Source organism: Salmo salar, chromosome 19 (genome assembly GCF_965601325.2).
Source record: "Salmo salar chromosome 19, fSalSal1, whole genome shotgun sequence".
Lineage (NCBI taxonomy): Eukaryota > Metazoa > Chordata > Actinopteri > Salmoniformes > Salmonidae > Salmo > Salmo salar.
In genome coordinates this window covers 5,390,380-5,534,558 of record NC_138309.1, presented here as the reverse complement: position 1 = coordinate 5,534,558, position 144,179 = coordinate 5,390,380, and the positions used below count along the sequence as shown (strand labels likewise).

General features: G+C 42.5%; 2 protein-coding genes across 8 annotated transcripts; both read right to left on the bottom strand.

Annotated features, from left to right (window-relative positions):
* Nucleotides 1-29,740: 29,740 nt before the first annotated feature.
* Nucleotides 29,741-70,582, bottom strand: prodh2 (proline dehydrogenase 2). Of its 4 annotated transcripts, none has more exons than XM_045701998.2 (12): nt 70,429-70,582; nt 62,768-62,851; nt 62,365-62,652; nt 60,933-61,123; nt 57,321-57,447; nt 56,498-56,569; nt 53,812-53,892; nt 51,201-51,344; nt 39,661-39,827; nt 30,754-30,864; nt 30,501-30,589; nt 29,741-30,077 (listed from the first exon to the last, which is right to left on the bottom strand). In XM_045701998.2, the coding sequence occupies exons 3-12, from the start codon at nt 62,617-62,619 to the stop codon at nt 29,896-29,898; spliced, it is 1,419 nt and encodes a 472-aa protein (XP_045557954.2). In that variant the 5' UTR covers nt 62,620-62,652; nt 62,768-62,851; nt 70,429-70,582; the 3' UTR covers nt 29,741-29,895. The 4 variants fall into 4 exon arrangements, with proteins under 4 accessions (XP_045557954.2, XP_045557955.2, XP_014012500.3 ...); XM_045701999.2 differs by having other exon boundaries at nt 62,768-62,848; nt 70,429-70,503; XM_014157025.3 differs by having other exon boundaries at nt 62,365-62,851.
* A 2,476-nt stretch (nt 70,583-73,058) lies between these two features.
* LOC106578327 (eukaryotic translation initiation factor 3 subunit C) lies at nt 73,059-131,684 on the bottom strand. 4 transcript variants are annotated; one of them, XM_014157018.3, is made up of 27 exons: nt 131,523-131,684; nt 128,934-129,054; nt 128,780-128,845; nt 124,416-124,605; nt 112,482-112,607; nt 104,060-104,120; nt 103,158-103,276; nt 102,765-102,892; nt 102,249-102,411; nt 101,745-101,848; nt 101,262-101,403; nt 95,586-95,714; nt 95,171-95,264; nt 94,694-94,881; nt 91,247-91,471; nt 89,147-89,338; nt 88,492-88,663; nt 84,312-84,471; nt 83,935-84,000; nt 81,723-81,810; nt 81,369-81,534; nt 77,507-77,551; nt 75,393-75,437; nt 75,137-75,184; nt 74,479-74,520; nt 73,956-73,994; nt 73,059-73,609 (listed from the first exon to the last, which is right to left on the bottom strand). In XM_014157018.3, the coding sequence occupies exons 2-27, from the start codon at nt 129,032-129,034 to the stop codon at nt 73,422-73,424; spliced, it is 3,087 nt and encodes a 1,028-aa protein (XP_014012493.1). In that variant the 5' UTR covers nt 129,035-129,054; nt 131,523-131,684; the 3' UTR covers nt 73,059-73,421. The 4 variants fall into 4 exon arrangements, with proteins under 4 accessions (XP_014012493.1, XP_014012494.1, XP_014012496.1 ...); XM_014157019.3 differs by having other exon boundaries at nt 101,745-101,836; XM_014157021.3 differs by lacking the exon at nt 75,393-75,437.
* Nucleotides 131,685-144,179: the final 12,495 nt, after the last annotated feature.

Sequence of the window (144,179 nt, the reverse complement as noted above, 5' to 3'; positions counted from 1 at the left end):
TATCATATGATGTGGTAAGCTGATATGTTAAATACCTATCCAGGCATTGTACAGTAAGATCTGGAATGCGTCTGCAATGTTGTCGGGCAGGAACTCAACCGTTGTCATTGGAAATGTAATGGCCGTGTTTGAGAGCATCAAAACCGTGTTGTATTTTGACTGACTGGCTGATCACAAATACTATTGAGTAGTTATGTATGATGCAAGGTGATTTGTAGATCAGTCAGTCTCGACTCACCTTTAAAGTCGGCTGCAACATCGAATGCCTCCAATGTTTTAATTTATGAAGATGACATGCATCAGAAAATGGTGTACTGTCTATGGAGAGAAAGAGAGTGAATTAACAGAGAAGAGCTACAGTGGTCAAAACAGTTAATTGGAAATGTGGCCTTTTGCAAAATTGTTTTGTGATAGCAAGTGTGTTCATTATAAATAAATACAAATGTATAGATTGTATAGCGCTTTTAAGGATCCAATGTGTAGTATTAGTTGAAGTTGGAAAATAATTAGATTTATTTTTTTACTTTGTCCGTGTGAACGTTTGTTGACCTACTGTGCATCAAACTATGGTGACGTTTTTAAGTTCCATGTTTTGTTTTCTCTAACTAAAAAAACGGTTGAATTGGACTTAAACTTGTAAATAGTTTTTAATCTGTTCTTTTTCAAATCCATTCCAGTATTAAAACAATGAAGTGCGTTCTCGACTATGTTTTTGTGAATCGATTACAGTGAAATTATTAGTAATTTTGTATTTATTTAACCTTTATTTTCACAGGAAAGACATATTAAGACCTTGGTCTCTTTTACAAATGCACTCTGTATATACACCATAAATATACACATTATACCAAAACTATACAGTACCAGTCAAAAGTTTGGACACACCTACTCATTCAAGGGTTTTTCTTTATTTTACTATTTTCTACATTGTAGAATAGTAGTGAAGACATCAAAATTATGAAATAACACACATGGAATCATGTAGTTACCAAAAAAGTGTTGAACGAATCAAAATATATTTTTGAATTTAGATTCTTCAAAGTAGCCACCCATTCTCTCAACCAGCTTCACCTGGAATGCTTCAACAGTGAAGAGGCGACTCGTGTCCAACAAGCTTTCTCAACCCTTAACCTTGTCTGAACACCTCCAAAACAAAGGTCATGTGGTTTGGCAAGAAGAATGCCCCTCTTCCCACAGGTGTGATTACTACCTCTGAGGGTTTAGAGCTTGAGGTAGTCACCTCATACAAGTACTTGGGATTATGGCTAGACAGTGCACTGTCCTTCTCTCAGCACATATCAAAGCTGCAGGCTAAAGTTAAATCTAGACTTGCTTTCCTCTATCGTAATCGCTCCTCTTTCACCCCAGCTGCCAAACTAACCCTGATTCAGATGACCGTCCTACCCATGCTAGATTATGGAGACATAATGTATAGATTGGCAGGTAAGGCTGCTGTCGAACAGCTAGATGTTCTTTACCATTCGGCCATCAGATTTGCCACCAATGCTCCTTATAGGACACATCACTGCACTCTACACTCCTCTGTAAACTGGTCATCTCTGTATATCCGTCGCAAGACCCACTGGTTGATGCTTATTTATAAACCTCTCTTAGGCCTCACTCCCCCTATCTGAGATATCTACTGCAGCCCTCATCCGCCACATACAACACCTGTTCTGCCAGTCACATTCTGTTAAATGTCCCCAAAAAACACACATCCATGGGTCGCTCGTCTTTTCAGTTCGCTGCAGCTAGCGACTGGAACGAGCTGCAACAAACACTCAAACTGGACAGTTTTATCTCAATCTCTTCATTTAAAGACTCAATCATGGACACTTACTGACAGGTGTGGCTGCTTTGCGTGATGTATTGTTGTCTCTACCTTCTTGCCCTTTGTGCTCTTGTCTGTGCCCAATAATGTTTGTAACATGTTTTGTGCTATAGCGATATTTGGGAGATTATTTCCTTTTCAAATAACTGAAAGTGAGAGGTTGTAATCTGAATAAAGGGAAAAAAGGCCTTTCTTGAACATAGGGTGAGACATTCTTAATCATTTGCTTGAGAACCAGTTCGGATTTAAGTATAACCTTTGTATGAGTGAAGCCTTTAGTGAGAAGTCTAATGCTTAAATATTTAATAATTTCTGCCCTCCAAATTCATATTCATTATATAAATAGGCCCGTTTAATTTCGTCTGGCTTGTCGTTCCAAATAAAATGGAATCTTTTTTTCTCATATCATTTAAAAAACAGTTCGCTAGGTGTACGCAAGACCATAAGCAAATAGGTAAACTGGGAAATGACTAAAGAGTTAATCAGGGTGATTTTTTTCACATATAGACAGGTATTTTCCTTTCCATGGTAGCAAGATCTTATCTATATTTGCTAACTTTCTATTAAAATGTATTATAGTGAGATCATTTATTTATTTAGAAATACTGTATGTATACCGAGTATATCCACATCACCATCAGACCATTTTATTGGTAAACTACATGGTAAATAAAAGCAGTATTTTTTTGTAATCCAATACGTAATATAGTACATTTATCATAATTTGGTTGTAATCCAGAGAGGTTTGAAAAATGATCTAGATCCTCTATGATGTTGTGGAGGGATCCAAGTTGTGGATTTAAAAAGAGACATGAATCATCAGCGTACAATGACACCTTTGTTTTCAAGCCCTGTATTTCTAATCCCTTGATATTATTGTTGGATCTGATTTTAATAGCTAACATGTCACGTCCTGACCAGCAGAGGGAGTATTGTATTAGTTTTGGTCAGGACGTGGCAGAAGGTTCGTGTTGTATGTGTTTTCTAGGTATTCTATTTCTTTGTTAGTTTGTGTGGCTCCCGATCAGGAACAGCTGTATTTCGTTGTTCCTGATTGGGAGTCATATATTAGGAGTGTGTTTTTCACCTGGGGTTTGTGGGTTGTTGTTTTTGCATTGCGTATAGCCTGCGAAACTGTTCCTGTCGGTCTTTGTTTCTTGGTGTTCACATTTAACCTCTATGGGCTAGGTGGGACGCAAGCGTCCCACCCGTGGTGCACTCCATCAACAGCAGGTGCATTTCAAGAGCGGCAAATTTGAATCCAAATAAATGTCAAAATTCAAATTTTTCAAACATACAACTATTTTACACCCTTTGAAAGATAAACATCTCCTTAATCTAACCACGTTTTACGATTTCAAAAAGGTTTTACGGCGAAAGCATAAATTTAGAGTATGTTAGGACAGTACATTTACAAGAGTTGTGTGTAATGTTTTGTCAATTCAAAGACAGGGTCACCAAAACCATAAAACCAGCTAAAATGATGCACTAACCTTTTACAATCTCCATCAGATGACACTCCTAGGACATTATGTTAGACAATGCATGCATTTTTAGTTCTATCAAGTTCATATTTATATCCAAAAACAGCGTTTTACTATGGCATTGATGTTGAGGAAATCGTTTCCCTCCAATAACCGGCAGTCAAGTCAGTACCACAAATTAAATAATTAAAATTAGAAAACATTGGTAAAATATTATATTGTCATTTAAAGAATTATAGATTTACATCTCTTGAACGCAATCAACTTGCCGGATTTAAAAATAACCTTACTGGGAAATCACACTTTGCAATAATCTGAGCACTGCGCCCAGAAAAATACGCGTTGCGATACAGACTAGACGTCATGTTGGGGAGATCTAAAATCGAAAATACTATGTAAATAATCCATTACCTTTGATTCTCTTCATCAGATGTCACTTCCAGGTATCACAGGTCCATAACGAATGTAGTTTTGTTCAAAAAAGCTCATCATTTATGTCCAAAAATCTCCGTCTTGTTAGCACATGATCTAAGCCAGCCGGACTTCTCGTTATGAACGAGGGGAAAAAATATATTTACGTTCGTTCAAACATGTCAAACGTTGTATAGCATAAATCATTAGGGCCTTTTTTAACCAGAACATGAATAATATTCAAGGTGGACGAATGCATTCTCTTTTATAACGTATTGGAACGAGGGTACCCAACATGAACTCGCGCGCCAGGTGTCTAATGGGCCATCATCGTTCCATGGCTCTTGTTCGGTCAGATCTCCCTCCAGAAGACTCAAAACACTTTGTAAAGGCTGGTGACATCTAGTGGAAGCAATAGGAAGTGCCAAAATATTCCTCAGCCCCTGTGTTTTTCAATGGCATAGGTTTAAAGGTAATACAACACATCAGGTATCCACTTCCTGTCAGAAAATGTCTCAGGGTTTTGCCTGCCAAATGAGTTCTGTTATACTCACAGACACCATTCAAACAGTTTTAGAAACTTTAGAGTGTTTTCTATCCATATATACTAAGTATATGCATATTCTAGTTACTGGGTAGGATTAGTAACCAGATTAAATCGGGTACATTTTTTTTATCCAGCCGTGCAAATACTGCCCCCTAGCCCTAACAGGTTAAATAAAATATGATGAGCACGCAACCCGCTGCGTATTGGTCCACTTTCTCCGACAGCGATTTCTCTATATCTTCAGACGAAGAGGAGCATTACAGAACAACCCACCATAAAGAGACCAAGCAGCGGAGGAAGGAGAAAAGGGACTTTGAGTTGGACAATCGAGAGAAATGGACGTGGGAGGAGATTCTGGACGGGGCAGGACCTTGGCACCAGGCTGGGGAATACCGTCGCCCAAGGGAAGAGATAGAAGAGGCCAAGGCAGAGAGGCGTCGATATAAGGCCATGTACGCGCTGAGGGAGAAGCACGAGAGGCACCCCCAATATTTTTTTGGGGGGGGGGCACACGGGTAGTTTGGCTGCGTCAAGGATGAGCCCTAAGCCAGCTACCCGTGCTTATAGGAAGAAACGTATGGAGTGGAGGGCGCCGAAGTTTGAAGAAGTGCGCACGATCTCGCCCATACGCTCGCACAGTCCGGTGCGAGCTATTCCAGCCCATCGCAGATGCCGTGCTAGAGTGGGCATCCAGCCTGGTAGGAGGATGCCTGCGCAGCGCGTCTGGTCGCTGGTACGCCTCCTAGGACCAGGCTACCCTATGCCCGCTCGACGCACGGTAACCATCAAGCACCTGCACAGCCCAGTTCGCCCTGTACTAGCACCCCGCTCGTACAGGGCTGCTAGTTCCACCCAGCCAGGACGGGTTGTGCAGGAGTTGCGATCAAGACCACCTGTGCGCCTCCAGGGCCCAGTTTTTCCAGTTCCCGCCTCTCGTGCTGACGCGGAAGTGCGAACCTTTAGTCTGGCACGTCCAGTACCAGCACCACGCATCAAGCTTCCAGTGAGTCAGCCTAGTCCTACTCAGCCTGTTCCCGCTCCTCGCACTAGCCCTGAGGTGCGTGTCCCCAGGCTGGTACCTCCACTACCAGCCCCACGCATCAGGCTTCCAGTGCGTCAGACCAGCCCCGAGTGTCCGGCAAGAGTGCCTCGTCCAGAGGGTCCGGCAAGAGTGCCTCGTCCAGAGGGTCCGGCAAGAGTGCCTCGTCCAGAGGGTCCGGCAAGAGTGCCTCGTCCAGAGGGTCCGGCAAGAGTGCCTCGTCCAGAGGGTCCGGCAAGAGAGCCTCGTCCAGAGGGTCCGGCAACAGTGCCTCGTCCAGAGGGTCCGGAACCGGGGGAGACGGCCCACTGTCCGGAACCGGGTGAGTCTGCCTGCGACCCGGAACAGAATGAGGGTGAAATTAACTGTGAACTGTGTGAGTCTGTCTACAGCTTGGAACCGAATGAGTCCGCCTACGACCCGGAGCTAAGAGACTCTGTCTATAGTCTGGAGGATAGTAGGCCAGAACCAGAGCCACCTCCAGTATAGGTGGGTTGGGGAGGGGGGGTGTTGCACAGGTGCCGTCGTTGACCCTCCATTCCCTCCCTTTAGTTAAGGGGGAATTTTTTGGGGGGGTTGTTTTTTTTGTGTTTTCTTTTGAGGTGCATCCGGGGTCTGCACCTTTAGGGGGGGGGGTACTGTCACATCCTGACCAGCAGAGAGAGTATTGTATTAGTTTTGGTCAGGACGTGGCAGAAGGTTTGTGTTGTATGTGTTTTGTAGGTATTCTATTTCTTTGTTAGTTTGTGTGGCTCCCGATCAGGAACAGCTGTATTTCGTTGTTCCTGATTGGGAGTCATATATTAGGAGTGTGTTTTTCACCTGGGGTTTGTGAGTTGTTGTTTTTGCATTGCGTTGTGTATAGCCTGCAAAACTGTTCCTGTCGGTCTTTGTTTCTTGTTTTTTCTTGGTGTTCACATTTAAATAAAATATGATGAGCACGCAACCCGCTGCGTATTGGTCTACTTTCTCCGACAGCGATTTCTCTATATCTTCAGACGAAGAGGAGTGTTACATAACATTTCGATGGCCATAATTAATAGATATGCCGATAGTGGACAACCTTGTTTTTTAAATTGAATTAACCAAGCAAGTCAGTAAAGAACAAATTCTTATTTACAATGACGGCCTACCCCCTATTGTGCTGGGCCAATTGTGCGCCGCCCTATGGGACTCCCAATCACGGCCAGATGTGATGCAGCCTGGATTCCAACCAGGTACTACAGTGACACCTCTTGCACTGAGATGCAGTGTCTTAGACCACTGCGCCACTCGGGAGCCCATTTTACTCCTTTTGACAGTTTCAAACTTTCTGATAAGTAGCCATTATTTACTATTTTACACCTAGGGTTACTATACATGATTTTAACAAATTTTATACGAGATTCTCCAAAATTGAAATGTACCAGGCATTTATTTATAAACTACAGTCATACTTTATCAAAAGCCCTTTCAAAGTCCGCTATGAATAGTAGGCCTGGTTTCCCAGATTTTTCATAGTATTCTATTGTTTCCAGTAATTGCCTTACATTATCTCAAATGTGTCGTCCATGTAAAAACCCTGTCTGATTAGAATTAATAATGTCCGACAAAACCTTTTTAATTCTATGCACTAAACATTTTGCTAGAATGTTTGCATCACAACACTGAAGTGTAAGGGGCCTCCAATTTTTTAAATGGGCTGGATCTTTATATTTCCCACTTGTATTCTGTTTCAGTAATAATGAAATCAGACCTTCTTGTTGAGTGTCTGATAATCTACCATTTACATAGGAGTGGTTACAACATGCTAATAACAGTTCTCTGAGTATATCAAAAAAGGTTTGGTATACCTCAACTGGTATGCCATCCAGCCCTGGAGTTTTCCCAGACTTAAAGGCTTTAATTGCATCAAGAAGTTCCTCCTTTGTAATTTCACCTTCACTTGAGTCTTTCTGTATGACTGTTAATTTATTATTAATAGAAAAATAATCCATGCAATTAGCTTCGGTTGGAGGACACTGAAACAAAAACATATACTTAAAGTACTTTGCTTCCTCTTTCAAAATATAATTTTGTGAATCATAGGTGACTCTGTCATTTTTAACAAGTTTCAGTCAATTCTATGTTGAAGATAAAAAATGAATTTGGTGCCCATTTCCCCATATTCCATCCAGTTTGCTTTATTATTATTATAATATATTACACTTGATCGTTGTTGAATAAGTTCCTCCATTTCTTTTTGCTTTTCCTCTAACTTATTCTGAGCCTCTATGGTACCATTTTTATTGCTATCTATCTGTTCTGTTAGACCTATTTTCTTTATTAGTATGGACTCCTTTGACCTAAATTGCTTTTGTTTTCGAGATAAGTACTGAATAGCATGGCCTCTAAAGTCACATTTAAGTGTCCCGTAGAATAAGCGGATTTACTGTACCTATGTTATGTCGGAAACATTCAGTCATAAATTCCTCTGTCCTAGTTAAAAACAAGTTATCATCCAAAAGCCTTTGATTAAATTTCCAATATCCTTGCCCACATGGAAATTCAGTAAGAGTAATGTATATACCAATTATCTGATGGTCTGACCGCATTCTATTATGCTTGGGAAAGTGACACTTAAACCCAGACTTGGACCACACACCCACTCCACTGAATATCAGGCTGGAGATTGCTTTGCAATGCTTGCAGTTAGCCACTGATTCCTTCCAAACCACTCATTGTTGAATTTGTGATTTCCAACTTGTTGTGTAATGTTTATGTCCAATGGCCGATGAGCACCAATACGTTTTATCTGTAATTTCTCTTCATATCCTTCATATGAAGGATTGAAAAGGATTTTCCAGTAGATTGTCAACATGATTCATGATGATGAATGCTTTTCTAGCTTGCTAGCTAAGATTTTGAAAGTATGATGTTGACATGATCAGTACAATCAAAGCTAGATATAACGTGATTGTACATAATTTTATATGTGGCCAATGACCATGAGCATTCTTGGATGGGCACTTCTAATGTAATTCTATGGTAGCACCCATGGGGCTTGAATTTTCGAGCTCTCCCCGTAGATTTTGCAGTGATGTAGAATCCCCATGATTGAAAGAACACTGAGCAAATCACAGCACAACTGGAGAACATTACCAACCCCTACGCTTCGTATTTACCATTTACCGTTCCGGAACTCCAATTTGAGCAGCAGCAGCTGAAAAATGAGCTCCTACAAATATTGAAATTTACATGGTTTTTAGAGTGAAGTACATCGGAAAAAAGCAAAAGAAAACTGCAAGACTGAATAGGAGAAAAAACAAGCAACAAACAAAGAATTGTAGTTATCTTAGCTAGCTGAATTGTTTACCAGTTGCTAAGCAGTTGCTAGGGACTCTTTTGGAAGAAGCTAGCTAGCTAACGAAGAACAACAAAGAATATCTAGTTAACAGAAGAAAAGAAAGAGAAAATCAGGACAGAAGAAAAAGGATATCAAAGTGAAACAGTTCTCTAAAGACACCAGAGACAATAATACAAGAAACAACACTTCTGTAGCTTGTCAACTATGTGTCTGTCTATCCCTGTTCTCTCCTCTCTGCACAGGCCATACAAACGCTTCACACCACGTGGCCGCTGCCACTCTAACCTGGTGGTGCCAGCGCGCACGACCCACGTGGAGTTCCAGGTCTCCGGCAGCCTCTGGAACTGCCGGTCTGCAGCCAACAAGGCTGAGTTCATCTCAGCCTATGCTACCCTCCAGTCCCTAGACTTCCTGGCGCTGACGGAAACATGGATTACCACAGATAACACTGCTACTCCTACTGCTCTCTCTTCGTCTGCCCACGTGTTCTCGCATACCCCTAGAGCATCGAGCCAGCGGGGTGGTGGCACTGGAATCCTCATCTCTTTCTCCCCTGACCCATCTGTCAATCTCCTCATTTGAATTCCATGCTGTCACAGTTACCAGCCCTTTCAAGCTTAACATCCTTATCATTTATCGCCCTCCAGGTTCCCTTGGAGAGTTCATCAATGAGCTTGACGCCTTGATAAGTTCCTTTCCTGAGGATGGCTCACCTCTCACAGTTCTGGGTGACTTTAACCTCCCCACGTCTACCTTTGACTCATTCCTCTCTGCCTCCTTCTTTCCACTCCTCTCCTCTTTTGACCTCACCCTCTCACCTTCCCCCCGTACTCACAAGGCAGGCAATACGCTTGACCTCATCTTTACTAGATGCTGTTCTTCCACTAATCTCATTGCAACTCCCCTCCAAATCTCCAACCACTACCTTGTATCCTTTTCCCTCTTGCTCTCATCCAACACTTCTCACTCTGCCCCTACTCGGATGGTATTGCGCCGTCCCAACCTTCGCTCTCTCTCTCCCGCTACTCTCTCCTCTTCCATCCTATCATCTCTTCCCTCTGCTCAAACCTTCTCCAACCTATCTCCTGATTCTGCCTCCTCAACCCTCCTCTCCTCCCTTTCTGCATCCTTTGATTTTCTCTGTCCCCTATCCTCCAGGCCGGCTCGGTCCTCCCCTCCTGCTCCGTGGCTCGACGACTCACTACGAGCTCACAGAACAGGGCTCCGGGCAGCCGAGCGGAAATGGAGGAAAACTCGCCTCCCTGCGGACCTGGCATCCTTTCACTCACTCCTCTCTACATTCTCCTCTTCTGTCTCTGCTGCTAAAGCCACTTTCTACCACTCTAAATTCCAAGCATCTGCCTCTAACCCTAGGAAGCTCTTTGCTACCTTCTCCTCCCTCCTGAATCCTCCTCCCCCTCCCCCCCCTCCACCCTCTCTGCGGATGACTTCGTCAACCATTTTGAAAAGAAGGTTGACGATATCCGATCCTCGTTTGCTAAGTCAAACGACACCGCTGGTCCTGCTCACACTGCCCTACCCTGTGCTTTGACCTCTTTCTCCCCTCTCTCTCCAGATGAAATCTCGCGTCTTGTGACGGCCGGCCGCCCAACAACCTGCCCACTTGACCCTATCCCCTCCTCTCTTCTCCAGACCATTTCCGGAGACCTTCTCCCCTTCCTCACCTCGCTCATCAACTCATCCTTGACCGCTGGCTACGTCCCTTCCGTCTTCAAGAGAGCGAGAGTTGCACCCCTTCTGAAAAAACCTACACTCGATCCCTCCGATGTCAACAACTACAGACCAGTATCCCTTCTTTCTTTTCTCTCCAAAACTCTTGAACGTGCCGTCCTTGGCCAGCTCTCCTGCTATCTCTCTCAGAATGACCTTCTTGATCCTAATCAGTCAGGTTTCAAGACTGGGCATTCAACTGAGACTGCTCTTCTCTGTGTCACGGAGGCTCTCCGCACTGCTAAAGCTAACTCTCTCTCCTCTGCTCTCATCCTTCTAGACCTATCTGCTGCCTTTGATACTGTGAACCATCAGATCCTCCTCTCCACCCTCTCCGAGTTGGGCATCTCCGGCGCGGCCCACGCTTGGATTGGTCCTACCTGACAGGTCGCTCCTACCAGGTGGCGTGGCGAGAATCTGTCTCCGCACCATGCGCTCTCACCACTGGTGTCCCCCAGGGCTCTGTTCTAGGCCCTCTCCTATTCTCGCTATACACCAAGTCACTTGGCTCTGTCATATCCTCACATGGTCTCTCCTATCATTGCTATGCAGACGACACACAATTAATCTTCTCCTTTCCCCCTTCTGATAACCAGGCGGCGAATCGCATCTCTGCATGTCTGTCAGACATATCAGTGTGGATGACGGATCACCAGCTCAAGCTGAACCTCGGCAAGACGGAGCTGCTCTTCCTCCCGGGGAAGGACTGCCCGTTCCATGATCTCGCCATCACGGTTGACAACTCCCTTGTGTCCTCCTCCCAGAGTGCTAAGAACCTTGGCGTGATCCTGGACAACACCCTGTCGTTCTCCACTAACATCAAGGCGGTGACCCGATCCTGTAGGTTCATGCTCTACAACATTCGCAGAGTACGACCCTGCCTCACACAGGAAGCGGCGCAGGTCCTAATCCAGGCACTTGTCATCTCCCGTCTGGATTACTGCAACTCGCTGTTGGCTGGGCTCCCTGCCTGTGCCATTAAACCCCTACAACTCATCTAGAACGCCGCAGCCCGTCTGGTGTTCAACCTTCCCAAGTTCTCTCACGTCACCCCACTCCTCCGCTCTCTCCACTGGCTTCCAGTTGAAGCTTGCATCCGCTACAAGACCATGGTGATTGCCTACGGAGCTGTGAAGGGAACGGCACCTCCATACCTTCAGGCTCTGATCAGGCCCTACACCCAAACAAGGGCACTGCGTTCATCCACCTCTGGCCTGCTGGCCCCCCTACCTCTGAGGAAGCACAGTTCCCGCTCAGTCCAGTCAAAACTGTTCGCTGCTCTGGCACCCCAATGGTGGAACAAACTCTCTCACGACGCCAGGACAGCGGAGTCAATCACCACCTTCCGGAGACACCTGAAACCCCACCTATTTAAGGAATACCTAGGATAGGATAAAGTAATCCTTCTAACCCCATTTGACAGAGTCAAATGCCTTGGCCAGGTTGATGAATACGGCTGCACAGGATTGTCTCTTATTGATGGTGGTTATGATATCGTTTAAGACGTGGCTGAGGTGCACCCATGACCAGCTCTGAAACCAGATTGCATAGCGGATTAGGTACGGTGGGATTCGAAATGTTCGGTAATCTGTTTGTTAACTTGGCTTTCGAAGACCTTAGAAAGACAGGGTAGGATAGATATAGGTCAGTAGCAGTTTGGGTCTAGAGTGTCTCCCCCTTTGAAGAGGGGGATGACCGCGGCCGCTTTCCAATCTTTGGGAATCTCAGACGATACGAAAGAGAGGTTGAACTGGCTAGTAATAGGGGTTGCAACATTTTCGGCAAATCATTTTAGAAAGATAGGGTCCAGAATGTCTAGCCCGGTTGATTTGTAGGGGTCCAGATTTTGCAGCTCTTTCAGAACATCAGCTATCTGGATTTGGGTGAAGGAGAAATGGGGGAGGCTTGGGCAATTTGCTGTGGGGGGTGCAGGGGTGTTTGGCGGGGTAGTGGTAGTCAGGTGGAAAGCATGGCCAGCCGTAGAAAAATGCTTTTTGAAATTCTCAATTATAGTGAATTTATCGGTGGTGACAGTGTTTCCTAGCCTCAGTGCAGTGGACAGCTGGGAGGAGGTGCTCTTATTCTCCATGGACTTTAGTGTCCAAGAACCTTTTTGAGTCTGTGCTGCAGGATGCAAATTTCTGCTTGAAAAAGCTAGCCTTAGCTTTCCTAACTCCTTGTGTATATTGGTTCCTAACTTCCCTGAAAATGTGCATATCACGGGGGCTATTTGATGCTAATGCAGAACGCCACAGGATGTTTTTGTGCTGGTCAACGGCAGTCAGGTCTGGAGAGAACCAAGGGCTATATCTGTTCCTGGTTCTACATTTTTTGAATGGGGCATGCTTATTTAAGATGGTGAGGAAGGCACTTTTAAAGAATAACCAGGCATCCTCTACTGACGGGATGAGGTCAATATCCTTCCAGGATACCCGGGCCAGGTCGATTAGAAAGGCCTGCTCACTGAAGTGTTTTAGGGAGCATTTGACAGTGATGAGGGGTGGTCGTTTGACCGCAGACCCATTACGTATGCAGGCAATGAGGCAGTGATCGCTGACATCTTGGTTGAAAACAGCAGAGGTGTATTTGGAGGGCAAGTTGGTTAGGATGATAACTATGAGGGTGCCCGTGTTTACAGCTTTGCGGTTGTACCTGGTAGGTTCATTGATAATTTGTGTGAGATTGAGGGCATCAAGCTTAGGTTGTAGGATGGCTGGGGTCCTCTTGACGGTCTCCGTCCCGTATGCGGGATGAACATCCAGCGAAAAATCCTATCGCCATATTCATAACAAAATTTAATTAAAAAAAATTCAAATATAGGACTATTTTATATCGTTTAACCTGTTAGGTCTAGGGGGCAGCATTGACACGGCTGGATAAAAAACATACCCGATTTAATCTGGTTACCACTCCTACCCAGTAACTAGAATATGCATATACTTATTACATATGGATAGAAAACACCCTAAATTTTCGAAAACTGTTTGAATGGTGTCTGTGAGTATAACAGAACTCAAATGGCAGGTCAAAACCTGAGAGATTCCTTTACAGGAAGTGGCCTGTCTGACCATTTCTTGAACTTCTTTTCCATCTCTATCATTTACTAAGGATCTCTGCTCTAACGTGACACTTCCCACGTCGTCCATAGGCGCTCAGAGCCCGGGAAAAAACAGAATGTCGTCATTCCAGCCCCAGGCTGAAACACATTATCGCCTTTCTCAAGTGGCCGATCAAGGGACTGTGGGCTTAGGCGGGTGACCCGACCGCCCCTGCCTTTGGGATTTTTTCCTCTGTTTGCCGAAAAGGAGATTCCCTGTCGGAATATTATCGCTTTTCTACGAGAAAAATGGCGTAAAAATTGATTTTAAACAGCGGTTGACATGCTTCGAAGTACGGTAATGGAATATTTAGAATTTTATTGTCACGAATTGCGCCATGCGCGCGACACTTCTTTACTATTTCGGATAGTGTCTGGAACGCACGAACAAAACGCCGCTATTCGGATATAACGATGGATTATTTTGGACCAAACCAACATTTGTTATTGAAGTAGCAGTCCTGGGTGTGCATTCTGACGAAGACAACAAAAGGTAATGAAACTTTTATAATAGTAAATATGATTATGGTGAGTGCTAAACTTGCCGGGTGTCTAAATAGCGAGCCCGTGATGCCTGGGCTATGTACTTAGAATATTGCAAAATGTGCTTTCACCAAAAAGCTATTTTAAAATCGGACATATCGAGTGCATAGAGGAGGTCTGCAAGCGTCCCACCTAGCCCATAGAGGTTAATAGATACACCTCTCCTGAATCGAACCACGTCGTCCGATTTCAACAAGGCTTTACAGCAAAAGCAAAACATTAGATTATGTTAGAGGAGTATATCGTAAAAGTAGCCACATAGCCATTTTCCGACCAACTACATGCATCACAAATAACCAAAAAACAGCTAAATGCAGCACTAACCTTTGACAATCTTCATCAGATGACACACCTAGGACATCATGTTACACAATACATGCATTCTTTTGTTCGATAAAGTTCATATTTATATATAAAAACAGCATTTCACATCGGCGCGTGACGTTGACTAACTATTTTCCCTCAAATGCATCCGGTGAAACAGGGCTACAATTTACTAAATTACTATTCGAAAACATTTTTAAAATGTAATATTGTAATTCTAAGATTTATAGATTAACATCTCTTGAAAGCACCTGCAATGCCAGATTTAGAAATAACTTTACTGGGTAATCACACTTTGCGATAAAAGGGGATGCGATACTCAGAAAAATCGGCTACCGTTACAGGTCAGCGCCATCTTGGAACAATCGCATATCAAATCTACTCTTGTATACTATTGTCAATAATCCCTTACCTTTGATTATCTTCATCAGAAGGCAGTTCCAGGATTTCCCAGGTCCACAACAAATGTATTTTCATTCGAAAAAGTTAATCCTTTATGCCCCAATAGCTTCTTGTTGTTAGCGCGTTCTGAAGGCTGCACCAAATGTACCGTCGTCCGCGGGACTCCTCTCTTACCAAAATGGAAAAAAGAAATACTTAAGTTCGTTCAAACATGTCAAACGTTGTATAACATAAATCTTTAGGGCCTTTTTCAACCAGAGCTCCAATAATATTCAAGGGGGACGATTGCATTGTCTTTCAAAACGTTTCGAAAGGGGAGGGTAGCCAGGGGCGCCGGCGTCATAATGGTGATGGCCCTCCCCATGTGACCACGTTCCACAGACTCTCATTCTGTCAGTTTTCACAGTAAAAGACTCAAACCACTTTGTAAAGACTGGGGACATCTAGTGGAAGCCATAGGAAGTGCTCAATGAACCATAGCTCACGGTGTGATTTATAGGAAAGTGATGAAGTTGAGTCCGCAATTCAGAATTCCACATCCTGTTACGATCTGTCTCGGGGTTTTGACTGCCATATGAGTTCTGTTATACTCACAGACACCATTCAAACAGTTTTAGAAACTTTAGGGTGTTTTCTATCCACAACTATTAATTATATGCATATCCTAGCTTCTGAGTTTGAGTAGGAGGCCATTTAAAATGGGCACGAATGTTTTTCAAAAATCGCTTTAGCGCCCCCTTTCCTAGGCGACCGTCAAGAGGGCATGTCCCAGTTTAGGTAACCTAGCAGCACGAGCTCTGAAGATAGATGGGGGGCAATCAGTTCACATATGGAGTCCAGAGCACAGCTGGGGGCAGAGGGTGGTCTATAGCAAGCGGCAAAGGTGAGAGACTTGTTTCTGGAAAGGTGGATTTTTAAAAGTAGAAGCTCGAATTGTTTGGGTACAGACCTGGATAGTAAGACAGAACACTGCAGGCTATCTCTGCAGTAGATTGCAACACCGCCCCCTTTGGCAGTTCTATCTTGTCGGAAAATGTTATAGTTCAGGATGGCAATTTCAGGGTTTTTGGTGGTCTTCCTAAGCCAGGATTCAGACACGGCTAGGACATCTGGGTTGGCAGGGTATGCTAAAGCAGTGAATAAAACAAACTTAGGGAGGAGGCTTCTAATGTTAACATGCATGAAACCAAGGCTTTTATGGTTACAGAAGTCAACAAATGAGAGCACCTGGGGAATAGGAGTGGAGCTAGGTGCTGCAGGACCTGGATTAACCTCTACATCACCAGAGGAACAGAGGAGGAGTAGGATAAGGGTACGGCTAAAGGCTATAAGAACTGGTTGTCTAGTACATCCGGAACAGAGAGTCAAAGGAACAGGTTTCTGGGCGCAATAGAATAGATTCAAGGCATAATGTACAGACAAAGGTACGGTAGGATGTGGATAAAGTGGAGGTAAACCTAGGCATTAAGTGATGATGAGAGAGATATTGTCTCTAGAAACATGATTTAAACCAGGTGATGTCACTGCATGTATGGGAGGTGGAACTAAAGGGTTGGATAAGGTATATTGAGCAGGGCTAGAGGCTCTACAGTGAAATAAAACAATCACTAACCAGAACAGCAATGGACAAGGCATATTAACTTCTCTAGGATCGGCGGGACGAAATCGTCCCACCTACTCAACAGCCAGTTGAATCCCGTGGCGCGTTATTCAAATACCTTAGAAATGCTATTACTTCAATTTCTCAAACATATGACTATTTTACACCATTTTAAAGACAAGACTCTCGTTAATCTAACCACACTGTCCGGTTTCAAAAAGGCTTTACAACGAAAGCAAAACATTAGATTATGTCAGCAGAGTACCCAACCAGAAATAATCAGACACCCATTTTTCAAGCTAGCATATAATGTCACATAAACCCAAACCACAGCTAAATGCAGCACTAACCTTTGATGATCTTCATCAGATGACAACCCTAGGACATTATGTTATACAATACATGCATGTTTTGTTCAATCAAGTTCATATTTATATCAAAAAACTGCTTTTTACATTAGCATGTGACGTTCAGAACTAGCATACCCCCGCAAACTTCCGGTGAATTTACTAAATTACTCACGATAAACGTTCACAAAAAACATAACAATTATTTTAAGAATTATAGATACAGAACTCCTTTGTGCACTCACTATGTCCGATTTTAAAATAGCTTTTCGGTGAAAGCACATTTTGCAATATTCTAAGTAGATAGCCCGGCATCACGGCTAGCTATTTTGACACCCACCAAGTTTGACCCTCACCAAACTCCGATTTACTATTAGAAAAGTTTGATTACCTTTGCTGTTCTTTGTCAGAATGCACTCCCAGGACTTCGACTTCAATAACAAATGTTGGTTTGGTTCAAAATAATCCATAGTTATGTTCAAATATCCTCTGTTTTGTTCGTGCGTTCAAGACACTATCCGAATGGTAAAGAAGGGTGACGCGCACGACGCATTTCGTGACAAAAAAATCTAAATATTCCATTACCGCACTTCGAAGCATGTCAACCGCTGTTTAAAATCAATTTTTATGCCATTTTTCTCGTAATAAAAGCGATAATATTCCGACCGGGAACGCGTGTTTACGTTCAAAGAGAGAGAAAATAAAAACATGGGATCCCCTCGTGCACGAGCCTCAGTCTGATGGTCCTCTGATAGACCACTTAACCAAGGCGCAATACTTATTTCCCTCATTAAAATGCAAATCAATTTATAAAATTTTTGACATGCGTTTTACTGGATTTTTTTGTTGTTATTCTGTCTCTCACTGTTCAAATAAACCTACCATTAAAATTAAAGATTGATAATTTCTTTGTCTGTGGGCAAACTTACAAAATCAGCAGGGGATCAAATACTTTTTTCCCTCACTGTACAGTTACAGCTGTTTGAGAAAGCATGCAAGATTGAGCAAAAATTGTCAAGACCTAGGTGATGGAGATCAGATCCAACCGTTCCCCTGAAACACATGCACGCCTGTCCCCCGTTGTGACCATTTTCCCAAGCATCTCTGTGCAGTCAGACCTTTAATTATTTTGTGCCACCAGGACCACAATAGTATGCCCACTCTCTGATTGTGCGAGTGTGACCCCCTCCCATGGGTTACTGCAGCTAGTGTATCCAGCACTGCCACTACATGGGTGGGGGTACCCCACCACAATCCCCACCAGCTAGGTACAAGGTCGTCAAGGTTCTCATCAGCAGCTTTGAGAATTTCCTTGTATATTATGCACTCCCATCAGGGGGCTCTTGCTATGTAGGACCAACCCTGCCAGGTAGGCTCAGAATCTTGAGGTTGGCGGTGCTGCTCTAGTAGGTCTCTGACCACATTTATCTTTCTGTTTTGGCTGCATACAGGCAGCTAACAGCAGGCCCATAAAACAGATAGGGACTTCTCTTTAGTATATGGGTCGTTCAGGTGTGTGTCTAGGGTATAGGGTTGTGGACCATTCCATTATGATAGGACAATAAATAAATAAATTAGATGTATAATTTATTTTTAAATGTAGTTCCATCATGATAGAACAATACAGAAATAAATTAGATGTATAATTCATATAAAATGTATATCCTCATCTGCACAAAATTGAAAGCTCTCTCTCACAAGCCCTGCTCACAGACACACATTGGTTATGGGATATGCAACCATTTCCTTTCTCACTCACTTAACGCCACCCTTTACCAAACACACACACCACACCTTCCATCACAATACATCCCCACATACTGTGCCTTCTATGTCTTCTGTTTGCTGTGTTTCTATCTCCACCATGTTGAATGTGTTATTTTGTGTTCCAATTACTTATATTTGAAGATGTGTTATTTTGCTAGTTATCCTTTCTTCAAATTCCGTCTTATCTGTTTATAAAGTAATATAAATGGAAAATTGAATACTAATTATTTTACAACATTCCCTATCTTGTTTGGTATCGTGTAGTTGTACTTTATTTATTTAATAAATATTGCATTTCTATCATTTTTTTGTATTATTACAATCCCTACCATGGCTAGTATTGGGTGCTCCATTATTCGACTCCTCTATGAAAACTTTGTAATTTTTAGAATAGCCATAATAGTCTTTGTGTCTCAGAACATTTGGTTGTCAATATACAGTTTATCGACTACGAGAGCTACATGTTTCCCTTTCAATCTATTTTCCTTGAAGATTGGATGCAGAACTCTGCGCCGTTCTGCAAGCTCCCTCAGGAACTGATCATTCATGCCTATTTTCGTGCCAGTGAGTCTTTTACCCAAGTTTTTAACATTTACTTTATCCTTAAAGACAGCAAATTTGGCAACAATTCGATGCTCACATCTCTGTCCTCTTTGCCCGAAATTGTGTACACTTTTGCATTGGATTTTATCGAAGCACTGTAAGAAAGAATTCCTTCAATACGTTTTTGGGAACTTCTCCTTCTCGGGTATCTGTAAGTACTAGATTTTCTCTCATAGATCATAGATCTAGTCTGTATGTATAGTAAGGCTTCTCTCAGAAAGATGTTCTCCTTTTTAAGTTCATTAACGTCCGTTTCTATCTTATTGACTGTCGCTTTTAGCTTGTTTGTTTCTTTCTCCATTATCGCAGCTGTTTCATCACTCATTTCAAGGCTCGCCTTCAACTCCTTTATATACTTACTGACTAAATGAAGTATGCCCAGTTTGTCATTTGTCGATTTTAACAGATCGTTTTCCACACTTACCAGTCCCAGTGGTGAAAAGCATAAATCGTTTGTATACGTGGAGGAGTCACGTTTCCTTTTCGATATTGATTCTTCACATTTACTCTCGGTCATGTTTGAGTGTTGCTTGTTTTTGTAATATTTTTCAAAACATTTCTCTAGCCTTATGATTTGTTTTGTTATTTTCCAGATTGAATGTAATTACCCCCGAGTATATGAAGTGCTAATATTTAGTCTAACTTACTGATATTGAATATTACGTATTATCTTGATACGATTTTGCACCGGTGTGTTTAGTATGCCATTTTGCCAGCTGCATTGCACACTTTTGGCATTCTCTCAACCATTTTCAACTGGAATGCTTTTCCAACAACCTTGAAGGAGTTCCCACATATGCTGAGCACTTGTTGGCTGCTTTCCTTCACTCTGCAGTCCAACTCTTCCCAAACGATCTCAATTGGGTTGAGATCAGGTGATTGTGGAGGCCAGGTCATCTGATGCAGCACTCCATCACTATCCTTCTTGGTCAAATAGCCCTTACACAGCCTGGAAGTGTGTTGGGTTATTGTCCTGTTGAAAAACAAATGATAATCCCACTAAGCACAAACCAGATGGGATGGTGAATCGCTACGGAATGCTGTGGTAGCCATGCTGGTGAAGTTTTCCTTGAATTCTAAATAAATCACTGACAGTGCCACCAGCAAAGCACCATCACACCTCCTCCTCCATGCTTTGCGGTGGGAACCACACATGCGGAGATCATCCATTCATCTACTCTTCATCTACAAAGACACGGTGGTTGGAACCAAAAATCTCAAGTTTGGACTCATCAGAGCAAAGGACAGATTTCCACCAATCTAATGCCCATTGCTCTTGTTTCTTGGTCCAAGCAAGTCTCTTCTTCTTACTGGTGTCCTTTAGAAGTGGTTTCTTTGCAGCAATTCGATCATGAAGGCCTGATTCACATAGTCAGTTGATGTTGAGATGTGTCTGTTACTTGAACTTACTTGAAGAATTTATTTGGGCTGCAATTTCTTAGACTGGTAACTCTAATGAACTTATCCTCTGCAGCAGAGGTAACGCTAGTCTTCCTTTCATGTGGTGGTCCTCATGAGAGCCAGTTTCATCATAGCACTTGATGGTTTTTGCAACTGCACTTGTTCTTGACATTTTCCAGATTCACTGACCTTCATGTCTTAAAGTAATGATGGACTGTCGTTTTCTTTTTGCTTTTTGGAGCTGTTCTTGCCATAATATGGACTTGGTCTTTTACCAAATAGGGCTATCATCTGTATACCACCCCTACTTTGTCACAACACAACTTGTTGGCTCAAACGCATTAAAAAGGAAATAAATTCCACAAATTAATGTTTAACAAGGCACACCTGTTAATTGAAATGCATTCCAGGTGACTACCTCATGAAGCTGGTTGAGAGAATACCAACAGTGTGCAAAGCTGTCATCAAGGCAAAGGGTGGCTACTTTGAAGAATCTCAAATATAAAATATATAATATTTAACACTTGTTTTGGTTCCTACATGATTCCATATGTGTTATTTCCTAGTGTTGATGTCTTCACTATTATTCTACCATGTAGAAAATAGTAAATATAAAGAAAAACCCTGGAATGTGTAGGTGTGTCTAAACGTTGACTGGTACTGTATATTATGATGACATTTTGTGACGTTTTCTTTTCGTTTAGGAATTAGGTAACAGTTTTTCGGTTGTTCGGGCACACAACATTTTTTCTTGAGGCAAGCTGAAGTCGGTAGCCAAAGTCTACTTCCCTTAGTTGGAAATTGGTCAACAGTAGGGATTCTTCAGTAGTCTTGTCATTCAAGGAGAGACAACTCGTTTTCATGCAAATTTTTTCATTTAGAAATACTGCACCAACATCTTAGTTAGATGTAAAATTGCATGACTAAGATCTCTGCAAAAACGTCAAAATCAATGACATATTTCTTGAGTTCTTAGATTAATTCGGACTATTTTGAGGAAGCATATACTGGCTACAGCTTCTCGAAATGGACAAACAGTACTATTTCCGCTTTTTTCAAGCGAATGTCTTTTACTTCTTATGGATGGTGGCAGTATTGAGTAGCTTGGATGACTGACGTGCCCAGAGTAAACTGCCTGCTACTCACTCCCAGAAACTAAGATATGCATATTATTAGTAGATTTGGATAGAAAACACTCTGAAGTTTCAAAAACTGTTTGAATGATGTCTGTGAGTATAACAGAACTCATATGGCAGGCAAAAACCTGAGAAAAAACCCAAACAGGAAGTGGTCTGTAGGACTTCAATTAATTCCCTATCCAAACTACAGTGTCTGTGGGGTCATTTTGCACTTCATAAGGCTTCCACTAGATGTCAACAGTCTTTAGAACCTTGTTTGAGGCTTCTACTGTGAAGTGGGGATGAATAAGAGCTCCTGGAGTCAGAACACTGCCAGCAGGGCATGAGCCTCAGGCATGTGCGCTCACGTAAGAGGTACCTCAGTTCCATTGCATTTCTGAAGACAAAGGATTTCTCCGGTTGAAACTTTATTGCGGATTTACGATAAAAACATCCTAAAGATTGATTCTATACATCGTTTGACATGTTTCTAGGAACTGTAATGGAAATTGTTGAGTTTTCGTCTGACATGCGCATCATGAATTTGGATTTGTGAACTGAAGGCGCGAACAAAAAGGAGGTATTTGGACATAAAGGATGGACTTTATCGAACAAAACAAACATTTATTGTGGATCTGGGATTCCTGGGAGTGCATTCTGATGAAGATAATCAAAGGTAAGTGAATATTTATAATGCTATTTCTGACTATTGTTGACTCCAACATGGCGGATATATTGTTGGGCATGTTTTTGTGTCTGAGCGCCGTACTCAGATTATTGCTTTTTCGGTAAAGCTTTTTTGAAATCTGACATTAAGGAGAAGTTTATCTAAAGTGTATAATACTTGTATTTTCATGAACATTTATGATGAGTAATTCTGTAAATTGATGTGGCTCTCTGCAAAATCACTGGATGTTTTGGAAGCAAAAGATTACTGAACATAACGCACCAATGTAAACTGAGATTTGTGGATATAAATATGAACTTTATCGAACAAAACATACATGTATTGGGTAACATGAAGTCATATGAGTGTCATCTGATGAAGATCATCAAAGGTTAGTGATTAATTTTCCCTCTATTTCTGCTTTTTGTGACTCCTCTCTTTGGCTGGAAAATGGCTGTGTTTTTGTGTGTGTAGGCGCTGACCTAACACAATCATATGGTTTGCTTTCACCATAAAGCCTTTTTGAAATCAGACACTGTGGCTGGATTAACAAGAAGTAAAGCTTTAAAATGGTGTATAATACTTGTATGTTTGAGGAATTTTAATTATGAGATTTTTATTGTTTTGAATTTGCCGCCCTGCACTTTCACTGGCTGTTGTCATATCGATCCCGCTAACGGGATCAATCCATAACAGGTTTTAAGGGAGTATGCCAGCATACTAGTTCGGTTCGCCTAGCCGACTTCGGCCCTGGTAGTGTGCCATCGACCTGCTTGCAGGCTCTATGTGCAGCCGCATCTACCCTCTGTCGGTAGCTGAAACCAAGGCTATAGAGGAGTACAGCCAGGAGGCTCTCCAACAGGGTTTCATCCACAAGTCCACCTCCACTGAATCAGCAGGCTTCTTCTTCGTGGCCAAGAAGGACGGAGCTTTACGCCCGTGCATTGATTACAGAGGCCGCAATTCCATCACCACCAAGTACCGCTACCCTCTCCAGTTGTTGCCGGCTGCGATCTAACAGCTCCGCGCTGCACTCTTTTTTTTTGACCAAATGGGACCTTTGGAGTGCCTACAATCTACACCGCATCCGGGAGGAGGATGAATGGAAAACGGCATTCAGCACAATGTCTGGCCACTAAGAGTACTTGGTAATTCCTTATGGATTAGCCAATGCTCCGTCGGTGTTCAAGGCATTTGTTAACAAGGTGTTCCGGGACATGCCCAGGCGCCAAGTCGTGTATGTCGACGACATCCTGGTCCACTCAGCCACCTTGGAGGATCACATTACCCACGTTAGAGTAGTCCTAGAACGCCTCCTGGAGAATCACTTGTATGTGAAAGCGGAGAAGTGCCAGTTCCATCAGGCCGCGGTCTCCTTCTTAGGATACCAGATCAGTCCACAGGCAGTGATGATGGAGGAGAGGAAGGTTGTGGCTGGTTATGGCCAGTCCCAACAACCATAAAGGGGCTACAACGTTTTTTGGGGTTTGCCAACTTCTACCGCCGCTTCATTAGGAACTTCAGCTCCATCACCTCTCCTCTCACCTTTCTCCTCAGGGGTGGTCCCCGTAAGTTGGTGTGGGGTACTGCAGCCAAAGAGGCCTTCTGTATACTGAAAGGGCGTTTCACCTCCGCCCGTGGCTCAAACACCCATCGTACGCTGCCCTTCATGGTTGAGGTGGACACTTCAGAAGTGGGCGTGGGAGCCGTCCTGTCCCAACATCAAGGTAACCCACAGAAATGATATCCATGTGCATACTACTCAAAACAAACTCTCCTGCAGAGAGGTACTATGACGTCAGCGACCGGAGCTCTTAGAGGTGAAGTTGGCATTAGAGGAGTGGAGACACTGGCTGGAGGATCTATTTCTCATCCTCACCAACCATTGGAACCTGCGTGCCAAGCAAAGTGGGCCCTTTTCTTCCCTAGATTCGACTTCACCTTATCATATCGCCCAGGTTCAAGTCACATCAAAGCCGATGCCCTGTCCCGTCTTCTTTGATTCGGGAGAGGTTCCTGTCCTGAGTGTACCCATCATTCCGCTCTCCCGAGTTGTTGTCCCCGTGCTTTGGGACGTAGATGTGGACATTCGCCAAGCTCTGGAGAGGGAATCCGCGCCTGTTTACATAAATATTCAGACGCTTTGCTATGAGACTCGAAATTGAGCTCAGGTGCATCCTGTTTCCATTGATCATCCTTGAGATGTTTCTACAACTTGACTGGAGTCCACCTGTGGAAAATTCAATTGATTGTACATGATTTGGAAAGGCACAAACCAGAGCAAAAACCAAGCCATGAGGTCAAAGGAATTTTCCGTAGAGCTCCGAGACAGTTTTGTGTCGAGGCACAGATCTGGGGATGGGTACCAAAACATTTCCGCAGCATTGAAGGTCCCCAAGAACACAGTGGCCTCCATCATTCTTAAATGGAAGAAGTTTTGAACCACCAAGACTCTTCCTAGAGCTGGCAGCCCGGCCAAACTGAGCAATCAGGGGAGAAGGGCCTTGGTCAAGGAGGTGACCAAGAACCCAATCGTCACTCAGACAGAGTTCCAGAGTTTCCCTGTGGAGATGAGAGAACCTTCCAGAAGGACAACCATCTCTGCAGCACTCCACCAATCAGGCCTTTATGATAGAGGGGCCAGACAGAAGCCACTCCTCAGTAAAAGGCACATAACAGCCCGCTTGGAGTTTGCCAAAAGGCACCTAAAGGACTCGCAGACCATGAGAAATGTTGTGACATTGCTACCATTAATGCAATGGTGATTATTTTATCAAATAAATTAACTATGTTTAATTAATACGATGATTCAATTAATCATGTAACAATTGGGGCACCACGGAAAAAGTTTATTTAATGAGTTACCGTTTCCCAAATTAACCAAATGATCATCTTAGTCATCCATTAATTATTATTACCTCATAACTCATTCTGAACATCGTAATATCCTATAAATCTGCACAAATTGGCTTAAATTTTATTTACTAACTAACTAAATAATCAAACAGAATAACATAAACACACACACAGGATAGATTATATATTGATTACTACATAATGCAATGAAAAGTCCCTAGTGGACTAACCCGACATGACGGCTTGTTGCACAATGAAAGGCGGGGGAAGAAAGAGCGGGAGGAGGAGAGACAAAGGAATTAGTCTATCGTACATACAGTTCAATAATATACTCATCGTAAATGTGGATATTTAGCACCCTAACAACCGCTCATTCGGATTTAGAAACACAAAGTACATATTTACACTTGTATGTCTTTGTCGTGTCTCTCTCTGGTGAAATCACTCGATCCGTCTACGCTGGGGAGTAATTCGACAGAAAGTCTCTGGTTTTGTAAGTCTCTGGTTGTCCACCAGAGGTCACCATGTCCTTCGTAGTAGTTTGGTCTTGAAGTGTCAGTTAGAACGGATCTGCCAAAGGTGTCAAATGGCTACCCAGACTATTTGCATTGTGTGCCCCCCCAACCCTCTTTTTACGCTGCTGCTACTCTCTGTTTATCATATATGCATAGTCACTAACTATACATTCATGTACATACTACCTCAATTTGGCCGACCAACCAGTGCTCCCGCACAGTGGCTAACCGGGCTATCTGCATTATGTCCCGCCACCCACCACCCCCTCTTTTACGCTACTGCTACTCTCTGTTCATCATATATGCATAGTCACTTTAACCATATCTACATGTACATACTACCTCAATCAGCCTGACTAACCAGTGTCTGTATGTAGCCTTGCTACTTTTATAGCCTCACTACTGTATGTAGCCTGTCTTTTTACTGTTGTTTTATTTCTTTACTTACCTATTGTTCACCTAATACCTTTTTTGCACTATTGGTTAGAGCCTGTAAGTAAGCATTTCACTGTTGTATTCGGCGCACGTGACAAATAAACTTGGATTTGATTTGATTTGAAGCATGGTGGTGGCAGCATCATGCTGTGTGGATGTTTTTCAGCAGCAGGGAATGGGAGACTAGTCAGGATCGAGGGAAAGATTAACGAGGGAAACATTAACAGAGCAAAGTACAGAGAGATCCTTGATGAAAACCTGCTCCAGAACGCTCAGGAGCTCAGACTGAGGGGAAGGTTCCCCTTCCAACAGGACAATGACCACACAGCCAAGACAACGCAGGAGTGACTTCTGGACAAGTGTCCAAAAGTCCTTGAGTGGCCCAGCCAGAAACTCCACAAATACAGGTGTGCCAAGCTTGTAGCGTCATACCCAAGAAGACTCGAGGCTGTAATCGCTGCCAAGGGTGCTAAAGGGTCTGAATAGTTATAGTTGAAGTCAGAAGTTTACATACACCTTAGCCAAATACATTTAAACTCAGTTTTTCACAATTCCTGACATTTAATTCCTTGTCTTAGGTCAGTTAGGATCACCACTTTATTTTAAGAATGTGAAATGTCAGAATAATAGTAGAGTGATTTATTTCAGCTTTTATTTCTTTCATCACATTCCCAGTGGGTCACTCAATTAGCATTTGTTAGCATTGCCTTTAAATGGTTTAACTTGGGTCTAAAGTTTCAGGTAGCCTTCCACAAGCTTCCCACAATAAGTTGGGTGAATTTTGGCTCCTTCCTCTTGACAGAGCTGGTGTAACTGAGTCAGGTTTGTAGGCCTCCTTGCTCGCACACACTTTTTCAGTTCTGCCCACAAAGTTTCTATAGGATTGAGGGCAGTGCTTTGTGATGGCCACTCCAATACCTTGACTTTGTTGCCCTTAAGCCATTTTTCCACAACTTTGGAAGTATGCTTGGGGTCATTGTCCATTTGGAAGACCCATTTGCGACCAAGCTTTAACTTCCTGACTGATGTCTTGAGATGTTGCTTCAATATATCCACATAATTTTCCATCCTCATGATACCATCTATTTTGTGAAGTGCACCAGTCCCTCCTGCAGCAAAGCACCCCCACAACATGATGCTGCCACCCCCGTGCTTCACGGTTGGGATGGTGTTGTTCAGCTTGCAAGCCTCCCCCTTTTTCCTCCATGGCCAAACAGTTCTATTTTTGTTTCATCAGACCAGAGGACATTTCTCCAAAAAGTACGATCTTTGTCCCAATGTGCAGTTGCAAACCATAGTCTGGCTTTTTTATGGCGGTTTTGGAGCAGTGGCTTCTTCCTTGCTGAGCAGCCTTTCAGGTTATGTTGATATAGGACTTGTTTTACTGTGGATGTAGATACTTTTGTACCGGTTTCCTCCAGCATCTTCACAAGGTCCTTTGCTGTTGTTCTGGGATTGATTTGCACCTTTAACACCAAAGTACATTCATCTCTAGGAGACAGAACGCATCTCCAAGCTGAGCGGTATGACAGCTGCGTGGTCCCATGGTGTTTATACTTGCTTACTATTGTTTGTATAGATGAATGTGGTACCTTCAGGCGTTTGGAAATTGCTCCCAAGGATGAACCAGACTTGTGGAGGTCGACAATTTATTTTCTGAGGTCTTGGCTGATTTCTTTTGATTTTCCCATGATGTCAAGCAATGATGCACTGATTTTGAAGGTAGGCCTTGAAATAAATCCACAGGTACACTTCCTATTGACTCAAATTATGTCAATTAGCCTATCAGAATCTTCTAAAGCCATGACATAATTTTCTGGAATTTCCCAAGCTGCTAAAGGCACAGTCAACTTAGTGTATGTAAACTTCTGACCCACTGGAATTGTGATACAGTGAATTATAATTGAAATAATCTGTCAGTAAACAATTGTTGGAAAAATGGCTTGTGTCATGCACAAGGTAGATGTCCTAACCGACTTGCCAAAACTATAGTTCGTTAAGAAGAAATTTGTGGAGTGGTTGAAAAACGAGTTTTAAGGACTCCAACCTAAGTGTACGTAAACTTTCGACTTCAACTGTACGTAAATCTGATATTTAAGTTTTTTGCAAAAATGTATAAAAACCTGTTTTTGCTTTGTCATTGTGGGGTATTGTGTGTAGATTGATGAGGGGAAAAAATTATATAATCCATTTTAGAATATGGCTGTACTTTTCGAATGCACTGTATAGGACCCCCCCACCCCCACCCCCCACCCCATCCTGGGATATGGATGCCTGATGAAGACCTAAAGGTCAAACCATAGTAACAATAAAATCACCTGGGTGCATGAAGAATCCAGCCACGCAGCCATTTTGTTATTTTTATACACACGTGAACAATCGTACTTACGCTGGAAATAGAATGCATAGAAGTGAATGAGAGAAAACAGATGGGTCGCGAGCATCAATTGTGTCACAAGCCTATAGCACATCATGTTAGGCAGCAAGTTTATTTTTCTTGCATCTTCGCGGAGCAATGCAGGTTAAATGAGCTGTCAGAAATTGACTGTTTATGCATTGTTACCTCTGGAATTGTAAACTGCAAGCCTACAATGATGTATAGGGTAATCTCGGAAACCCAGAACTAAAGTCTTGCATAACTGACTCAGATTCTTGGGGGGAGATTAGAAAAGTGTTAGAAAAGACACTAGAGCGAGGAGCGGAAGCAGCTCCACCCCCATCTCTCTGCAAGTTTCAGGTAAGTCTATGGGCCAAATGTCCCCCTCCTCTTCAGATATTTGAAAGATGCGAGCACCTGCAAAATCGGGATTTGTCAAAATGATCAGTAATAGAAAATCTGCACAAAGGTGTTATGATAATGATAGTTTATCAACACTTATGGTTTGTCTGGACTTGTGGCTAGATGGCGTAGGCCTACATCTCTATCTAGTTGTCGCGTCAGGGACTACAGTTGTTGAGAACTGTACCATTTTAGCTAAGCCTAACCCTAACCCTTTTCCTAACCCTAACCTCATTCTCCTAACCTGCTACGTTAGTTCTCCTAACCTGCTGCGTTAGTTCTCCTAACCTGCTATGTAAACAAACCATCAGTTTCAACAAACCATCAGTATCACCACACCGGATACTGTTCCACAAGTTCCTCATTAGTCGTCGCATCCCACAGTCAGATGCTATGGTACCATTTATGTTACATACGTCTGTCCACGAAAGATTATGTGTAGGCTGGTAGTGGTTATGAAAAACGGTGTATAAATGCATGAACATTCTACATTTATCAACTGGATTGGGTTTCGGAATTATGTATGACGTTGTCAATGTAATTTGTTGTCAGTATCATTATTGTTGATTACAGCCAACTGCCAGTTCAAACAAAGTGCATGGTTATTAACTGTTTGAATTAATCAAATCTGGTCTAGAGATTGAGTGGGTCGTTTGTAGAAAGGGAATTACAGAAATTGTTATCATCTAACTTACTTTACTAAGCAAATTTGTATAGTTAAAAAATATATTGGGCTGCAGCCTGTAGATTCTGGTTTATCTGAAAAATAAGCTACCTATTTGAAAACAATGCAACAGCCTACCTGTGTTGATTTCAATCATGTGCGTATAGACTAGGCAACGGCTGGAAATCTTGAGAAATTAGGTAAAGTCAATAAATTCAGATGTTGTAAATTAAAAAATAAAACAATTGAAAAACTTTTGACATAATTTGCTTATCCTTTATTGAGAAATCACTAAAAGTAGATGGCCTTTTTTAAATTATTGAATAAGAGTTTTAGTTTACTTCCTGAATTGACTGTCTTTAATGCAAATTTAGCCCACACCATCCCCGCTTCCCTATCCTCCCTACCCCTAGCTTCCCTGTCTGAGCCCCTGTCGCAGCCTCCTGTGGAGCTCCAGTCTCAGGAGGTCTCTCTCCTTGCGGATGCCCTGCAGCACGGTACGGTTCTCCTGGGCACGGCGCACCAGGTAGGGCAGGGTGTTGTCCACCGAGCCATATGGCACCGACTTGTACACCAAGTAACCCTGCTGGGCTATGGGGGAGGAGATAGGGTAAAAAAGGGGGAGAGGTGGAGAAAAAGAGACACAGAAGCAAAGGACAGAGAAAGACAGAGGGAAAGGACAAGGATATAAAGAGAGGGCGTTGAGGGGACAGAGGGAGGACAGGAGAAAGAGAGAGACAGAGGCAGGAGAGAGGGACAGAGAAAGGACAAGGAAGTAAAGAGGGAGAGGTTAGAGAGGATGGGTGGGGGAGAGGAGAGAGAGGAGAGGAAGAGGGAAGGATAGAGAGAGGCAGAGAAACAAGGAAAGATGGATATGGGAAGAAAAAAGTAAATATTATGCACAACACTATCTTAATCTGTGTAGCTAAGCAAGGAAAGGCAGAATAGGGACATGAGTTTCTTTGACGATACACTTGAATACAAGTTGGATTTGAAGGGAGAAAGGAACCTTACCGAGAGTGAGAGACACATGGTCGCACATCCCCAACAGTTGACCAAAACACACAGATCCACCATCTTTGTCTATTCCCAGCTCTCCCATCCTTAGGACAGATGTCACAATACCAATTCAATGTCATGTAATGCCTGTGCTGCATGAGAGGCTTTACATAACTTTTACCTCTGGGGGTGCTCTTGAGCCAAAAGAGGGTCCCCTAAATGGACAGGAATATTTCTAAATTTGAGGTAAAACAATAGTGAATCTTACCGTTGAACTGCACGCCTGACAGACTCCTCGTTGTGCGTAGCGACTATGATCCGATAGCGCTGAGGGTCCCGGGAGATGAGTTCCAGCAGGATGTCCAATGATCCGTTATAACTACAGGAGCACAACAACATTATGGAGATACACAATGGCATGTTGTGACATAGCATTATCATATCAATGATATTTTTAAATTAACATATCATAACAAAACCATTAATGGTTAAAAACATTCCCAATAATCAATCTTTTTCTCGTGAAATGTGCACGTTCACTCCTGTTTCATGGATTTCAAAAGAAACAACTGTTATAAGAGATATGGTGGAAACTCCCTCTAGTCCAGGCTAACACCAATCTAGTGCTTAATTTGATGATTGAGTCCAGGTGAGTCCAATGAGTGCAGATGCGCGTGACGGGGAAAGAGTGCTTACTGATGGTGGCAGGATTGCGTAATGCTGGGGAGCCTGCGCCAAAGAGGGAGAGCGGGAGCAGACTTGACAGTACCCCACCCTCTAGAAGCGCCACCCGGCGTCCCAACTGGGCCAGCCTGACGGACCGGCCGAGGCACGGGCGCTGAGCAAGCTGGCTGGGCATAAACTCCCGACCAACCGGCAGAGGCATGGGAGCCTGGTGAGCCAGCTGAGGCATAGGAGCCTGTCAATCCGGCTGAGGCGAGAAAGGCCTGTCGATCCCGCTGCGGCGTGGGAGCCCGATGATCCAGCTGAGGCATAGCAGCCTGACGAGCCGTCTGGGCGTAAGAACCTGACGATCCGGCTGAGGTCCGACGTGGGATGGGCGCTTTCCGAGCCAACTGGGGAAAGAACTTATCGAGCCAGCTAGGGTGTGACAGCCCGACGCTGGAGTGGCTTTGGGACAAGTCTCTGAATGTCCTTGAGTGGCCCAGCCAGAGCATTTACGCTCCCCATCCAACCTTACAGAGCTTGAGAAGATCTGCAGAGAAGAATGGGAGAAACTCCCCAAATACAGGTGTGCCAAGCTTGTAGCGTCATACCCAAGAAGACACAAGGCTGTAATCGCTGCCAAAAGTGCTTCAACAAAGTATTGAGTAAAGGTTCTGAATAGTTATGGAAATGATGTAATTTGCACAAAAAAAATATGTCCAGGCTAACACCAATCCAGTGCTTAATTTGAGCAAGATCCTGCCAGGAACAGGATCCGGCACCTCTCTGATTTGACTTTGTTTGTTCCGGCACCTATTTGTCTTGATCCGGTAGCTCTCGAGGCATGATTTATTTATTGTTTCACTGTTCGCACTGTAGACATTCTAATAAAATTCTAATCAAGTTACCTCCTCATTATTTCTCCCACCCCCCAGAAAGACCATCATGTAAAAGCACAGTGACAATTCTGTGTAATCATCCTATCCTGCCACTCTGATTCCAGACCTGCTCTCTTATTTGTATATAGAGGTTATGGGGAGGGTCGGTGGGGTAAATAACTGATCTTGAGACAGGTCTTGGTAGTGGTGGTCAGCTAGTGAAGAGGTTCCTACGTAATCACATTACGTAGCCTAGGCTAGTCATCTCCCTACTGAATTTGAATTGTAGGAAAGCCAAATCAAAAATGGATAAGACCAGGCAATCGAGTTTGATTACATTTTTCAAGTCCAGAAATTCAGAGAAATATGTTGAATTGAACCCAGAACAAGCCAGAGAACTATCAATGCCGAAGGAGAGGAGTGAGGGGCAAACTGTTCCTGATGGCATGCCTTAGCTAGCAGCGCTGCTAATCCCGCCAGTTCAGCATCACCATCGGCACCTCCACTAGCTAGTAGGTCTACTAGCGAATCAGACTCAGTGGGAGAGGGAGGTGGGGAGTTGGGGGGGTGGGGGCAGTGCATCCACCAACAAAGTGCTCGGAGTAGGTGCAATTTGCAGTTCAAGAACAAGCAAACGTACAGTACCAGTCAAAAACTTGGACACACCTACCCATTCAAGGGTTTTTCTGTATTTTTAATATTTTCAACATTGTAGAAAAATAGTGAAGACATCAAAACTATGAAATAACACATATGGAATCATGTAGTAACCAAAAAAAGTGTAACCTGTTGGGGATAGGGGGCAGTATTTGCACGGCCGGGTAAAAAACGTACCCGATTTAATCTGGTTACTACTCCTGCCCAGTAACGAGAATATGCATATAATTAGTAGATTTGGATAGAAAACACTCTAAAGTTTCTAAAACTGTTTGAATGGTGTCTGTGAGTATAACAGAACTCATATGGCAGTCAAAACCCTGAGACAAATCCTAACAGGAAGTGGAAATCTGATGTGTGGAATTACTTTCAAGCCTTTACCATTGAAACACACAGGGACTTATTAATCATTTAGCATTTCCTAAGGCTTCCACTAGATGTCAACAGTCTTTACAAAGTGGTTTGAGTCTTCTATGGTAGAAACTGACCCAAAGAGAGACTTGGGAAGTTGGTCACAGGGGGAGGGCCATTACTACTATGACGCAGGCGCCCATGGGAATCCTTTTGTTCCGAAACGTTTAGTAAGACAATGCAATCGTCCGCCTTGAATATTATTGAAGCTCTGGTTGAAATAGGCCCTAAAGATTTATGTTATACAACGTTTGACATGTTTGAACGAACGTAAATATATATTTTTTGCACATTCGTGATGATAAGTCCCGCGCACTTCAGTACATTATGAGTAGCCTTCGGAACGCGCTAACAAGAAGGAACTATTGGGACATAAATTATTAACTTTTTCAAACAAAACTACATTTGTTGTGGACCTGGGATTCCTGGAAGTGCCTTCTGATTAAGATAATCAAAGGTAAGGGAATATTTACAATAGTATATTTGATTTTAGATGGTTCCAAGATGGCGCTAACATGTATCGCCTAGCCTATTTTTCTGAGCATACCACGTCGTTTATTGCAAAGTGTGATTTCCCAGTAAAGTTATTTTTAAATCTGGCAATGCGGTTGCATTCACGAGATGTTAATCTATAATTCTTTGAATGACAATAAATTTTAACAATGTTTTCGAATAGTAATTTTGTAAATTGTAGCGCTGATTCACCGGAAGCATTTGAGGGAAAATATTTTCTGAAGGTCACGCGCCGATGTAAAATGCTGTTTTTATATATAAATATGAACTTTATCGAACAAAAAATGCATGTATTGTGTAACATGATGTCCTAGGAGTGTCATCTGATGAAGATTGTCAAAGGTTAGTGCTGCATTTAGCTGTGTTTTGGGTATTTGTGATGCATGCTATGGCAGTGTGTTTTTTTTGTCAGGGTACTCTCCTAACATAATCTAATGTTTTGCTTTTGCTGTAAAGCCTTTTTGAAATCGGACAACGTGGTTCGATTCAGGAGAGGTGTATCTACAAAATGGTGTCAAATAGTCATATGTTTGAGAAATTGAAGTTATAGCATATAGAGGTATTTGTATTTCGCGTGACGCGATTCCACTGGCTGTTGACAGGTTAATTTAAATGCTTTCCAGGTGACTACCTCATGAAGTTGGTTGAGAGAATGTTCAAGAGTGTGCAAAACTGTCATCAAGGCAAAGGGTAGCTACTATGAAGAATCTCAAATATAAAATATATTTTGATTTGTTTAACAGGTGTGCCTTGTTAAAAGTTCATTTGTGGCATTTCCTTCTTAACCTGTTAGGGCTAGGGGGCAGTATTGACACGGCCGGATAAAAAACGTACCCAATTTAATCTGGTTACTACTCCTGCCCAGTAACTAGAATATGCATATAATTATTGGCTTTTGATAGAAAACACACTAAAGTTTCTAAAACTGTTTGAATGGTGTCTGTGAGTATAACAGAACCCAAATGGCAGGCCAAAACCTGAGAAGATTCCATGCAGGAAGTGGCCTGTCTGACAAGATGTGTTTCATCTAGGCTGTTTTTATTGAAGACTTAGGATCTTTGCTCTAACGTGACACTTCCTACGGCTCCCATAGGCTCTCAGAGCCCGGGAAAAAGCTGAAGGATATCGAGGCAGGCTCTGGCTGAAACACTTTATCGCGTTTGGATAGTGGCCGATCAGAGTACTGTGGGCTTAGGCGCGTGCCCGAGTCGACCGAATGCTTTATTTTCTTTCCTCTGTTTACCTAAACGCAGATTCCCGGTCGGAATATTATCGCTTTTTTATGAGAAAAATGGCATAAAAATTGATTTTAAACAGCGGTTGACATGCTTCGAAGTACGGTAATGGAATATTTAGACATTTTTTGTCGCGAATTGCTCCATGCTCGTCACCCTTATTTTCCCTTTCGGATAGTGTCTTGAACGCACGAACAAAACACCGCTGTTTGGATATAACTATGGATTATTTTGAACCAAACCAACATTTGTTATTGAAGTAGAAGTCCTGGGAGTGCATTCTGACGAAGACAGCAAAGGTAATAACATTTTTCTTATAGTAAAGCTGACTTTGGTGAGTGCTAAACTTGCTGGGTGTCTAAATAGCTAGCCCTGTGATGCCGGGCTATCTACTTAGAATATTGCAAAATGTGCTTTCACCGAAAAGCTATTTTAAAATCGGACATATCGAGTGCATAGAGGAGTTCTGTATCTATAATTCTTAAAATAACTGTTATGCTTTTTGTGAACGTTTATCGTGAGTAATTTAGTAAATTCACCGGCAGTGTTCGGTGGGAATGCTAGTCACATGCTAGTCACATGCTAATGTAAAAAGCTGGTTTTTGATATAAATATGAACTTGATTGAACAACACATGCATGTATTGTATAACATAATGTCCTAGGGTTGTCATCTGATGAAGATCATCAAAGTTTAGTGCTGCATTTAGCTGTGGTTTGGGTTTATGTGACATTATATGCTAGCTTGAAAAATGGGTGTCTGCTGACATAATCTAATGTTTTGCTTTCGTTGTAAAGCCTTTTTGAAATCGGACAGTGTGGTTAGATTAACGAGAGTCTTGTCTTTAAAATGGTGTAAAAGAGTCATATGTTTGAAAAATTGAAGTTTTTGCATTTCTGAGGTTTTTGTAATTCGCGCCACGGGATTACACTGGCTGTTACGTAGGTGTGGACGATTTGGTGCCACCTAGCCTAGAGAGGTTAATGCGTTTGAGACATTCAGTTTTGTTGTGACAAGGTAGGGGTGGTATACAGAAAATAGCCCTATTTGGTAAAAGACCAAGTCCATATTATGGCAAGAACATCTCAAATAAGCAAAGAGAAATGACAGTCCATCATTACTTTAAGACATGAAGGTCAGTCAATCTGGAAAATGTCAAGAACTTTGAAAGTTTCTTCAAGTGCAGTCGCAAAATCCATCAAGCACTATGATGAAACTGGCTCTCATGAGGACCGCCACAGGAAAGGAAGACCCAGAGTTACCTCTGCTGCAGAGGATAAGATCATTAGAGTTAACTACACCTCAGATTGCAGCCCAAATAAAGGCTTCACAGAGTTCAAGTAACAGACACATCTCAACATCAACTGTTCAGGGGAGACTACGTGAATCAGGCCTTCATGGTCGAATTGCTGCAAAGAAACCACTACTAAGGGACACCAATTAGAAGCCAAGAAACACGAGCAATGGACATTAGACGGGTGGAAATCTGTCCAAATTTGAGATTTTTGGTACCAACCGCCATGTCTTTGTGAGACATAGGTGAATGGATGATCTCTGCATGTGTGGTTCCCACCGTGAAGCATGGAGGAAGAGGTGTTATGGTGTGGGGGTGCTTTGCTGGTGACAGTGTCAGTGATTTATTTAGAATTCAAGTCACACTTAACCGCATGGCTACCACAGCATTCTGCAGTGATACGACATCCCATCTGGTTTGCACTTAGTGGGATTATCATTTGTTTTTAATACATCTAGACGTTCCGCTAGCAGAACACCTGCTCCAATATCCAATGATAGGCGTGGCGCGAATTACAAATTCCTCAAAAATACAAAAACTTCAATTTTTCAAACATATGACTATTTCACAGCATTTTAAAGACAAGACTCTCCTTTATCTAACCACACTGTCCGATTTCAAAAAGGCTTTACAGCGAAAGCAAAACATTAGATTATGTCAGCAGAGTACCCAGCCAGAAATAATCAGACACCCATTTTTCAAGCTAGCATATAATGTCACAAAAACCCAGAAGACAGCTAAATGCAGCACTAACCTTTGATGGTCTTCATCAGATGACACACCTAGGACATTATGTTATACAATACATGCATGTTTTGTTCAATCAAGTTCATATTTATATCAAAAAACAGCTTTTTACATTAGCATGTGACATTCAGAACTAGCATACAGCATACAAACTTCCGGGGAATTTACTAACAATTTACTAAATTACTCACGATAAACGTTCACATAAAGCATAACAATTATTTTAAGAATTATAGATACAGAACTCCTCTATGCACTCGATATGTCCGATTTTAAAATAGCTTTTTGGTGAAAGCACATTTTGCAATATTCTAAGTACATAGCCCAGCCATCACGGGCTAGCTATTTAGACACCCGGCAAGTTAAGCCTTCACCAAAATCAGATTTACTATAACAAAAATGTTATTACCTTTGTTGTCTTCGTCAGAATGCACTCCCAGGACTGCTACTTCAATAACAAATGTTGGTTTGGTCCCAAATAATCCATCGTTATATCCAAATAGCGGCGTTTTGTTCGTGCGTTCCAGAAACTATCTGAAATGGTAAATCAGGGTCGTGCGCATGGCGCAATTCGTGACAAAAAAATTCTAAATATTCCATTACCGTACTTCGAAGCATGTCAACCGCTGTTTAAAATCAATTTTTATGCAATTTATCTCGTAAAAAAGCGATAATATTCCGACCGGGAATCTCCTTTTCGGCAAACAGAGGAAAAATCACAAAGACAGGGGCGGCCAGGGCACGCACCTAAGCCCACAGTCCCTTGATCGGCCACTTGAGAAAGGCGATAATGTGTTTCAGCCTGGGGCTGGGATGACGACATTCAGGTTTTTCCCGGGCTCTGAGCGCCCATGGAAGACGTAGGAAGTGTCACGTTAGAGCAGAGATCCTTTGTAAAAAATAGAGATGGCAAAGAAGTTCAAGAAATGGTCAGACAGGCCACTTCCTGTAAAGGAATCTCTCAGGTTTTGACCTGCCATTTGAGTTCTGTTATACTCACAGACACCATTCAAACAGTTTTAGAAACTTTGGAGTGTTTTCTATCCAAAGCCAATAATTATATGCATATTGTAGTTACTGGGCAGGAGTAGTAACCAGATTAAATCGGGTACGTTTTTTATCCAGCCGTGAAAATACTGCCCCCTAGCCATAACAGGTTAACAGGACAATAACCCAACACACCTCCAGGCTGTGATTGGGCTATTTGACCAATAATGACAGTGATGGAGTGGTGCATCAGATGACCTGGCCTCCACAATCACCCAACCTCAACCCAATTGAGTTGGTTTGGGATGAGTTGGACCATAGATTGAAGGAAAAGCAGCCAACAAGTGCTAAGCATATATGGGAACTTCAAGACTGTTGGAAAAGCATTCCAGGTGAAGCTGGTTGAGAGAATGCCAAGAGTGTGCAAAGCTGTCAAAGAAATGGGTAGCTACTTTGATTTGTTTTACACTTTTTTGGTTACTACATGATTCCATATGTTTTATTTCCTAATTTTGATGTCTTCACTATTATTCTACAATTTAGAAAATTGTAGAAAATAAAGAAAAACCCTTGAATGAGTTGGTGTGTCCAAACTTTTGACTGGTACTGTATATCCCCTGACTTGTCATGTATAGTTAATAGTTGGGCTGTACAACATGCAGAAAGGTAGGGAGCTTGAAACGACTGGAGGGATTAAACTAGCAAAAGAGTGGGTGGGATGTACAGTAATTTAAAATCCTATACCTCAGACGTAAAAAAACAACAACAAAGAGCCCTCAGAAAAAGGTTTTTGAACATGCCCTAACCAAGGCGCATTTGGTGGTAGCAAGCCTTGTAGATAAGGGTAAAGAGGACACCCATTCTGAAAAAATAGACACTACAGCCAGAGTCTTCAGAACAACCTTAGAAGGAGGCTAAAAGTTATAGCCACAGGCCCGCTCATGGCTTAGATTAAGAAATTGACTGACAGGAGTTAAATGGACTTGACATGGGGAGAGTCATTGTGGGAGGTTTTGAAAACCAAGGTAGGTTTTTATTTTTTCTTTACAAACTTGTTCTGTATGGTAAAGGTAACCTGAATATGTGCTTCATATTATCACATAGGCAGGAGGCCTATATATTCTCATATGTGTGTTCTGCTGTAGCCTACATTGATTCATTTTATTTTAAGTTATATTCTGATATTGTGATATTTGTTCTACTGCTACATTGATGTCTTGACAATTATATGAAATTGGGGTCTTGTAAGCCCCACAGCTGAGTATGTGTGTGGCGGGTGTTCTGCAGTGTTGTCTAAAAATGTTCCTGTATGTTGATATCTTGAAAATTAGGATATAAGAAATTTGGACATGTCTAAGCCCCGCAGCTATACTCAAGTACGTGGGCATACTGCAGTGACATCTAAAATGCTTTGAATTAATCAGCACCTGTCCGTTTCACCACAATAGACAGTAGGCTACTTGGATGTTTTCTCTATCTGCTACGCTGCCACGTTGTGTTTGACACTTTTTTCTCAATGTGGTCCTGGAACCTCAGAGCCCTCCAGATACCCCCACCCCTCTCGCGCTCACTATGTGTTTCGGAACCTCCCGATTTACAAATTAAGCACCGCACCAATCCAATGGTTTAATGCATGGGGAGGAGTGGACACAGGTGTAGACTTGAGGAGAAAGAATTGATTATTTGGACATTGGTTATTTGAACGTCGGGAGAGTGGTGCTTGGTGCACCACTCCGTAATATAACATCTTCCGTCACCCCAAAAACCGACATGCACAAGAGAGTTACCTGTCATTGGTGTGCTCCCAGGATTCGTGAACAGGTTCTGACCACCCCTCACTATTGGCCAGTTTCCTTTCTTTGTCCATGTACGCCCCTCTCACAAGCTTCACACCCAGACAGAAGGACTCGCTGATGGACAGGTGGACGTCCTTGAGCAGGAGAGACCGCGATTCCTGAAAAAAAAAGAGAGAGAGAGAGAGAGAGAGAGAGAGAGAGAGAGAGAGAGAGAGAGAGAGAGATTAGCAGGTATTGTATCAAGCACAATTGCATTATATAGGAAAAACATATGGTAAAACTGTTGTGAAATTGCTGAGTAGTGGGCTATACTGTAAATGAGTGTCATAGACAGCTGCTTGACAACACCTTTTACAAGAAACTCAGAAGTGACCCTACTTCCCAATTTCAGAATACTATCTTTTCTGTCCTAGATCGGTATTTAAGTTCTGGTCAGATAACCAAAAAAGAACATGACTTTTTGGCTATTCAACACCCTAAAATTGCCACTTTCTATAATTTGCCGAAATTACACAAGAATGTTACAAAACCTCCAGAGCGCCCTATTGTAGTGGGCATTGATGCAGTAACGGCCCCTCTATCTACTTTTGTTGACTTTTTTATTAGACCACTCGCAGAACAGCTCCCCTTCTTTGTAAAGGACACCAGTAGTATGATCTCTATTATTGAATCTCTTGATCCTCTTCCTGAGAATACCTTGTAAGTTACTTTTGATGTTGAGTCATTATACACAAATATTCCACACGAGGGCGGTATTGAAGCTATGGAACATTTTCTTCTGCAACGTGACCCTTATGAACTACCTTCCAGTGCCTGCATTATAACATTGGCTGAAATAGTACTCACACATAACTATTTCATGTTTCTAAATGATTTCTTTATTCAGACGAAGGGTAATGCTATGGGATCCCCCATGGCTCCTAACTATGTTAATTTGTATGTGAGTTACATAGAGAAACAGTCTATTTTCAATCCTCTCAAAAATGTTTTCTTGCCTTACATCATTATTTGGAAACGGTATATTGATGATATTTTGGTTCTATGGAGGGGTGATGCAAAACAGCTCCAGGCATTCCATGCTTTTCTTAACTCCTGTTCTGAACATTTGAGATTTACTATGCAATCTGATACACGTCAAATCAGTTTTCTTGATCTTCTGATCTTGTGTGAAAATAATGTTCTATACACTGATCTTTACAGGAAACCTACTGATCGTAACAGTTTGTTGAGGGCTGACAGTTGTCACCCACTTCCCTTGAAAAATAGTTTGCCCTACAGCCAATTCTGTCGAATCAAAAGAATTTGCAAAAAACAATCAGATTTCGACAGAAGTATGGCTGAGATGCAAAGAAAGTTCAAGGAGAGGGGGTAAAAAAATGATCAGATTAATATTGCCATTGATAAAATTCAAAACAAAACTAGACATGACCTTTTTCAAGGTCAGTCTCGCGAAAAGACACATTCTTGCGTTCTAACTACCCGCTATTCAAAGCGCTCTGAACAAATTAAGGGAATCGTTCACAAACATTGGCACATTCTAAAATACGATGATAGTCTCGGTAATGTGTTTTCAGACCTTCCCTTGGTCGTATTTACGCTGGGCAGAAATCTCAGAGACCAATTGGTACACTCTGATTTACCACCCCAAGATATTCCTGAACAACATCTATTTGCGCCCCTACTGGATGGAAATTACAAGTGTAATGGCTGTGCTCAATGCAATGGTACTTATAAATGTAGATCCTTCAAACACCCCCAAACAGGGAAATCGATCCCAATCAAAGGTGTTATTACATGCTCCACTAAGGCAGTTATTTATCTTATAACTTGTCCTTGTGGTAAAAATTATGTGGGTAAAACAAAGCGTGAATTAAAAGTACGTATCTCAGAGCATCGTAGCACCATTAGGTGCAAAAACTTGACTTACCCAGTTGCGGCCCACTTTTTGGAAGCAAACTACTCGATTTCGTCTCTGCGTTATATTGGCATCGAACATGTCACCCTCCCTAGGAGAGGGGGTGACCTTGATAATTTATTGTTAAAATGAGAGGCTGCCTGGATCTTTAACTTAAAGACCCTTGCACCCTTCGGTCTCAACATAGACTTTGATCTTATCCTGTTATGGATAGGGGGCAGTATTTTCACAGCCGGATAAAAAACGTACCCGATTTAATCTGATTATTACTCCTGCCCAGAAACTAGAATATGCATATAATTATTAACTTTGGATAGAAAACACTCCAAAGTTTCTAAAACTGTTTGAATGGTATCTGTGAGTATAACAGAACTCATTTGGCAGGCCAAAACCTGAGAAGATTCTGTACAGGAAGTACCCTGTCTGACCATTTCTTGGCCTTCTTGATTATCTCTATCCAAAACAGGGGATCTCTGCTGTTACGTGACACTTCCTACGGCTCCCATGGGCTCTCAGAAGGCGGCAAAAAGCTGAATCGTGGCTTTGCAGGCCCTGGCTGAAAAACATTAGCGCGTTTGGATAGTGGTCGGTCAGAGTACTATGAGACTGAGGCGCGTGCCCGAGTCGACTCCATGTTTACTTTCTCTCTCTTTGAACAAAAACAACCACTCCCGGTCGGAATATTATCGCTTTTTTACGAGAAAAATGGCATAAAAATTGATTTTAAACAGCGGTTGACATGCTTCGAAGTACGGTAATGGAATATTTAGATTTTTTTTGTCACGAAATGCGTCGTGCTCGTGACCCTTATTTACACTTCGGATAGTGTCTTGAACGCACGAACAAAACGCCGCTATTTGGATATAACTATGGATTATTTTGAACCAAACCAACATTTGTTATTGAAGTAGCAGTCCTGGGAGTGCATTCTGATGAAGAACACCAAAAGTAATCAAACTTTTCTAATAGTAAATCGGAGTTTGGTCAGGGCTAAACGTGGTGGGTGTCAAAATAGCTAGCCGTGATGGCTGGGCTATCTACTCAGAATATTGCAAAATGTGCTTTCCCCCGAAAAGCTATTTTAAAATCGGACACCTCGATTGCACAAAGGAGTTCTGTATCTATAATTCTTAAAATAATTGTTATGTTTTTTGTGAACGTTTATCGTGAGTAATGTAGTAAATTCACCGGAAGTGTTCGGTGGGAATGCTAGTTCTGAACGTCACATGCTAATGTAAAAAGCTGGTTTTTGATATAAATATGAACTTGATTGAACAAAACATGCATGTATTGTATAACATAATGTCCTAGGCGTGTCATCTGATGAAGATCATCAAAGGTTAGTGCTGCATTTAGCTGTGGTTTTGTTTTTTGTGACATTATATGCTAGCTTGAAAAATGGGTGTCTGATTATTTCTGGCTGGGTACTCTGCTGACATAATCTAATGTTTTGCTTTCGCTGTAAAGCCTTTTGAAATCGGACAGTGTGGTTAGATAAAGGAGAGTCTTGTCTTTAAAATGCTGTGAAATAGTCATATGTTTGAAAAATTGAAGTTTTTGTATTTTTGAGGAATTTGTAATTCGCGCCACGCCTATCATTGGATATTGGAGCAGGTGTTCCGCTAGCGAAACGTCTAGATGTAAGAGGTTTTAAGCCATTCTTGTGATTATTGTGACTTTGCCATTGTAATTGTTTGTAAGCTTGTGTAATCTGAAATGAATCTATGATCGTATGCTTTCCATTTGTTTTTTTGTATGCTGTTCTTTGTATGCCATTTTTATATTTGAGAATTAACCAATGATATTAGGCCACACTTGGCCATGATTACAGACACCTGTGTGTCTTTTGACACTATATAAACGAGTCATCTCGCAGTGTTTGATCATACCCTGATGAAGACAGCTTGGCTGTCGAAACGTTGGATATTACATTTTTGCATCTGAGCTCCTAGAGTGTGCGGCTCTCCCTTATTTTCAAGTTTTCTACTCCGCTAGCCAGCACCTCGCCTTAATAGGTGTGCGTTTCTTTATCTTCTAGATTGAGTAGTGGGCTATGACTAGGTTCGTCATTAAGCTCCTACGTTACTCCTGATTCTGCAATTAATTTGCTGCTTCATTCATTTACAATCTATAGTAATATAAGGACACTGAAAGAGGGCTTGTCCTCATCAAGGGTCACAAAAACTACATTTAACACTTGGGAGTCACCAGGAAATAAGACCCTGTACATACAGTTGAAGTCGGAAGTTTACATACACTTAGGTTGGAGTCATTAAAACTCGTTTTTCAACCACTCCACAAATTTCTTGTTAACGAACTATAGTTTTGGCAAGTCGGTTAGGACATCCACTTTGTGCATGACACAAGTCATTTTTCCAACAATTGTTTACAGACAGAAAATGTAACTTATATTTCACTGTATCACAATTCCAGTGGGTCAGAAGTTAACATACACTAAGTTGACTGTGCCTTTAAACAGCGTGGAAAATTCCATAAAATGATGTCATGGCTTTAGAAGCTTCTGATAGGCTAATTGACACCATTTGAGTCAATTGGAGGTGTACCTGTGGATGTATTTCAAGGCCTACCGTCAAACTCAGTGCGTCTTTGCTTGACATCATGGGAAAATCAAAAGAAATCAGCCAAGACCTCAGAAAATAAATGATAGACCTCCACAAGCCTGGTTCATCCTTGGGAGCAATTTCCAAACGCCTGAAGGTACGACATTCATCTGTACAAACAATAGTACGCAAGTATAAACACCATGGGACCATGCAGCCGTCATACCGCTCAGGAAGGAGATGCGTTCTGTCTCCTAGAGATGAATGTACTTTGGTGCAAAAAGTGCAAATCAATCCCAGAACAACAGCAAAGGACCTTGTGAAGATACTGGAGGAAACAGGTACAAACATATCTATATCCACAGTAAAATGAGTCCTATATCGACATAACCTGAAAGACCGCTCAGCAAGGAAGAAGCCACTGCTCCAAAACTGCCATAAAAAAGTCAGACTACGGTTTGCAACTGCGCATGGGGACAAAGATCGTACTTTTTGGAGAAATGTCCTCTGGTCAGATTAAACAAAAATAGAACTGTTTGGCCATAATGACCATCGTCATGTTTGGAGGAAAAAGGGGAGATGCTTGCAAGCCAAAGAACACCATCCCAACCGTGAAGCATGGGGGTGGCAGCATCATGTTGTGGGGTGCTTTGCTGCAGGAGGGACTGGTGCACTTCACAAAATAGATGGCATCATGAGGATGGAAAATGATGTGGATATATTGAAGCAACATCTCAAGACATCAGTCAGGAAGTTAAAGCTTGGTCGCAAATGGGTCTTCCAAATGGACAATGACCCCCAAGCATACTTCTAAAGTTGTGGACAACAAAGTCAAGGTATTGGGGTGGCCATCACAAAGCCCTGACCTCAATCCCATAGAACATTTGTGGGCAGAACTGAAAAAGCGTGTGGGAGCAAGGAGGCTGTCATAGTCGTGTTTGTAGGTGGCAGGGAAGTCAGGCGCAGGAGAAACCAACTTGGTTAAACTGGAGTATTTTAATTAACCTCCCGCACCTCAGCCTCCTGGAGCGGGCCAGCCACCACCGGCCTGAGGAGAGACACATTAAAATGATGAACTGATCAATGATGGTTAGAAGACTGGTGACGTCGACCGCCGAGCACCACCCGAGCAAGGAGGGGCAAAGACTTCGGCAGAAGTCGTGACAGTACCCCCCCTGATGCGCGGCTCAAGCAACGCGTCGACACCGGCCTCGGGGACGACCCGGAGGATGAGGTGCAGGGCGATCCGGATGGAGAACTCTCGCAGCAGGGAAGGATCTAACACATCCTCTGGACCGTACCCCTCCCAGTCCACGAGGTACTGAAGGCCCCTCGCCCAACGTCTTGAATCCAGGATGGATCGAACAGAGTACGTCGGGGCTCCCTCAATGTCCAGAGGGGGCGGAGGAACCTCCCGCACCTCAGCCTCCTGGAGCAGGCCAGCCACCACCGGCCTGAGGAGAGACACATGGAACGAGGGGTTAATGTAGTAATGGGGGGGAAGCTTTAACCTATAACATACCTCGTTCACTCTCCTCAGGACTTTAAATGGCCGCACAAACTGCAGACCAGCTTCCGGCAGGGCAGGTGGAGGGGCAGGTTTCTGGTCGAGAGCCAGACCCTGTCCCCCGGTGCGAACACCGGGGCCTCACTGCGGTGACGGTCTGCGGCAACTTTCTGCCGCGTACGGCGCGCTGAAGGCGGACATGAGCGGAGTCCCAGGTTTCCTCGGCACGCCGGAACCAGTCGTCCACCGCAGGAGCCTCAGTCTGACTCTGATGACAAGGAGCCAGAACCGGCTGATACCCCAATACACACTGAAAGGGAGAGAGGTTAGTGGATGAGTGGCGGAGCGAGTTCTGAGCCATCTCTGCCCAGGGCACGAACTCCGCCCACTCCCCCGACCTATCCTGGCAATAAGACCTCAAAAACCTACCCACATCCTGGTTAACTCTCTCCACCTGCCCGTTACTCTCAGGGTGAAAACCTGAGGTAAGGCTGACGGAGACCCCCAGACGTTCCATGAACGCCTTCCAGACCCTTGAAGTGAACTGGGGACCCCAATCAGACACTATATCCTCAGGCACCCCGTAGTGCCAAAAGATGTGTGTAAACAGAGACTCCGCCGTTTGTAGGGCCTTTACCTCGGGAACCGAGGTAAAGAGAGCCTTCAGTTTCCTCAAAGCCCTGTCTGCCCCAGCCGACCACTGCAAACGCACCGGACCCCCCTTCAACAGTGAGGTAATGGGAGCAGCTACCTGACCAAAACCCCGGATAAACCTCCGGTAGTAATTGGCAAACCCTAAAAATCGCTGCACCTCCTTCACCGTGGTTGGAGTCGGCCAATTAGGCACGGCTGCAATGCGGTCACTTTCCATCTGCACTCCTGACGTGGATAGGCGATACCCTAAGAAGGAGACGGACTGTTGACAGGCATTTCTCAGCCTTGACATACAGGTCATGCTCCAACAGGCGACCAAGCACTCTGCGCACCAGGGACACATGCTCGGCGCGTGTAGCGGAGTATATCAGAATGTCATCGATATACACCACTACACCCTGCCCGTGCAGGTCCCTGAAAATCTCGTCTACAAAAGATTGGAAGACTGATGGAGCATTCTTCGACCCGTATGGCATGACGAGATACTCATATAATGCCCTGAGGTGGTACTAAATTATGTCTTCTACTCGTCTACATCTCGGATACACACCAGGTTGTACGCACTCCTGAGATCCAGTTTAGTGAAGAAGCACGCCCCGTGCATTAACTCAATCGCCGTGGCGATTAGAGGTAGCGGGTAACTGTACCCCACCGTGATTTTATTAAGACCTCGATAATCAATGCACGGGCGCAGACCTCCATCCTTCTTCTTCACAAAAAAGAAACTCGAGGAGACGGGTGAAATGGAGGACCTAATGTACCCCTGACGCAGGGATTCTGAGATATATGTCTCCATAGCCACCGTCTACGCTTGCGACAGGGGATACACGTGACTCTTAGGAAGTGCAGTGTCTACCATGAGATTTATCACACAATCCCCCTGTCAATGGGGTGGTAATTGAGTCGCCTTCTGAGAGCCAAATCGGCATATTCGGGGGGAATGCGCACGGTGGAGACCTGATCTGGACTTTTCACCGTAGTAGCACCAATGGAAACCCCTACACACCTACCTGAGCACTCTCGCGACCACCCCGTGAGAGCCCTCTGTGGCCAAGAAAAAGTGGGGTTATGACTAGTTAACCAAGGTAGGCCCAGCACCACGGGATACGCAGGAGTGTCAATAAGGAAAATACACATTTTTTCCTTCTGACACCCCTGCGTCACCATACTCAAAGGAGCTGTGGCCTCCTTGATCAACCCTGACCCTAATGGTCGATTATCTAAGGTGTGAATGGGGAAAGGCACATCCACGGGTACAATGGGGATCCCTAAACTATGAGCAAAAGCTTGATCAATGAAATTCTCAGCCGCGCCTGAATCTACAAGCGCCTTATGCTGGGAACGCGGGGAAAAATCAGGAAAAGTAACAGACACAAATATATGTGCAACAGAGGGCTCTGGATGAGAATGGTGCCTACTCACCTGGGGTGGCGCCAGAGCGCCCTGCCTTCTACCTCGATTCCCAGAGGAACCTACCCGGCACCGACTAGCAGTGTGACCTCTGCGGCCACCGATGGTGCACGAGCAGGAACCCCCTCCAGTCTCCCTGTGCATCCTCCCTCCCAGTTCCATGGGTAGAGGAGAGGGGGTGCGGGAGGATGGAACCACCAGACCCCGATCTGTACGTCCGCGAGCAGCCAGCAGGTTGTCCAGCCGGATGTACAGATCCACCAGCTGGTCGAAGGTGAGGGTGGTGTCTCTGCAGGCCAACTCCCAAAGCACGTCCTCACGCAGACTGCAGAGGTAATGGTGGATCAGGGCCCTGTGATTCCGTCCCGTAACGGCTGCCAGGGTCCTGAACTCCAGGGCAAAATCCTGGACGCTCCACGTCTCCTGCCTCAGATGGTAGAGGCGCTCACCCACCGCTCTGCCCTCGGGTGGGTGGCCGAAAGCTGCCCGAAAACGGCGGGTGAATTCCTCATAATGGTCCAACGCCGCATCTCCTTCTCCACACACAGCGCTGGCCCACTCCAGGGCTCTCCCTGTGAGGCACGAGACGAGCGCGAAACTCTTCTCACGGTCAGTTGGAACTGGGTGGACCGTGGCCAGATAAAGTTCTAATTGGAGTAGGAAACCCTGGCAGTTGGCAGCACTTCCGTCGTAACCCTGAGGCATGGCTAGACGGATGCCACCGGGAACAGGTTGACAAGGGGCGCTCCAGATAGACCCCGGTTGGGCTGGTGGAGGCGCTGGATGAATTCCCTGTCTCTTCCAGCGGTCCATATTCTGGACAACGCGATCCATGGCGGCGCACAGATGGTGTAGCTTCTCTGCATTCTCCTGGATGCGCTCCTCCACCTCCCTGTCCGGGGTATCTTCTCCTGCTGACTTCAATATTTTGGTCAGTGATTCTGTCATAGTCGTGTTTGTAGGTGGCAGGGAAGTCAGGCGCAGGAGAAACCAACTTGGTTAAACTGGAGTATTTTAATTAACAAAAAAAAAAAACTCCAAAACCAAAGTACACAAATAACATGGGTAAAAATAACCCGTCGCACACCGATACAAAATACACGCGTACATAACTCAAAAACAATCACTGACAAGGACATGAGGGAAAACACAGGGTTACATACACAACATGTAATGAATGGGATTGGAACCAGGTGTGTAGGAAGACAAGACAAAACCAATGGAAAATGAAAAACTGATCAATGATGGCAAGAAGACCGGTGACGTCGACCGCCGAGCACCACCCGAGCAAGGAGGGGCATCGACTTCGGCAGAAGTCGTGACAGAGGCCTACAAACCTGACTCAGTTACACCAGCTCTGTCAGGAGGAATGGGCCAAAATTCACCCAACTTATTGTGGGAAGCTTGTGAAAGGCTACCCGAAACGTTTGACCCAAGTTAAACAATTTAAAGGCAATGCTACCAAATACTAATTGAGTGTATGTAAAGTTCTGACCCACTGGGAATGTGATGAAAGAAATACAAGCTGAAATAAATCATTCTCTCTATTATTATTATGACATTTCACATTCTAAAAATAAAGTGGTGAGCCTAACTGACCTAAAACAGGGAATGTTTACTAGGATTAAATGTCAGGAACTGTGAAAAACTGAGTTTAAATGTATTTGGCTAAGGTGTATGTAAACTTCCGACTTCAACTGTAAACAGAGCATTCGGAAAGTATTCAGACACCTTGACTTTTCCACGTTTTGTTACGTTACAGTTTTATTCTAAAATATATATTTTTTTAATCCTCATCAATCTACACACTATACACCATAATGAAAAAACAAAAGATCATGTGGATAAGTATTCAGACACTTTACTCAGTACTTTGTTGAAGAACCATTGGCAGTGATTACACCCTCGAGTCTTTTTGGGTATTGGCACACCTGTATTTGGGGAGTTTCTCCCATTCTTCTCTGCAGATCCTCTCAAGCTCTGTCAGGTTGGAGGGGAGTGTCGCTGCACAGCTATTTTCAGGTCTCTCCAGAGATGTTCAATTGGGTTCAAGTCCGGGCTCTGGCTGGGCCCCTCAAGGACATTCAGGGACTTGTCCCAAAGCCACTCCTGCGTTGTCTTGGCTGTGTGCTTAGGGTCATTGTCCTGTTGGAATGTGAACCTTCGGCCCAGTCCGACCTCCTGAGCACTCTGGAGCAGGTTTTCATCAAGGATCTCTCTGTACTTTGCTCCATTCATCTTTCCCTCCATCCTGACTAGTCTCCGAGTCCCTGCCGCTGAAAAAAATCCCCACAGCGTGATGCTGCCACCTCCATGGTTCACCGTAGGGATGGTATTGGCCAGGTGATGAGCGGTGCCTGGTTTCCTCCAGAGTTGATGCATGACATTCAGGCCAAAGAGTTCAATCTTGGTTTCATCAGACCAGAGAATCTTGTTTCTCATGGTCTGAGAATCCTTTAGGTACATTTTGGCAAACTCCAAGTGGGCTGTCATGTGCCTTTTACTGAGGAGTGTCTTCCGTCTATCCACTCTACCATAAAAGCCTGATTGGTGGAGTGCTGCAAAGATGGTTGTCCTTCTGGAAGGTTCTTCAATCTCCACAGAGGAACTCTGGAGCTTTGTCAGAGTGACGATCGGGTTCTTGGTCACCTCCCCGACCAAGGCCTTTGTCCCCGATTGCTCAGTTTGGCCGTACGGCCAGCTCTAGGAAGAGTCTTGGTGGTTACAAAGCTTCTTCCATTTAAGAATGATGGAGGCCACTGTGTTCTTGGGGACCTTCAATGCTGCAGAAATGTTTTGGTACCATTCCCTAGACCGGTGCCTCGACATAATCCTGTCTTGGAGCTCTACGGACAATTCCTTTGACCTCATGGCTTGTTTTTTGTTCTGACATGCACTGTCAACTGTTGGACCTTATATAGACAGGTGTGTGCCTTTCCAAATCATGTCCATTCAATTGAATTTACCACAGGTGGACTCCAATTAAGTTGTAGAAACATCTCAAGGATGATCAGTGGAAACAGGATGCAGCTGTGCTCAATTTTGAGTCTCATAGCAAAGGGTCTGAATACTTATGTAAATAAGGTATTTATGTATTTTATTTTTAATACATTTGCAAAAATGTCAAAAAACCTGTTTGCTTTGTCATTACAGGGTATTGTGTGTAGATTCAAATTCTACTTCTTCCACTTTAGAATAAGGCTGTAATCGAACAAAATCTGGAAAAAGTGAAGGAGTCTGAATACTTTCCGAATGCACTGTAAGTTCTAGAACTGATGTAAAACACATTTGGTTGAGACAATGAATAGATATTTCTGCTGAGAATGTCTGCGCAATTTTTTTTACACAACCATTCATTGTGGAGAAACAAATAGAGAGGGAAGGAGAGAGAGAGAGAGAGAGAGAGAGAGAGAGGGGGAGGGAGAGAGAGAAACAGCAAGAGGGGGATGAATAGGAATCAAAATGGAGCTGAAAAGTAGACTACCTTAAGGTAACACTGGTAGGTGTTCCAGATCCAGGCGCCATCTTGGTTGAACTTCTTCATCATGGCCATGGTGACGAGTGAGAGGGCGGGGTTCATGTATGTATACTCTGCGTCGACCAGAACTCGCACTTTGTTGGCACTGGTCTGAGAATGAAACACATAGAGTAATGGCACTTTGGTAACACTTTACCTAAAGTGATTCTTATGTCTATAATGTGTAGGCCAGGGCTTTCCAACCCTGTTCCTGGAGAGCTACCGGCCTGTAGGTTTTCAATCCAAGCCCAGTTGTAATTAACCTGATTCAGTTGATCAACCAGCTAATTATTAGAATCAGGTATGCTAGATTAGGGTTGGAGTGAAAACCTACAGGACGTTAGCTCTCCAGGAACAGTGTTGGAGACCATGACCATGTAATTAAAAAGCAGATAGTATGTTAGTACATGTGAATACAATGTTGTAACTACAGTTATTAATGAGTAGTTACATACATGTAACTGCCCAAATAAAGGAAACACCGACATAAAGTGTCTTAACAGGGTGCTGTGTCACCATGAGCCATAGCAGCTTCAATGCACCTTGTATTAGCCTTGGCCAGGTCGCAATTGTAAATGAGAACTTGTTCTCAATTTGCCTACCTGGTTAAATAAAGGTTAAATAAATAAATAAATAAAACATTAAAAAATGTATTCTACTAGTGTCTGGAACTCTATTGGAGGGATGCGACACCATTCTTCCATGAGAAATACTATAATTTGGTGTTTTGTTGATGGTGGTGGAAAACACCATCTCAGGCTCTGCTCCAGAAGAAGTGTTCAATTTGGGTTGAGATCTGATAACTGAGACGGCCATGGCATATGATTTACATTATTTTCATGCTTATCAAACCATCTACTCAAGTGTTTCCATTATTTTAGCAGTTACAGTTGAAGTTGGAAGTTTACATACACCTTAGCCAAATACATTTAATCTCAGTTTTTCACAATTCCTGACATTTAATCCTTGTAAAAATTCCCTGTTTTAGGTCAGTTAGGATCACCACTTTATTTTTTAAGAATGTGAAATGTCAGAATAATAGTGGAGAGAATGATTTATTTCAGCTTTTATTTCTTTCATCACATTCCCAGTGGGTCAGAAGTTTACATACACTCAATTAGTATTTGCTAGCATTGCCTTTAAATTGTTTAACTTGGGTCAAACGTTTCGGGTAGCCTTCTACAAGCTTCCCACAACAAGTTGGGTGTTTGTAGGCCTCCTTGCTCGCACACACTTTTTCAGTTCTGCCCACACATTTTCTATGGAATTGAGGTCAGGGCTTTGTGATGGCCACTCCAATACCTTGACTTTGTTGTCCTTAAGCCATTTTGCCACAACTTTGGAAGTATGCTTGAGGTTATTGTCCACTTGGAAGACCCATTTGGGACCAAGCTTTAACTTCCTGACTGATGTCTTGAAATGTTGCTTCAATATATCCAAATAATTTTCCTTCCTCATGATGTGAAGTGCACCAGTCTCCCCTGCAGCAAAGCACCCCCACAACACAATGCTGCCACCCCCGTGCTTCACGTTTGGGATGGTGTTCTTCGGCTTGCAAGCATCCCCCTTTTTCCTCCAAACATGACAATGGTCACTATGGCCAATATTTTTGTTTCATCAGACCAGACGGCATTTCTCCAAAAAGTACGATCTTTGTCCCCGTGTGCAGTTGCAAACCGTTGACTGGCTTTTTTATGGCAGTTTTGGAGCAGTGGCTTCTTCCTTGCTGAGCGGCCTCTCAGGTTATGTCGATATAGGACTCGTTTTACTGGGGATATAGATACGTGGTACCGTCAGGCGTTTGGAAATTGCTCCCAAGGATGAACCAGGCTTGTGGAGGTCTACAATTATTTTTCTGAGGTCTTGGCTGATTTCTTTAGATTTTCCCATGATGTCAAGCTAAGAGGCACTGAGTTTGAAGGTAGGCCTTGAAATACATCCACAGGTACACCTCCAATTGACTCAAATGATGTCAATAAGCCTATCAGAAGCTTCTAAAGCCATGACATCATTTTATGGAATTTTCCACGCTGTTTAAAGGCACAGTCAACTTAGTGTATGTAAACTTCTGACCCACTGGAATTGTGATACAGTGAATTAAAAGTGAAATAATCTGTCTGTAAACAATTGTTGGAAAAATGACTTGTGTCATGCACAAAGTAGATGTCCTAAATGACTTTCCAAAACTGTAGTTTGTTAACAAATAATTTGTGGAGTGGTTGAAAAACAATTTTTAATGACTCCAACCTAAGTGTATGTAAGCTTCCGACTTCAACTGTAACTGTAGGTACAAGGGATATTTAAGGTAAAGTTTTACCGACTCTTTTACATCTAACTTCATGACAGGAATATCATTACATGTGGAAAACAAGATATATTACGGGGCACATGGTGCATTGAAGCAAGAAATATAATTTCATGTGGAAAAGAAGATACAGGACACATGGGGCATCTAAGTATAAAAGTATAAATAAATGTATGTGGACAATACCAGTGTAGGCTGTAATATTTGCATAAGCAAATAACAGGTGCCAATATTTCAGAATTTATGAAAATACATATTTTTTTCTCTCCATACCTCTCCCACTTTGTTGAGCCTCTGAAGGCCGCACAGGAAATGTGTGTTCTCGCTCTCCTGTAAACCGGGGAAGCTGATTGGCTGTGAGAAACAGGACCAGACAGTGGATCAGTCATCACTCTAGACCAGGTATTCCCAAACTAGGGGGGTACGCCAAATAAAAATGTGATACACATAATAAAAATAAATTAAAAAATCTACATTTTTTTCACGTTTTCAAACAGTCCATTTAGTAAGGCCATAGAGACACATACCAGCTCTACTGGTAGTACTGCTACTACCAGCAGTACTACACCTGCACCTGTCGATGACACAAGTTGTTCTGCTTCCACGAGCACATCCAATGCTAGCATCAGTAATTCTACATTTGTTGTTAGGCCAACTAGCATGGACACTGACAGTTATGAATCTGATGCAACCGAAGAGCTACTGCCCCCTTACCCGGGAATGCACCGAACAACAGACAGGGACGTTGGACCATCGAAGAGGCACCAATATGATGAGAACTACATTGATTTGGGGTTCACTTGGGAGTAGTACCTTTCCTCAGCCACAGTGTGTTAAATTTGCAAAAGTACTATCTCACAACTCAATGAAACCTTCACTATTGCGCAGACATTTAGAAACAAAACATGCCAATTTGAAAAATTAGCCTCAGGAGTTTTTGGAGTGAGAATTAAGACGACTTTTGAGTAGTAACACATGTATAAAAGCAACAGGTACCAATAATAAGAAGGGGCTAGAAGCGTCTTATATGGTGAGCTACCCAAGTGGCTAGGACAGACAAGCCCCATACTATTGTGGATTACTTAATTCTTCCTGCTGCCACAAGATATGGCTGGGACAATGCTGGGGAAAAGGCCCATAAAACTATACAGACAATGCATCAGTGACATGGCTGGAGATGTAATGAAACAATTACTGCTTCGCATACAAGCCAGTGAATTCTATGCATTACAGCTGGATGAGTCAACAGACGTGGCGGGCCTGGCACAGCTCCTGGTATATGTCCGTTACGTTTATGGGGGGACAATTAAGGAAGACATCCTCTTATGCAAACCACTGGAAACCAGGAGAACAGAAGAGGATATTTTTAAAGTACTGGACAGTTTTGTGACATCAAATGGACTTTGGTGGTCAAGATGTGTATAAACATTCAGAAGTGCGCTGGTTATCAAGGGGCAAAGCATTGACACGTTTTTTTTAAATTGAGAGACAAGCTTAAAGTTTTCTTTACTGACCATAATTTTCACTTGTCTGACCCCTTGCATGATGTCGAGTTTCCAACACGACTAGCCTATCTGGGTGATGTTTTTTCTCGCCTGAATGATCTGAATCTAGGATAACAGGGACTCTCCGCAACTATATTCAATGTGCGGGACAAAATTGAGGCTATGACTAAGAAGTTGGAGCTCTTTTCTGTCTGTATTAACAAGGACAACACACAGGTCTTTCCATCTTTGTATGATTTTCTGTGTGCAAATTAACTCAAGCTTACGGACAATGTCAAATGTGATATTGCGAAGCACCTTAGTGAGTTGGGTGCGCAATTATGCAGGTACTTTCCCGAAACGGATGACACAAACAACTGGATTCGTTATCCCTTTCATGCCCTGCCTCCAGTCCATTGAACAAGAGAGCTTCATTGAAATTGCAACAAGCGGTTCTGTGAAAATCTAATCAGAAGCCACTGCCATATTTCTGGATTGGGCTGCGCTCAGAAAATCCTACCTTGAGAATCTGTGGTATGACTTAAAGATTGCTGTACATCAGCGGAACCCATCCAACTTGAAGGAGCTGGAGCAGTTTTGCCTTGAAGAATGGGCAAAAATCCCAGTGACTAGATGTGCCAAGCTGATAGAGACATACCCCAAGAGACTTGCAGCTGTAATTGCTGCAAAAGGTGGCTCAACAAAGTATTGACTTGGGGGGGTGAATAGTAATAAACGCTTAAGTTTTCTTTTTTTGTCTTATTTCTTGTTTGTGTCATTAGAAAAAATATTTTGTATCTTCAAAATGGTAGACATGTTGTGTAAATCAAATGATACAAACCCCCCCAAAAATTCATTTTAATTCCAGGTTGTAAGGCAACAAAATAGGAAAAAAGCCAAGGGGGTGAATACTTTCACAAGCCACTGTACCTATGTGAGAGTGGATTCTCAGCCCTCACTAGCATGAAAACTAAATACAGACAGACACAAGACTGTGTGTGGAAAATGATTGAAGACTGAGACTCTCTCCTATACAACCCAACATTGCATAGTTATGTCGATCCTTTCAAGCACACCCTTCTCATTAACCTGTGGTGAGTTATTCACAATTTTCGATGAACAAATTAGGTTTTATATGTAAGATGGTTAAATAAAGAGCAAAATTATTGATTATTATTATTATTTGTGCCCTGGTCCTAGAAGAGCTCTTTGTCACTTTCCACGAGCCTGGTTGTGACAAAAACTCACACTCATTCTTATGTTGAATAAATGTATCGTATAGTGTGTGTGTGTGGCAGGCTTACAATGATATCAAAAAACAACATTTGAGAGTGCGCTGACCCTGGTGCTAGAGGGGGTACGAAGCTGGAGGTTGAATGTTTGAAGGGGTACGATACTATGAAAGGTTTGGGAACCACTGCTCAAGACTTATAAATAGAGAGGCATCTGAACATCTCACAAAATGGCTCACCCACCTCTCCGTCCATGGCTCTGACTAGGAGGTCTAGGTCATACTGTTGTTCTGAGAGCAGGGTTGTTAGCTTCACCTAAGTACAAAGGGAAATGTGTCAACAGAGATCTGGGCCTGCATTTATCGGATTGCTGATTCAGGATCGGTTTTGTTTCTTAGATCATATTGAATTATATTAGTATGGACAGGGAGGACCTGATCCTAGATCAGTGTCCATGTAACCGGCCCTTTATTGGAAGATATTGTTACTAAATAATAGAGAGCTAGTTATACACAAGAGCTAGACTGGTCCCAGACTTGTTTGTGCGCTTACAATTTCAGTCCTTGTCAAGGTAAACATTGTGTGTCATGATAATGAGTCACAAGAAGTTGGTATGATAGCACAAACAGACTGGCACTCCGGCTACACAGGAATGTAGTGTTTATTGCTTATATAATATATTTCATAAGGACAGGAAGACAGCAGGGTTGGGGTATATGGGGGTATATTCCATTTAAATTCAGTCAATTCAGGATGAAAACTGAAATTCCAATTCTCCTCAAAGATTTTCCATGATTAAAATGTGGAATTGGAATTTTACGTTACCTCCTGAATTAACTGTATTGAAATAGAATTGGCCCCAACCCTGCAGGACAGTACAATTAAAATAATTTAGTCTTCAAAGGTCTAATTAATACCATGATTACACACAATGGAGAAAGATTGTTTCAATAGAAAGGCATTCACTTACAAAAAGATGGAAGAAATAAACTTAATTAGCCAAAAAAGCATGAACTATGCTTCTCGCAGAGTAAAAGGGTTTTAGTCAAGTAAGTCATACACTTACACACAGCTCTGGACTGAGCAAGGCAGTGATCTTCAGCTGCATCATGGGATCTTTGCTCCATGCATTGCTATGGGACATGTCGACACATTCCAACATGGACGCCAGGTTGTCGTTGTACCGTCGCTCCCTGTTGACAATTGATATTTGAGTACATGCATTCAGACTGAAAGTTATTCCATATTTTTTTATTATTATTATTATTATTATTTTGTTTTGCCCCTTTTCTCCCCATTCTCATTATATCCAATTGGTAGTTACAGTCTTGTCTCAACGCTGCAACTCCCGTACGGACACGGGAGAGTTGAAGGTCGAGAGCCATGCGTCCTCCGAAACACGACCATGCCAAGCCATACTGCTTCTTGACACACTGCTCGCTTAACCCGGAAGCCAACCGCACAAATGTGTCAGAGGAAACACTGTACAACTGGCAACCGAGTCAGCGTGCATGCGCCCAGCCCGCCACAAGGAGTCGCTAGAGCGCGATGGGACAAGGACATCCCGGCCAGCCAAACCCTCCCCTAATACGGACGATGCCAATTGTGCGCCACCTCATGGGTCTCCCGGTCGTGGCCTGCTGCGACAGCCCGGGATTGAACCCGGGACTGTAGGGACGCCTCAAACACTGCGATGCAGTGCCTTAGAGTGCTACGCCACTCGGGAGGCCCTTCAATATTTCTGAATGAAAACAAACATTGAAAAAAGTAAAATAGATCTTTATCATCAATTTATGTAAAGTGCTGCATGAAACCCATGTAATTGCACAGCGTATGGTAGCCAAGCATTGCCAGCATAAAACCTTTTTCACACCACTGAGCCAAACTGAACTGAGCCTGGTTACATATCTTTAACTTATTTTGTACATAATGTTGCTGCTACCGTCTCTTATGACCGAAAATAACTTCTGGACATCAGCACAGCGATAACTCACTACGAACTGGCAGAAGCTTTTTTTTCATTTAACGAGTCCGACGAGCCCAACGTGAACGACATACGACTTTCCCGCGATCAGGTCCAAATCTCCATCATTTGCGTGAAGAGACAACGGAGAAAAAGAGAACGAAGGTCAGGCCGCCTTCTGAGAATTAATAGGCGATCGAATAAACCTTCCGTTCTTCTAGCTAACGTGCAATCATTGGAAAATAAAATCGACGACCGACAAAGATTAAACTACCAACGTGATATTAACCTGTTATGGCTAGGGGGCAGTATTTTCACGGCCGGATAAAAAACGTACCCGATTTAATCTGGTTACTACTCCTGCCCAGAAACTAGAATATGCATATAATTATTAGCTTTGGATAGAAAACACTCCAAAGTTTCCAAAACTGTTTGAATGGTGTCTGTGAGTATAACAGAACTCATTTGGCAGGCCAAAACCTGAGAAGATTCCATGCAGGAAGTGCCCTGTCTGACAATTTCTTGCCCTTCTTCATTATCTCTATCCATTACAGAGGATCTCTGCTGTTACGTGACACTTCCTACGGCTCCCATGGGCTCTCAGAAGGCGGCAAAAAGCTGAATCGTGGCTTTGCAGGCTCTGGCTGAAAAAAAGTAGCACATTTGGGTAGTGGCTGGTTACAGTACTGTGAGACTCAGGCGCGTGCCCGAGTCAACCTCATGCTTTGTTTTCTTTCGTCTGTTTACCTAAATGCAGATTCCCGGTCGGAATATTATCGCTTTTTTACGAGAAATATGGCATAAAAATGGATTTTAAACAGCGGTTGACATGCTTCGAAGTACGGTAATGGAATATTTAGAAACATTTTTGTCACGAAATGCGCCATGCTCGTGACCCTTATTTACACTTCGGATAGTGTCTTGAACGCACGAACAAAACGCCGCTATTTGGATATAACGATGGATTATTTTGGACCAAACCAACATTTGTTATTGAAGTAGCAGTCCTGGGAGTGCATTCTGATGAAGAACACCAAAGGTAATCAAACTTTTCTAATAGTAAATCGGAGTTTGGTCAGGGCTAAACTTGGTGGGTGTCTAAATAGCTAGCCGTGATGGCTGGGCTATCTACTCAGAATATTGCAAAATGTGCTTTCACCGAAAAGCTATTTTAAAATCGGACACCTCGATTGCACAAAGGAGTTCTGTTTCTATAATTCTTAAAATAATTGTTATGTTTTTTGTGAACGTTTATCGTGAGTAATTTAGTAAATTCACCGGAGGTTTGCGGGGGGTATGCTAGTTCTGAACGTCACATGCTAATGTAAAAAGCTGGTTTTTGATATAAATATGAACTTGATTGAACAAAACATGCATGTATTGTATAACATAATGTCCTAGGTGTGTCATCTGATGAAGATCATCAAAGATTAGTGCTGCATTTAGCTGTCTTCTGGGTTTTTGTGACATTATATGCTAGCTTGAAAAATAGGTGTCTGATTATTTCTGGCTGGGTACTCTGCTGACATAATCTAATGTTTTTCTTTCGTTGTAAAGGCTTTTTGAAATCGGACAGTGTGGTTAGATTAACGAGAGTCTTGTCTTTAAAATGATGTAAAATAGTAATATGTTTGAGAAATTGAAGTAATAGCATTTCTAAGGTATTTGAAAATCGCGCCACGGGATTACACTGGCTGTTGCGTAGGTGGGACGATTTCGTCCCGCCTAGCCCAGAGAGGATAAGACAGCCTACAGGGAGGAGGTCAGAGACTTGGCCGTGTGGTGCCAGGAAAACAACCTCTTCCTCAACGTGATCAAGACAAAGGAGATGATTGTGGACTACAGGAAAAGGACTGAGCACGCCCCCATTCTCATCGACGAGGCTGAGAGCTTCAAGTTCCTTGGTGTCCACATTACCAACAAATTAACATGGTCCTAGCACACCAAGATAGTTGTGAAGAGGGCACGACAAAACCTATTCCCCCTCAGGAGACTGAAAAGATTTGGCATGGGTCCTGAGATCCTCAAAAGGTTCTACAGCTGCACCAGCGAGAGCATCCTGACTGGTTGCATCACTGCCTGGTACAGCAACTGCTCAACCTCCAACCGCAAGGCACTACAGAGGGTAGTGCGTACGGCCCAGTACATCACTGGGGCCAAGCTTCCTGCCATCCAGGACCTCTATACCATGCTGTGTCAGAGGAAGGCCCTAAAAATTGTCAAAGACTCCAGCCAGCCTAGTCATAGACTGTTCTCTCTGCTACCGTACGACAAGCGGTTCCGGAGCGCCAAGTCTAGGTCCAAGAGGCTTCTAAACAGCTTCTACCCCCAAGCCATAAGACTCCTGAACATCTAATAAAATGTTATTATCTATGCATAGTCACTTTAATAACTCTACCTACATGTACATATTACCTCAATTACCTCAACACCGGTGACCCCGCACATTGACTCTGTACCGACACCCCCTGTATATAGTCTTGCTATTGTTATTTTACTGCTGCTCTTTATCGACTTGTAACTTTATTTCTTATTCATATTTTTTTAACTGTATTGTTGGTTAGGGTAAGTAAGCATTTCACCTGTTGTATTCTGCACTTGTGACTAATACAATTTGATTTGATCCACTATAGTTAAACTATCCAAGCCCAGAAGTGCAGTATAGTTTAGCACGCTTGTGTGGAAAGGGGTTTTACATAGAAATATGTGTCTAACCCAGTGCTCTCTCCCAGGTCCTCTTCAATGGGCACAGCCAGCATGGGGCGGAGTCCCAGGGAGCTCATCTTCTCCATGGAATGGGTGATCTCACCCTCACTCTCCCCGGCCACAAACTGAGCATATACAGAGGGCCGCAGGAACAGGGCAAACCCCCTTTTCCCGAGCAGAGTCCGCGCTACAGACATGAGCTGAGTGTGGGAGGAAGAGAGAAAGAAAGAAAGAAAGAAAGAAAGAAAGAAAGAAAGAAAGAAAGAAAGAAAGAAAGAAAGAAAGAAAGAAAGAAAGAAAGAAAGAAAGAAAGAAAGAAAGAAAGAAAGAAAGAAAGAAAGAAAGAAAGAAAGAAAGAAAGAAAGAAAGAAAGAAAGAATGAGTGAGTCAAAATGATAGGAAAGGGGAGAGCGAGTGAGTGAGTCAGATACAAATAAAGAGATCATTTTGGTTAGAGGTAAAGAGAGGGGGATATACAAAATAAATAAGGAGTATGAGAGGCAGAGAAAGAGTGGGCTCTGATTGACAGGGAGGGGAAACCGAGACGGGCAAATGTTAAAGGAATTCCTGCTTGAGTGTAATGATTAAATAATTCTACCCTGAATTTAGGGATATGGTCTATATAGCCTGTAGCATGAGTAACTAAAGGGTTAGCATAAGTCTCACGAGATTGACTAGGATAGGAGAGGAATGGGTATCTGTGGGTTTAAGTAAACATCAAGAACTGTTAAACTGTGGTTGACCTGACCTAGCTAGAACTCTGAGAGTTTATGATCTGAGCGGGAGTACCCCTCTAGGTTTCCCTAATCTCAGAGATATGAAACTGTCGGCTGGGTAAGAATTTACGGTGTTGAGAGTTCTGGGGAAGAACAATTAACTCTCCTTAGTGTTAGTGTGTAATGTGTGTGCGTAGATGAGGAGCCTGGTATATAATGATGTCTCTGTACAATGAACTGGAGAGCGCTCTCCTGAATAAACAATTCTGATTCTTGTAAGCTGGGCCTCTGTCTGTGTTATTAAACCAGAATCTTACACATTCTGGATGGCAGACTGAGTATTTTAATTGAAGTTAACATTGAGAACATAATTCTCTTAACAGCAAACATACTTGACCTTTATACATTGACAGACACATTGAGTGCAACAGTTTAAGCATTTGACTGTCTGCACTCACTCACTTACTGATTGAGTTCCAAATGGCACTCTATTCCCTATATAATGCACAACCTTTGACCAGAGCCCTATCAGCCGGTGTCAAAAGTAGTGACAGTCCTGTGAGCCCATGTCAAAAGTAGTGACACTCACTCACTCATTCATTCACTTCACCACTCACTCATTGCCCTCAATTCCTCTCTCTCTCACCCCTTCCCTGGTACATACTGCTCATGTAGTGTATATCTTTTCACTTCCCTCCCTCCCTCCCTCCCTCCCAGTATCTCACCTTCCCACAGTTGTTGACCAGCACTGGGACAGAGCAGAGTTGGAACACCCCTAATGCTCGGAGCAGCTCCCCAAAGCTCTTTACCCTGAAGGCGCTGGGGTCCTCAAAGGTCAATGCCACGGGGAGGGTGTCCGCTGCAAACCCCTGTGACGGTGCCACTGCCAACCGCTCCACCGCCCTTGGGGCCGCAGTATCCAACAGCCTCAGCGACAGGAAGTGATGCAATGATGGGCGAAGCAGTGGAGACGTCATCATCGCTGATGGAGGACGTCTGGATGGACCCGACGTCTGTGTAGATGTGTGTATTTGTATGTGTGTATGTGAACAATATGCCTGTTAATGTGTGTGTGTGTGTGTCTGTGGTGTGTTTACTTTCCTTGCTTGCCTAGTTGTGTAGACTCACTTTGCCTTGACCGCTTGTTCAGTCAGCAGTCTAACAGGGTCACACATACATAAACAAATGAAGATACCCTCAGCTGAGAACCTGCTGAAAGAGAGGAATGAGGGGTAGAGAACATGTAAACACATACAGAGAAAGAGAAATACAGTACAAGTAAACATTAACCATCAATACAGTACAGCAATTCACAATTTTTATCCAATAGATGCTGATAATGAGTATCCCTCCATACACGCATTAAATTACTTTCCACTTAAATTAAAACTTTGACAATTGTACATTATTATAAATCCATGCCTATTAAGTTAACTGTTAATTTCTCCAAATGCGAGTAAACTAAGCCACAAATATGAATTGCTCTGATAGAGATTAGTGGTGGGCACCAATATCGATAATGTTTAATATCGATATGAGCAAGGCATAATGAATAGTTTTATGTAAAAAGCATAAATGAAGTCCAGTCTGGTGATACTGAAAATATTTGTCGCCACAGATGGTTTGTTTACATAGCAGGTTAGGATAATTAACGTGGCAGGTTAGGTGAATTAACATGGCAGGTTAGGAGAATGAGGTTAAGATAAGGAAAAGGGTTATGGTTAAGGCGTCAGCATGCTTCAGTTCAGCTGGCGCCTGGCTGAACTCGACAAGCCGAACCAAACAAGTGTGCTGTCATAAGACTTTTTCTTGAGAAATGAGAAAAAGCGGCAATAGTACTGTTTTTCCATTTTGAGACGCCGTAGCCAGTATACACTTCCGCAGAATTAATCTAACATAACTCAAGAAATCTATCATTAATTTTTCAGTTTTTGCCGAGGCGATCTTAGTCGCGCAATTTTACATCTAACTAATTATTTTTCAATTAAAAATGTGCATGAAAACGAGTCATCTCTCATTGAATGACAACAAAGCCTTTATTGAAGAATCCCTACTGTTGACCAATCACCGACGAAGGGGCGGAGACTTCGGCTCCGAATTTCGGCTTGCCTCCAGAAAAAAATGTTGAGCGGCTGAACAGTCGAAAAAAACCCTTACTGAAGTCCAAAACGAACAAAAACGTCACAAAATGTCGTCATAATATATGCACAAACTCTGCTGAACTGTTTCGGCTAGGAAGCATGAGGACGCCTTTTGGATTAGCTACAATGCTACATTTGTCAACAGCTGTTGTCCTCGACGCGACCACTAGAAGCGGTAGCGCTACTCCATCTAGCCACAACGGTAGAAAAGTAAACAAACCATCTGTGGCGACAAATCATCAGTATCATGACACCTTCATGCACAAAACCCCCTCACAGACCTTCTCACAGGCTCTCAACTTATCATACTTAATTGCCTGCTGACAGGTCATCAAAGGATGTCTCTCTGTTTCTCTCCAAATGTACATACAGTCTGTAGGGGTGAAGTTGAGCCATTTTTTACATTCAGCATTACTAGGTCAAGGGAAATATTGTATTCTTTCAACAACAAAAAAGATATCTACATATATTTCAAGATGGTCTGGAAATAATCAGAATGAATGTAAACATAAAAGTTTTGAAAACATAGCTTGTCCAAAAAAGTGATCTCTTGGCACAACTTACCCCGGATATGGGGTAAGTTGAGTATGGGGACAGGGTAAGTTGAGCCGCAGTGGGTGTTGGTGCTAGTAGGTAAAGTTTAATTAACGGATGGGGGTGTGCTATATTGTATATCTTAAATGTATGTTTTCATTGAGATATACAGATAACTGCAAAAAATTATGGAAACACCAACATATAGTGTCTTTGGGTAAGAAATAAAGTTACAAGTAGATAAAGAGCAGCAGTAAAATAACAATAGCGAGGCTATATACAGGGGGTACCAGTACAGAGTCAATGTGCGGGGGCACCGGTTAGTCGAGGTAATTGAGGAAATATGTACATGTAGGTAGAGTTAAAGAGACTATGCATAGATAATAAACATAGAATAGCAGCAGCGTAAAAGGGGGTTCTGGGTAGCCCTTTGATTAGCTGTTCAGGAGTCTTATGGCTTGGGAGTAAAAGCAGAAGCCTTTTGGACCTAGACTTAGGGCTCCAGTGCCGCTTGCCTTGCGGAAGCAGAGAGAACAGTCTATGACTAGGCTGGCTGGAGTCTTTGACAATTTTTAGGGCCTTCCTCTGACACCGCCTTGTATAGAGGTCCTGGATGGCAGGAAGCTTGGCCCCAGTGATGTACCGTGCCATCGCACTACCCTCTGTAGTGCCTTGCAGTCGGAGGCCGAGCAGTTGCCATACCAGTCAGTGATGCAACCAGTCAGGATGCTCTCGCTGGTGCAGCTGTAGAACCTTTTGAAGATCTGAAGACCCATGCCAAATCTTTTCAGTCTCCGAGGGGGAATAGTCTTTGTCGTGCCCTCTTCACGACTGTCTAATTGTGTTTCGACCATGTTAGTTTGTTGGTGATGTGGACACCAAGGAACTGGAAGCTCTTTACCTGCTCCACTACAGCCCCGTCGATGACAATGGGGGAGTGCTCGGTCCTCCTTATCCTGCAGTCCACAATCATCTCCATTGTCTTGATCACGTTGAGGGAGAGGTTGTTGTCCTCGCACCACATGGCCAGGTCTCTGACCTCTTCCCTATAGGCTGTCTCATCGTTGTCGGTGATCAGGCCTACCACTGTTGTGTCATCAGATTTGATGATGGTGTTGGAGTCGTGCCTGGCCATGCAGTCATGAGTGAACAGGGAGTACAGGAGGGGACTGAGCACGCACCACTGAGGGCCCCCGTGTTGAGGATCAGCGTGGCGGATGTGTTGTTACTTACCCTTACCACCTGGGGGCGGCCGGTCAGGAAGTCAAGGATACAGTTGCAGAGGGAGGTGTTTAGTCCCAGTGTCCTTAGCTTAGTGATGAGCATTGAGGGTACTATGGTGTTGAACACTGAGCTGTAGTCAATGAATAGCATTCTCACATAGGTGTTCCTTTTGTCCAGGTGGGAAAGGGCAGTGTTGAGTGCAATAGAGATTGCATCATCTGTGGATCTGTTAGGGCGGTATGCAAATTGGAGTGGGCCTAGGGTTTCTGGGATAATGTGGTTGATGTGAGCCATGACCTGCCTTTCAAAGCATTTCCTGGCTACAGACGTGAGTGCTAAGGGTCGGTAATCATTTAGGCTGGTTACCTTAGTGTTCTTGGGAACAGGGACTATGGTGGTCTGCTTGAAACATGTTGGTATTACAGACTCCGTCAGGGACAAGTTGAAAATGTCAGTGAAGACACTTGCCAGTTCGTCAGCGCATGCTCGGAGTACACATCCTGGCAATCCGTCTGGCCTTGCGGCTTTGTGAATGTTGACCTGATTAAAGGTCTTACTCACATCGGCTACGGAGAGCGTGATCACACAGTCGTCCGGAACAGCTGATGCTCTCATGCATTTTTCAGTGTTACTTGCCTCGAAGTGAGCATAGAAGTAATTTAGCTCATCTGGTAGTCTTGTGTCACTGGGCAGCTCGCGGCTGTGGCTTCCCTTTCTAGTCTGTAATAGTTTGCATGTCCTGCCATATCCGATGAGCGTCGGAGCTGGTGTAGTACGATTCAAGCTTAGTCCGGTATTGATGCTTTGCCTGTTTGATGGCTTGTCGGAGGGCCTAGAAGGATTTCTAATAGGCTTCTGGGTTGGAGTCCCGCTCCTTGAAAGCGGCAGCTCTACCCTTTAGCTCAGTGCGGATGTTGCCTGTAATCGATGGCTTCTGGTTGGGGTATGTACTGTGGGGATGATGTCATCGATGCACTTATTGATGAAGCCAGTGACTGATGTGGTGTACTCCTCATTGCCATCGGAAGAATCCCAGAACATATTCCAGTCTGTGCTAGCAAAACAGTCCTGTAACTTAGCATCTGCTTCGTCTGACCACTTTCTAATTTACCGAGTCACTGGTGCATCCTGCTTCAGTTTTTATTTGTAAGCAGTGTGGAAGGACCACCAGGGAGAAGGCTGTGCCCACTGATTGTAGCCCAGGCCAGCATGTGAGTACAGGGGATCAGAGGCAGTTAAGCACACCTGGCGGCACAAATCACTTATTCTCTTCCTCCTACATAAGATACGGGAGAACCAGTAGTAGGGGGAGCTCGTGGAAAAAGGACGTGTTGATTCTCCAAACGGAGGACTTACTTGACAGACGACAGACGAAAGGAACGGACTACCTTTTGGGAATGGCAAACACTGATTCTCTCCACTACCAGAAATGAGCTCTCCACCAACGTATAGTTAAGACGGTGACACACTCTTGATGTATGTGATAGTTAAAAGTTACTCACCTTGTTTTCCTTATTCCTTTAAAGAAGATATGTGTTATCCTTTTGAGATCATCCTTGGTTGTGGGAGAAGAAAAGATACCTCCATAGAGAACTTTGTTCTATTTTCTGCTCCCGGCTTGTTTATTCCACCTTTCCGCTTTACAGCAACAGACAAAAAATACTTGGTCCGCTCACAGCAGGAATCAGGAGGATAGAATTATGGTCAGATTTGGCAAATGGGGGGCGAGGGAGAGCTTTGTACGAGTCTCTGTGTGTGGAGTAAAGGTGGTCTAGAGTTTATTTCCCCCTCTGGTTGCACATTTAACATGCTGGTAGAAATGAGGTAAAATAATTTAAGTTTCCCTGCATTAAAGTCCCCGAGCGCTGCCTCTGGATGAGCGTTTTTCTGTTTGCTTATGATGGAATACCTCTCATTGAGTGCAGCCTTAGTGCCAGCATCGGTCTGTGGTGGTATGTAGACAGCTATGAAAAATACAGATGATAACTCTCAAGGTAGATATTGTGGTCTACAGTTTATCATGATATACTCTACCTTAGGTGAGCAAAACCTTGAGACTTCCTTAGATTGCATGCACCAGCTGTTGTTTACAAAATACATAGACCACCAACCCTTATCTTACCAGAGGCCGCTGTTCTATCCTGCCAAAAGAGCTTAAAACCCGCCAGCTGTACGTTATTCATGTCGTCGTTCAGCCACGACTCGGTGAAACATAAGATATTACAGTTTTTAATGTCCCGTTGGTAGGATATACGTGCTGGTATCTCTTCTATTTTATTGTACTTTGACTAATAGGACCGATCACCATCGGCACCCCAATCTTCGTCCCAGATATCTCCGTCTCTTTCTCTGAGAACGACGAGGGCCTTGTCAGGCATCTGAAGTAAATCCTTCCCATCCAACACTTTAAAGAAAAAGTATTCCACCAGTACGGTCTGAGTAATCGCTGTCCTGATATCTAGAAGCTCTTTTCAGTCATAAGACACAGTGGCAGAAACATTATGTACAAATAAGTTACAAATAACGGCAAAAAAAACACACAATAGCACAATTGGTTAGGAGATCGTAAAACGGCAGCCATCTCCTCGCGCCGCTCCAGAATCTTGCATAAATGTTCAATTGGGTTGAGATCTGGAGACTGAGACGGCCATTGCATATGGTTTACATTGTTTTCATGCTCATCAAATCATTCAGTGACCACTCGTGCGCTGTGGATGGGGGAATTGTCATCCGCTCCCATCAGGATAGAGATGATTTACCATAGGTTGAACGTGATCACTCAGAATGGCTGTGTATTTACTGCCATTTACCTTGCCCTCTAAGGGGTTGAGTGGACATAAACGATGACAGGAAATTCCACCCCATACCATAAGAGCCGCCAGAACCCTCATTTACTCAAGTGTTGCCATTATTTTGTCAGTTACTTGTAGATCTCTGTTCAATATTACTTACCCTTCCATTTCTTGACCAATTGTCTGGGACAGGGATGTTGTTTCGATGTGCCAATTCGTAGGCAAGTTCTCTGCATTTGAGGCTACTAAGACCATGAAACTGGTCTGCAAAATTCGTGATATGTTTAGCAAGTTCAGACTCCATGTCATCAGATAAGACCAGTATGCCTCTGCTACTCTATCATAGCCTCTCTTTCACACAGGTACTTGTTCTTTACATTTTTTGTCAATGTACCTCTTCAGTGTCAGTCTATTTTTTCAACCCTTGCTTCTGCTCAAATGGATTTCTTACCTTCTCTCACTTCCTTGGCTGCTCTGTCAAGAACCTCAAGGGGGGCTAGACCCCTACTTGATTTACATTTGTATACATGGAGCATGATGATATCTGCTCTGTAACAAAAATGCAGTTTTGAATTCATATGCATGACACATTGAAAAAATACTATGCATAAAACTGACAATGTAATCAAAGCAAACATACCACAAAGCAAACATTTTGGCTACATTAGCCCACATAGCTGCAAATATGCACTTTCATGCTAGGTTTAGGGCACACATGTCCAACTCAATCCATGGAGTGTCTGCAGAAACTCCCCTCATACACTAGGCCCTCCATGGAATGAGTTTGACACCCCTGTTTTAGGGTGTCATATTGTAGCGTATAGAGACCAAATTATTTTATACATATCTTCTACTTTGGTTTCGATACAAACATTATGAAATGAATAACAAATAAATTGGACTTTGTGAAATCTGTTTTTTAGACCTAGGTTGCTTACCACTTTTTCCATGTGGTTTCTTCCTTCACAGACTTCAAATGAAATGATTACCTCTTACAAAATATTTGGTTTCATGACTCATTTTGTGTATTGTTTCCTAGAAACAAGAGGTGGCCCAACTAACCCTTTGGATCAACTTACCCCACTTTCCCCTACTCTGTGTGCCTCCATTCTCTCCCTCCTTATGCCATCCTCCCCTCCAGCCCTCTGCTGTAAATTCCCATGAACTCTATTTAAGTGATGCTGACTTACTAAGAAGTATTACTCAATGCAAGACATGTTTGTGGTTTTTGTTGCATTATTTTTGCTGATTCACAGCAGTAAGACTGCACTTGAACATCAGGCGAGTAATGTCTAGCTAAGATAAAACCTGATGTCCATACACTGTACATAGTAGTGGGTGTTGAACTGCAAAAAGACCATTTTATCTTTGTGGAGTAAACCACACGACACCATGTCCAGATGAACGAGGAACATTTTTTTTTTTTTTTAATTGTTAACAGTGTAACCTACATTCTGCACTGTTTCTGTAGGGGAGACCGGGGACAGTTGTAACACATTTTGGAGTTGTTTTTTAAAATTGTATTTATTGTAACACTGTTTGATGTAGAGTTCTACATTTCACAAAGGTAACTTACATTTATTTGCCTGCTAACTATTAATATAGTTTAGACACCTGTGCTAAATGTGGAATTTTTACAATTCTGTCTTAATCTGAAAAAGTCCTGATGTTACAAATAACCCCAATAGCAGGGTTAATTGTAATGCTATATGGGACAGTTGTAACACTAACGTAAAAAAATAGGGGTCATTCAGCAATGTTATGACTTGAAATTTATACTTGGATGAAAATACACTAAATTGACAAAAAACATTCAATCGTTTAGGCATGTCACTCAGTAGAAAAATGCATATTTTGTATAAAAGTAGTACTCAAACAAAATGTAAGAATTTGACATTTTTCTGAGGTATTATCTTAGTTGCACTGCCACAGTTGATTTAAAGAAGTGAAATTATATGTGAATGTCTATACTATTAAAAAAAATGTATAAAACCAATATCAATATTGTATCAATATAAAGATGTTTTTTTTTGTTTTTTTTCTAATAGGTGCCCATCGCTAATAAAGACCAAGACAGAAAAAGCAAAGGAAGCCTTACCATATATCCAGAGTACACGGTCTGTCACCAGTCGATTAGCACATTTCATCTAGAGGGAGGTTCTATGGGGGTGGACACAGATGTGTTGTACCATTTACTGGGTAACTAGCTAGTTAATGAGTGGCTAACTTGAGTAAACATCAGGTTCACCTCGGAGAGCACAAATAATTGGTGTCAAGTCCACGTTGGATCCAAAATGTAATTGTCAAGCCCATGTTGGATCCCAAAGTCATTGGCAAAACCTTACAAATCAATGGTTGTAGCAGTAATGTCAAGCCCACATTGGATCCAAAGTATCATTGGCAAAACCTTACAAATCAATGGTTGTAGCAGTAATGTCAAGCCCACGTTGGATCCAAAGTATCATTGGCAAAACCTTACAAATCAATGGTTGTAGCAGTAATGTCAAGCCCACGTTGGATCCAAAGTATCATTGGCAAAACCTTACAAATCAATGGAAGTAGTAGTTCCATCTCAGACAGACAATTGAAAGATTTCACAGAGCTTTTAATTCATTAAAACAAAACAGCACTAGTCTCTCTGATGAGTAACCCCAATGAAATTGACATCCAAAAATCAACCCACTTTTTTTCTATGAAGATAAATGCTTTACAAAGTGCATTGTTACTCCAGATACTAACCAAAAACGTAGCTAAAAGTTGCAATATGTGATTGCTACATCAATTGTTGTACTTTTAAATAAATTATATTGTACACCCATTGAGAAAATTGACAAGGTATAATTGACTCGACAACAACCAATATAAAAACCATTGACCTCGATTAACTTAAAAACAGGAAATCATTCAAAATTTTATAGACCATTTGTGTAGCTATACCACTTGTGGCAAAATTTTGTTTTATTCATATTGTATAAGCCAGGTACTTTCTCCTCTCTGCTCATTTTGGACCAACTCCTCAAGTTTCATGAAAAATTGGAAATAAAGTCCCAAAGTCTTTTTCCCAGACCCCAACTCCTCCCTATTTTCAACCTTTTGCCAAACCCCAACTTCTCCTCTGTTCCCCCCTTTTCCCAGACAAAGAGAATGGCAACCACCCAAAATAAAGTACAAGTGGCATTCCTGTCTACATTGCAGACCCCTGCTAGAACTCACAATGCTTGGGTAGGTGTTTCCGCACCCTCGCGCGGCCCGACTACAGTAGTCGGGAAGGAACTTGACTCGACCAATAGATCATGATGGGAAAATCACAGATGTTAGAATTACCCAGAAACGGTAGAGAGAAAGGGACAGGTGTTAAACAGATAGTAGTTTAGAGGAGTTGGAGGTAAAAGACTTTGCCCCAAAGTAGACCAAGCCAACTGTCCCAGAGGAAAACATTAACTCCAAACTGCCTTGAATAGTGGTGTGTTCAGTTCACCTCAAAGTTTGCTGTGTTTGACAGTTTGTACTGAACGACATGTTTCCCCATAACGGTGTGCACCATCATTCAACAGCCTTTGACGTGCTTGCACTTGTTCAGGAGCGAAAGTACATTTCATTTCCCGGTACAGAACATTTATTTCGCGTGCACCATTTCTTTTGGGGGGGGGGGGGGGGGGGTCCTAAACATAGAATTACATGTAGAAACTCCATTAATTGAATAGGATATCAGGGTCTAATAGTAAAGATTTGCCGTTTAACTTTTAAAATGGACTGGCATTAACACAACCAGTCATGTTTTCATCTGATTGAGAATCACTTCAAAAGGCTCCTGTAAGCTTGCTCATATTCATCCACCAAAATAATTCCTGCATCCATACTGTGCTGCTTTCAAGGAGCAGGACTCTAACCCGGAAGCTTATAAGAAATCCCGCTATGCCCTCCAACGGACCATCAAACAGGCAAAGTGTCAATACAGGACTAAGATCGAGAGACACCACACCGGCTCCGACGCTCGTCGGATGTGGCAGGGCTTGCAAACTATTAGACTACAAAAGGGAAGCACAGCTGCAAGCTGCCCAGAGACACAAGCCTACCAGACAAGCAACAAACATGCATGAGAGCATCAGCTGTTCCGGGCAACTGTGTGATCAAGCTCGCCATAGTCGATGTAAGACCTTTATAACAGGGCAACATTCACAAGTCTGCAGAGCCAGACGGATTACCCCAAGCATGAGCAGACCATTTTCACTGATATTTTCAACCTCTCCTCATCTGAATCTGTAATACCAACATGTTTCAAGCAGACCACCATAGTCCCTATGGTGCATAAATGACGACCGACCCGTAGCACTCACGTCTGTGGCCATGAAGTGCTTTGAAAGGCTTGTCATGACCCACAGCACCATTATCCCAGAAACCCTAGGCCCACTCCAATTTGCATACCACCCCAACAGATGATGCACTCTATTTAAGTCCCAGAGAATGTTGGGGCAAACCTTGCCTAGTTTAAAGTCATTGAATACCTTATTCAGAGGATTGTTTTTTATTAATACATGCCAAACTTCAGAAAATGTGGTAACATGTTGAAAACCAACTGAACGGGGAAATTAATGTGTGCAGAAAAGATTTAAGCAGTTCAAGCAGCAATCACTGAAAATGTGTGTACATACACTAGATGCTGTAGTCGTTACCATTACTAGACAATGTTTCTGATGTTACAATGGTCGTAAAGAATCAGTCAAAGCATGTATTCATTCAATGTTTATTTCGCAGGTCACAACTGAAAAAACGTCACTTGACACATCTGCCCCGACTGAACTGCCAAAAGAAAACCTGTCACACTGCAAATGCAGTAATCTTGTCAATACACAATTATTCAAAACTCAATTAGTCGAAAAACCATTCACTCGACAAAAAGAGTAGTCAATACTGATATTACACTGCAAAGTATTCATAGATATGGAAGCTGACAGTTTTCAAGCTGGGAAAGCTGATTAATGTTGTACAAAGGGAGAATAGTGTAGTAGAGGTGCAATGTCAAGTGATGTAACCCAAGATGATGTTTTGGAATGAAGACTGGCTGGCTCTGTTACACCAGGTTCCTCTGGCTCAGTAGTCTCTCCTATCCTGGTTCTGGTAGCCCCCTTTGTAGCCACCCCTGTAGCCTCCCTGGTAGCCCCCGCCTCCCTGGTAGCCCCCGCCTCCCTGGTAGCCCCCGCCTCCCTGGTAGCCCCCGCCTCCCTGGTAGCCTCCCCTGTTCTGGCCCTGGTAGCCACCACCACCACCTCTGTTTCCGTCTGTGGAGAGGACCAAAGATGGAGACAAAAAAAATAACGATTTGGAGATTAAATTAAGAAAATGTGTACAGAACAGTGACACTAAAATGTCCAGACAAAATGAGATGACAAGACATATCACAATATATGTGGGCTAATGTTAACAAGTTGTGCAAAGAACAGAAGTGAAAGACTGCAAGAGAGAATGGTGTGTGTGTGTGTGTGGGGGGGGGGTTAGAGTAGCCAAAAGGCTCAGGCATGGAGGGAGGATGAGAGGGGACTGCAGGTCACAGACTGTGGCTTTAACAAAAAACTAAAGTAAAATTCTGACATTTATAGGATAAAGGTGGCATAAATTCATAAGCACCTCGGTTGTAACCGCCCCTCTGTTGGTAACTGCCTCCATCTGAAACCAACCAGAAATGGTAAACATGTGCAAGGCATGTCCAGTATAACCTACAAATGACTTTGCATTGGTGCTTATGCAGTGGTTAGTTGTTTTTATTTCCATGCAGGTTTAAGGTACTTTTTCTTCCTTCTCATAAAAATAAGTTTTTACTGGGTTCAAAGACATGTTAATTCTGTTTCAGAGTTTTAGCTCAAGCGATCCACAAATAAAATAAATTTCTTTCCAAAGAAAAATAAAGTTAATAGTAGGTTTGAAATACCGGTTTCTTTAGACCTACCTAAACATACCCAATGCATTGTGTTTTTACAATGGTATATATTCAATGGAATTAGCACACTTAAAAGTAGATTTTTACATTTTTAGGCTCGGGCATAGCGGAATGGGAGATAAAGAGGCGAGCAGCTTACTGAAGGTGGCTTTTAGAATAAACAGAAGAAAAAATGTGAGAAAATAAAGGTGGTATAAAATGGTTCATAAGCACCTCGGTTGTAACCGCCTTGCCTCTGTTGGTAACCACCTCCATCTGAAACCAACCAGAAACTGTAAGCACGAGCGAATCCACAACTCAACGTGGCCAATATAATTCACTACTTACTTGTGCACTTTTAGAACTACAGTTATTTTCCTCTTATGTCTATACATTTGTGTTCTTTAGGTGTTTGTCACTAGACCTTGCATGCAGGTTTAGGTAAAAAAATATATAATAATCTCATAGCAAGAAGCCGTTATTTGGTTCAATTACATGTTCTTTCGGTTTCATAGTTTTAGCTAGAGCAATCCAAAGCTGAAATGTATAAAACTGAAAAAACAATGATAGTATGTACACAGTACAGTAATGAATACATTGTGTTCTTAGAAATTCTAACTTATGGTATCCCAATGTTTCTGAAGAACTGCCTAAAGACAACCAACGCATATTATTGTGATGGTATACATTAAATGGAATTATTACACTTTAAAATGTAGACGTTAAAAAGATAGTTGTTGCCGCCACTTGGTGTCAAATCCAGATGTCTTATCATTCAGACAGAGGGGACTGCAGCTCACTGATAGTGACTTTAAAAATAGCAGGATTTTTTTCTTTTTTTCAAAGAAAGTCTTCCATTAGAAAGTAGAGGTATAAATTGGGTCATAAGCACCTCTGTTGTAACCTCCCTGCTTCGGTTGGTAGCTGCCTCTCTGACCATCTGAAAACACACAACAGTTTAGACACAGCCATGACACGTCTTGGGCATACACACACAAAGGGGATTAAAAAATTAAATTAAAACATTTGACTACATACATATACTAGTCATTTGTTTCTCACTTTCACATATAGACTGAAATAAGACAAATACAGTCGCTCTCATAATATTCCGACAATCATGCATTTCAATCAGTTATTTCAAACACCTCGGTTGTAACCGCCTTGCTTCTGTTGGTAACTGCCTCTCTGGTCTGAAACCGTACAGTGAAAACAGTTTAGAAAACACACAGCTGTGGCATGCAATGAGCGTGGGCGTAGACAAACAAAATAAAAATCATACAAAATATACAGTGCTTTCAGAAAGTATTCAGACCTTGACTTTTCCCAGATTGTTACATTACAGCCTTATTCTAAGATGTATCTTTTTTTTTTAAAATCTACACACAATACCTTGACAAAGCAAAAACTGAAGTATCATATTTAGATAAGTATTCAGACCCTTTACTCAGTACTTTGTTGAAGCACCTTTGGCAGTGATTACAGCCTCGAGTCTTCTTGGGTATAACGCTACAAGCTTGGCACACCTGTATTTGGGGAGTTTCTCCCATTTTTCTCTGCAGATCCTCTCAAGCTCTTTCAGGTACGATGGGGAGTGTTGCTGCACAGCTTATTTTCAGGTCTCTCCAGAGATGGTCGATCGGGTTCAAGTCCAGGCTCAGTCCACTCAAGGACATAGACTTGTCCCGAAGCCACTCCTGCGTTGTCTTGGCTGTGTGCTTCGCCACAGTCTGAGGCCCTGAGCACTCTGGAGCAGGTTTCCATCAAGGATCTCCCAGTCTCTACCGCTGAAAAATATCCCACAGCATGATGCTTGCCACCACCATGCTTCACCGTAGGGATGGGGCCAGGTTTCCTCTAGACATGATGCTTGGCATTCAGGCCAAAGAGTTCAATCTTGGTTTCATCAGACCAGAGAATCTCGTTTCTAAATGGTCAGAGTCTTTAGGTGCATTTTGGCAAACTCCAAGCGGGCTGTCATGAGCCTTCTACGAAGGAGTGGCTTCCGTCTGGCCACTGTACCATAAAGGTCTGATTGGTGGAGTGCTGCAGAGATGATTGTCCTTCTGGAAGGTTCTCCCATCTCCAGAGAGGAACTCTGGAGCTCTGTCAGTGACCATCGGGTTCTTGGTCACCTCCCTGACCAAGGCCTTTCTCCCCTGATTGCTCAGTTTGGCCGGGCAGCCAGCTCTAGGAAAAGTCTTGGTGGTTCCAAACTTCTTCCATTTAAGATTGATGGAGGCCACTGTGTTCTTCAATGCTGCAGAAATGTTTTAGTACCCTTCTCCAGATCTGTGCCTTGACTCAATCCTGTCTTGGTGCTCAATGGACAATTCATTCGACCTCAACTGTGGGACCTTATACAGGTGTGTGCCTTTCCACATTTTTATTGTTGTTTATTGAACCTATATTTAACTAGGCAAGTCAATTAAGAACAAATTATTTTACAATGACGGCTACCCCGGCCAAACCTGGACGACGCTGGGCCAATTGTGCACCGCCCTATGGGACTCCCAATCAGCCGGATGTGATACAGCCTGGATCATGTCCAATCTATTGAATTTCCCATAGGATGACTCCAATCAAGATGTAGAAACATCTCAAGGATGATCAATGGAAACAGGATACTGAATTTCACGTCCCATAGCAAAGGGTCTGAATACTTATGTGAATATGGTATTTCTGTAGATTTTTTTATACATATGCAAACGTATAAAAAAAAAATATAATTGCTTGGTCATTATGGTGTAGTGTGTAGATTGACGAGGGGAAAAAAAATATTGAATCAATTTTAGAATAAGGCTCTAACGTAACAAAATGTGGAAAAAGGGAAGGGGTCTGAATACTTTCCGAATGCACCGTACATATACGTTTCACACGATACATGTCTATTGCCTCCAGGCCCACATGCACACCAATATCTTTTTCACACTATCGTGCCAGCCATACTTGTATGTGCTAGCTTAATATTTTATTTTCACATTCTCTCCAGCACGGTTCCAGGGTTTATAGTGGATGTGTATTCAGCTTGGCCGGGCCCAGTACTGTGAAATAGGCAATACACTCAAACATCTTAACATCTTCAATAAATCATCATAATTAGCTTTCAATATCAGGGGGAATAATTTAAACATTCATGACAGCGACTTCCTGCGATGCATCTACTGTAAGAAACATGCAGGTTGGCTAAAGATAATGGTACGGAAACGCACTCCCTAAGGGTCTACGGCAGACGCCCTGTTTGTTCAAGATTGGCACTTACCTCTGTTGTAACCACCCTGCTTCTGCTGGTAGCCACCTTTCTGATCTGTAATAGACACACACATACAGGACCCAACAAATCACTTACAGGCAGTGTTATTTGTGGAATGAGGTGCCTTATGTGTCGCGTCCCAAGGCACCAAGAGGATTCAGTAAGTGGTATTGTGGCAATTTTCATCTCACTTAACAGGGCATATTTAAACAAAATACTGATACATAATCAGCATGCTTGTATTTGTGATTGTTGGGACTATGTACGAGTAAGGCATATCAGTCTACTCCAGAAGCAGCCACATTTTAAGCAGATTTCAGTTCATTTGATAGTGCCATTGATAGACTACTCTATGACTGATTTGATAACAGACTGATCTGATTATGACCCTGGGTGAACTAACGCTTGCATCTAGTAAATGGTGGGTGATACACTTACCCACTTCATTTTGGATTAAATTGACTACTACATGGCTAACGATAAAGAGCCTCTCCCCTGTCTCTGTAGTGTGGAGTTATTATGTTTTATTTGCACATATTAAGTAGGGGGAGATGCATGAAGAGGAGATCACATGAAATGGTGGACACGGGATCAAACACAGGATCATCACATGCTTCGTAAAGATACACATTTACAGTACCAGTCAAAAGTTCAGACATCTACTCATTCAAGGGTTTTTCTTATTTTTTTTTACTATGTTCTACATTGTAGAATAATAGTAAAGACATGAACTATTAAATAACACATATGGAATCATGTAGTAACCCAAAAACATTTTATATTTTAGATTCGTCAAAGTAGCCACCCTTCGCCTTGATGACAGCTTTGCAACACTCTTGGCATTCTCTCAACCAGCTTCATCTGGAAGTAGTTCCCACATATGCTGAGCACTCGTTGGCTGCTTTCCTTCAATCTGCAGCCCAACTCATCCCAAACCATCTCAATTGGGATGAGGTCAGGTGATTGTGGAGGCCAGGTCATCTGATTCAGCACTCTATCACTCTCCTTGGTCAAATAGCCCTATACAGCCTGGAGGTGTGTTGGGTCATTGTCCTGTTGAAAAACAAATGATAGTCCCACTAAGCACAAACCAGATGGGATGGTGTATCACTACAGAATGCTGTGGAAGGCATGCTGGTTTAGTGTGCCTTGAATTCTAAATAAAATCAGACCTTGTCACCAGCAAAGCACCCCAACACCACCTCCTCCATGCTTCGTGGTGGGAACCACACATGCAGAGATCATGCGTTCACCTACTCCGTCTCACAAAGACACGGCGGTTGGAACCAAAACTCTCCAATTTGGACTAAAGACAAAAGGGCAGATTTCCAACGGTCTACTGTTTATTTGCTTGTTCTTCCTCGACCCAAGCAAGTCTCTTGTTCTTATTGGTGTCCTTTAGTAGTGGTTTCTTTGCATCAATTCAACCATGAAAGCCTGATTCACACAGACTACTCTGAACAGTTGATGTTGAGATGTGTCTCGTTACTTGAACTCTGGAGCATTTATTTGGGCTGCAATTTCTGAGGCTGGTAACTAATGAACGTATCCTCTGCAGCAGAGGTAACTCTGGGTCTTCCTTTCCTGTGGCGATCCTCATGAGAGCCAGTTTCATCATAGCGCTTGATGGTTTTATGACTGCACTTGAGGATACTTTCAAAGTTCTTGAAATGTTCCGGATTGACTGACCTTCATATCTTCAAGTAATAATGGACTGTCATTTGTCTTTGCTTAAATGAGCTGTTCTTGTCATAATATGGACTTGGTCTTTTACCAAATAGGGCTATCTTCTGCATACCACCCCTACCTTGTCACAACACAACTGATTGGCCCCAACGTATTAAAAAGGAAAGAAATCCCACAAATTAACTTTTAACAAGGTACACCTGTTCATTGAAATTCATTCCAGGTGACTACCTCATGAAGCTGGTTGAGAGAATGCCAAGAGTGTGCGCAAAGCTGTCATCAAGGCAAAGGGTGGCTACTTTGAAGAATATCAAATATGTGTCATTTCATGATTTTGATGGTCGCTATTATTCTACAATGTAGAAAAGAGTAAACAAAGAAAAACCCTGGAATGAGTAGGCGTGTCCAAACTTGACTGGTACTGTATACACACACACACACACACACACACAGTGCATTGGGAAAGTATTCAGAACCCATAATGACAAAGTGAAAATAGGTTTTTAGAAATGCTAGCAAATTTCAAAATCCCAAGCGTCACGTCTGAAGGAAACCTAGCACCATCCCTATGGTGAAGCATGGTGATGGCAGCATTATGCTGTGGGGTTGTTTTTCAGTGGCAGGGACTCGGGAGACTAGTCAGGATCGAGGGGAAAGATGAACGGAGCAAAGTATAGACAGGTCCTTGATGAAAACCTGCTCCAGAGCGCTCAGGATATCAGACTGGGGCAAGGGTTCACCTTCCAACAGGACAACGACCCTAAGCAAATAGCCAAGACAATGCAGGAGTGGCTTCGAGACAAGTCTCTGAATGTCCTTGAGTGGCCCAGCCAAAGCCCGGACTTGAACCCAAGCGAACGTCTCTGGAGAGCTTAACGTAACAAAATGTGGATAAAGTCAAGGAGTCTGAATACTTTCCAAATGCACTGTGTGCATTAATATACACACTTTCTGGGAAAAACTATTTCAATTGACATTGAAATGGCAAAAAACTAAATCAAAACTGTAAACATTATAATGGAGCTACATTTATAGTCCTTCACTCTGTCCACCTTGCTAAGAGACATCAAAAACAAATGCTGGACAGTCGGGGAGCATCAAATTCCAAAAGCGATGGATATGGTATCATTCTCAGCAAATTTGGACAATGGGAAATAAAAAATAAAAACGTGTGGCCAACCGGACCTTGGTGAAGACCAAATGGACTAGACCAAAGGCTCTGCACATGCAGAGCTGCCAACCTAGAATCATTTTTATGAGTACCACTTCAGCGCAGCGGCACCCCCAGCTCCGTGCGACACCCACACTGCTCAAATCATAGACGAATGCACCTTTTAAGCCTAATAATGAAGACTGCCTCAGTAGGAATGGTAGGCAATAGACTTATGAATACTTGGTAATTGGCTGCTATTCAGTAGCCAACTAGAAATGCATTCAAATTAACAAAATCAGGGCTCTCCCTAGGATTTTGTGACAAGGTTGTGCTGATGTAGGCCTAAGGTTGGGTAGAGGGGAGGTCCGAAGTTGGAGAATTTAGCATTTTTGAAAAACCCGTAACTGCCATTTCCTGAAACAGTCTAAAATTATATAATAACATGTAGCCAACACAGAAGTCTTGTTTGATCCTAAATGAAATTGAGCGTTGTCTCAATTATTTTAGGTACAATTTAGGGGTAATGATTATTCTTATTAAATATGTGGATAGTCTTAAACTGTAATATGAAACAACTAGGCCTATAGTAGCTTTTTTCAGATCTCCATCCCTGACATAATCAATCAAGTTAGGTCTGACTACTTGGCTACCATTCATTCAACATGCCTTTTTGTCATTGGTGAACTGACTAGGCTATTATCCCACTATTAGCAGCCTACTGGTGACATACAGCTATATCAAGAGGACAGATCAACAACTCCAAAGTGGAGTGCTGCCATCCAGCTTGAGAGAGGAAACTACTATGACTACGGGGGCGGGTTGGAGAGCTAGAGATGCCCAAGTCCTCTGATTGGCATCAACTTCAGATGGTTTGAGTCAAAAACAACATGATAAAATATGCAAAAATAGGCTTCTAGTTGAGGTAGTTTTTCATACTTTTTCATGTACTTTGGCCTCAAAATGTGTGAATGATAGACAAAATGTGTGCAAGTTGGCAGGTCTGCATGTATTCTATGGGGCAGCCCCACTAACCTCTGTTGAAGTAGCCACCATACACGCCCTGCTTGAGGTCAAAGATGCGCTCATTGTTCTCCACCAGGCCGCCCAGCTTCTCGGCCAGCTGCAGGGCCATGTTCTGCAGGGAGGTGGGCTCTGTGCGGTGCATCACCACAGTCTGGGTGGGCTGGTCCAGGGACGCCTGTGTGAGGGGGGAGACATAACACACACGGACAGACAGATACCCACAGGAGAAAGCCATTCAGACACAGACATGAACATATTACACCTTTATACATCATATCATCTAGCTTAATTAAATCTATGGGGCTGTACGTCTACACATGACAACGCACAACCCTTTGAGATCACTGACGCCGTGGGTTTTACCATGAGCTCCTCATTGATGATCATCTTGCTGATGATGCTGTGCACTGTGGGCAGCTCCAGCTCAAACATTTCATTCAGTGTCTCCATGCTGAGACACAAAGAGGGGGGGAAGAGGAAATGTCTGAATTGTGTTTATCCATTCTTTAACCAGGTAAGACAATTATATGAGGAGGCACAGTAGATGTAGCCTGGTCCCAGACCACTTTGTGCTGTATAAGCAATGGTAGCCTTGGAAACCCAGGCTTCTCACATTAGTTTGAAAGCCTGGGGAAGTAACCTAAGCAAGACTACTCCGAAGGAGATTGTTAGACGGTGACGTCAACCATTGTCCTATTGTGATAATGTACCCATAAAACATTGTGATACACATTGCTAAATCGACCCTATTGCTGCTCCTCCTCAAATTAAAAATGTTTTATACAAAAACTCATAAAAACGACAGTTGGGCTATAGCACGAAATCAAATGCAACTAGACAAATCATGACGAAAGAATGTTGAAAGTCTGGGAAGAGGCTAAGTGCAGGCAATGGCAAAATCTTTTCTAATATTCCTTTCTGGTGGAGGAGCAAAACGGGTGTATGTGTGGGGCGCGCACATGGAGCAGTGACTGTCTGATGAGGAACGGGCTGTTTTACCGTAGTGAGCTACATTATAGCCTTAAATCACTGTCTGCATAGAAGCAGTCTACCATTTTCAGAATTGTATAATTGCTTTAATTCTCTCTCAAAGCTGTAATTGAGAAAAGCCTATGCTACAGATTTCCTTTCTTGTTCTTTTTGAAAGCCACAACACCTGTGTAGGTCAGATTATTTGGGAAATAAGCTACTGTTCATAACTAAGTTGTCTTAAACCTTTTATGATCGGCCTAGTTAGAGGATAGGCTATTGGCCATTCGGTGTTCAACCTCACATGGAGGGATTTTCCCAGGAGCATTAATCATTTATTTCTTAATAAGCTTAAACTTGATTAAATTACCCTTCATCGTTTTATGCATGGCTTTCTCCCAATCAAACAAAATGTAACAGATCTATTTCAAAGTTATGTGAATAACCTAAAAAACTTAAAGTAACCAGAGGACTAATAATGAGAACGGCAGGTAGCCTAGTGGTTAGAGCGTTGGACTAGTAACCGAAAGTTTGCAAGATCGAATCCCCGAGCTGGGGAGGTAAAAATCTGTCGTTCTGCCCCTGAACAAGGCAGTTAACCCACTGTTCCTAGGCCGTCATTGAAAATAAGAATTTGTTCTTAACCGACTTGCCAAGTTAAATAAAGGTAAAATACAATAGCCTATATTGTTTGTTCCCTCTCATTATTAGTCCTCTGGTTACCTTACGTTTTTAGGTTATTCACATAACTTTGAAATAGAACTGTTACATTTTATTGTTTGATCGGGAGAAAGCCATGCATAAAATTATGAAGGGTGGCCTTCAGCCATATTCATTGCCTATCGAATGGAGAGAGAAGGTAATATTGGCTACGTTTTTTTTAAAACTAGACAAGATGGTGTGTCCGTTATAAAAAAATAATGTTTAGGCTATAGGCTAGTGTTCATGCGTCCGACAGACGACACAGAGAGAAAGTATTTTCTGACTGGACATTTTGGACTGCTTTGGTGGAATTCTCTGCTCTGTCTAGCCCACATTCCTCTCCTGCTTTCTGTTCTTTACTGCTCTGTACCAGCCAAGTTCAAATAAATACAACTGGTTTAGCCTAACCTTTTTCAGCAGGGACAATTTTTTTGCCAGAATTTCTGGGGACTCAACCCCAAATCTAATGACGCAACCTTAAAATTAAAATACGGTACATTTTGCATTGAGTGGAGTTCCAAAAAAGATGCCTGACTTGCAACAAACTAGCATGCATAAGACACAAATGAACGCCACACAGGCTACTAAAAAAAGACAACGAAATGCCTTTCCTGAGGGGAAACGTAATTTCTACTTAAAGCTTATCAAATGTGAGTGCCGAATTTGGTAAAAACCAAAATGTGAAGTTCGCCTGACTTAATAGTCAAGTGGGATTTTGGAAGGCTGGCTATTTTCGAAACACTAAGCCTATAGTAATCTCCATGGTCATTGCTGTCAGCTATACAACACAACAGTTGGGGACCAGGCTACAGTAGTTAAGAATCTCCACTAAATGTGCTTTTCAGTCCAAGACTAGGTGTACTCTAACTGGGGAACAACCTCTAACCGTTTTAAAAGTTATTACCTGATGGAGTCATAAACGCTGCTGTAGGTGAACAGGTACGTCCTCAGAGACTCCTCCTGGATCTTCCTGCAACCACAAACCATCAGGAAACGTTACAGGAATGCTACCTCTGAAGGATGCACTGTGTTGCCGAAACATTAGTTCAGTCATGAAATAACCAATTACTGTGAGAAATACTGTGTGCAACTTAATTTTTCTAAAGAAAGCTACTAAAAGGTAGCATTATATTAGCCATTTGACGATCTTGATTGAATTAATTTTATTAAACCATTCCAGGCCGCGATTGCTTGATACTGACTACTGATCAAACTACGGACAGTTGAACAAGAGGGGTGTTGATGCAGACCTTATTTATCAGCAATTTTCGAAAAACTCACCGGACGAGCATCTCTCGTACACACTGCGTCTCAGGGAACAGATCCCACACCTTGCTGTTCATCTTCTCGTTGATGATGAACGAGTGGCAGGTGCGCCAGTCGCCCATCTTCATGGACTTGCTGGCCGCCACCACGTGCTCGCGCATGCTCTCTGGGGGTCCTGGAGGATGCACGGATTTGTTTAGTGTTTGCATGTCCATTGTTGTGTCTGTACAGCTAATACAGACAAGTACCAATACAATCTTAACTTAAAAAGGTCTAATGCAGCTGTTTTTATCTCAATATCAAATCATTTCTGGGTAACCAGTAAGTGAATTAGTGTGATTATGTTTCTATTAAAATGGTCAAAAAGGATGTAAAAAAAAATAATAAAAACTTAGAAAAATAGCAATTTCACAACCAACAATTTTGCTAGTTCTGTCTGAGAGTGGTCTGAGTGGGGAGGGGAAAACTGAAAACTAGCTGTTATTGGCAGAGGTTTAGAACTCTTTCTTATTGGTGTATTAACTAATTTATTTCCTGGGGATGTCAACACAGTACTACATAGAGCCATGACTACATGGAACTCTATTCCACATCAAGTAACTGACGCAAGCAATAAAAGTAGATTTAAAAAACACCTTATGGAACAGCAGGGACTGTGATGCAACACAAACATTGGATTCAGTACTGTAGAAGTGGTAGTGGTGGAGTAGGGCCTGAGGGCACACAGCGTGTGTGAAATCTGAACATATTGTAATGCTTTTAAAATGGTATAAACTGCCATTATTTTATTCTATATGCTTTTATGGTTACAATAATATAATTGAACTTAGCGGAATAAAATACAACATATTTTTCCCAGTCCGGAGTGAGTGTGCATATGAAGTGCCCATGTTGAGCGTAAAAGTGATCATTTGAAACAGGTTCTATATGCTCGATTGAGTTATTTGGCTAATTGAGTTAACGAATTACGCAAACCTTATGTCTTAGAAATCAAAACATATGGGCTGCATGATGCGACTAATAGGCTATTTGAAAAAGTTGCAAAAAAAGGTTATGCTCTGTTCCTTCCTCAGGCTGCACACGCTGTTCTCTCATCAAGTGATCATATTTTCACCCATCAGATTTCATGTCAAATATGTCAAATGTATTTGACTTAGAATGGCCCATTATTAAATGGGGCAGGAACAGGGGCAGGGGAAAAAAGATAGATAGATATATATTCCTTCACACAGGATTGTATATAGATATGTCTGTGCTTATTAGAGCTCCTATTTCACTTCACGCATCAACCACTGTTTGAGGACTATGCAGCCACTCGCTGCGCGACAGGTGAAATTCTGCCCAAACTCTGTAGGCCATGGGCTCTCCAATCATGTTCCTGCAGCTTAATTTGGGAAACCAAGTGAAATCTGTTCGAGAACATCGATAACATGTTTTCACAACAAAACATTTGTTAAAGTGTTGACAGCCCCCCCATCTCTGCACGCTCAAGAAAGGAATGAAGGAGAGAGGATATGGAAACACACGGTGGTGAGATTCTGTACCTAAAGGTAATGTCAGCCTATTAATTATAAAATTATATAGAAAAAAAAAAAACCTTACTAGGCTATTCAAAATCAAACACTATAATTGTAAGATACCGCCGCCGTACACAATCAATGTACCAACAGCGTCATCTAGGCCTATACGTTCTCTCCCAGACTAATGGATAGAACATTTGGAGCGTAGCAGTTAGCATAATAATACAGTCCCCACTCAAAGGCGAATACTTGAATGTGTTTAATTTTGGAGTATAAGCTAGACTAGTGGTCACCAACCGGTCAATCGAGATCGACTGGTCGATCTCCAAGGCATTTCGTCGAGCGCCAAACATTTCAAAAAAAAAAAAAAAAAAAAAAGATAAAGCCTTGCGGTCCAATTTTTTGGTAATCGTCTCGCACGGTTGGCGGTAGGTGCACCATATTCAGCTGCCCTGCGTGCCAGGTAGGCGAAATGTTCTGATGTTGAGCCACTTCATGCATCTGAAGGTACAAACTCTACCTTACTGGCGGACCCAGAGAGCTAATCAAGTGCACTATAGGCCTACCACTGGCCAATTGGATGGCTGAGATTACCGGGTCTGCAGTAACGTAGCGGGCGTAAAAGAAAGCTACAGCAATGATGATACTGTGAGATTTCAAAACCATGACTAGAGACTCAACAAATACAGCAAAGAGCTGCTGTTTTTATGAGTTCATGTTTAAGTTCTTACTCCACACTGTCAACACTTTTTATAACGCTTCCATTCGCGCTACAACCAGCACTGCAATGAATGTGAAGGAAGTAGGAAAGTGTATCGATAGGCTTGCGTTATTATTAGTGGCTTGGGTCATAATATTGAGGAATATTTCACTTTCTGGGTTCATAGGAGTAACATGAATTTGTGCATGAGGCAGAAATAATGAGGTGCAACTGTAGTTTCACCATCAGCTGAAAGATGGTGTCCCTTTGGTCAGTGTCAGCGGAGAAAAGGGAGAGCGGAGGGACGTTGAGAGGCGGACACCTCCGCTGAGACTGACCATCAGATGCAGGCACCATCCGCCCAGTAAAATAAAAAGCAAATGATTTAAACATATGTACACTCAGCTGTGCCTCACAAGTAACAACAATGTATTAGTAGGGCAACTGAAGCAAAGCCAATATGCGGTAATGTATTGGGCCTGAAGCCTACTGTACAAACATTGCTACATCACTGTTTTTAATAGGTTAATGTTGCATAGGCTTACCTTTTTTAAGTAATGAGCGGTAGAGCTCGGCTTGCATTTCACCCCCTTTTTCTCCCCAATTTCGTGATTACGACCTTGTCTCGTCGCTGCAACTCCTTAACGGGCTCAGGAGAGGCGAAGGTCTAGTCATGCGTCCACCGAAACATGACACTCCAAGCCACGCTTCTTAACACCTGCTCGCTTAACCCAGAAGCCAGCCGCACCCATGTGTCGGTGGAAACACCTTTCAACTGACACTCAGCCTGCAAGTGCCCGGCCCGCCACAAGGAGTCGCTAGAGCGCGATGAGCCAAGTAAAGCTCGCCCGGCCAAACCCTCCCCTGGAAGATGCTGAGCCAATTGTGTGCCGCCCTATAGGACTCCCGGTCACGGCCGGTTGTGACACAGCCTGGGATCAAACCCCAGGCCGTAGTGATGACGCAACACCGCGCCTTAGACCGCTGCACCACTCGGGAGGCCATCCCGGCTTGCATTTTAACTCAGAAAGTGATCTTGGGAAAAAAAAAAATATTGGCTACTGGGCTAGACCAATTATGTACCAAATACATCTTAAAATCAGTCTGCTATTTAATGGTTTTTTTCTGCAGTGCGTAATATACGGTAGGTTATCTGTGTGTTGTATAACGGCACAATCATTTAAAATTAATCGTTTTTTTGGGGGGGGGGGGGGGGGGGGGGGGCCTTCGGCTGATATAGGTCAATGCATAAGCTCTAATATGCATATGGGTTTTCTACATTCAACTTTTTAAATGCTTGGATTTATTCGATCCCTTAGAAAGCGCTGTCCATTTCACTGTGTTTGGCTTTGAAACAACATCCACAACGACCATGTTTTCCACCGGTTGAACTTTTCTTCAAATTGATCATGACAGCGAGGTAAAAAAATGTAGCCTAACGGTGAGTTTTAAAATCGTCAAAACGTTTTGGTAAGTGTTTGATGTGACTTTCGATTGCATTTACATCAGAGTTGTTAAAAGGGACAATAGAGCACTGAGTACCAGGTCTTTAGCGAGTTCGGTACTACTAACGCATGTCCAGAGTGCATAAGAGATTACCGTGACTCAACGGTCATGTGAAATTTAACTGCGGTCATGACTACCTGTGGCGGTAATATGGTCACCACATCATCTCTGAATCATTGTGTTGACATCTCAGGATTACTGGATATTTGAGGCCAATCAGAATAAAACAACCTTTTTTGCCCGTCTTAAGTCTTGTCTCTTTTTAGGCATGAGTTACTTGTGCCCACCCACCCTTTGGTCCTAAACTAGGCGGAGTTCATTATGGCACGCAACGGAAAACTTTCTAAAACCAAAATGAGTTTCTTTTTTGGAAAGGTCCATGTAGTCCCTCTCCATTTCAGTCTGTTTTCTTCCATTTGGGGCCTAATGAACACAACCCTGCTTTGTCACCATTGTCTACTGTACGTACCGAGAAGGGGCTGCCTCTCGCCCACCCTCAGCTGGTGGTGAAACTGCTTGCTGATCATCCTTCGGCGGGCGTCAAACTCGTGGGCTGCCATGTAGGGGATCTCCAGCAGCATGGCAGACACCAGGTACACGCACTCAAGCAGCTCCAGGTTAATGTGCATGTGGAAGGGCACCTGGAACAAGATGGACAACAATGTCACGTCGTAAACCAACCCCAGTCAGTGTAGTGTATCAGTGTAATACTGTACAATAGTCAAAAACAGGTTCCAGTGTATCATCCTTAACAAACGTGAAAATCTTTATTTAATCTTTCCAGACAAAGGCCTTACAGCTCGGAACCTACACGGTCGAGTTTTGCCTAGCCCACGTTTAGCCTAGCCTACCTGTCTGTCTAGCTGAGATTGGTCTACCAGTCGTCTCTTCTCAATCGTTTCCTGCTGTCAACTGTTCTGCTGGGTTGAGCCTACTTGTCAACTGATCTGCTGGGTTTAGCCTAGCCTACCACTCGTCTCTTCTGCTCTGCATTTGACTAGCCTAGGCTACCTGTAGTGTATTTTCAATCCTCTACTGTTCTGCTTGCTGGCTTCAACCTATCCTAGCCTTAGACTACCAGTAGTTTCTTCCGCTGAGTTAAGCTTAGCCAAGCCGTAGCTTACCTGTCGCCTCTTCTCAATCTTCTCCTGTTCTGCATTCCTCTCCTGCATGTTCCTCATGAGCAGGCCCTGGCCCAGCAGTTCCTTGGCGCGGCCACTCGACTGGATGTCCAGCAGGGCATTGTGGGCATCCTTGATCATGCCCTGGCGGAAGGCACAGATCCCCAGCTGCACCATGGTCCTGTTGTACAGGATCTGGAGGGGGAGACATGGTCACACAGAGTTCTATCAGTCTGTGTGGGTGGGTGTACACAGTTATGTGCAGGGCCCCAGAGTGCAATAATTCAGTCGAATTTTGAGACTGACTTGGTTGTGCAAGTTCAATGTTTTCTTCGTCACGAGCTGCAAATTCTAGTTGATCACTTTACAAGGCTTTCTGTTTTTGGGGTGGCTAAAAGCTTGATTTGGTCAAGCAGGCTTATCCTGATCCCTGCAATTAAAGTGTCTGCCCTGCCCCTGTGTCGCTGGCAGGAGCGACTCACTCCCTCCCCCCTGAGCAGTTCGAGTAGACAGAAAGAAAATGTGTTCTGATTGCGCAACATTTCAAAATCAAATCGCGAGAAAGAACGGTTTTGAAAGCAACTACTGTTGTGACAGTTGAGGAAAGGAAGGTCTCAGCTTTATGTAGGTATTACATGTGTTTGTTTATTTTCTCAACTCCAAATAGTCTTTTAGCACCGTTTTAAAAACAAATAAACTGGTATGGATCTTTGAGATTCGGATCGGGCAAAGCGCGTATCGGCCATCTCTGATGATTGCATAGGCTTATATAGACATCATTGGGTAGTACATGGCTAAGTTTAGGACATTAAATGTACTGTTAGTTGTAATTAATCTAACAAGCAGTTTATTATATTTAGTGATCTAGATAATGAGTTGAATTTCCACTTCCTTAGATGGTGAATAAGCCCCAAATAAAGTAAAGCGTATGTGATATTAGCAGGGGCGCAACTTTCATTTTAGAAGTGGGGGGGAGACATTTTATAAAAACATTTATCCAGTCGTATAAACACTCCAAACAGTCTACCCGACCGCTCGGACACATCCACATGGTCCTAAAGTGCATCGTTGCCTCGTTTTGTAGCACATTCCAATGATAAAACATACATATTTTTGGATGTTAGTATATCAAAAATATGTAAGTAAATTAATCTCTACTGAAAAAAATGAAATCAGAAGTTCTGGAGCCCAATTAGGAGTGTAAATATAGCAAGACTAATTATCAACCCAAAATTCATGACAATCACTAGTTTAGGTTGCACATCAATATATATTGAATTAGGCATTCCTGTTTGGACATGATAGAATAAACAGTTTCTTGAATCATACAATCTTAGTAGCACTGTGAATTACGTTATATGACTTTGTAAGATGATTGCAAAGGTTTTCTATTGCGTGACACCACAGCAAAATGTTGTGACCAAATCATGGGCTGCTCCCACTAACTGAAAATTAGTGGCACCAGCGCCACCAGGGGAAAGAGTAAGTCTGGAGCCCTGTAGCGTGCCGGATGATCAGTGGTGGAAAAAGTACCCATCCTTGAGTAAAATAAAAGATAGCTTAAAAAAAAAAAATACAAAAAATTGGCACCGGGTAAAAGTATTTGGTTTTAAATATGCTTAAGTCTCAAAAGTAAATGCAAACGCTAAAATACACTTATACTTAATAATTTCAAATTCCTTATATTAAGCAAACCAGACGGCATCATCATTTTGTTTTATTTACGAGTAGCCAGGGGCACGCTCCAACACTCAAGCATGTGTTAAGTGAGTCCGCCAGATCAGAGGCAGTAGGGATGACCAGGGAGGTTCTCTTGATAAATGTGTGAATTAGACAGTTTTCCTGTCCTGCTAAGAATTCAAAATGTGATGAGTACTTTGGGTGTCAGTGAAAATGTACGGAGGAAAAAGTACATTTTCTTTAGGAATGCAGTGAGGTAAAAATAAGTGGTAAAAAATATAAATAGTAAAGTACAGATACCCCCCCAAAAAACCTAAAGTAGTATTTTACACCGCTGCGGATGTTGCCCAGCAGGGTGTCCCTGCTTGTATGAACAGCTTGACATTCTGGGTGCTGTGTGCCCCCACACTCATGTGTTCATACCTGTACGGGTGGGTCGGCATGCTGAATATTATCCTGCAGGTGGCTCATGAGCATCAGGTCACGGGCCTGGTACCAACGCGAGTGCAGCGCGTGGTGGTAAATGTGACACAGGATGGCGCACGTGCGGATGCGGTCCGTGCGGTCCTTGGCGTAGATGAACTTGCACAGGCGGTCCATGATGAAGGCGCTGTCCTCACCCTCGCTCTCCTCCGCATCCTGCTCAGACTAGGGAGGAGAGAGAGAAAGGTGGAGAGGGATAGAGTGATAACTCAAATGTGCTTTTGTTAACCTCTATGGGCTAGGTGGGACGCTTACGTCTCAACAGCCAGTGTAATCCCGTGGCGCGATATTCAAATACCTCAAAAATGCAAAAACTTCAATTTTTCAAACATATGACTATTTTACACCATTTTAAAGACAAGACTCTCGTTAATCTAACCACACTGTCCGATTTCAAAAAGGCTTTACAGCGAAAGCAAAACATTAGATTATGTCAGCAGAGTACCCAGCCTGAAATAATCAGACACCCATTTTTTCAAGCTAGCATATAATGTCACATAAACCCAAACCACAGCTAAATGCAGCACTAACCTTTGATGATCTTCATCAGATGACAACCCTAGGAAATTATGTTATACAATACATGCATGTTTTGTTCAATCAAGTTAATATTTATATCAAAAACCAGCTTTTTACATTATTATTTGGAACAAAAACAACATTTCTTGTGGAAGTAGCAGTCCTGGGAGTGCATTCTGACGAAGATCAGCAAAGGTTATACAATTTTTCTAATAGTAATTCTGAGTTTAGTGGGCCCCGAAGTTGGCGAGTGTCTGAATAGCTAGCCGTGATGGCTGAGCTATGTACTCAGAATATTGCAAAAATGTGCTTTCACCAAAAAGCTATTTTTAAATCTGACATAGCGATTGCATAAAGGAGTTCTGTATTATGTATTTTGTCAACGTTTATGATGAGTAATTTAGTAAATGGGGATACATTTTCTGAACATCACACACCAATGTAAAAAGCTGTTTTTTGATATGAATATGAACTTGATTGAACAAAACATGCATGTATTGTATAACATAATGTCCTAGGAGTGTCATCTGATGAAGATCAAAAGGTTAGTGCTTCATTTAGCTGTGACATATATGCTTGCTTGGAAAATGTCTGTGTGATTATTTTGGGCTATGTACTCTCCTAACATAATCTAATGTTTTGCTTTCGCTGTAAAGCCTTTTTCAAATCAGACAATGTGGTTTGATTAACCTCTATGGGCTAGGTGGGACGCTTGCGTCCCACCTACGTAACAGCCACTTGCAGCCTGTGGCGCGATTTTCAAAACCTTAAAAATCCTATTACTTCAATTTCTCAAACATATGACTATTTTACAGCTATTTAAAGACAAGACTCTCGTTAATCTAACCACACTGTCCGATTTCAAAAAGGCTTTACAACGAAAGCAAAACATTAGATTATGTCAGCAGAGTACCAAGCCAGAAATAATCAGACACCCATTTTTCAAGCCAGCATATAATGTCACCAAAACCCAGAAGACAGCTAAATGCAGCACTCACCTTTGATGATCTTCATCAGATGACAACCCTAGGACATTATGTTATACAATACATGCATGTTTTGTTCAATCAAGTTCATATTTATATCAAAAACCAGCTTTTCACATTAGCATGTGACGTTCAGAACTAGCATACCCCCCGCAAACTTCTGGGGAATTCGCTAAGATTTTACTAAATTACTCACGATAAACGTTCACAAAAAGCATAACAATTATTTTAAGAATTATAGATACAGACCTCCTCTATGCACTCGATATGTCCGATTTTAAAATAGCTTTTTGGTGAAAGCACATTTTGCAATATTCTAAGTACATAGCCCAGGCATCACGGGCTCGCTATTTAGACACCCGGCAAGTTTAGCACTCACCATAATCATATTTACTATTATAAAAGTTTGATTACCTTTTGTTGTCTTCGTCAGAATGCACACCCAGGACTGCTACTTCAATAACAAATGTTGGTTTGGTCCAAAATAATCCATCGTTATATCCGAATAGCGGCGTTTTGTTCGTGCGTTCCAGACACTATCCGAAATGGTAAAGAAGTGTCGCGCGCATGGCGCAATTCGTGACAATAAAATTCTAAATATTCCATTACCGTACTTCGAAGCATGTCAACCGCTGTTTAAAATCAATTTTTACGCCATTTTTCTCGTAGAAAAGCGATAATATTCCAACAGGGAATCTCCTTTTCGGCAAACAGAGGAAAAAAATCACAAAGGCGGGGGCGGTCGGGTCACGCGCATAAGCCCAGAGTCCCTTGATCGGCCACTTGAGAAAGGCGATAATGTGTTTCAGCCTGGGGCTGGAATGACGACATTCTGTTTTTTCCCGGGCTCTGAGCGCCTATGGAAGACGTGGGAAGTGTCACGTTAGAGCAGAGATCCTTAGTAAAAGATAGAGATGGAAAAGAAGTTCAAGAAATGGTCAGACAGGCCACTTCCTGTAAAGGAATCTCTCAGGTTTTGACCTGCCATTTCAGTTCTGTTATACTCACAGACACCATTCAAACAGTTTTAGAAACTGTAGGGTGTTTTCTATCCATATGTAATAAGTATATGCATATTCTAGTTACTGGGTAGGAGTGGTAACCAGATTAAATCGGGTATGTTTTTTATCCAGCCGTGTCAATACTGCCCCCTAGCACTAACAGGTTAACGAGTCTTCTTTCAAATGGTGTAAAATAGTCGTATGTTTGAAAAATTTAAATTATTGCATTTGAGGTTTTTGTATTTCGCGCCACGGTGTTCCACTGGCTGTTGAATAGGGTGGGACGGTGACTTCCCACTAGCTCAGACAGGTTAAACGTTAGCTTTTTTACATGGCTCATACTTCACTTTGACTTTCTTCTTCAACACTTTGTTTTTGCATTATTTAAACCAAATTGACCATGTTTCATTATTTATTGAGATTAAATTGATTTTATTTATGTATTATATTAAGTTCAAGGGTTCATTGAGTATTGTTGTAATTGTCATTATTACAAATGTGTATATATAAAAACAAAAGAAAATTGGCCGATTAATCGGTATCAGCATTTTTTTAGTCCTCCAATAATTGGTATCGGCGTTGAAAAATCATATTCGGTCAACCTCTACCCTCAATAGTCTACTGATAGGTTCTGAACAAATTCCTAGTGAGTATCTGCGATATTGCTTACACCTCTCCGATCCTGAAATCTCAAACGAAAAAGAGATGAGGAAGTAATTTTAAACAATTGAGATGCAGCCTTGGGGTCCATAGAAAATCAATTACTAAAACAGATATTACCATTAGAGTTCTAGGATGTGTGGACCGGCTGCCATATTTAATGTACCCATGACAAGGATGTCATTCTATGTCTTTGTTGGGGTCTCTATCCATTTCCTTACCTTGGTCTCTCCCTGGAGGCCCAGTGCGCGGCGGTGAGCCTTGTAGTCAAACTTATAGTAGGTGTGCATGATGCGGCGTAGGTAGACACGGCACACCTCCTCCGTGCTGCCCTTGGTCTCCAGGTAGCCCAGCAGGCGGTCGATGATGCCGCACACACGCCCCTCATCCTTCAGGTTGTCCACATACTCTGGGGGAGATAGTGAGTGATTGAATGATCATGTACGATTGCAAGTGAGTGTGAAAGATCAGCTCAAACTGCAGTGGTAAGGAAACACTAATTTATAGGTAAAGAAAAGTGATCCCAATAATTTGTGGTGTACAGGTTTTCATAGGAATTTTATTGCCATCTACTCTATCAATAATTTTACTTCATACGAGTCTATAGTGATTGAGTATCAACTTAGTTTGTCCTTGACAAACGCACAAGTGACCTCTATATTTTGAAAAGGGGGATGTGGATCCAAAATGGGCCTCACCTTGAGAGTGGGGGTCAGTGTTCTGCATGATCTTGGTGAATTCTTCATCCATCCTCTCCACCAAGGTCAGAATGCAGCCGCGCACCCTGAATGGCTGAGGAAGAGAGAAAAACTGACTTTAGTTGGACAAAATACTTCAAAACTGTAGCCTATCACATGAAGTGTATTGTCATTCTTGCCAAAAGGACCAATATGGAAATGAATAAAAGCTTGTTATATTTGAAAGGTTTTTCTAATGTACATACTGCTTGTTCTTGATTGTTTACGTATTTATTTATGTTTAAATTATATTAGAGCTTTATTTTCCTGTGAGGGAACTTCTTGTTTGGAGTAGTTCAAATAAATGTAACCAACCAATCAATAATTCTCTAAGAAATTCAATCAACCAATCATTCACTAAGAGTTTGAGAATTACCTGAGAGTCGGCTATGGCCAGGTTCTCACTGTCCTCTGCGATGTTCTCGCCGATAAATATGTTGTTGTTGTTAAAGAGGATGTCCAGCAGCTCGTCAATGCAGTCCAGACACGTCTTCCACATGTCAGCCTGGGAGAGGGGTTGTGCGGAACAGGTAAAGGGGATGAGGAGAATATTAGCGGGAATTGGGGTCACGCTCAGGGACAAATACAGGAGAATCCAGGCTGTACACAGGAGTTTATGGCTGTCAGCACCATTTTGCCAGGACAAATTCCTTGTAAATATACTTGTACAGTGAATCCAAGATGGCGTAGCAGTCAGACGTCTTTGTATATATCTTTTTACATCTTTTTCTTAGCATATCTTTTTTTTTTAAATTCCCAACCTCAACTTCTAAATACTCTCCTGACACCCGCCTCACCCAATGTGGCGTGGATCTGTTTTTTTCTAAAGTATTTCTATTTACTTCAGATCTGGAATCCCTCAACTGAAGCTAGCCAGTTAACTACCTACCAGCAATCAGTCAGCAAACCATTGCTAGCAGTCATCAGCTAGCCTTTAGCTCGGAAAGCTCTCGCCAGTTCGAACAATGTGACTCAAACCAGAGCATAACGGACCTATTATTATTTTTAAAAAAAATTAATTCCCCTGTATCCCCGGATTCCTACCGCAAACTCTGAACATTTTCATCTGGATCTTCGCAACTAGCTAACCGCAATCCCAGGTGACTACTCCTGGCTAGCTTTTCTATCCCGCAAGCACCAATTAGCCTGAAGCTTGCCCGGCCAGTGCTCCTGTGCTACCACCGAAGCCCACTCCTGGGCTACAATATCCGGACCCCTTCTACTGCCGGTACGGGGCACGGAACCCCGCCGATCCTCTACGACTGGAATACCGACATAATCTGCCCGAAGATTCCAACAGGCCCCTCAGGCGCGACGTCCGCTGAAGGCCCATTCTGCTAACCGCGGCCTACTAGCTACCTAGAGCTACTTGGGACACTTCTAATTCCACGACTGGTCTATCGACGTCACTGCACGAAGAGGCAAAAACAGACTTACCCCCATTGCGACGTCAGCCAACTGCTAGCTTGCCAGCCCCGGTCTGCCAACTGCTAGCTTGCCAGCCCCTCCCTCTCCTTTGGTGATGTGGAGGTTAATCCAGGTCCTGCAGTGCCTAGCTTTACTCCCACTCCCCAGGTGCTCTCATTTGTTGACTTCTAACCGTAAAAGCCTTGGTTTCATGCACGTTAACATTAGAAGCCTACTCCCTAAGTTTGTTTTACTCACTGCTTTAGCACACTCTGCCAACCCGGATGTCTTAGCCGTGTCTGAATCCTGGCTTAGGAAAACCACCAAAAACCCTGAAATCTCCATCGGTAACTATAACATTTTCCGCCAAGATAGAACTGCCAAAGGGGCGGTGTTGCAATCTACTGCAAAGATTGCCTGCAGAGTTCTGTCCTACTATCCAGGTCTGTACCCAAACAATTCGAGCTTCTACTTCTAAAAATGCACCTTTCCAGAAACAAGTCTCTCACTGTTGCCGCTTGCTATAGACCTCCCTCTGCCCCCAGCTGTGCCCTCAATACCATATGTGAATTGATTGCCCCATCCATCTTCTGAGCTCATGCTACTAGGTGACCTAAACTGGGACATGCTTAACACCCCAGCCCATCCTACAATCTAAGCTTGATGTCCTCAATCTCACACAAATTATCAATGAACCTACCAGGTACAACACCAAATCCATAAACACAGGCACCCTCATAGATGTAATCCTAACTAACTCGCCCTCCAAATGTACCTCTGCAGTTTTCAATCAAGATCGCAGCGATCACTGCCTCATTGCCTGCAAGTCCCCACCATTTCCCCTTCACCCAAATCCAGATAGCTGATGTTCTGAAAGAGCTGCAAAATCTGGACCCATACAAATCAGCCAGGCTAGACAATCTGGACCCTCTAAAATTATTGCAACCCCTTTTACTAGCCTGTTCAACCTCTTTCGTATCATCTGAGATTCCCAAAGATTGGAAAGCTGCCGCGGTCATCCCCCCCTTCAAAGGGAGTGACACTCTAGACCCAAACTGCTACAGACCTATATCTATCCTACCCTGTCTTTCTAAGGTCTTCGAAAGCCAAGTTAAAGATTATCGGCCATTTCGAATGCCACCGTACCTTCTCCGCTACGCAGACTCAGAGCTGGTCATGGGTGCACCTCAGCCACGCTCAAGGTCCTAAACGACATCATAACCGCCATCGATAAGAGACATTGAGTATGGCTGCACAGTATCGACCTGGCTAAGGCTTTTGACTGTCAATCACCACATTCTTATTGGCAGACTCGACAGCCTTGGTTTCTCAAATGATTGCCTCGCCTGGTTTACCAACTACTTCTCTGATAGAGTTCAGTGTGTCAAATCGGAGGGCCTGTTGTCCGGACCTCTGGCAGTCTATGTGGGTGCCACAGGGTTCAAGTCTCGGGCCGACTCTCTTCTCTGTATACATCAATGTTGCTTCTCTTGCTGCTGGTGATTCTCTGATCCACCTCTACGCAGACGACAGCATTCTGTATACTTCTGGCCCCTCTTTGGACACTGTGTTAACTAACCTCCAGACGAGCTTCAATGCCATACAACTCTCCTTCCGTGGCCTCCAACTGCTCTTAAACGCAAGTAAAACTAAATCTATGCTATTCAATCGATCACTGCCCTCACCTGCTCGCCCGTCCAGCATCACTACTCTGGACGGTTCTGACTTCGACTACGTGGACATCTACAAATACCTGGGTGTCTGGTTAGACTGTAAACTCTCCTTCCAGACTGACATTAAGCATCTCCAATCCAAAATTAAATCTACAATTGGCTTCCTATATCGCAACAAAGCATCCTTCACTCATGCTGCCAAACATACCCTCGTAAAACTGACCATCCTACCGATCCTCGACTTTGGTGATGTCATCTATAAAATAGCCTCCAACACTCTACTCAAACTGGATGCAGTCTATCACAGTGCCATCCGTTTTGTCACCAAAGCCCAATACACTACCCACCATCGCGACCTGCATGCTCTCGTTGGTTGGCCCTCACTTCATACTCGTCGCCAAACTGGCTACAGGTTATCTACAAGTCTCTGCTAGGTAAAGCCCCACCTTAGCTCACTGGTCACCATAGCAGCACGCGCTCCAGCAGGTATATCTCACTGGTCACCCCCAAAGCCAATTCCTCCTTTGGTCGTCTTTCCTTACAGGTCTCTGCTGCCAATGACTGGAACGAACTGCAAAAATCACTGAAGCTGGAGACTCATATCTCCCTCACTAGCTTTAAGCACCAGCTGTCAGAGCAGCTCACAGATCACTGCACATAGCCCATCTGTAAACAGCCCATCTACCTACCTACCTCATCCTGTATTTATTTATTCATTCATTCATCCTGCTCCTTTGCACCCCGGTATCTCTACTTGCACATTCATCTTCTGCACATCTACCATTCCAGTGTTTAATTGCTATATTGTAATTACTTCGCCACCATGGCCTATTTATTGCCTTAACTTCTCATTTGCACTCCCTGTATATAGACTTGTTTTCTTTTGTTCTACTGCATTACTGACTATGTTTTGTTTATTCCATGTGTAACTGTTGTTGTATGTGTCAAATTGCTATGCTTTATCTTGGCCAGGTCGCAGTTGCAAATGACAACTTGTTCTCAACTAGCCTACCTGGTTAAATAAAGGTGGAAAAAATAATAAATAGTGGCTTGCAAAAGTATTCACCCCCTTGGCATTTTTCCTATTTTGTTGCATTACAACCTGGAATTAAAATAGATTTTTGGGGGGTTTGTATCATTTGATTTACACAACATGTCTACCACTTTGAAGATGCAAAATCATTTTGTGAGAAACAAACAAGAAATAAAACAAACAACTTGAGCGTGCATAACTATTCACCCCCCCAAAGTCAATACTTTGTAGAGCCACCTTTTGCAGCAATTACAGCTGCTTGTCTCTTAGGGTGTCTATAAACTTGGCACATCTAGAAACTGGGATTTTTGCCCATTCTTCAAGGCAAAACTGCTCCAGCTCCTTCAAGTAGGATGGGTTCCGCTGACGTAAAGCAATCTTTAAGTCATACCACAGATTCTCAATTGGATTGAGGTCTGGGCTTTGACTAGGCCATTCCAAGACAATTACATCTTTCCCCTTACACCACTCGAGTGTTGCTTTAGCAGTATGCTTAGGGTCATTATCCTGCTGGAAGGTAAACCTCCGTCCCAGTCTCAAATCTCTGAAGACAAACAGGTTTCCCCCCTCAAGAATTTCTTGTATTTAGCGCCATCCATCATCCCTTAAATTCTGACCAGTTTCCCAGTCCCTGCCGATGAAAAATAGGCAGCATGACGCTGCCATCACCACGCTTCACTGTGGGGATAGTGTTCTCAGGGTGATGAGAGGTGTTGGGTTTGCGCCAGACAGAGTTTTCCTTGATGGCCAAAAAGCTCAATATTAGCATCTTCTGACCAGAGCACCTGCATCCATATGTTTGGGGAGTCTTCCACATGCCTTTTGGCGAACACCAAACATGTTTTCTTATTTTTTTCTGGCCACCCTTCCGTAAAGCCCAGCTCTGTGGAGTGTACGACTTAGTGGTCCTATGGACAAATACTCCAATCTCCGCTGTGGAGCTTTGCAGCTAACTTCAGGGTCATCTTTGGTCTCTTTGTTGCCTCTGATTAATGCCCTCCTTGCCTGGTCCGTGATTTTTGGTGGGCGGCCCTCTTGGCATGTTTGTTGTGGTGCCATATTCTTTAATAATGGATTTAATGGTGCTCGTGGGATGTTCAAAGTTTCAGATATTTTTTATAACCCAATACTGATCTGTACTTCACAACTTTGTCCCTGACCTCTTTGCTTAGTGGTGTTGCAGACTATGGGGCCTTTCAGAACAGGTAGGTATATATATATATATATATATATATATACTCTGAGATCGTGTGACACTTAAAGTCCACCTGTGTGCAATCTAACTGATTATGTGACTTCTGAAGGTAATTGGTTGCACAAGATGTTATTTAGGTGCTTCATAGCAAAGGGGGTGAATACATATGCATGCACCACTTTTCTGTTTTTATAATTTGTTAAACAAGTTTTTTTCCCCTCGTTTCACTTCACCAATTTGGACTATTTTGTGTATGTCCATTACATTAAATCGAAATAAAAATCCATTTAAATCCCAGGTTGTAATGCAACAAAATAGGAAAAATGCCAAGGGGGGTGAATACTTTTGCAAGGCACTGTAAATTGCGATTCTGAGAAGACATTTCTAAAAATGGGCAAAGTACAACTTGAACTTGTCCAATAACTTCAAGTTGTACCCGTTTAACCCCCAACTACTATTGGGAGAATATTAAAAAGGGATAGAATAGCCATTATTGCAGGATTCTCAGAAAATAGTTTTTTTTTCTCTCTCCAAATGAGCAATCCTTTCATAGAGGTGGCGGAATTAAGGCCGCTCAGGCTCAACCCCATAAGACAACGACGGAAAGTCTTTCTGTCCCGTAAGCATGGCCACACATCCATGGAGGCGGCAGATGGGTGGTACTAAAACCACGAAGGTTTTAGCATTTGGCAATTTAACAATTAAGCATTTAACAAATTATCACTTTACAGCAGTGCATCTGACCTTCATGAAGGCGGCCAGGTTGGGGTTGTAGTCGTACAGGGAGGCGATGATGTTGAACTTGATCTTGACCAGGATGCCCTCACCCAGGTTGTTCTCGTTGGAGATGTTGGCCAGAGCGTGGAGAAGTTCAATCTGGGCAGCTCTGAACAGAACAGAAGGTAGACGTGGTGGTAGACAGAACAGGGGGTGTAGGAACAGCGTTAGGTTAGTTTTGGGTCTTTTCAGGCGTTGATGTCATATCGGCTAGGGCTTTAACTACTTTTTTGGTCTGGTCGCAAAAGAAACCCCAAAACCCTACAGGATGTCCCCTTGTAGACAAAGTGCTATATCAGTGAAAGGCTAAAACTTTGTCTAGCCTTAGGAAGAACCAATACCATTTTGTTTCCATCAGCCTGGATTTCAGATCTACAAAGGGCCAACGAGAAGTGACTAGGGGCTAATTTTGGGACAGAGCATATGCAAATGTTGTCAAATGAGTTGTACCTGTCGGTTCCCTTCTTTCCACGGGCCTGCAGAATCTCATTGAGTTTCTTTACCACAACTGTTGTGTTGATCTCTGTTCCCTTGGCAAACATCTTAAGCTTCTCCTGTCGGGAGAAGCAATTAGCACACACCACACATCCTCTGGCAGGTTTGGGTCTGTATAAAAAAAGTCTCAGAGTAGGAGTGCTTATCGAGGATCAGGTCCCCTCTGTCTATTCATTACAATCTATAGACTTGATCCTAGATTAACAGCACTTCTACTCAGAAGCATTATGTCTCCGGGACCATTGGGTTGTGTTCATTTGGGCACGCAACAGAAAATGCTTTAGAACATTTTGCAATGGAAAATAAAAATTAGCGTTTCTTGTTGGTAAAGTCCAAGTGGTCGCTCTCCGTTTCAAATCAGTTCTCTTACATTTGGTGCCTAATGAATACAAACCATATATACAGATAAGTGTAGTGAGGATACTCTTTGTATTGTCATGCCACAACTTGATCACCCACCTTGACAAGGGGCACTCCTCCCTTCACCTTCTCCCATTCGCCTTCACCCTCCTCTTGGGCTTCTTCCTCTGCCTCTTCCTCCAGGCGCTCCTTCCGCCTGTGTCTCTTCTTCCTATCCTCCTTTTTCTTCTCGCTTGTGTGTCGCTCTGCCTCACTACCGGGCCTTGCGAGGCAGAATGGGGTGTTGTAAATCAGACAGACAGTGTCTAAAACTTGTCAGAGACAAGCGTCTCTAGAGCAGGGGTAGGCAACTAGATCCTGCTGTCGGCTGATTTCTTCCCAGAACAGAAAACATGGGCCTGAATATGGCCCGCATACCATCTGTTGCTGACCCCTACTCTAGAGCATATTTTTACATAGAGTGCGAGCTACTGAAGGAAAGCAAAAGGCAGGATGTTTAGAATTCGAGCAATGTTCAGTTACACAGGCAGTGATGGGACAGAATGATTGTGGATTGAGTCTAACACGTGAGGTACAAAGGATGTTGTAGTAAAAAGAACAGGGAAAGGGACTGACTTCTTCAGGAAGATTTGGGCCATGGAGGCATTCTTGCCCTCTTCGTCTTCACTACCACTGCCACTTTCCGCGGTGTCCGAGTCCCAGTCTTCGTCATCCTCATCACTGCTGCTGGAAGCCTCCTTGTCCTGTTGAAGATGACAATGTACACAGTCATTACACACATACAAGTTAGATTAAAGTGATGGTGGACAATAACAAAAGATTGACTGTCGGTGGGAGAGGGCTTGGTAGGGAGAATGATAGTGCTTTATGATTAGGCAGCCCCTCAGCCAAAACAGAGAAATGTCACATTTCTGGCTTACTACAATAAAAAAATTTACATTTTCAAGTGAGTGTGCTTGCCAATAACTGCGCACTGCAATAGAGCCACTGAGGGCATCATCCTCTTACCGTCGCTGCCTTCAGGAACTTGCTGGCGTCCGGCGGAGGCGCTGCCACCTCGGCAGCCGGTTTCTTCTTCAGGAAGCTCTTGGCAACTCCCGGCACTTCGTCGCTGTCTGACGACGACCCTACAGACAAAGTGATTAGAACGATAACTGCAGTTAAAACAGTGGCTAGTCCATAGAATTCATGTATCAATGGTGCACTGCGATTGTAAAGATGGGGATTTGATCCCTAGTCAAATCATACCACTAAAAATGGGCCCAATGCCTTCTCAGCCAAAACAGTTCGGAAGCGTTTGAGCATATATTATGACAACATTTTGTGACATTTGTTTTGGATATTGGTAAGGGTTTAAGTTATTTCGGCCAGAGGTCGACCGATTAATCGGAATGGCCAATTAATCAGGGCCGATTTCAAGTTTTCATAACAATCGGTTATGTCAGTTAAGAACACATTCTTATTTTCAATGACGGCCTAGGAACGGTGGGTTAACTGCCTTGTTCAGGGGCAGAACGACAGATTTTTACTTTGTCAGCTCGGGGATTCGTTTTTGCAACCTTCCGGTTACTAGTCCAACGCTCTAACCACCTGCCTTACATTGCACTCCACGAGGAGCCTGCGTGGCAGGCTGACTACATGTTACGCGAAGGCAGCAAGAAGCCAAGGTGAGTTGCTAGCTAGCATTAAACTTATCTTATAAAAAAAAAAAATCAATCTTAACATAATCACTCGTTAACCTCTCTGGGCAACAGCCAGTGTAATCCCGTGGCGCGATTTTCAAATAGGAGGTAGTCTCATGCCCTATGGTCGGTTCTGGCTTTAACAAAAGCAGACTTGAGTCTTCCACTACTGGCATTTACTGTAGGCATAGCTCGAGGTGTAATGAAAAGGTGTGGTAAGAAACTCACCCGAGTCAACTTCATACTTCTCTTCCTCCTCCTCCTCCTCATCCGCTGACGCCATTGGGTTCTGAATGAGAGGGAGAAAAGTAAGATTGCCATGTCAACGGGCCATGCGTAGGAACTAAGCGTCTCACCCTGGCTCGGAGTATCTTGGGAAAGGTTCATTATTAAGTTGAAATCACAAGGGGTAGGTCGGATTGAATTTATGCGTGCAGAAGTTACTTCAGACAGCGTAGTGTATGCCAGCATAATTGTCATGAAAAGCGAGCAGGCCTTTCTAAATCGACCTGGCTCGGGTATCCTGGAAGGATATTGACCTCATCCCGTCTGTAGAGGATGCCTTGTTATTCTATAAAAGTACTTTCCTCACCATCTTAACCTCTTACATCTAGACGTTCCGCTAGCGGAACACCTGCTCCAATATCCAATGATAGGCGTGGCGCGAATGACAAATTCCTCAAAAATACAAAAACTTAAATTTTTCAAACATATGACTATTTCACAGCATTTTAAAGACAAGACTCTCCTTTATCTAACCACACTGTCCGATTTCAAACAGGCTTTACAGCGAAAGCAAAACATTAGATTATGTCAGCAGAGTACCAAGCCAGAAATAATCAGACACCCATTTTTCAAGCTAGCATATAATGTCACAAAAACCCAGAAGACAGCTAAATGCAGCACTAACCTTTGATGATCTTCATCAGATGACACACCTAGGACATTATGTTATACAATACATGCATGTTTTGTTCAATCAAGTTCATATTTATATCAAAAAACAGCTTTTTACATTAGCATGTGACGTTCAGAACTAGCATACCCCCCCAAACTTCCGGCGAATTCACTAACAATTTACTAAATTACTCACGATAAACGTTCACAAAAAGCATAACAATTATTTTAAGAATTATAGATACAGAACTCCTCTATGCACTCGATATGTCCGATTTTAAAATAGCTTTTTGGTGAAAGCACATTTTGCAATATTCTAAGTACATAGCCCAGGCATCACGGGCTAGCTATTTAGACACCCGGCAAGTTTAGCACTCACCAATATCAGATTTACTATTATAAAAGTTTGATTACCTTTTGTTGTCTTCGTCAGAATGCACTCCCAGGACTGCTACTTCAATAACAAATGTTGGTTTGGTCCAAAATAATCCATCGTTATATCCGAATAGCGGCGTTTTGTTCGTGCGTCCCAGACACTATCCGAAATGGTAAATCAGGGTCGTGCGCATGGCGCAATTCGTGACAAAAAAAATCTAAATATTCCATTACCGTACTTCGAAGCATGTCAACCGCTGTTTAAAATCCATTTTTATGCCATTTTTCTCGTAAAAAAGCGATAATATTCCAACCGGGAATGTCCATTTAGCTAAACAGAGGAAAGAAAACAAAGCTTTCGGTCGACGCGGGCACGAGCCTGAGTCTCACAGTACTGTAACCAGCCACTACCCAAACGCGCTACTTTGTTTCAGCCAGAGCCTGCAAAGCCACGATTCAGCGTTTTGCCGCCTTCTTAGAGCCTATGGCAGCCGTAGGAAGTGTCACGGGACAGCTAAGATCCTCACTCTTCAATAAACAGAGACAAGAAGAACGACACCTTGTCAGACAGGCCACTTCCTGCATGAAATCTTCTCAGGTTTTTGCCTGCCATATGAGTTCTGTTATACTCACAGACACCATTCAAACAGTTTTAGAATCTTTAGGGTGTTTTCTATCCAAAGCCAATAATTATATGCATATTCTAGTTACTGGGCAGGAGTAGTAACCAGATTAAATCGGGTACGTTTTTTATCCAGCCGTGAAAATACTGCCCCCTAGCCATAACAGGTTAACTTGTTGGGGATAAGGGGCAGTATTTTCACAGCCGGATAAAAAACGTACCCGATTTAAACTGGTTACTACTCTTACCCAGAAACGAGAATATGCATATAATTAGTAGATTTGGATAGAAAACTCTGAAGTTTCTAAAACTGTTTGAATGGTGTCTGTGAGTATAATAGAACTCATATGGCAGTCAAAACCCTGAGACAAATCCTAACAGGAAGTGGAAATTTGTGGAATCACTTTCAACCCTTTGCCTATGAAACACACCGTGAGTTAGCCTTCCCTGTAGCTCAGTTGGTAGAGCATGGTGTTTGCAACGCCAGGGTTGTGGGTTCGATTCCCACGGGGGGCCAGCACAGGAAAAAAAAAAATGTATGAAATGAAATGTATGCATTCACTACTGTAAGTCGCTCTGGATAAGAGCGTCTGCTAAATGACTAAAATGTAAAAATGTAAAAAAAATGATTCATTTAGCACTTCCTAAGGCTTCCACTAGATGTCAAGTCTTTACAAAGTGGTTTGAGTCTTCTCTGGTAAAAACTGACCGAACGTGAGGCCTGGAAAGTTTGTCATAGAGGGAGGGCCATTACTACTATGATGCGCGTGCCCGTGAGTACTCACTCGTTCTGAAACGTTTAGTAAGACAATGCAATCGTCCGCCTTGAATATTATTGAAGTTCTGATTGAAAAGGCCCTAAAGATTTATGTTATACAGCGTTTGACATGTTTGAACGAACGTAAATACTTTTTTTTTGCACATTCGTGAGGACAAGTCCCGCGCGCTTCGCACAGCCTTCGGAACGCGCTAACAAGGAGCTATTGGGACATAAATTATAAACTTTTTCGAACAAAACAACATTTGTTGTGGACCTGGGATTCCTGGAAGTGCCTTCTGATGAAGATAAAAGGTAAGTGAATATTTACAATAGTATATTTGATTTTAGATGGTTCCAAGATGGCGCTAACCTGTATCGCCTAGCCTATTTTTCTGAGCATAGCACGTCGTTTATTGCAAAGTGTGATTTCCCAGTAAAGTTATTTTTAAATCTGGCAATGCGGTTGCATTAACGAGATGTTAATCTATAATTCTTTGAATGACAATATTATATTTGACCAATGTTTTCGAATAGTAATTTTGTAAATTGTAGTGCTGATTCACCGGAAGCATTTGAGGGAAAATATTTTCTGAAGGTCACGCGCCGATGTAAAATGTTGCTTTTATATATAAATATGAACTTTATCGAACAAAAAATGCATGTATTGTGTAACATGATGTCCTAGGAGTGTCATCTGATGAATATTGTCAAAGGTTAGTGCTGCATTTAGCTGTGTTTTGGGTATTTGTGATGCATGCTAGTTGCTTTGAAAATGGCAGTGTGATTATTTTTGGCAGGGTACTCTCCTAACAATCTAATGTTTTGCTTTTGCTGTAAAGCCTTTCTGAAATCGGACAACGTGGTTCGATTCAGGAGAGGTGTATTTATAAAATGGTGTAAAATAGTCATGTGTTTGAGAAATTGAAGTTATAGCATTTATGAGGTATTTGTATTTCGCGCGACGCGATTCCACAGGCTGTTGACTAGGGTGGGACGCAAACGTCCCACGTTTCCCAGACAGGTTAAATAAGCATGCACCTTTCCAAAAATGTAGAAGAACAGATATAGCCCTTGGGTCACTCCAGACTTGAATGCCCTTGACCAGCACAAAAACACCCTGTGTCGTACTACACTAGCATCGAATAGCCCCCGCGACATGCAACTTTTCAAGGAAGTCAGGAACCAATACACAGTCAGTTTGAAAAAGCTAGCCTTTGCTTTCCTAACAGAAACGTACACCCAGCAGTACTAATTCCAAAAAGTTTGGGACACTAAAGCCCATGGAGAATAAGAGTACCTCCTCCCAGCTGCCCACTGCACTGAGACTAGGAAACACTGTCACCACTGATAAATCACAGATAATTTCAATAAGCATTTCTCTACGGCTGGCCATGCTTTCCACCTGGCTACCCCAACCAACAGCTCTGCACCCCCCGCAGCAACTGGACTAAGATCCCCCCCCCCCCCCCAAATTCTCCTTCACCCAAATCCAGACAGCTGATGTTCTGAAAGAGCTGCAAAATCTGGATCCCTACAAAATCAACTGGGCCAGACAATCTGGACCCTCTTCCTAAAATGATCCGCTGCTACGGTTGCAACCCCTATCAATAGTCTGTTTAATCTCTTTCGTATCATCTGAGATTTCTAAAGATTGGAAAGCGGCCGCGGTCATCCCCCTCTTCAAAGGGGAGACTAGACCCAAACGGTTACAGACCTATATGCATCCTGCCCTGCCTTTCTAAAGTCTTTGAAAGCCAAGTGAGGAAACAGATCACCGACCATTTCGAATCCCACCGTACCTTCTCCGCTATGCAATCTGGTTTCAGAGCTGGTCACGGATACAACTCAGCCACGCTAAAGGTCCTAAACGATATAACCGCCATCGATAAGACATTACTGTGCAGCCGTATTCATCGATCTGGCCAAGGCTTTCGACTGTCAATCACTGTATTCTTATCGGTAGACTCAACAGCCTTTGTTTCTCAAATGACTGCCTCGCCTGGTTCACCAACTACTTGTCTGATAGAGTTTAGTGTGTCAAATCGGAGGGCCTGTTGTCCGGACCTCCGGCAGTCTATGGGGGTGCAACAGGTTTCAATTCTCGGGCCAACTCTTGTCTCTGTATATACATATATCAATGATGTCACTCTTGCTGTGCTGCGGGTGATTATTACCTCGACGCAGATGACACCATTCTGTATACATCTGGCCCTTCTTTAGACACTTAACAAATCTTCAAACGAGCTTCAATGGCATACAACACTCCTTCCATGGCCTCCAACTGCTCTTAAATGCAAGTAAAACGAAATGCATGCTCTTCAATCGATCGCTGCCTGCACCCGCCCGCCTGACTAGCATCACTACTGTGGACAGTTCTGACATTGAATATGTGGACAACTATAAATACCTAGGTGTCTAGCTAGACTGTAAACTCTCCATCCAGACTCACATTAAGCATATCCAATCTAATGTTAAATCTAGAATTGACTTCCTATTTTGCAACAAAGCCTCCTTACCAAACTTACCCTCATAAAACTGACTATCCTACCGATCCTTGACTTCAGTGATGTCGTTTACAAACAAGCCTCCAAAACACTACTCAGCAAATTGGATGCAGTCTATCACAGTGCCATCCGTTTTGTCACCAAAGCCTCAAATACTAACAACCACACTGACCTGTATGCTCTCGTTGGCTGGTCCTCGCTACATACTCGTCGCCAAACCCACTGGCGCTTATCTCAGCTTACTGGTCACCATAGCAACACCCACCCGTAGCACGCGTGCAGCAGGTAAATTTCACTGGTCATCCCCAAAGCCAACACCTCCTTTGGGCGCCTTCCAGTTCTCTGCTGCCAATAACTGGAACGAATTGCAAAAATCAGTTGGAAACGTATCTCCCTAACTTTAGGTGTTAGCTGTCAGAGCAGCTTACCGATTGCTGCAGCTGTACACAGCACATCTGTAAATAGCCCATCCATCCAACTACCTACCTCATCACCATATTTGTTTTTCTGCTCTTTTGCACACCAGTATTTCTACTTGCACTTCCTAATCTGCACATATATCACTCCAGTGTAAATTGCTAAATGGTAATTACTTCGCCACTATGGCCTATTTATAGCCTTACATCATTTGCACACACTGTATACAGACTTTTCTATTGTGTTATTGACTGTACGTTTGTTTATCCCATGTGTAACTGTTGTCACTGTTGTCGCGCTTTATCTTGGCCAGGTCGCAGTTGTAAATGAGAACTTGTTCTCAACTGGCCTACCTGGTTAAATGAATGGAGCAAAGTACAGAGAGATCCTTGATGAAAACCTGCCCAAGAGCACTCAGGACCTCAGACTGGGGCATAGGTTCACCTAACAGGACAATCACCCTATGCACACAGCCAAGACAACGCAGGAGTGGCTTCGGGACAAGTCTCTGAAAGTCCTTGAGAGGGCCTGGCAGAGCCCAGACTTGAACCCAATCAAACATCTCTGGAAAGACCTGAAAATAGCTGTGCAGCGACGCTCCCCACCCAACCTGACAGCGCTTGATGGGATTTGCAGAAAGGAATGGGAGAAACTCCCCAAATACAGGTGTGCTAAGCTTGTAGCAACATACCCAAGAAGACTCCAGGCTGTAAACGCTGCCAAAAGTGCTTAACCTGTTATGGATAGGGGGCAGTATTTTCACAGCCGGATAAAAAACGTACCCGATTTAATCTGATTATTACTCCTGCCCAGAAACTAGAACATGCATATAATTATTAGCTTTGGATAGAAAACACTCCAAAGTTTCTAAAACTGTTTGAATGGAGTCTGTGAGTATAACAGAACTCATTTGGCAGGCCAAAACCTGAGAAGATTCTGTACAGGAAGTACCCTGTCTGACCATTTCTTGGCCTTCTTTGCCATCTCTATCCATTACAGAGGATCTCTGCTGTTACGTGACACTTCCTACGTCTCCCATGGGCTCTCAGAAGGCGACAAAAAGCTGAATCGTGGCTTTGCAGGCTCTGGCTGAAACAAAGTAGCGCGTTTGGGTAGTGGCTGGTTACAGTACTGTGAGACTCAGGCGCGTGCCCGCGTCGACCGAATGCTTTGTTTTCTTTCCTCTGTTTACCTAAACGCAGATTCCCGGTCGGAATATTATCGCTTTTTTACAAGAAAAATTGCATAAAAATGGATTTAAAACAGCGGTTGACATGCTTCGAAGTACGGTAATGGAATATTTAGAAATCTTTTGTCACGAATTGCGCCATGCTCGTGACCCTTATTTACACTTCGGATAGTGTCTAGAATGCACGAACAAAACGCCGCTATTTGGATATAACGATGGATTATTTTGGACCAAACCAACATTTGTTATTGAAGTAGAAGTCCTGGGAGTGCATTCTGACGAAGACAACAAAGGTAATCAAACTTTTGTAATAGTAAATCGGAGTTTGGTCAGGGCTAAAATTGGTCGGTGTCTAAATGGCTAGCCATGATGGCTGGGCTATCTACTGACAATATTGCAAAATGTGCTTTCACCGAAAAGCTATTTTAAAATGGGCCATATCGAGTGCATAGAGGAGTTCTGTATCTATAATTCTTAAAATAATTGTTATGTTTTTTTGTGAACGTTTATCGTGAGTAATTTAGTAAATTCACCGGATGTTTGCGGGGGGTATGCTAGTTCTGAACGTCACATGCTAATGTAAAAAAGCTGTTTTTTGATATAAATATGAACTTGATTGAACAAAACATGCATGCATTGTATAACATAATGTCCTAGGGTTGTCATCTGATGAAGATCAAAGGTTAGTGCTGCATTTAGCTGTGGTTTTGTTTTTTGTGACATTATATGCTAGCTTGAAAAATGGGTGTCTGATTATTTCTGGCTGGGTACTCTGCTGACATAATGTAATGTTTTGCTTTCGCTGTAAAGCCTTTTTGAAATCGGACAGTGTGGTTAGATTAACGAGAGTCTTGTCTTTAAAATGCTGTAATATAGTCATATGTTTGAAAAATGGAAGTTTTCGGATTTTAGAGGAGTTTGTATTTCGCACCACGCCCATCATTGGATATTGGAGCAGGTGTTCCGCTAGCGGAACGTCTAGATGTAAGAGGTTAAACAAAGTACTGAGTAAAGCGTTTGAATACTTATGTAAATGTGATTTCAGTTGAATACATATGCAAAAATATTGAAAAAACTGTTTCTGCTTTTCATTATGGGGTGTTGTGTGTGTAGATTTAATCAATTTTAGAACAAGGCTGTAACATAAAATGTGGAAAAATACTTTCCGAATGCACTGTATATTCTCTTGAATTCCTCAATTTTTCCAGTCGTAGTCTAGACTACATGCCCATGATCGAAGGCAGGCTGCTGCATTGATTTCAAATAGGTAGCCGATTTGTCAGATAAACAGCCTATACAGCCCAACATGTGTTTTTAACCATACAACTTTACTTAGTGAAGTACGGATATCACAGCAATTCTTCGAATTACCTTTCTACAAACGATCCACTCAATCGCTAAACCACATTTGATTAATTTGAACCACCAACCATGCATTTTGTTTGAACTGTATCAAATCGGCTATAAGCAACAACGATGAAAAAAATAGAAGAGGAAAAACGGATATAATTCCGAAACACAATCCAGTTTATAAATGTACTAGAATGTTGTTGCATTCATGACATTAGCGCTTTTCATTAATTTGAAACATTTTCAAAAAACAACTGATATTATGGGGTATTGTGTGTAGGCCAGTGACAAAACCTTAATTTAATACAATTTTACTTTAGGCTGTAACACAATATGGAAGAAATCAAGTGGTGTGAATACTTTCTGAAGGCAGTGAATGTAAAAAAAAAAAGTAAAAAAAAGTGCCATAATGAATATCTAGATTCTTCAATGTAGCTTCATATGTGCATTCCTTAGTGGTAAGTGTTATATGCACTGTTTTTTTAAAAACAGCTTCTTAAGAATCTACCATCCTGTGTTGTAGTGAAAAGCCTCACCTCCTTATAGCTGGTGATTTCCGTCTCGTAATCCCGGTTGTACTTCCGGATCTTCTGCCGCAGGGTGCTGAGGGCTTTGGCGTTGTTCTTGTTCATCTTCTTCTTGCCTTCTTTGTCCTCCCAAAGCTGTAGGGAAACATCATGTCTTTAGGGATAGTGTTAAGAGTGCGTCTTCATAAATCACAGCGTTCCGGACATTACTTAACCTGTTAGGGCTAGGGGGCAGTATTTGCACGGCTGGATAAAAAAAATGTACCTGATTTAATCTGGTTACTAATCCTACCCAGTAACTAGAATATGCATATACTTATTATATATGGATAGAAAACACCCTAAAGTTTCTAAAACTGTTTGAATGGTGTCTGTGAGTATAACAGAACTCATTTGGCAGGCAAAACCCTGAGACAGATTCTGACAGGAAGTGGATACCTGATGTGTTGTATTACCTTTAAACCTATGCCATTGAAAAACACAGGGGCTGAGGAATATTTTGGCACTTCCTATTGTTTCCACTAGATGTCACCAGCCTTTACAAAGTGTTTTGAGTCTTCTGGAGGGAGATCTGACCGAACAAGAGCCATGGAACGATGATGGCCCATTAGACACCTGGCGCGCGAGTTCATGTTGGGTACCCTCGTTCCAATACGTTATAAAAGAGAATGCATTCGTCCACCTTGAATATTATTCATGTTCTGGTTAAAAAAGGCCCTAATGATTTATGCTATACAACGTTTGACATGTTTGAACGAACGTAAATATATTTTTTCCCCTCGTTCATGAAGTGAAGTCCGGCGGGCTTAGATCATGTGCTAACAAGACGGAGATTTTTGGACATAAATGAGCTTTTTTCAACAAAACTACATTCGTTATGGACCTGTGATACCTGGAAGTGACATCTGATGAAGAGAATCAAAGGTAATGGATTATTTACATAGTATTTTCGATTTTAGATCTCCCCAACATGGCGGCTAGTCTGTATCGCAACGCGTATTTTTCTGGGCGCAGTGCTCAGATTATTGCAAAGTGTGATTTCCCAGTAAGGTTATTTTTAAATCTGGCAAGTTGATTGCGTTCAAGAGATGTAAATCTATAATTCTTTAAATGACAATATAATATTTTACCAATGTTTTCTAATTTTTAATTATTTAATTTGTGGTGCTGACTTGAATGCCGGTTATTGGAGGGAAACGATTTCCTGAACATCAACGCCACAGTAAAACGCTGTTTTTGGATATAAATATGAACTTGATAGAACTAAAAATGCATGCATTGTCTAACAATGTCCTAGGAGTGTCATCTGTTGGAGATTGTAAAAGGTTAGTGCATAATTTTAGCGACCCTGTCTTTGACTTGACAAAACATTACACACAACTCTTGTAAATGTACTGTCCTAACATACTCTAAATTTATGCTTTCGCCGTAAAACCTTTTTGAAATCGTAAAACGTGGTTAGATTAACCTGTTGGGTCTAGGGGGCAGCATTTGCACGTCTGGATAAAAAAAATGTACCCGATTTAATCTGGTTACTAATCCTACCCAGTAACTAGAATATGCATATACTTATTATATATGGATAGAAAACACTCTAAAGTTTCCAAAACTGTTTGAATGGTGTCTGTGAGTATAACAGAACTCATTTGGCAGGCAAAACCCTGAGACATTTTCTGACAGGAAGTGGATACCTGATGTGTTGTATTGATTTTAAACCTATCCCATTGAAAAACACAGGGGTTTAGGAATATTTTGGCACTTCCTATTGCTTCCACTAGATGTCACCAGCCTTTACAAAGTGTTTTGAGTCTTCTGGAGGGAGATCTGACCGAACAAGAGCCATGGAACGGTGATGTCCCATTAGACACCTGGCGCGCTACTTCATGTTGGGTACCCTCGTTCCAATACGTTATAAAAGGCTATGCATTCGTCCACCTTGAATATTATTCATGTTCTGGTTAAAAAAGGCCCTAATGATTTATGCTATACAACGTTTGACATGTTTGAACGAACGGAAATATATTTTTTCCCCTCGTTCATGACGAGAAGTCCGGCTGGCTTACATCATGTGCTAACGAGACGGAGATTTTTGGACATAAATGATGAGCTTTTTTGAACAAAACTACATTCGTTATGGACCTGTGATACCTGGAAGTGACATCTGATGAAGAGAATCAAAGGTAATGGATTATTTACATAGTATTTTCGATTTTAGATCTCCCCAACATGACGTCTAGTCTGTATCGCAACGCGTATTTTTCTGGGCACAGTGCTCAGATTATTGCAAAGTGTGATTTCCCAGTAAGGTTATTTTTAAATCTGGCAAGTTGATTGCGTTCAAAAGATGTAAATCTATAATTCTTTAAATGACAATATAATATTTTACCAATGTTTTCTAATTTTAATTATTTAATTTGTGACGCTGACTTGACTGCCGGTTATTGGAGGGAAACGATTTCCTCAACATCAATGCCATAGTAAAACGCTGTTTTTGTATATAAATATGAACTTGATAGAACTAAAAATGCATGCATTGTCTAACATAATGTCCTAGGAGTGTCATCTGATGGAGATTGTAAAAGGTTAGTGTATCATTTTAGCTGGTTTTATGGTTTTGGTGACCCTGTCTTTGACTTGACAAAACATTACACACAACTCTTGTAAATGTACTGTCCTAACATACTCTAAATTTATGCTTTCGCCGTAAAACCTTTTTGAAATCGTAAAACGTGGTTAGATTAAGGAGATGTTTATCTTTCAAATGGTGTAACATAGTTGTATTTTTGAAAAATTTGAATTTTGACATTTATTTGGATTCAAATTTGCCGCTCTTGAAATGCACCTGCTGTTGATGGAGTGCACCACAGGTGGCACGCTAGCGTCCCACCTAGCCCCAAGAGGTTAAGGAGATGTTTATCTTTCAAAGGGTGTAAAATAGTTGTATGTTTGAAAAATTTGAATTTTGACATTTATTTGGATTCAAATTTGCCGCTCTTGAAATGCACCTGCTGTTGATGGAGTGCACCACGGGTGGCACGCTAGCGTCCCACCTAGCCCATAGAGGTTCATGTTTTTTTTTTTTCTTCTTTCTATCGATAACGTCTGTGCGTAGTTTTTCTTTTTCATAGTTTGGATAACCTCAAATCAATAGATCAAGGTTCTCTGAAATTTTTGTAAAATGGTTTTTCATACAAATACAACATTTGAACTTGGCAACATAAGGGTCTATCTGCAAACCAATCACAAGCCAGAACAAATACAGATGGACCCCCCATGGGTCCACATCTTGTTTGTTCCTACTAGCACTACACAATGGATTCAAATAATCAAATCTTGAGATGGTTATTTGAATCAGATGTGCAGTGCTAGAGCAAAAACCAAAATGCACATCCATGGTGGGCCCCATGAACAAGTTTGGGAAACAGTGATCTAGGCTAGTAAGCAATAACGGCTGGCAAGCAACAACAAAAAAGCTTAAGTAAATGATGTCATCACATTTACTAATGTATTTGACGATGTGTTCTGACTATCTTGGTAAAGTGTTATTCTATCATTTATGTATTCTAATATGTTCAGTTAAAAAAAATTAAAAAAAATCTAATTCAGAAGTGTCAGAACTTTATGGCTGAACCCAGATTGACATTTGAAAGCCATAAGGTTCTATCTGCGGTTACACCTAGGGCTGTTGCAGTGACCGTATTACCGCCACATCGGCGGTCACGAGTCATGAAGGCAGTCAAATTCCACGTGACCGTTTAGTCGCGGTAATTAGGCTTCTCCAAGGTCTGATGCTGCTGGTCATTAGGAGCCTAGCTTAACTGCCTGGTACACAGCACTCTATAGTCCCTCTAAAATCACTCAATGCGAAACAAACAGTTCATGAGAGCCCATGAGGTCATGTTGCGCAACGTTTCTATAGGCTATGCAATTGCCCGAGAAAACAGTGATGGCCTCTCTTAAAAAGAGGATCCCATCAGCTTTCTATAGGCCAGGCCTACTATATTTATTTCTCAACTTTCCTAATATTAAGCACATTGCTTATCTTTACAACAGGAGTATAGCCTACCTGGCTGGCATGAAAATGAACCACGGAAAAAGCCTCCATTCACTATTTAAGTGCATAGATGACATGCATTTTCTCCCACTTCCCCTGTTTTGAGAAAGGTGCATGATAACGGTCCATTCTAAATAAAAACATTTCACAAATATATTATATGTAAATACGAGATTAAATCAAGAATCGTTTGACGGGTGACAATATTAACCCATCACTTGTGAATGATGCCCAGCATAAAGCAATAAACACGGCCCTTTATTTGCGACAATTTTTTAATTTTTTTATTAATTTAAAAAAAATCATAGTCACACACCTCATGTAGCCTATCCCATAGGCCTATATGTTTTGATGAGGTTTGTATCACAACTAAAGTGGTCAAATAACTTCTTAAAATCAAGCACATTAATCCACTTTACAACAGGTATAGAGCAGTTGTGTAAAGTAAAAGTACAAATACTTTGTTACTGTACTTAAGTCTGTATTTGTCGACTTCTACTTCACTACAAATAAAAAGTACACTTTTACTCTGATACATTTCCCCTAACATCTTCCTTTACTCGCTACAAAATCAATTTGAAGCTCTAAGAAAAAAAAACTGCTGGAAAAAAGATGCAAGCAACGTCGGCGAGTCGGCACACTCATGGGTGAACTTATTTTGCTAGGCAGCAGGCAATGACATGCAAAGTTGATCCAATCCTTATCAGTTTGGGCAAATCCAAGGCTCCTGAAGTTTAAACCCCACCCACCGGGAGCCTGTCACTTGCAAAAAGTAAATCTACTCAGCAGCACTTTGCCCAACTGTGTCCGAAATCGCACAATCATGTCCGACATCACTCTACCACCACCCCTGATGTGTTCGAACACCCATGGCTGTATTTAAAATAAATGTTTTATTTTCTCAGAATGAAGGATTCATCCTACCGGATGAGATGTCTGTTATGTTCACCAAAAGTTCAGGAAATACTAGCGTTCAAGAACTCGCTGTCTAACCTAAAAAAACACATTGAGGTAAGTCTACTGTTAGCTTGCTAGCTAGAATAACGTTAGCATGCTAGCTAACATAAGCTAACCTAAGTAGCCCATATTTGCTAATGCAACAAGCAGCGTTAGTTGATGCTCGCTAATCCTATACCTAAAAAGTTCACTAGCTAGTAGCTAGCTACTTTAGCTGGCTAAAATGTGCCCAGATTCAGAAGCTTTACTAGCTAACGCAATATAACTAAACTGACATGAGCTAACTAGCTAGTTTGTTAAACTGATGAAGTTTTTACCTTGCTAATTACTGTAGACTTAAGTTGACGTAACCTTCTAGCTAGATCAATTAACATAGGTAAGAGTTTGTAACCACCATTTTACAATGATAAAAAAAAATGTTTATAGCTTTAAAATTAGGATCCTACACCTTAAGTATTTGGCGATGGTAGTTAGAGCTAAGTAACTCTTTTCCTTTTCTTATTTCAGAGAAAGCATGTACACCATCTTATTAAGTATGGAGAACTAACGGCAAACACAATATATAGAAAACATGCCCTAAGACTCCTTCCACCATCAAGCAGAGCACATTACTGAAGACAGTGTCTCAAAAATCCATCAACAAAGCTGTGGTGAAGTATGTGGTCCAAGAGCTCCAACCATTCGCTGTTGTAGAACAAGAACCGTTCTGAGTTTGTTCAGGATCTGCAGCCCAACTCAAATATCTTATCAAGGCCCACACTGCGCTTCAGGATTGATGAAGCCTCCAAGGAAATAAAGGTGATGAAAGCCATGAGAGGGGTTGACCACGTCGCCATCGCCACCGACTGCTGGTCTGCAAGAAGACGGAGCTTCATTGGTGATACAGCCCACTGGATAAACCCTGATAGTCAACAGATGCTCTGCAGCCCTGGCCTGTAAACGGTTTAGAGGATCGCACACCTTTGATGTGTTTGGCAAGCTCCCTAAACGGCATCATAAAAATCCAAATAACTTCACAGATCGTCATTATAACTTCACAGATCGTCATTATTTCCCATGCTTGTTCAATGAACCATAAACAATTAAATCAACATGCACCTGTGGATCGGTCGTTAAGACACTAACACCTTACAGACAGTAGGCAATTATGGTCACAGTTATGAAAAAGTAGGACACTAAAGAGGCCTTTCTACTGACTCTAAAAAAACACCAAAAGAAAGATGCCTAGGCACCCGGCTCATCTGCGTGAACGTGCCTAAGGCATGCTGCAAGGAGGCATGAGGACTGCAGATGTGGCCAGGGCAATAAATTGCAATGTCTGTACTGTGAGACGCCTAAGACAGCGCTACAGGGAGACAGGACGGAGAGCTGATCGTCCTCGCAGTGGCACACCACATGTAACACCTGCACAGGATCGGTACATCCGAACATCACACCTGTGGGACAGGATGGCAACAATTTCCCGAATTACACCAGGAACGCACAATCCCTCCATCAGTACTCAAACTGTCCGCAATAGGCTGAGAGGCTGGACTGAGGGCTTGCAGGCCTGTTGTAAGGCAGGTCATCACCAGACATCACCCGGCAACAACGTCGCCTATGGGCTCAAACCCACCGCCGCTGGACCAGACAGGACTGGAGAAAAAAAAAGTGGTCTTCACTGACGAGTGTGCGGTTTTGTCTCACCAGGGGTGATGGTGAGATACGCGTTTATCGTCGAAAGAATGAGCGTTACACCGAGGCCTTGTACTCTGGCGCGGGATCGATTTGGAGGGTCCGTCATGGTCTGGGGCGGTGTGTCACAGCATCATCGGACTGAGCTTGTCATTGCAGACAATATCAACGCTGGGCGTTACAGGAAAGACATCCTCCTCCCTCATGTGGTACCCATCCTGCAGGCTCATCCTGACAATGACCCCCCCAGCATGACAATGCCACCAACCATAGTGCTCGTTTGTGCACGATGTCCTGCAAGACAGGAATGTCAGTGTTCTGCCATGGCCAGCGAAGAGCCAGGATCTCAATCCCATTGAGCACGTCTGGGACCTGTTGGATCGGAGGGTGAGGGCTAGGGCCATTACTCCCCAGAACTGTCTGGGAACTTGCAGGTGCATTGGTGGAAGAATGGGGTAACATCTCACAGCAAGAACTGGCTAATCTGGTAGAGTCCATGAGGAGGAGATGCACTGCAGTACTTAATGCAGCTGGTGGCCACACCAGATACTGACTGTTACTTTTGATTTTGACACCCCCCCCGTTTGTTCAGAGACACATTATTCAATTTCTGTTAGTCACATGTCTGTGGAACATGTTCAGTTTGTGTCTCAGTTGTTGAATCTTATTTTCATACAAATATTTACACGTTAAATTTGCGGAAAATAAACGCAGTTGACAGTGAGAGGATGTTTCTTTTTTTGAGTTTATATATACAGTTGAAGTCAGAAGTTTACATACACCTTAGAATAAGGTATGAAATTAAGAATGTGAAATGTCAGAATAATAGTAGGAATAAGTAGGTGTCCAAACTTTTGCGAATTGGTTATTAACTTGTTATGGATAGGGGCAGTATTTTCACGGCCGGATAAAAAAAACGTACCCGATTTAATCTGGTTATTACTCCTGCCCAGAAGAGTCAATTTTCTTCTTTGAGTCTTTGAACGACTCCCGGTCGGAATATTATCGCTATTTTACGAGAAATCACATAAAAATTGATTTTAAACAGCGTTTGACATGCCGCGAAGTACGGTAATGGAATATTTTGACATTTTTTGTCACGATACACGTCCGCGCGTCACCCTTCGGATAGTGTCTTGAACGCACGAACAAAATGCCGCTATTTGGATATAACGATGGATTATTTGGAACCAAACCAACATTTGTTGTTGAAGTAGAAGTCCTGGGAGTGCATTCTGACGAAGAACAGCAAAGGTAATCCAATTTTTCTTATAGTAAATCTGAGTTTGGTGAGTACCAAACTTGGTGGGTGTCAAAATAGCTAGCCTGTGATGGCCGGGCTATCTACTCAGAATATTGCAAAATGTGCTTTCACCGAAAAGCTATTTTAAAAATCGGACACCGCGATTGTATAAAGGAGCTCTATCTATAATTCTTAAAATAATCGTTATGTTTTTTGTGAACGTTTATCGTGAGAAATTTAGTAAATTCACCGGAAGTGTTCGGTGGGAATGCTAGTTCTGAACGTCACATGCTAATGTAAAAAGCTGGTTTTTGATATAAATATGTACTCGATTGAACAAAACATGCATGTATTGTATAACATAATGTCCTAGGAGTGTCATCTGATGAAGATCATCAAAGGTTAGTGCTGCATTTAGCTGTGGTTTTGGTTTTTGTGACATATGCTAGCTTGAAAAATGGATGTCTGATTATTTCTGGCTGGGTACTCTGCTGACATAATCTAATGTTTTGCTTTCGTTGTAAAGCCTTTTTGAAATCGGACAGTGTAGTTAGATTAACGAGTGTCTTGTCTTTAAAATGGTGTAAAATAGTCATACGTTTGAGAAATTGAAGTAATAGCATTTCTAAGGTATTTGAATAACGCGCCACGGGATTCCACTGGCTGTTACGTAGGTGGGACGATTTCGTCCCACCTACCCTAGAGAGGTTAACCTGTTGGGGATAGGGGGCAGTATTTGCACGGCCGGATAAAAAAACGTACCCGATTTAATCTGGTTACTACTCCTGCCCAGTAACTAGAATATGCATATAATTGTTTGATTTGGATAGAAAACACCCTAAAGTTTCTAAAACTGTTTGAATGGTGTCTATGAGTTTAACCTGTTAGGGCTAGGGGGCAGTATTGACACGGCTGGATAAAAAACATACCCGATTTAATCTGGTTACCACTCCTACCCAGTAACTAGAATATGCATATACTTATTACATATGGATAGAAAACACCCTAAAGTTTCTAAAACTGTTTGAATGGTGTCTGTGAGTATAACAGAACTCAAATGGCAGGTCAAAACCTGAGAGATTCCTTTACAGGAAGTGGCCTGTCTGACCATTTCTTGAACTTCTTTTCCATCTCTATCTTTTACTAAGGATCTCTGCTCTAACGTGACACTTCCCACGTCGTCCATAGGCGCTCAGAGCCCGGGAAAAAACAGAATGTCGTCATTCCAGCCCCAGGCTGAAACACATTATCGCCTTTCTCAAGTGGCCGATCAAGGGACTCTGGGCTTATGCGCATGACCCGACCGCCCCCGCCTTTGTGATTTTTTCCTCTGTTTGCCGAAAAGGAGATTCCCTGTCGGAATATTATCGCTTTTCTACGAGAAAAATGGCGTAAAAATTGATTTTAAACAGCGGTTGACATGCTTCGAAGTACGGTAATGGAATATTTAGAATTTTATTGTCACGAATTGCGCCATGCGCGCGACACTTCTTTACCATTTCGGATAGTGTCTGGAACGCACGAACAAAACGCCGCTATTCGGATATAACGATGGATTATTTTGGACCAAACCAACATTTGTTATTGAAGTAGCAGTCCTGGGTGTGCATTCTGACGAAGACAACAAAAGGTAATGAAACTTTTATAATAGTAAATATGATTATGGTGAGTGCTAAACTTGCCGGGTGTCTAAATAGCGAGCCCGTGATGCCTGGGCTATGTACTTAGAATATTGCAGAATGTGCTTTCACCAAAAAGCTATTTTAAAATCGGACATAGAGTGCATAGAGGAGGTCTGTATCTATAATTCTTAAAATAATTGTTATGCTTTTTGTGAACGTTTATCGTGAGTAATTTAGTAAAATGTTAGCGAATTCCCCGTAAGTTTGCGGGGGGTATGCTAGTTCTGAACGTCACATGCTAATGTAAAAAGCTGGTTTTTGATATAAATATGAACTTGATTGAACAAAACATGCATGTATTGTATAACATAATGTCCTAGGGTTGTCATCTGATGAAGATCATCAAAGGTGAGTGCTGCATTTAGCTGTCTTCTGGGTTTTGGTGACATTATATGCTGGCTTGAAAAATGGGTGTCTGATTATTTCTGGCTTGGTACCCTGCTGACATAATCTAATGTTTTGCTTTCGTTGTAAAGCCTTTTTGAAATCGGACAGTGTGGTTAGATTAACGAGAGTCTTGTCTTTAAATAGCTGTAAAATAGTCATATGTTTGAGAAATTGAAGTAATAGGATTTTTAAGGTTTTGAAAATCGCGCCACAGGCTGCAAGTGGCTGTTACGTAGGTGGGACGAATTCGTCCCGCCTAGCCCAGAGAGGATAACAGAACTCATATGGCAGTCAAAACCCTGAGACAAATCCTGACAGGAAACTGAAATCTGATGTGTGGATATCACTTCAAACATTTGCCATTGAAACACACAGGGGCTTATGAATCATTTAGCACTTCCTAAGGCTTCTACTAGATGTCCCCAGTCTTTACAAAGTGGTTTGAGTCTCCTACTATCAAAACTGCCTGAAAGAGTGGCTGTGGAATGTGGTCACAGGTGGAGGGCCATTTACCATTATGACGCGGCCGCCCATGGCTACCCTCCCCTTTCGAAACGTTTTGAAAGACAATGCAAACGTCCCCATGGAATATTATTGAAGCTCTAAAGATTTATGTTATACAACGTTTGAACGAACTTAAATATATTTTTTTTGTACATTCGTGACAACAAGTCCTACTCAGCACGGTACATTTTCAGTAGCCTTCGGAGCGCGCTAACAATTGGGACATAAATGATTAACTTTTTCGAACAAAACTACATTTGTTATGGACCTGGGATTCCTGGAAGTGCTTTCTGATAAAGAATCAAAGGTACGGTTTTATTTACAATAGTATTTTTGATGGTTGATCGTTCCAAGATGGCCCCAACATGTATAGCCTAGCCTATTTTGCTGGGTATAGCACGTCGTTTATTGCAAAGTGTGATTTCCCAGTAAAGTTATTTTTAAATCTGGCAAAGCAGTGGCATTCAAGACATGTTAATCTATAAGTCTTTGAATGACAATATTACATTTTAACAATGTTTTCAAACAGTAATTTTGTAAATTGTAGCGCTGATTCATCGGAAGCATTTGAGGGAAAAGATTTTCTGAATGTCACGCGCCGATGTAAAATGCTGTTTTTATATATAAATATGAACTTTATCGAACAAGAAATGCATGTATTGTGTAACATGATGTCCTTGGATTGTCATCTGATGAAGATTGTCAAAGGTTAGTGCTGCATTTAGCTGTGTTTTGGGTATTTGTGATGCATCTAGTTGCTTTGAAAATGGCTGTGTGATTATTTCTGGCTGGGTTCTCTCCTAACAATCTAATGTTTTGCTTTTGCTGTAAAGCCTTTTTGAAATCGGACAACGTGGTTCGATTCAGGAGAGGTGTATCTAAAACGGTGTAAAATAGTCATATGTTTGAGAAATTGAAGTTATAGCATTTATGAGGTTTTGCATTTCGCGCGATTCCACTGGCTGTTGATTTAGGGTGGGACGCGTCCCACTGGCCCAGACAGGTTAACCAAATACATTTAAACTCAGTTTTTCACCATTCCTGACATTTAATCCTGGTAAAAAAATCCCTGTCTAAGGTCAGTTAGGATCACCACTTTATTTCAAGGTGTATATGTAAACTTCCCACTTCAAATGTTTTTGCTTGACAATCACCGGCTGACAATTTTGTGACCGGCACAGCCCTAGTTGCAACCCCCCCCCAAAAAACTGATTTACAAAACATCTCAGGATTTTACCACTCTGCACTTTAGGTACCTTTAAGGTGAGACCCTTAAATGGGTTATGAAAGAAAAATCCACTACAAAACAATTCTGAGATCTGAAAACTGATGTTCAATATCTCAGAAATATGCTTTTCGCTAGAACCTTATAGTCCCAAGATGTCACAGGCTGACATTCGAGCAGTTTCACATGCAGAAAAGTGTGAACTGTGGAGGTTTACCTGATTCAAATAGTCTTCCAGGTCGGCCAGAAGACGGATGTAGAAGGGGGGTACCCCTTCCTTGTCCACTATAGTCTTGCTTTTGAGGAATGCTCGACATAGCTGCTCAAACTCCTCCAGACACTTGGACATGTCTCGGATCTTCATGGCGTTGCGGATCGTCTTGATCAGGTTTGTCAGCTCCTCAAACCTGGGATATAAGAATTGGTTAGATGGCATAGTCCAGAGTAGGCATACTAACAACACATACTGTCTGAGGCAGTCCAGTCAAAGGACACTAGTCTGGTCCCAGATACAGTACCAGTCAAAAGTTACGACACACCTACTCATTCAATGGTTTTTATTTTTACTACTTTCTACATTGTAGAATAATAGTAAAGACAGCAAAACAAATGATAGTGGAACTAAGCGCAAACCAGATGGGATATCGCTGCAAAATGCTGTGGAAGCCATGCTAATTAAGTGTTCCTTGAATTCTAAATAAATCTAAGTTCCTGAAATGTTCCGCATTGACTGACCTTCATGTGTTAAAGTAATGACTGTTTCTCTTTGCTTATTTGAGCTGTTCTTGCCATAATAATATGGACTCGGGATTTTACCAAACAGGGCTATCTTCTATATACTACCCCTACCTTGTCACAACACAACGGATTGGCTCAAACACATTACAAATGCCACAAATGAACTTTTAACAAGGCACACCAGTTAATTGAAATGCATTCCTGGTGACTACCTCATGAAGCTGGTTGAGAGAATGCCAAGAGTGTGCAAAGCTGTCATCAAGGCAAAGGGTGGCTACTTTGAAGTATCTCAAATACAAAACATATTTGGGTTTGTTGAACACTTTTTTTCGTTACATGATTCTATCCGAGTTATTTCATTATTAATCAATGTAGAAAACAGGAAAAATAAAGCAAAACCCTGGAATGAGTAGGTGTCCAAACCTTTGACTGGTACTGTATGTTTATGCTGTACAGCCAAGTCCTATGGGTGGTAGCCTGGTCCCAGATCTGTTATGCCTAGGGTTGCACATTTGGGGAATATTCAGAGGTGGAACCCTTCCATGGGAATTAATGGGAGTATGCTAATTAATATTAATACCATTTAAATGTAATATTTTTTGCATTGGATATATTTACCATATCACATGGAGACAGAAACCTTTTACCTTATAAGTAGAAAATTGCAAATGATTAAATCCTTCCATTAGAAATAAAAAAACGATTTAGTTATGAATTGAACTTTAATTAAATGAGTTTACTCTTCACATGGGATGACTTCACTGAACAACAAAAGGGAATATTGAATGATCCCCAATGAGCCATCGCATCTCCCAAAAACATTTAACATACATCTGTAAAATGATAGTCTAGAAACTAAAGCTTTGGTTGTCTTCCTCTCAGGCTTCCATGTCTTCTCCTCAATGTCCACCTCTTGAACATCGGACTCTGAGGCCTCATCTTCACTGTCACTTTCCAACCTTGTTGAGGATGGCTCGTTGTCAGGCTCAAAAAGCCTCAAATTTGCCCGGATGGCCACCAGTTTTTCAACCCTTGTATTGGTCAGCCTGTTGCGTGCTTTGGTGTGTGTGTGTTCCCAAACAAGGACCATTTGCGCTCTGAAGTGGCTGATGTTGGTGGGATTTGGAGGATGATGGAGGCAACAGGGGAAAGAGCCTCAGATCCACAAAGTCCCTTCCACCAGGTGGCTGATGAGATATGTTGGCACAACCACTATCCATATTGCATCTCCATCCCAAAGCCCTTGCTTGGAAGTGTACTTCGACTGCCAAGAACCTTGCCCTCATCCAGGCTAAGGTGGCGAGACATGGTAGTGATGACACCATAGGCCTTGTTGATCTCTGCAACAGACGGGACACTCTTGCCAGCATACTTGGGGTCCAACATGTACACTGCGGCGTGTATGGGTATCAGGCAGAAGTCTTCACTTTTGACACATTTCAGAACTGCAGTTTCCTTTGCTGGGAGCAAAAGTGAAGTGGGCAGGGCAGTACAGATTTCTTCTCTTACGTCTGCAAGCAGAGTCTGAACATCAGACAGGATGGCATTGTCTCCCTCAATACGTGCTATGGCTACTGCTATAGGTTTCAGGAGTTTCAGGCCGCATAACTTTCGCTCCCAAAATACATCATCCAGGAGGACACTTGATGGGGGTATCCATATAAGCAGACTGATATGGCCATTTCTTGGAGAGACTCCTTCCCCTCCAGGAGACTGTCAAACATGACGACAACACCACCACCCCCCCAACGGGTGTTGCTGGGCAGCTTCAATGTGGTGCTCTTATTCTTCTCACTTTGCTTGGTGAGGTAGATTGCTGCTATAACTTGATGACCCTTCAAATACCTAACCATTTCCTTGGCTCTCTTGTAGAGTTTGTTTTCAATGACATGATGTCCTTGAGGAACAGATTCAACGCATGAGCAGCACAGCCAATGGGTGTGATGTGAGGGTAGGACTCCTCCACTTTAGACCAAGCAGCCTTCATGTTCGCAGCATTGTCTGTCACCAGTGCAAATACCTTCTGTGGTCCAAGGTCATTGAGGACTGCCTTCAGCTCATCTGCAATGTAGAGACCAGTGTGTCTGTTGCCCCGTGTGTCTGTGCTCTTGTAGAATACTGGTTGAGGGGTGGAGATGTAGTTAATTATTCCTTGCCCACTAACATTCAACCACCCATCAGAGAGGATTGCAATAGTCTGCTTTCTCTAATGATTAGCTTGACCTTCACTTGAACTCTGCATCCAGCAAATGAGTAGATAAAGCGTCTGGTTGGAGGGGTGTATGCTGGGAGAAGAACATTCAGAAATATCTTCCAATACACATTGCCTGTGAGCATCAGAGGTGAACCAGTTGCATAGACAGCTCGAGCCAGACATCCATCAGCATTTCTCTGACTACCTTCCTCCATTGAGTAAAAAAAACATCTGATTCCAGGAGGACCATGAGCTGTTGGCTATCGATAAGGTGTCCGATTCCTCAAATAGAAGTAGAAGGACTTATGTCAGAAGTTGCTTGTTGTGAGCGCTGAGGGAACTTTATGCACTTGGCCAGATGATTCTGCATCTTTATTGCATTCTTCACATATGATTTGGCACAGTATTGGCAAATGTACAGAGGTTTTCCTTCTACATTAGCTGCAGTGAAATGTCTCCACACATCAGATCGTGCCCGTGGCATTTTCCTGTAAAGATTAGAAAAATAATTTTAAAAAGAACCCAAATACAATTCCATGTACAGATAAATAGTTACGCAGTTAGATTAAACAACTTCTTTGTAAGATAAATGTTTTAAAAATGAAACATGTATGGAAACAGGTGAATTAACACTGCTCAGTTAACAGGCTCAAGCAAGCTAAAACCCACATGGTAGCAAAAACTAACTAGCAGAAATTGCTAACAAGTTAGAAATTATTTAAACACTTTGCTGTAGGCTACTATTTACTAGTTCACAAATACAATCATGCATGTCATATAAAATATATTCACCCCACCCAGTAATGTAATCATAACTTACCAGAAAGCATGTAGTCCTTGGCTCAGACAGTGTAGTAGTGTGGGCTCAATAGCATCTCATGAATGTGCAAGATCTTGAGAATCAGCTGTACATATGATGGAAGATTACACTCCACATCCCCATATTGTTAATGGTTTATTTTTTTTTGCACCCCAGTATCTCTACTTGCACATCATCATCTCCACATCTATCACTCCAGTGTTAATGCTAAATTGTAATTATTTCACCTCTATGGCCTATTTATTGCCTTACCTCCCTAATCTTACTACATTTGCACACACTGTACATAGATTCTTCCTACTGTGTTATTGACTGTACGTTTGTTTATCCCATGTGTAACTCTTTTGTTTTTGTCGCACTGTTTTGATTTATCTTGGCCAGGTCGCAGTTGTAAATGAGAACTTGTTCTCAACTGGTCTACCTGGTTAAATAAAGGTGATTTATTTTTTTTATTATTAAAATGGAAGAATGCACTGTGCATGCAGAGGGTTGCAGTTCCATTGAATTGGGGATAGTTCAACCACAATATGCCACAAGACCTAGAATTGCCTTGTGTATCCCACAAAAAAGGGTCACTGTTATAAGATCACTTTTGATGAATTTAAGCAAAATTCCCCAAATTCCCGGGCTTAACTTCCCATGGAAAATTTCCAAGAAAGTTTCCAACCCGTCGCAACCCTAGTTATGCCTATGCTGTATTGCCAACTCCTATGATGGTTGATATCCAAAGGGCATAATAACTACCACAGGAGCTGGCTGTACAGCACAACTAGATCAGGGACAAGGCTAAGATTGTTCTTTGGATCATGAAGTAGAGTAAATTCCTGACCTCTTGTCCTTGGCACTGCGCACCACTCTCTTGGTGTCCTCCTCATCGTCACTAAGTAGCAATGACCTACAGGGACCAAATGTGGAAAAGTGAGAGAGCTGTAGAAACAAAAGTTAGTGTGACTGAGGTTTTGACGAGAGAAAGTAGTACTGACTGCTTGGTGAAAGTAGTTCCAGGTGCTTTAGGGGTGATCTCGTCAGCCGACGAGGAGGATTCAGACTCACTGTCGGACCCGGTGGCAAAGAAACGTGACATTGCTTAAGGCTGCCGTCAATCTGTGGAAGTGGAATCATGATATCTTACAATGAGGTTCAAACATCTGGTGTGAAGGAGCAACATGAAATTACAGATAACATTTTGGTTTTTGTACTATTCTAGAATCAACTTCCCTGACTACATACTGTATTTATCTGTAGAAATTCCATGTCAGATGTAGGCCTACATGCAACTGGAAAGCTAACACGTACCAGTTGAACCAGAAAAATAAGTGGAAATCCCTACATCATTATTGAAATGATGCAGCTGGCTAGCTAGATTGTTGGCCAGTAGATGTTAAAGTTTGTCTCATGGCACAAGACTAATAGCTAGTTAGCTAGCAATTTAGCTAACACTTGCCCTGGCTCCTTTAGAATGTTATAGTGTCATTTAAATGCTTCATAATGCTCAGTTTAGACAATCAGTTGTATAGTATTTTTATTAATATTCCCACATTTACTGGATTGGTTGAACAGTGCAGAAGAGAACCTCCCAACATTTAATTTCAGGTGTTTCTTTTACGCTTGCTAGGTTAGGTTAATGGGGGGCTAACATGGCTGCCACACAATGTTGTAGTGTCATGTAAATGCATCAATGCAGAAACCCAATTGACAACTCTAAATACATAGCTACAGGTTGTCTTACAGATCAAGACAGGTGAGTGTCATGACATTCTGCACTTTGGAGTGGACCCACTCATCTCAATGAATGAGAGAAAACCGATGAATGGCGTTGTGTGGTTTACTGATGTCAACGTTGTGAACAGAGTGCCCCATGGTGGCTTTAAGGTTATGGTATGGGCAGGCATAAGCTACGGACAACAAACACAATTGCATTTTACTGATGGCAATACTGTGAAAAGATCATGAGGGCCATTTTAGTGCCATTCATCCTCCTCCATCACCTCATGTTTCAACATGTTAATGCACGGCCCCATGTCACAGGGATCTGTACACAACTCCTGGAAGCTGAAAATATCCCAGTTGTTCCATGGCCTGCATTCTCACCAGACATGCCATCCATTGAGCATGTTTGGAGATGCTCTGGATTGGCATTAACGACAGCGTGGTCCAGTTCCTGCCAATATCCAGAAACTTCGCACAGCCATTGAAGAGTGGAACATCCCACAGGCCACAATAAACAACCTAATCAACTCTATGCAAAGGAGATGTGTCGCACTGCTTGAGGCAAATGCTGGTCACACTAGATTGTGACTTGTTTTCTGGCCCACGGCCCTACCCTTTTTAAGGTATCTGTGACCAACATATGCATGTCTGTATTCCCAGTCATGTAAAACCCATAGATTAGGGCCTATTACATTTATTTCAATTGACCGATTTCCTTTTATTAATCGTAACTCAGTAAAATCTTAAATTGTTGCATTGATATTTCTGTTCAGTATAGAATTTGTTTTATTTGTTCTACCAGTTATCACCATGTTCAATGTTTAAAAAAAATTAAGCACAGTGGTTATTCTGTGACTTTAGTTAATAAGCATATTTTTTATTGCCATGGTATCGTTTTGTATTGAGTACCGTTTTGGTATTGAGTATCGAAGTCAAAAATGTAGTATCGGGACAACACTAATAGAGAGGACTCACAGACATAACACATTTTAGAATGGACACAGCAATTGGGGCCTTCCACCATTTTAAAAGTAGTCAACTGGTTGGGGATTCCTATGAGTCGAGATCAAAACAGCCAATGAAGAAAACTCACTACTTTTAAATGGAGATGGCCTTGATCACACGTATCTGCCCTCTCATTGGCTAGAATGGCCCCACCTGAACTCGCCTCCTCCCGTATGCCTTCCATCTTTGAGGACATGCATTTCCATTGTTAGACCTATCACTCGAATATTTTGTAAATCTAGAATCTTTGGATTAGATTTGAAATACACAATATGGTGGCGTACACATTGTTAGATTACTTCATGGGGGAAAACTGTTTTAATAACGGAGCATTTTCTAAATTCCAACGTACCATCTGCAACTGGACATTTTAGAAGAAATGTTTGGCCGAATCGAGAACTTAGATACTAGAAAAATACTAGGTTTGTTGTAAAAAAATCTGGCCTAGTTTTGGATCGGCAAACTCCCAGCAGTAATGGATACCAAATCTTTGGTTAAAAAAATAATAATCACATTATCGGGTATAAGAATCTGCAGCTGGCTATAAATACATGGCTCTGGGCACGATCATCTATTATTGGCGGAGTAAGGCTGCCTATTAGTTAATTCAGAAACTAGTTAGCAAGTAAACTAACCATTGGTTTCACATATCCTCGCACTGTGAAATGGTAAAGGGTAGGACAGCTAGCGAACAACATCAAATAAACAGTGAACGCTTCCTTTTCAAGGCAACAACGACGACCCGCTAGCTAGTGTGCTGCTGACGCATTACTACTAGGCCCAGACATGCCTAGACAAAACGTTACCAGCAAATGTAAATTAAACACAGCTCCAACTAATCATTACAAGGGCCTCACCTATGTCCAGGAAAAATCTTCTGTTGTGTGTCTGATCACTTGGGAATGATTTCTACTCCACCTTTGCAATTTTACGGGTACAGCACTCGAGTGCAAAACCTCTTTCAGGCACTGGCTTCAGGAAAGAGGTATAACGTGGTTCCAGGGACGTGACGTCACTTCCTCTTCTTCTTCAGTGGGGTTTATCGGCGATTGGCATCCAACGTTATGGTGCATTACCGCCACCAACTGTACTGGAGTGTGGGCCAGAGACAGAGAAACTAAATGATAACAAAATATTTTAGACTATATCTGATCACGTTCTAATCAATAAACGAATTTACTGTTTCCCCTTCTCCCTCATACTAGATCTCAACCTCTCTCGTTCCCTCTGATACTGCCCACACTGTAGCAATACAAGCTCCACAGTCTGTTTCCTGGCAATAATCACACTTTACTGTTGAATGCTTTACTATCACATTTAACCCTCCTGCTGTATTCTGGTTGAATTGGACCGATTTACAAGTTTTCTCTCTGAAAAATGTAGTTCATTTAATCTGATTCTCATAAGGTTCCATGACTTTGTCCACACAGGGCATCTGATTTTCATAAAATGTTGGGTTTTCTTTAACTTTTGTACACCTGTGGTGTTCCTGGTCAAAAATGACCGGTCATTAGAAATGAATGGGTGAGACTACAATTAGTGTAGCTTAACTTCCAACAGTATGGGCATCATCTCAGCCGTATATACAGCCAGATGATCTGTAATATGTTTCCTGATTGCCACCCCACATTCCTGCACTTCAAATACTGACCCAGTACATCCTGTCCTTGCATCTTTTGAACTATCTGTGTAAAAGGCCATAAAATCCTGATACACAGTATCCAGACGTCTCTTAAAAAAATCAGATGGATCAACACCCTCCCTATCTTTCTTTAGTCTCTCCAACACTTATAAATCAAATCAAATGTTATTGGTCACATACACATGGTTAGCAGATGTTATTATTGCGAGTGTAGCGAAGTGGCCAATGATTTCAAGTCTGTATATAGGCAGCAGCCTCTCTGTGTTAGTGATGGCTGTTTAACAGTCTGATGGCCTTGAGATAGAAGCTGTTTTTCTGTCTCTCGGTCCCAGATTTGATGCACCTGTACTGACCTCGCCTTCTGGATGTTAGCGGGGTGAACAGGCAATGGCTCGGGTGGTTATTGTCCTTGATGATCTTTTTGGCCTTCCTGTGACATCGAGTGCTGTAGGTGTACTGGAGGGCAGGTAGTTTGCCCCCGGTGATGCGTTGGGCAGACCTCACTACCCTCTGGACAGTCTTGAGGTTGTGGGCGGTGCAGTTGCCGTACCAGGGGGTGATACAGCCTGACAGGATGCTGCTCTCAATTGTGCATCTGTAAAGGTTTGTGAGGGTTTTAGGTGACAAGCCAAATTTCTTCAGCCTCCTGAGGTTGAAGAGGCGCTGTTGCGCCTTCTTCACCACACTGTCTGTGTGGGTGAACCATTTCAGTTTGTCAGTGATGTGTACGCTGAGGAACTTAAAACTTTCCACCTTCTCCACTTCTGTCCTGTCAATGTGGATAGGGGGGTGCTCCCTCTGCTGTTTCCTGAAGTCCACGATCATCTCCTTTGTTTTGTTGAAGTTGAGTGAGAGGTTGTTTTCCAGACACCACACTCCGAGTGCCCTCATTTCCTCCCTGTAGGCTGTCTCGTCGTTGTTGGTAATCAAGCCTACTACTGTAGTGACGTCTGTTAACTTGATAATTGAGTTGGAGGCATGCATGGCCACGCAGTTATGGGTGAACAGGGAGTACAGGAGAGGGCTGAGCACGCACCATTGTGGGGCCCCAGTGTTGAGGATCAGCGAAGTGGAGATGTTGTTTCCTACCTTCACCACCTGGGGGCAGCCCGCTAGGAAGTCCAGGACCCAACTGCACAGGACGGGGTCGAGACCCAAGGCCTCAAGCTTAATGATGAGCTTGGAGGGTACTATGGTGTTGAATGCTGAGCTATAATCAATGAACAGCATTCTTACATAGGTATTCCTCTTGTCCAGATGGGATAGGGCAGTGTGCAGTGTGATGGCGATTGCATCGTCTGTGGACCTATTGGGGCGGTAAGCAAATTGAAGGGGGTCTAGGGTGACAGGTAAGGTGGAAGTGATATGATCCTTGACTAGCCTCTCAAAGCACTTCATGATGACAGAAGTGAGTGCTACGGGGCGATAGTCATTTAGTTCAGTTACCTTTGCCTTCTTGGGACAGGAACAATGGTGGCCATCTTGAAGCATGTGGGGTCAGCAGACTGGGATAGGGAGAGATTGAAGAGATCAACTACTGGAGGTGGGAGGAGCCATGGTGGACTCACAGGGATAGCTACCGTTGGACTAAACTCCCTTCCATACAGTCCCATCTCCTTCGCCTGGGTATTACCCACCCACCCAAAGCTCGTGTTCTGTCTTCGCTCATGTTTCCAGTATGCCTATAAAATCAGTTTTGTAGGATGAGACACCCCATGTCCCTGTAGGTTGACCCAACAATTAATTGCCAGCTGCTGTCTCCTAATCTGTAATGGCATATCCCCCATCTGTAGTGCAGCCACTGGAGACATCCGAAACGCCCCATTACAAATTCTTGCCCTTGTATGATATCTAGCCTTTCCAAATATGTCCGGGCTGCCGAACCATACGCTTTACTGCCATAGATCAGATCAATGCAACATACTTGGTCCTCAATGAGGAACGCCCAGCCCCCCCCCCCCCACTCCTTCCTCGTCAGACCGGATCAATGCAACATACATGGTCCTCAATGAGGAATGCTCAGCCCCCTACTCCTTCCCCGTCAGACAGCGCATCACATTTAGTACCTTCTTACACTTTCCCACGACTCTCTCAATGTGTTCTGCCCAGGTCAGTCAAGGGTCAAAGTACACCCCAAAGGAACCTGAAGGAACCCACCTTCTCCAAGTTTCTCCCATATATCCTCAAGTATGAGTTCACTCTACAGAGAACCTGAATCCCCACATTAATGCCCACTGCTCTACCTCATGAATTGCTTCCTGTACCTTCCTGACTATGTATGGCACATTTCTTCCCCTCTTCCACAAGGCCCCATCATCTGCAAATAACGACCTCCCAATATCCAGCGGTACCTGAGAGTAGACATCATTGATCATGATTGAGAACAATAGAGGACTAATCACGTTCCCCTGTGGTGTACCATTATCCACCAGGTAGCTGCCTGATAGTGACTTTCCCACCCTCACCTGGATAGACCTTCCAAACAGGAAATCCTTTATCCAGTTGTACGTTCTTCCTCCTACCCCCATTATATCAAGCTTAATTTACAATCCCTCCTTCCACATCATATCATACGCCTTCTCCACATCAAACAATACAGGTGCAACAGTCTCCTTGTTCACCTGAGCCTTCCTGACCTCTGCTTTTAAGCAGAGCACTGGGTCCATACTTCCTCTTCCCTTCCTGAACCCACTCTGATGTGGCAATACTAGCCCCCTGCTCTCCAGGAAGTAAGTTAGCCTCTCCGTAATCATACGTTCCATAATCTTCCATACATGTGATGTTAAAGCTATTGGCCGATTGCTTTTTAGCCTCGTTGGGTCCTTCCCTGGCTTCCGGATTGGTACCGCTACTGCCTCCTTCCAACTGCCTGGTAGTTTCCCCTCCTCGCACATGGTGTTGTACAACACCAAAACATTATCCAATGCCTCATCACTAAGATGGGCCAACATAACATAGCACACCTCATCTTTCCCAGGTGAGGTTAACCCAGCCTTACTGTACCTATTGCCCTTTTTACCTCTGCCATGGTAAATGGTGCATTCTGTCGTGGAAAATTGCAAGATTATGTTATAATGCTTGTATTGCATAATATGTGCATGTGATATACGTGTCTATTAGAATGTATTTCTAATAGACTCTAGTGTTGGCAGTTGCATTTCTTCCCTCAGCTGGGGCTCAGTCACTTGGGGCCCAGAGAGGGGAGAGGTCAGGCTTGTCTTTCACATATCCCTGGTGCTATGCAGAATATCAGAAAGGGAAGAGGACAGGATGGAACATTGTCTTCATATGTGAATGTGTCTTTACCTATTCTTAAACCATGTGAATGGATGGCGTGATTAATGGGGAACCAATTACTTGTCTCCACAACGTCTGTGCGCAAGTCACTCCCTCCTTTGGCATTGGGGGGAGGTATATGGCAGTGTCTGGAACCATTGTATGTCCTCTCTGATGTTACACTTATCCTGGGATAGAATATGAGATGGGAGTATCTACAGTTGACAATTGATTTATGCCATTGGATGAGATGGTGTTTTTGTGCTATGAAGTACCAGGAATGGGATTAGAACCTCGTTTTAGGGACCAAACTGAACAAAAATGTATAGCGAATGCTATCTGGCTATGGGATACTCCTCTCTCAAGTAAAAGTATTTATTTGTGAACAGTTCCTAAATGTCTGTGGTTTGTCATGTCAAAGGGGGGTGGATCTTTGCTATAAAAGATCTCAGTAGTTATTGTGTTGACACTTTCAATGGTTCATTAGAAATGGTGCATCATTGAAAGTCATTGCTAATGCAAAGCTCTTATTATTAAATATGTAGTTTAAGTATAACTCTGACTGGTGTGTGAAGTTTGTAACTCTCCTCATTTGGTAATGCAGAAATGAACCACCACAATTCAACGCATCATTTACATCCTCCCTCCTATCCAGCACTCCAGGATGCTCCTCTCTCATTCTCTCTCTCCCTCTCGACTCCTCCCATACCTCCCACTCACAGAATCCTGCCATCACACTAGATACCAGAGTGAGGTCCAAGGCAGACTCTCTCCCTGTGGCTACATCAATCCTGGTCCCTCGGGCCATCACTAGATCCCAGAGTGAAGTCCAAGGCAGACTCTTTCCCTGTGGCTACATCAATCCTGGTCCCTCTGCCATCATTCAGGCACACCAGATCTGTCATTTCTATCAGATTTTCCATCACTTGCCCCCCCCCTCTACTTCTATCCTGGCCCTCCACCCTCTCCAGCACTTCTAGATCCAATATCTGACACAGATTATTTTATTGAACCTTAATTTAACTAGGCAAGTCAGTTAAGAACAAATTCTTATTGACAATGACGGCCCACCCCAGGCAAACCCTAACCCGGACAATGCTTGGCCAATTGTGCGCTGCCCTATGGGACTCCCAATCACGGCCGGTTGTGATACAGCTTGGAATCGAACCAGGGTCTGTAGTGCCGCCTCTAGCACTGAGATGCAGAGCCTTAGACCGCAATGGCACTCGGGATTATATGTCAGGGGCGTCGTAAGGATAGGACCAAGGCGCAGCGGGTATAGTGCTCATTCTTACTTATTTATTTTATTAAGAGAACACTCAAACAAAGAAAAACGACGACGACGACGACGACGAGTTCCGTAAGGTTCACAGACTATACGGAAACAACTACCCACAACCCCAAAGGAAAAACAGGCTGCCTAAGTATGGCTTCCAATCAGAGACAACGACAAACACCTGCCTCTGATTGGAAACCATACTCGGCCTAACATAGAAAAAGAAAACTAGAATAAACATAGAAAATATTGAACAAAAATCCCCTAAACCAAAAACCCCAAAACACACAAAACAAACACCCCCTGCCACGCCCTGACCATACTACAATGACAAATGACCCCTTTACTGGTCAGGACGTGACATTATAGTAGTTCACTACCACTAGCACCCCTCCTCTCAATCAGCCATCTTTGCTGAAGAAAGTCTCCAGCCTTGGGTCGCATAGCGTCAAATTCGTCTTGGGAACCACTCGATATGATTGGTCATCGCCCAGCGGTCGCCGCTGGTGATTTGCATAAAGTTGGGAAAAGATTATATTTTTCACCGCCTCCCACACCACCTCCGCACCGCCCAAAGGTCCCCCGCCCTCTCCGCTTCTCACCTCTTTCCTTCCATTGAAATTTATGTGAAGCGGTGTTACTCCCACCTTTATTTGTACCACTATGCTCCATACTTGCTTCACTTTCTTCTCCATCACTATCTCCTACCATCTCTGACCTAGTCACAGCACAGCCGAACCGCCGCCACACGGAGTAAAGTTTGATTCTTTGTTTATCAATGATTAATCGCTAGCCACAGCTTCAAACGCAACTTTCTCGTGGTAGAGGAACCACAAATGCGCTCCTTGAGTGACAGGGGGCGGGGCTAGGTATGTGTGGAAAGCGGCATGAGAGAGAGAGTGGTAGCAGAGTAAACTATAAAAATGGACATTACACATGGTGTATCACATTTAACAAACCAAACATTCAAATACCGTTATAGAAGGCAAAGTAAAAACCCAAACCTGTCCGTGCAACAACACCGGTATATCGTAAAACACGATATACAGCCCAGCACTAATTACAGGTTCAAATTAATTGAATTCATTCACATGGCAGAATACAATTTAACTCTAAATTGCATGATAAAATAAATAATACTACAAAACGAACATACATTCAAGATACATTTAAGGAACTATTGTTGTGGATGTTGTTATGAGTTGCTGTTCAATAATTGAGTCATGTAGGGGATGGATGATCTTTGAGCTTGTTCAGTTCTTGCTCTGACAGGTTTGAGTTCTTGTGAATGTTTTTCTTCCAGAGGTTGTGATGATGGGTTGTGGTAGGAGGTTCCTGTTGTCAGACTGGAGGCAGAGTGTTGGGTTCTTCTCTCAATCAATGGGCAGAGGTTGGGGGTTGAGTGTGCTGATGTGTAGCTGCTGTATCATGGTCCATGGATATTCCAGCATGCTCACTTCTGTATTTACTCCAATTGTCCAGTCATGGTTGAGGTGAGATAGTGTCATTCGGGGGCGCTGTATTCTAGTATAGGCCCAAAGTTGGTGGTGTAGATGGTGATGAGGCCTGGTTTGGGAATTGAATCCACAATCCTGGCAGTGCACGGGCCATGGGCAAGTTCTTTCAACTGAGCCACAGAGAACCACAATGAGTTTCTGGTTACCATTTTCCACCTGCTGGTCCACTTCAGGTCATCCTGGATCCCAGCAGTTTGTCGTGTCTTTGGGGGTACCATTAAACTGAAGATATGTTTATCAATTAGCTCCCTGTAATTATTATCACGCGATTAAACTGATTAATCGTTTAATTGTAATTAACTAGGGGATCGGGGCACCAAGGAGAATATTCAGATTACAAAGCTATAATTTTCCTAATATAACTTTCCTGTACTATAATATTATATTCTATTATAGTATAGGCCGATTATCTTCTGGTTTAAATGGTGTATTTTACCTTTAGTCCAGTCTCATTCCAAACGTCGTAAATTGTTGTATCTGCACGAACCCAGTCTTTACTAAAATCATCCATACATCAATTGTCTTAAAATCATTTATTTACTACACTAAGTAATTAACCTCTCTGGGGCAGGCGGGACGAATTCGTCCCACCTACGTAACAGCCAGTTGAATCCTGTGGCGCGATTTTCAAAACCTTTGAAATGCTATTACTTCAATTTCTCAAACATATGACTATTTTACAGCTATTTAAAGACAAGACTCTCGTTAATCTAACCACACTGTCCGATTTCAAAAAGGCTTTACAACGAAAGCAAAACATTAGATTATGTCAGCAGAGTACCAAGCCAGAAATAATCAGACACCCATTTTTCAAGCTAGCATATAATGTCACAAAAACCCAGAAGACAGCTAAATGCAGCACTAACCTTTGATGATCTTCATCAGATGACAACCCTAGGACATTATGTTATACAATACATGCATGTTTTGTTCAATCAAGTTCATATTTATATCAAAAAACAGCTTTTTACATTAGCATGAGACGTTCAGAACTAGCATACCCCCCGCAAACTTCCGGCGAATTCACTAACAATTTACTAAATTACTCACGATAAACGTTCACAAAAAGCATAACAATTATTTTAAGAATTATAGATACAGAACTCCTCTATGCACTCGATATGTCCGATTTTAAAATAGCTTTTTGGTGAAAGCACATTTTGCAATATTCTAAGTACATAGCCCAGGCATCACGGGCTAGCTATTTAGACACCCGGCAAGTTTAGCACTCACCAATATCAGATTTACTATTATAAAAGTTTGATTACCTTTTGTTGTCTTCGTCAGAATGCACTCCCAGGACTGCTACTTCAATAAGAAATGTTGGTTTGGTCCAAAATAATCCATCGTTATATCCGAATAGCGGCGTTTTGTTCGTGCGTCCCAGACACTATCCGAAATGGCAAATCAGGGTCGTGCGCATGGCGCATTTCGTGACAAAAAAAATCTAAATATTCCATTACCGTACTTCGAAGCATGTCAACCGCTGTTTAAAATCCATTTTTATGCCATTTTTCTCGTAAAAAAGCGATAATATTCCGACCGGGAATGTCCATTTAGCTAAACAGAGGAAAGAAAACAAAGCTTTCGGTCGACGCGGGCACGAGCCTGAGTCTCACAGTACTGTAACCAGCCACTACCCAAACGCGCTACTTTTTTCAGCCAGAGCCTGCAAAGCCACGATTCAGCGTTTTGCCGCCTTCTGAGAGCCTATGGCAGCCGTAGGAAGTGTCACAGGACAGCTAAGATCCTCACTCTTCAATAAACAGAGACAAGAAGAACGACACCTTGTCAGGCAGGCCACTTTCTGCATGAAATCTTCTCAGGTTTTTGCCTGCCATATGAGTTCTGTTATACTCACAGACACCATTCAAACAGTTTTAGAAACTTTGGAGTGTTTTCTATCCAAAGCCAATAATTATATACGGTAATGGAATATTTAGAAATTTTTTGTCACGCCATGCGCCATGCGCGCGACCGTTATTTACCATTCGTATAGTGTCTAGAACGCACGAACAAAACAGAGGATATTTGGATATAACGATGGATTATTTGGGACCAAACCTACATTTGTTATTGAAGTAGAAGTCCTGGGAGTGCATTCTGACGAAGAACAGGAAAGGTAAGAACATTTTTCTTATAGGAAATAGGATTTTGGTGAAGGCTAATCTTGCCGGGTGTCTAAATAGCTAGCCGTGATGGCTGGGCTATGTACTTAGAATATTGCAAAATGTGCTTCATCCGAAAAGCTATTTTAAAATCGGACATATCGAGTGCATAGAGGAGTAATGTATCTATAATTCTTAAAATAATTGTTATGCTTTTTGTGAACGTTTATCGTGAGTAATTTAGCAAACTGTTAGTAAATTCCCTGGAAGTTTGCGGGGGGTATGCTTTTTCTGAACGTCACATGCTAATGTAAAAAGCTGTTTTTTTATATAAATATGAACTTGATTGAACAGACATGCATGTATTGTATAACATAATGTCCTAGGTGTGTCATCTGATGAAGATCATAAAAGGTTAGTGCTGCATTTAGCTGTGGTTTGGGTTTTTGTGACATTATATGCTAGCTTGAAAAATGGGTGTCTGATTATTTCTGGCTGGGCACTCTCCTGACATAATCTAATGTTTTGCTTTCGTTGTAAAGCCTTTTTGAAATCGGACAGTGTGGTTAGATAAAGGAGAGTCTTGTCTTTAAATAGCTGTAAAATAGTCATATGTTTGAGAAATTGAAGTAATAGTATTTCAAACGATTCAAAAATCGCGCCACTGAATTCAGGTGGCTGTTACGTAGGTGGGACGAATTCGTCCCGCCTTGCCCATAGAGGTTAAGGAGGTAACCCCCGGACCCTGTTGGTATCGGTTCTTCTCCTAACTCTGTGTGTAATCAACAGTGTTCATATGTGTACATACCTCCTTGCAGTGGGTAACGTGGACCCAAGTGACTCTCAGCTTTTCTAATGGCAAAGGCAGTGGTTTAACAGAACCTGTATGGGCCTTCCCCACGGGGTTGCTTCCAGTTTTTTCTCCTCAGGGACTGGATCCACACCCAGTCTCCTGGTTGGATTGAGTGAATCACCTTCTCCTGTAATTCACCTGTTGGACACAAAATCTTGGACATACGGGTTTGGTTAACAAACAGTCTTCTCATGTGTTCTGCTAGTATTTCTTCAATTTCTATGTCTACCTGTTCTGGTATCTCTAACTCTGGCCTTCTATAGGCTCTACCTGATTAGCTAAACTGTCATCCATCATTTAAAGAGATGATAATATCTTGACTTAATATTTTAGCTACCATAATCATGTCCACCAAGTAAGTTGGGAACGCTTCTACCCATTTGCTATACTTATCTATTCTTGTTAAACACCCCTTCTTCCCCTCATTTCGGAATATTTCAATAAGTCCAATTCCAAATGTTGGAATGGATCTTCTTACAAAACATTTTTTGTTTAAGTAATTATCCTCTAGGCCATCACTCTTTCCTAACTACTCTACTATACTTCCCTCCCCTTGATACATTGCTTAGCCTATGTATCAATATTGCTGCGTATCCATACAGTGTCTTTGGTAGGATAAGTAAATTATCCTTATGTCAGACCTTCTCTTGTAGGATGCCCCATTTCATTTTCCACATGTCCAATTCTCCCTGGGGCCTTCATCCTTGGCTATCATTTAACAATCCTCTGTCAAGTTTCTTATCGTATTTAAGATTTATCTATGCTGCTTTGTATGGTTTTAAATGTCTATGTGCTTGTCTGTGTAAATAGTAACTTTTCTCTCCTTTCTTATTTCACCGGTTCTAGTCAATGCTACTATTTCGGCCTACTGTGCAGAATAGTGTCTGGGCAATGGTTCAGTGTCTAACACCTGAAACCAACTAAGCTTTCATATCTCCTCCTAGCGAATTTACCAAACATAAACTTAAAATCAAAACTAAAATACATGCCTGCCAACGGAGCCGATAGTCTCTCCATGAATTAATATCCTAAAGCTAAGTGAACCAAATTCTCTTCCTATCTACTCCTGCTGGCCCCCCTTCTTTCTTCCTGCTACTCCCCAACCCTCAAGGTTTCAGCAGTGCAGGGGAGGATCTCTCTGTCTGCCCTTCTGTCTCCAGCTTTTTCTCATAATATGGTTGTTTCCAAATATTGACTAAATATCTCATTGTCTCCTTGGTTGCACTCCTGAACTTTAGAAAAATCAACCTGTCTAGATATTGCATATCTACTTAAATGTATCTCGATACCCTCAATAATCCTGGTTCACCTACAGATGTCATGTATCCCTGTCCTGTTGACATAAGTCTACCATTATTAAACTTATTCACAACAAAATATAGTAATACTAGTATATCAATTCCACAGCCTTGTTGTGTTAAATCTCTTACACTGAATTCAACAACAGCTGACTTCCTAAGGGAAAATAAACGTATCTAGATCATGTAAAAAATACCCCTGCTACTGGTCAAAATATTTTCAAATCACATAATCAGATCAAAATGACTAATCTGATTTACTCCACCAAGAAAAATTATTTTACCCTTAATGTTCTAGGAAAATAGACTTAAGGAAGCCTACCCTTAGTCTAAGGCTTTGCCCTTTTAGTCCTATCATTGGTTCAAATTATCAATTGTGTCTAAGAGCTTTAACTCCATCATAATTATCAGTTCTACAAATTCCCTTAAAATCAATATCACCAATGACCTTAAATTCACCATCCAAATGGCTTTTCAATGTGGCTGATCAGACCACACAGGGAAGCCACTAGAGGGGTCAAAAAGTCATACCACCCTTTCAGAACCGTGTTTCTACATTAAACAAATTAAGGCTTAGAACTTCATCTACATTTTGTATCCCAGGTTCCCAGAACATTCCCTATCAAAAGAATTTCATGTGTTTATTAAAACTCAGAAAACAAAACTTCCAAAATGCCATGTGTGTATACCCCTTTAAGATATCATGTCCCTATGAATTTTTTATTATTATTATTTTTTTTCCAAAGAGAGCTAAGCGCTTCTTTTTCCATAAAATAACCACTTGGTCAGCGTTTCATCCTACCACCCTGATTCAGAAACCCCAAAGTTGACTATAAACAAAACCTAATAATACTTATAATTCCATTGTACTCCCCCCCATCATTAGTTTTAAACTTCCTCAATGGTTTATGTGATTGAACATGCCATTCTGTGGGCGCCTGACCTTCTCTCTGTATTTGTCTCGACCCCCTCTCTGGCCTCTCTTACTTCCCTCAGATCTGCTAGCCCCCACCCTACGAGGTTCTGTTTGGTGGCACGATTTATCTCGGGACGCATTCCACTGAGGAAAGCAATTTTTAATTGCTGATAATACGGGGCATCAAATCCATCCACTACCGGAGGTTCTATTAACCCACTATTAGCGTTGGACACGTCCTTTAATCTCTCTAGGTATTGGTTTATAGTCTTATGAAATGTCCAAGGGTTTAAAAAATAATATCATGTATATCGCCACAATTCTGTCGCAATTATTAATTTCCGCTCCTTATAATTCATTAGATTTAAGTAACTGCCTTTTCCTTGATTCCGTCATTCAAATACAACTCCCATTCTCTATAAATCCTTTAAGCAGGCCATTTAGACCACAAACAACGTACTTTATCGAATTCGCCTCGCTATTATTTTGAAAGAATCTGTCTTCCTATTTAAACTAAACAAGCTATCAAAACATTCGGTTTCTATCTTAAACAAACACTAACAACCGTATAGTTCCAGTCAAAACATATCAACAATTACATTTAATTTTAGTCCCATGGTGCATGGGC

Coding starts and splice junctions, on each gene's coding strand:
- LOC106578327 (XM_014157018.3), bottom strand. CDS start 129,034: ATGTCACGTTTCTTTGCCACCGGGTCCGACAGTGAGTCTGAATCCTCC. Junction 95,715..101,261: donor ACCTGGCCGCCTTCATGAAG/GTCAGATGCACT, acceptor CCCCTCTCCCAG/GCTGACATGTGGAAGACGTG. Junction 75,438..77,506: donor GCAGGGTGGTTACAACAGAG/GTAAGTGCCAAT, acceptor GTACGGTTTCAG/ACCAGAGAGGCAGTTACCAA.
- prodh2 (XM_014157025.3), bottom strand. CDS start 62,619: ATGATGACGTCTCCACTGCTTCGCCCATCATTGCATCACTTCCTGTCG. Junction 61,124..62,364: donor TGGTCAACAACTGTGGGAAG/GTGAGATACTGG, acceptor TCCCACACTCAG/CTCATGTCTGTAGCGCGGAC. Junction 30,590..30,753: donor GTCAGGCGTGCAGTTCAACG/GTAAGATTCACT, acceptor ATCTGTCCTAAG/GATGGGAGAGCTGGGAATAG.